This window comes from Callionymus lyra, chromosome 14 (assembly GCF_982586985.1).
Source record: "Callionymus lyra chromosome 14, fCalLyr1.hap1.1, whole genome shotgun sequence".
In the NCBI taxonomy this organism is placed as follows: domain Eukaryota; kingdom Metazoa; phylum Chordata; class Actinopteri; order Syngnathiformes; family Callionymidae; genus Callionymus; species Callionymus lyra.
Genome location: NC_141831.1, coordinates 17,750,133 through 17,892,099, shown reverse-complemented (window position 1 = coordinate 17,892,099; position 141,967 = coordinate 17,750,133). Strand labels below are relative to the sequence as shown.

The 141,967-nt window shown below is 38.7% G+C and overlaps 6 protein-coding genes across 9 annotated transcripts in view; 4 read left to right on the top strand and 2 right to left on the bottom strand.

Moving 5' to 3' along the window:
- The window catches only part of fryb (furry homolog b (Drosophila)), a 46,275-nt gene extending 7,088 nt beyond the window's left edge, over nucleotides 1–39,187 (top strand). The window contains exons 2-66 of one of the 2 annotated variants that reach the window (XM_087806611.1): nucleotides 1,844–2,037; nucleotides 2,378–2,431; nucleotides 2,507–2,646; nucleotides 2,716–2,806; nucleotides 3,577–3,656; nucleotides 3,723–3,803; nucleotides 4,742–4,910; nucleotides 5,161–5,253; nucleotides 5,323–5,421; nucleotides 7,054–7,155; nucleotides 7,525–7,628; nucleotides 7,748–7,856; nucleotides 8,677–8,763; nucleotides 8,838–9,009; nucleotides 9,072–9,204; nucleotides 9,267–9,374; nucleotides 9,498–9,624; nucleotides 10,225–10,338; nucleotides 10,400–10,564; nucleotides 10,677–10,763; nucleotides 10,828–11,087; nucleotides 12,441–12,630; nucleotides 12,717–12,841; nucleotides 13,636–13,693; nucleotides 14,688–14,779; nucleotides 14,845–15,017; nucleotides 15,091–15,251; nucleotides 15,323–15,433; nucleotides 15,494–15,648; nucleotides 17,034–17,133; nucleotides 17,206–17,377; nucleotides 17,450–17,706; nucleotides 18,474–18,620; nucleotides 18,693–18,861; nucleotides 19,789–19,879; nucleotides 19,966–20,036; nucleotides 20,275–20,425; nucleotides 20,533–20,636; nucleotides 21,628–21,719; nucleotides 21,802–21,895; nucleotides 21,996–22,215; nucleotides 23,900–24,051; nucleotides 24,158–24,345; nucleotides 24,413–24,507; nucleotides 24,591–24,789; nucleotides 25,934–26,155; nucleotides 26,283–26,481; nucleotides 26,555–26,652; nucleotides 26,717–26,887; nucleotides 26,976–27,116; nucleotides 27,779–27,964; nucleotides 28,031–28,195; nucleotides 28,259–28,333; nucleotides 29,085–29,255; nucleotides 30,468–30,662; nucleotides 31,546–31,683; nucleotides 31,748–31,959; nucleotides 32,039–32,243; nucleotides 32,989–33,138; nucleotides 33,193–33,291; nucleotides 34,076–34,159; nucleotides 34,391–34,408; nucleotides 34,529–34,639; nucleotides 35,743–35,972; nucleotides 36,782–39,187. In XM_087806611.1, coding sequence (XP_087662737.1) covers nucleotides 1,844–2,037; nucleotides 2,378–2,431; nucleotides 2,507–2,646; nucleotides 2,716–2,806; nucleotides 3,577–3,656; nucleotides 3,723–3,803; nucleotides 4,742–4,910; nucleotides 5,161–5,253; nucleotides 5,323–5,421; nucleotides 7,054–7,155; nucleotides 7,525–7,628; nucleotides 7,748–7,856; nucleotides 8,677–8,763; nucleotides 8,838–9,009; nucleotides 9,072–9,204; nucleotides 9,267–9,374; nucleotides 9,498–9,624; nucleotides 10,225–10,338; nucleotides 10,400–10,564; nucleotides 10,677–10,763; nucleotides 10,828–11,087; nucleotides 12,441–12,630; nucleotides 12,717–12,841; nucleotides 13,636–13,693; nucleotides 14,688–14,779; nucleotides 14,845–15,017; nucleotides 15,091–15,251; nucleotides 15,323–15,433; nucleotides 15,494–15,648; nucleotides 17,034–17,133; nucleotides 17,206–17,377; nucleotides 17,450–17,706; nucleotides 18,474–18,620; nucleotides 18,693–18,861; nucleotides 19,789–19,879; nucleotides 19,966–20,036; nucleotides 20,275–20,425; nucleotides 20,533–20,636; nucleotides 21,628–21,719; nucleotides 21,802–21,895; nucleotides 21,996–22,215; nucleotides 23,900–24,051; nucleotides 24,158–24,345; nucleotides 24,413–24,507; nucleotides 24,591–24,789; nucleotides 25,934–26,155; nucleotides 26,283–26,481; nucleotides 26,555–26,652; nucleotides 26,717–26,887; nucleotides 26,976–27,116; nucleotides 27,779–27,964; nucleotides 28,031–28,195; nucleotides 28,259–28,333; nucleotides 29,085–29,255; nucleotides 30,468–30,662; nucleotides 31,546–31,683; nucleotides 31,748–31,959; nucleotides 32,039–32,243; nucleotides 32,989–33,138; nucleotides 33,193–33,291; nucleotides 34,076–34,159; nucleotides 34,391–34,408; nucleotides 34,529–34,639; nucleotides 35,743–35,972; nucleotides 36,782–37,040 — 9,065 coding nt within the window. In that variant the 3' untranslated portion in view covers nucleotides 37,041–39,187. The remainder of the gene's footprint in view (nucleotides 1–1,843; nucleotides 2,038–2,377; nucleotides 2,432–2,506; nucleotides 2,647–2,715; nucleotides 2,807–3,576; nucleotides 3,657–3,722; nucleotides 3,804–4,741; nucleotides 4,911–5,160; nucleotides 5,254–5,322; nucleotides 5,422–7,053; nucleotides 7,156–7,524; nucleotides 7,629–7,747; nucleotides 7,857–8,676; nucleotides 8,764–8,837; nucleotides 9,010–9,071; nucleotides 9,205–9,266; nucleotides 9,375–9,497; nucleotides 9,625–10,224; nucleotides 10,339–10,399; nucleotides 10,565–10,676; nucleotides 10,764–10,827; nucleotides 11,088–12,440; nucleotides 12,631–12,716; nucleotides 12,842–13,635; nucleotides 13,694–14,687; nucleotides 14,780–14,844; nucleotides 15,018–15,090; nucleotides 15,252–15,322; nucleotides 15,434–15,493; nucleotides 15,649–17,033; nucleotides 17,134–17,205; nucleotides 17,378–17,449; nucleotides 17,707–18,473; nucleotides 18,621–18,692; nucleotides 18,862–19,788; nucleotides 19,880–19,965; nucleotides 20,037–20,274; nucleotides 20,426–20,532; nucleotides 20,637–21,627; nucleotides 21,720–21,801; nucleotides 21,896–21,995; nucleotides 22,216–23,899; nucleotides 24,052–24,157; nucleotides 24,346–24,412; nucleotides 24,508–24,590; nucleotides 24,790–25,933; nucleotides 26,156–26,282; nucleotides 26,482–26,554; nucleotides 26,653–26,716; nucleotides 26,888–26,975; nucleotides 27,117–27,778; nucleotides 27,965–28,030; nucleotides 28,196–28,258; nucleotides 28,334–29,084; nucleotides 29,256–30,467; nucleotides 30,663–31,545; nucleotides 31,684–31,747; nucleotides 31,960–32,038; nucleotides 32,244–32,988; nucleotides 33,139–33,192; nucleotides 33,292–34,075; nucleotides 34,160–34,390; nucleotides 34,409–34,528; nucleotides 34,640–35,742; nucleotides 35,973–36,781) is intronic. The other variant, XM_087806612.1, reaches the window with a different exon arrangement.
- A 759-nt stretch (nucleotides 39,188–39,946) lies between these two features.
- Nucleotides 39,947–41,282, bottom strand: zar1l (zygote arrest 1-like). Its single transcript, XM_087806863.1, has 4 exons — nucleotides 40,754–41,282; nucleotides 40,607–40,699; nucleotides 40,472–40,546; nucleotides 39,947–40,405 (listed from the first exon to the last, which is right to left on the bottom strand). The coding sequence occupies exons 1-4, from the start codon at nucleotides 41,258–41,260 to the stop codon at nucleotides 40,262–40,264; spliced, it is 819 nt and encodes a 272-aa protein (XP_087662989.1). The 5' UTR covers nucleotides 41,261–41,282; the 3' UTR covers nucleotides 39,947–40,261.
- Nucleotides 41,283–42,322: 1,040 nt separating this feature from the next.
- pds5b (PDS5 cohesin associated factor B) lies at nucleotides 42,323–66,141 on the top strand. Its single transcript, XM_087806861.1, has 35 exons — nucleotides 42,323–42,428; nucleotides 50,629–50,756; nucleotides 50,927–51,130; nucleotides 51,251–51,337; nucleotides 51,976–52,073; nucleotides 52,992–53,118; nucleotides 53,374–53,454; nucleotides 53,752–53,892; nucleotides 54,337–54,452; nucleotides 54,590–54,684; nucleotides 55,579–55,724; nucleotides 56,137–56,288; nucleotides 57,092–57,205; nucleotides 57,319–57,400; nucleotides 57,475–57,523; nucleotides 57,595–57,734; nucleotides 58,316–58,431; nucleotides 58,496–58,601; nucleotides 58,720–58,880; nucleotides 58,957–59,080; nucleotides 59,770–59,928; nucleotides 60,004–60,072; nucleotides 60,656–60,792; nucleotides 60,874–60,997; nucleotides 61,081–61,285; nucleotides 62,157–62,271; nucleotides 62,339–62,471; nucleotides 62,551–62,670; nucleotides 62,747–62,809; nucleotides 62,880–63,025; nucleotides 63,150–63,222; nucleotides 64,332–64,747; nucleotides 64,813–64,893; nucleotides 65,726–65,816; nucleotides 65,885–66,141. Exons 2-35 carry the CDS (start codon nucleotides 50,649–50,651, stop codon nucleotides 65,915–65,917), a joined length of 4,212 nt encoding a protein of 1,403 aa, XP_087662987.1. The 5' UTR covers nucleotides 42,323–42,428; nucleotides 50,629–50,648; the 3' UTR covers nucleotides 65,918–66,141.
- A 1,568-nt stretch (nucleotides 66,142–67,709) lies between these two features.
- kl (klotho) lies at nucleotides 67,710–79,081 on the top strand. Its single transcript, XM_087807108.1, has 13 exons — nucleotides 67,710–68,762; nucleotides 70,562–70,992; nucleotides 71,057–71,136; nucleotides 72,124–72,286; nucleotides 72,344–72,449; nucleotides 73,540–73,689; nucleotides 73,753–73,988; nucleotides 74,809–75,004; nucleotides 75,062–75,240; nucleotides 76,259–76,366; nucleotides 76,435–76,540; nucleotides 76,614–76,740; nucleotides 78,368–79,081. Exons 1-13 carry the CDS (start codon nucleotides 68,037–68,039, stop codon nucleotides 78,700–78,702), a joined length of 2,943 nt encoding a protein of 980 aa, XP_087663234.1. The 5' UTR covers nucleotides 67,710–68,036; the 3' UTR covers nucleotides 78,703–79,081.
- Nucleotides 79,082–79,178: 97 nt separating this feature from the next.
- Nucleotides 79,179–82,442, bottom strand: rfc3 (replication factor C (activator 1) 3). Its single transcript, XM_087807109.1, has 9 exons — nucleotides 82,288–82,442; nucleotides 81,836–81,973; nucleotides 81,572–81,639; nucleotides 81,270–81,367; nucleotides 80,728–80,909; nucleotides 80,529–80,665; nucleotides 80,356–80,454; nucleotides 79,520–79,589; nucleotides 79,179–79,459 (listed from the first exon to the last, which is right to left on the bottom strand). The coding sequence occupies exons 1-9, from the start codon at nucleotides 82,372–82,374 to the stop codon at nucleotides 79,268–79,270; spliced, it is 1,071 nt and encodes a 356-aa protein (XP_087663235.1). The 5' UTR covers nucleotides 82,375–82,442; the 3' UTR covers nucleotides 79,179–79,267.
- Nucleotides 82,443–85,692: 3,250 nt separating this feature from the next.
- On the top strand, nucleotides 85,693–140,446 carry LOC148066238 (stAR-related lipid transfer protein 13-like). Of its 3 annotated transcripts, XM_087806991.1 has the most exons (17): nucleotides 85,693–86,232; nucleotides 90,932–91,045; nucleotides 95,030–95,185; nucleotides 100,204–100,231; nucleotides 124,075–124,146; nucleotides 126,002–126,083; nucleotides 126,552–126,615; nucleotides 130,221–131,473; nucleotides 132,275–132,445; nucleotides 134,186–134,345; nucleotides 134,410–134,608; nucleotides 136,022–136,235; nucleotides 137,010–137,124; nucleotides 137,198–137,455; nucleotides 137,517–137,734; nucleotides 138,716–138,892; nucleotides 138,971–140,446. In XM_087806991.1, exons 1-17 carry the CDS (start codon nucleotides 85,711–85,713, stop codon nucleotides 139,092–139,094), a joined length of 3,927 nt encoding a protein of 1,308 aa, XP_087663117.1. In that variant the 5' UTR covers nucleotides 85,693–85,710; the 3' UTR covers nucleotides 139,095–140,446. The 3 variants fall into 3 exon arrangements, with proteins under 3 accessions (XP_087663117.1, XP_087663119.1, XP_087663118.1); XM_087806993.1 differs by lacking the exons at nucleotides 85,693–86,232; nucleotides 90,932–91,045; nucleotides 95,030–95,185; nucleotides 100,204–100,231 and adding an exon at nucleotides 109,976–110,456; XM_087806992.1 differs by lacking the exons at nucleotides 85,693–86,232; nucleotides 90,932–91,045; nucleotides 95,030–95,185; nucleotides 100,204–100,231 and adding an exon at nucleotides 115,935–116,316.
- The last annotated feature ends 1,521 nt before the right edge of the window (nucleotides 140,447–141,967 follow it).

Here is a 141,967-nt window from a genome sequence, read left to right as displayed (position 1 = left end):
TTTCCGAAGGCAGGGTTGTTCTACCTGCTGGTCGTTTATTGGATGATGGAGCTCTTTACCAAGCCTGATGTCTCATTTGCACCATGAAGGAATAGTGGATTCGTACTTTTTTTTTTGGTCAAACGGATTTCTTTTATCTCAATTATGGAAGTGACCCATATTTAGTGGGGGAAAATTGTCCAGTCCACTTTGTTAGTTTCGGTTTACTTGGCCTCACCTCCTATATTTCCAGTTATCAGTCTGCTTTCAACATGGAGGTGCCGACCAAATGGAGCAGGGCCAGTGTCATCAGCTTCATCAAAGGCCTTGGTAAGCTGGGTGGTCATGTGAACGCATGTTTGCATCATGAGAGTGCTCAGGTTTCACAAAAACAGGTTGCTGTCTATGAGGCCTTGGTATTTTACATTCTGGTTTTTCCTTCAGAAAGATGCTGGAGGGTTTACGGAAAAAAAAAAAAAAAAGAGGTTGGTTTACAGAAATGCGTTATCTCTCACATCTTGTGCGTCAGGTGTGACACCACATTTTTAAAGAGATCTACACACCTCTTCGACCCTGCTATAAGTCTTAACCGTGGGATCAACTTTATGATTTGAAATATTCCGGTACTTTTTGCCTTAATTTGTCGTATAACCAAGAAAAAATGTCTTTGGTCATCTATGTATAGCATAAAGTTTCGTAGGGGAAAAAAATACAAACGGATAAGGAAAATAATTTGTTATTAGTAAGTAAGTAAGTAAGTAATATTTATTTATATAGCGCTTTTCGAGACCAGGGTCACAAAGCCCTTAAACAATCAAAACAATACTCAAAAAAGTACATACTTTCAAGATCAAGATAATACTGAGAACAACACAGGAGTTTGAGAAATTCAAGGAAAAGCCTGGACAAATAGAAACGTCTTAAGATGTTTCTTAAAGGAGTCAGTAGATCCATCAAGCGAGCTAAACATGGCCAAAAACCCTTTTCTTGAAATATGGTATGTCCTCTATATTTGTAAATAAGTCATAATGCAGCCTGATGTGTTAACTATTTGCAAAGTCTTTCTACATTTAACACAAAATTGTAACTTCACTGTTTAAGAACTTCAGCTAAAAAAAACAAAAAACAAAATGATTTTTATTTAGCTAATAATAAAAAATATTTTATATATGTTTTTGTCAAGCACTGTATATACATCTCTGGTATTGTACAGGGGGCCGGTACAAATGTAAAGGTGGGCCATACCTGACCCGCGGACAATAGTTTAGAGACCACTGCTAAGAGAAAAATATATAAATTTGTCTCCTGTGGCACTATACAGTTCTGTAAAAACAGCGTTTGATACCAGTATAGTAAACTCAACACAATCATTTGTTTTTGGTGTTGACAGTATATAATTAAATCAATTATATAAGTGTAATTGAACAAAAAAAGGAGATTAATGAAATTCATTGTGATCATATAAGTGACCCATATTGAGCATGTAAAAATGTTTAATAAGATAAAATAAAACTACATACATTCTAGCTCAACCTTCAAATTTATTAGATAGTAATAAGTAAATCACGTCCAACTGGCATGTGTCCCGCCCTAGCTTTACACCGTCTCAGCCTCAGTCAGCTGTTCTTTCAAGTCCCTTGCAGAGAAGCTCTACAGTAACAATATTACAATTGTTATATTTAATAGGCTACACTTGTGCCGTTCAACGGCAGAGACTTGGTTTCTGTCTGTCTTTCTTGTTAAAGGTTTTCAATTGTCATTTCATCAAAACCCCGTCAAATCGAGCACATCTTCTCCTGTTGCTGCCAAAGCGAATGTGGCGCGTTGTCGTGTGAAAAACTGACTTGTCATTTCCTTCCCTCAGCCTCTCCAGTGGGACTCAAGCCGCCCGTCCCACCAGTCAGCGGAACCTTTGCAGAACGGAAAGGTCCTGTCACCATGGCACCTGTCATCGTGGACCCTGAGAGCAAGCCGGGCGAGTTTGTCCTCAAAAGCCTGTTTGCCAACTTCACCTTGCTCTCTGAACGCAAGATACGCATCATCATGGCGGAACCACTGGTATTGTTGTTTTGTATGCTTCGTTTTAATGAAAACAATTAACCAGTGTTTCTCTTGTCATATAATCTAATTAAAATCATTTTTGTAGTTGATCGAAGAGTGGAACAAAAAGTTGTTTTTTAAATATCACCTGAAGGGTTTGATTTTATTCTTACATATTTGGTTTTATTAAAAAAAAAAAAAATCCTGTTGAGGAACTGCATACTTTTGGAACAATTTATAATCAAAATGTTTGACAGTTACAGAATAAATGAAGGACGGAGCTTTTAGAGTTTTTACATATTTAATGGCTGCTGTTGAATCCTGTTTAACTGATCGTTATCTGATTTTTTTCTAAAAGGAGAAACCACTTAACAAATCTCTTCAGCGAGGGGAAGACCCGCAGTTCGACCAGGTTTGTATGCCTGAGGCTTTTTAACATTTTATTGTGATCACGTTCCTCAAATCTCTCTCTCGTTCTCTCACGCAGTTGATCAGCAGCATGAGTTCTCTAGCAGAGTACTGTCTTCCTTCCATCCTCAAGACTCTGTTCGACTGGTACAAGAGGCAGAACGGCTTGGAGGACGAGTCCCACGAATACAGACCCAGGGCAAACACCAAGTCCAAGAAGTGAGAGCAACAAAACAACAACAAACGCCGGCAGTCTCGATGACGCTTGTGTTTTTTTTTCCGTTTCAGCGACGAGCAGCAGAAGGACTATTTATTGGAGCGCCGAGATCTTGCAATAGACTTCATCTTCTCCCTTGTGCTTATAGAGGTTTTAAAGCAGGTGAGCCTTCATGGCTTCTTCTAAGAAACGTTTTATCGCATCCGTTATTGGCAGGTTTGTAATCTGTGAACTTATAGCCTGATAAAATATTAAAAAGGACATAAAAAAATTATAATTACATTCAGCTAAGTGTGGACTTGGCAAATACAGAGTTGAGTCATAAATCGTGGCCTGTAAGACAAAATTACCAACTCCCTCCTGTTTCCTCCCACAATCCAAATACATACAGAGGTCTAATTGTAAGTAGAGGTCCCCTGCCTCTTGCCCTAAGCAGCTGGGATGACATAAGTAGTTGAAAATGAAGTGCAATAAAAACTATCATCCACAAATTTCCAAGTTTTTCTGTTTGTAAATCCAACACTGAAGCTAGTGGAAGGCAGTCATTACTGCACCAACCTTACTTATGGTGCCAACAAAACTGTGAACTCCCATAATGCATTTCTACACTCTTCTATTTAGCGATGGCCGATTGATCGCTACAATGTTGTATTTAAATCCTACTTCTATGTTGCTGTGTCAAAAGTGTTCAACAGCTGTGTGGTGGGCTGGGCGGCAAAGCATTATGACCGCTGTTCAGATCACAAGTTACTAAGAGGATTGTTGAAAGGCGATGATAGCTAATATGCAATGTTGAGTTCAAAAGTTTGTTGTTAAATAAATGTTATTATTTATTTTGAGTGAAAATGAAATGCCTAGTGCTTATATAGTTTTATGATATTAGTGAGAAATGTTTTTCCTGGATTGAAAACAATTGTCTTCTTCTGATCTAGATTCCCCTTCACCCTCTCTTGGATGGGCTCATTCAAGAAGTTGTGAACTTGGCCTTCAAGCACTTCAGATATAAAGAAGGGTGAGAGACAGTGGGAAGTTTTGTTCTAGACTTTTGTAGTTTAAGATGACATTGTTTTCTTCCTAGGTACCTGGGACCCAACACTGGCAACATGCACATCGTGGCCGACCTCTACGCGGAAGTAGTTGGAGTTGTTGCACAGTCAAGGTATTGTTTTCATTTTTCCATTTATTCTTGACCGATTTCAATTTACAGTTTATGTCTTCAACCGTTAGAAAAAAAGGCCCGTATTTGAGCTATTATTTATGTGATTTTATTCAATTTTATTTCTAGTCATACAGAAAAAAACACAGTTTTTAGGGGGAGAAAGCTTCTTCAAACTTCTTTATTCTATATACGAAAACAAAGACAACAAATGAATCAGTGTAAACAGGATATTGCAACAAGTTTCTAGGTCCTGTTTGTCTCTTTGAGAATAAGCATCACAGGAATAAATGGAAAATGGGGGATTTTCCTTTACATGTGTTTGATGCCAAACGTTGATTCATTAAGATCAATAGTGAGTTCTATGGTTTTGGCTCTAACATGGAGGTTTGGTTTTCCAGTGGGACTCTCAATTTTGAAATGAAAAAAAAAACACACAAATTGGAACATGATCATTCTCAAACTGTTGCTTGTATCCAGCGTTGCCAATATTGCAATATCCTGAATTCTTAGGGAAAACTTTTTAGAAACCTAAAATAGCTGTTTTGCAGCTTCATCAAACTCTCAGAATCTAACTGCTGCTGATTGTTCCACTTTCTTAATTGTTGTGGCAACTCCTGCGAAGTGCACACGTGAAAAAAAAGCAAACACACACACACACACGTTCCTGCCGCATCAGCCCTCCAGATGCCATTCTAAAAATAAACTATTGGTTAAAACCCTCCTGGATCTTGTGCAGTCACACACAAGCACAGTTGATTACAAATGATCCAGTTGATGCAGGCGGTTGTTACCATTATTTACTCATCTTAAACCATTCCACCTTGGCTGCACTCTCTTCTTCACCTCTCTGAGTTTGACTCAAAACTATTATTGTTCTGGCCTTTGCTTTACCTCTGTGTGGCTAATCCACCATCTTGTCTTTTGTTTTGTTTTTTTAGGTTTCCTGCCGTTAGAAAGAAGTTCATCTCTGAGCTGAAAGAGTTGAGACAGAAAGAGCAGAGCCCCTACGTCATCCAGTCCACCATCAGCCTCATCATGGGTCTCAAATTCTTCCGAATCAAAATGTACCCCGTGGAAGACTTTGAAGCCTCCTTCCAGTTCATGCAGGTACAACTGATTTATAGCTTATTTTTATGTCAATATATAAAAATAAAAGGCTTGAAAGGGTTTGATTGAAAAACAGTTGTGTGTACATTGTCAGAGCCCGAGAGCTTGTTCTCCACTCCTGCTTAATTTAGGGTTTGTGGCCTTGACGGATGATTGCAGTGTTGGGAAACATCTTTTGTTTATTCGATGCGTCACTCATCATCAAAGACGATAGGTAACATTTGATAGCTTTGTGTTTTCACGTCTGCAGGAGTGTGCGCAGTATTTTCTCGAAGTGAAGGACAAAGACATCAAACACTCATTAGCTGGACTCTTTGTGGAAATACTAGTTCCCGTCGCTGCTGTAAGTGGATTCTCTTTATTTCATTTTCAATCTGACGAGTCTCTCTACTTAAATCGCTTTCAATTCCAGACTGTGAAGAACGAGGTCAACGTGCCATGCCTGCGAAATTTTGTAGAGAGTTTACATGACACAACACTGGACCTGTCCTCAAGGAAGAAACACTCCCTGGTGAGTCTCGTGGTTAGTTAGTGCAGTTATTCTTCACTTTTAAATCAAGGGTATTAAATACGTGTACTGTATATTCTGGCTGCACAAATGGGATCATTATTGCAAGAACAAAACTCAATTACATTGTAAGAGTAGAATGACTTTTAGCCCTTATAATACAACATTAATATAAGGTGGTCCCTCTTTTATTTTGGGGGTTATCTTCCGAAATCTGTGAATAGTGACCGTTTATTTTTTTAATTCAATTCAAATGTATTTTATCTTTCGAACTCAACATTGCATTTAAGGTCGAATCCTTCTCAACAACCCTCTGAATAATCGTGACCTGAACAGCTCCCACAGTGCTTTGCCGCCCAGCCAACCATTCCCTTTTGACCTAGCAACATAGACATATAATTTAAATACAGCATTGTAGTAACTAATCTGCCGTCAATAGAGAAGTGTGTAGAAAGGCATCAAAGGAGTTCAACATTTTGTTGGCGCCATAAGTAAGTTGGCTGTGGCAACTAGTTACTCCCAATAGGATATTTAGGATCTGCAGTTGAGAGATCAGCTATACAAAAAAAGAAAAGAAACCACTGTAAACATTCTCATTTCTCTGTTGTATAACATTGTTCGCAACCAGCTATTATCACTGGTTAGTGCTCATGTTCTATTTGTGACATGTTTTCACGTTCCTCCGTCAGTCAGCTAATAAAGACGCTTGTTCCCACGGATTCTTCGACACCGCCTATAGCCCCTCCACCCAAAGACTAAAACCACTAAACACTTGTGCAGGTCACTCAACTTTTTCTCAACAAACAGGAGCACAATGGCAATGTCGTTCCTCACATTAAGTCGACAGTAATGACGGGTATGTGCGTCCAACACGTCTTTGACAGTTTTAGTCCCTGAGTGGCAGCGACAGATAACGCAGACTCATCCTGATAAAGGTTGACAGTTAACACGCATACCTGAAACCCAGAATTTCTAAAACCATTCACGTCAACTGAACCAAGTCGCAGCAAAGCATTTTTTCGTGCCACCTGTGAAGCGCCCGTGCCGTGTCAAAGTCGTGATCCATCTCATGGGTTTAAAAAAAATAAAAAAGATTAGGAATCGGTAATTGTTTTACATTTTGATGATCCTTTATTTAATTTTAAAACCTTAAATTGCATGTTAGAATTGTGATTTTTCATTTGATATTTGGTTTAATATTCATTAAAAGAATAATGATTTGATATCTTAATATTTGTAAAATTTCATTTAAATTATTCTTTGTGATAATTCTCCCAAGTAATGTATCTTCTTTTTAAAAAACAGATATTAATTCCACAATTTCTGTTAGAAATGGCTGTTTCAACTTTTGAGCTACAGTTGTTATTTATTGAAAATATTCTGTGTTATTTGTATTATTTTTTCATGCAGTGATCTACCGGCACATTAAGATGATGTCACGCTTTTACATAATACATTTGTGTAAATCCTCAATCATCCAGGGTTGAGTCAGGCTTGTGATTTGGATCTAAAAAAAAAGCGAAGACTTTGTACTGTCAGTCAATGTCCAGCCTGTGCAGCAAAGATTGATCCAGGATAGCTCTGCACTTAATAATGATTGACGTTGATGCATCTCTGTCCGCTCGTCTCCTCCAGGCTCTCTATCCTCTGGTGACCTGCCTGCTGTGTGTCAGTCAGAAACAGTTCTTCCTCAGCCGATGGCACATTTTCCTCACCAACTGCCTGTCAAACCTCAAGGTAACCTTTCTGTCTGCGTAACGTTAATGCAGGTAATCATCCATTCACAGGCATTCAGGGGTTTTAATAGCAACTAAAATACCTGAAGTTTACCAGCTCCTTTTTACATGTGTTTAAATGTGGTGAAGATACATTTTAACAAATCGTAAATGTACCCAAAAAATGTCGCTTGTACCGCCTTCAGCTATTAATCGTTTTGTTAGTATGAGTTGCCTTGAGGGGGAAACTTCTGCGAGAGACATGTTATGACTGATATTTAACCTTTTTCTCATGATCACACGGTTCAATCGGAGTCGGAGGAATTCTCCTTGTTTCGTTTTCGCTTTACAGAATTAAAATCAAGGGGTTCAATGTGTTTTCTTCGTGCAGAATAAAGACCCAAAGATGGCACGAGTGGCTCTGGAATCACTCTACCGACTACTTTGGGTTTATATGATTAGGATCAAGTGTGAGAGCAACACTGGAACACAAAGGTAGGAGTCTATTTTCGAAGGATGCAATTTTAACCAACATTGTTGGATGAATAAAAAACACTCACGGTTTGTACCACCTATACATTGACTTCTCTTCTTTTATCTCTTGTTCTCCTCAGTCGTCTGACCTCTATCACTTCAACACTGTTTCCTAAAGGAAGTCGCAGTGTTGTTCCCAGAGACATGCCTCTCAATATCTTTGTTAAGATCATCCAGTTTATTGCACAGGTAGGTGTTTAAACATATTTATCATCAATATTGTTTCCAAAAATTCCATTTAATGTTTAATGTTTCTCGGTAACTTCTTGGAATTAATACGTAATTTGTGTTTCAGTGTCATTACAAATATAATTCTTTACTTTTACATTTTTTTATTAATAAAATTATGTCTTTTTTTAACCTTTGTGTTATTCCTGAAACCCGAAAAACAAAGGTGTTCCTTTTATCTCTTGTGTTGTCTCTGGGTCAAGGTTAACAACCCAATACATATGCAGTGGTGGAGGCCCCAAAGACAAAACAAGGGATACTGCAAATACATTTGTAATGTTAGGGTCACCTTGACCCTGAGATAACACTAGGATTAAACAAGTCTGTAATTAGTGTATTGACCTTTATATTTTACTTGTATTGGTTGTTTTTTATTAAATAAAATTTAAATTGCTGTCAAAATTGAGTAAAAATCATGAGTAATGCCGACAGTTATGTTCTGGCATTTACAAAGACACTGTTTCTTTAACTGACATCACACAAAACCTTTCAGGAGCAGGCAAGTTCCAACACAATTCCAATTAATACAGTGCATCTTATTTCGTACGAAATGGTGAAAACACCTGCTCTACAGAAAATGACACTTGGGTTATAGAAAAATAAATTAGAAAACTATATATATACTGTATTTTATGTCTAGAGTGAGATATTGTTTGTACGTAACTTGCATGATTAAATCTTTTTTTTTTTTTATACAAAGTTGAAATGGCAGCACTTTTGTAGAAGTTAGCTCCTACATTGTCTAGAAGAAAACTTGTTATATATTGCTTTTTTTTTTAAGGAGAGACTAGATTTTGCCATGAAGGAGATCATCTTCGACCTGCTGAGTGTTGGGAAACCTGCCAAAGCGTTCAGTCTTAACCCGGAGGTAGAAAAGATAAATATTTAAAAAAAAGTATCTCTGTTTTCAAGAAAATAACACGCTTGATATTTTGGTTCCAGCGGATGAACATTGGTCTGCGGGCATTCCTGGTGATAGCAGATGCCCTGCAGCAGAAAGATGGGGAACCTCCAATGCCAAACACAGGGGCCACTCTTCCCTCTGGCAACTCTTTAAAGAAGAAGAAAACATATCTCAGCAAGACTCTCACTGAGGAAGAGGCCAAACTGATAGGTTTGTTGTAGTGATTGAACATGGTTTATCTGGTCGTAATCTTCTTCGTCTTCGCTCTGCAGGCATGTCCTTGTACTACTCCCAGGTACGGAAGGCTCTTGACAATATCCTCAGACACCTGGACAAGGAAGTGGGTCGTTGTATGATGCTCACCAGTGTGCAGATGCTCAACAAGGAACCCGAGGACATGATCACGTATGTGTCGACAGAAGAGTTCATAGACGGGAATCTTTCGACTCAACGTCTTCCTCCAACAGTGGCGAACGGAAGCCTAAGATCGACCTGTTCAGGACGTGTGTTGCCGCCATCCCTCGCATCCTCCCTGACGGCATGTCCAAACCTGAACTCATCGACCTTCTTTCAAGGTGAGTCACTGCTTAAAGGATCTGTCATCTTATCTGAATCAACGAAGAGACAGACTGCGCCTGGGTTTGTTGTTATTAAAATCACTGTCAACGACCTCTCATCACGTTTTTTCTCTCTCTCAGGCTGACGGTGCACATGGACGACGAGCTGCGTTTAATATCCCAGAATTCCTTGCAGAGCTTGTTACTTGACTTCTCCGACTGGAGGGAAGACGTGCTGTTCGGTTATACTCACTTCCTGCTGCGTGAGGTAATTAAAGTTAAATTTGACAATTATTTATATCATTTATACATTTATATATATATATATATATATAAATATAAATTGATTTTAATTTGATACACAGAAAATTTAAGTATTCACAGCAGTTCACAAATAAAGATGTTACATACATAATATTAAGACATACAGAACACATTTTAACAAACGGACAAATAAATATTATAATAAAAACTGTTATTAAAATTATTATAGACGAATAGTATGCATATTTATATAAATGTGTTTATGCAATAGGACTTTTCTCATTAAAAAATAAAATAAAACAAATAATATATATGAAAATATTGACATAAAATACTTATTAAAATACATTCCTTTAGAACATTCAACGAGTTTTGGGCTGAAAATTAAAAATTGTAATTGATAAACCCTGATCCTTATTTCATCTTAAACACTGGTATCTCTACAAGTCACCATATCAAAATGAACATTAATCAATTTTGATTTAGAACGTAACTCATGTTCGGTATTTTAGATTAACATACATTTTGACCAGATAAAAGTATTTTCCAAGTACACTCAAGATGTCATTTTGATAAATAATTTTTTAATATTCTCTCCTGTCAGGTCCAAGACACCCACCAGGGTCTACAGGATGCCTCCGTAAAGCTTCTTCTGCAGCTGCTCACACAGTGGAGGTTAGCGCTGCAGCAGCAGGGGAAGACACGAGGAGGAGTGGAGGTTTGTTCAGAACATGACAAAAAAAAATGTGCATTTTCAATAACAAATGTTTCACTCACAGACAAGCCCCAGACTGCCCGACAGAAGTCCTCATTGCTCCGTCCTGCATGCGGTGGAGGGTCTGGCCCTGCTGCTGCTCTGCTCCTGTCAGACCAGCACCAGGAAGCTGGCGGTCGGGGTGTTGAGAGAAATACGTTGTCTCTTCACCGCTCTGGGCCACGCCGAGGTAAGGCTTGACGAAAAAATGTAGCGTCTAGACACCCCACTTATAGAGTGCAAATCCTCCCACGCTGTGTGACGCTGCTCTAAAAATAGCACTTGATTGTGTTCCCCTCCAGGACGATGACAAACCCATGATAGAGGTCATGGACCAGCTGAGCCCGGCAGTGATGGACAGCATCGTTCACGTTGCAGTCTCTGACTCTGTAAGTGGATTCATTGAGAGTCCGAGCACAGTTCATTCTAAACCTTCTTCTCCCTCGCTCTCAGTCGACTCTACCGCTCAACCACCACGTCGACCTCCAGTGGCTTGTGGAGTGGACCGCTCGACTGGTCAGCAGCTCCTACGACGTGAAGAGCCCGAGTCACGTTTGGATCTTCTCGCAGTGTGTGAAGGACCCGTGGGTGCTGTGTCTGCACATCTTCCTGCGGCAGGAGCACCTTCCCAAACTCTGCCCGACCGCCCTGGGATATGCCTGGCCCTACGCTTTCACTCGTGTGCAGCTGCTGCTTCCCTTGATTGACCCAAAGTAAGTAAACCATCTCTGAAATGATATAATTGACACTGAGGTCATGAGGTAAGTAAGGTATGTTCTCAATTCAAAGTTTGAGTTACAATACATATTTACAGGGTGTCACAAAGAACAAAATAATCAGTTTTACTTTATGAGTATTATGTGCAAGAAAAATGGAAAAAAAATGTCATCGAAATGAATGAAACCTCCATCTGGATTAAATCAGTTAAGATATCATTATGTTCTGTTGCTTTCAGAACATATCAAGTATAAATGCGCAAAGAGAAAAAAAAAATGTTTACACTCATTTCTAAAATTAAAATCCTAGAAAATGTTGTTTTTGTGTCTCAAATAAAAGTAATGTTTAACTCTAATATGGGCATTCTTTTCTTGGACATCATTTATACAGTTTATATCTTTTTTTCATATTTTTTTGATTAAAGTACAAATCTTTTTTTTGCGCACAGTACCACTGAATCACAGAGCGATCAATGAGAAGCGGTACTACATGCTTGAATTGATATAGTCAGATAGTCACTATAGTCAGAAACAGAATTAATCCCACATTTTTACAAACAGATGATTTATTTGATCAGCAGAAAAAGTAAGATAATCACAGAACTTAGTTGTATTCACTAAATACCACACCCACCTTACTTATGGCCAAAAAAAACAATTAATTCCCACAATGCCTTTTACACACTGCTTTATTTAGTGAGATCTGATTGGACACTACAATACTGTATTTAAACTCTACGTCTGTTGCCAAATGAAAAGTGATCCACAGCTGTGCTTGGTTGGCTGGGCGGCAAAGCTTCATGGGAGCTGTTAATGATCCCCATTACTGAGAGAGACGTTGAGAGAGATGACACCTCATATGTAATGTTAAGTTTGCAGTTTCCAATTAATGTTGTTAAATAAATGAAACAATTAAATGTTCACTAATTCAGGGGTTTTATTTAATGCAAACTTAAGTAAGTAAGTAAGTAAGTAAATAAGTAATATTTATTTATATAGCGCTTTTCTAGACCAGGGTCACAAAGCGCTTAAACAATCAAAACAATACTCAAAAAAGTATATACTTTAAAGATCAAGATAATACTGAGAACAACACAGGAGTTCCAGAAAATCAAGGAAAAGCCTGAACAAATAGAAACGTCTTAAGATGTTTCTTAAAGGAGTCAGTAGACTCCATCAAGCGCAAAGAGAGAGGAAGATTTAACCCCACATTCAGAGAAGGATCACTGTAAAGCTGTCTTATAAGATTTCCAAGCCATTGCCTCGACTGTCAGAAACTTAAAAGCACACTTGAGCAACTATTATTCTTAGAAAAAGCTAATGTATCTCCTTCCTTCTATCGTCTCACAGCAGCCCGGTGAACGCTAAGAAGACCAGCACGGCCGGGTCCAGCGACAACTACATGTCTCTGTGGCGTAACTATCTGATCATGTGTCTCGGTGTGGCCAAGCCCAGCATCATGTCCCCGGGTCACCTCAGGGCCTCCACTCCCGAAATCACTGCCACCACACCTGATGGTAGCGTCACCTATGACAACAAGGTTGGTTCGGCAACACAAATATAAACAGGGCTCTGTGAATCTGTGAAAAAAAGATATATATCCATGACCTCTATTTCTCCTCAAAGGTCATCGGTACGCCATCTGTTGCCTGGCTCCTCAAGCAGCTGGTCCCTCTGATGAGAGCCGAGAGTCTGGAGATCACGGAGCCGCTGGTGTTGGGATTTGGTTGCACCAACGCTCTGGTCTTCAGGTAGGAACTTTACTAGAATAACCATTCTTATTGTGTACAGGATAATGTAAATCATGTGTAGGAATTGGTGCTTAATTTTCTGTTTCCTGAATGATTTATATATATATATATATATATATATATATCGATTAGCCCCAAATGAACACTGGCAGAACGAGACTGTTGCAATTGCAACACCAAATGAAAAATTGAAACAATCAGATGATATTTTTATAAACGTGGCTCAAAAGTGGCTTTGAGGAAAGAAAAACCTAAAAAATAAACATCCTTGAGATACCAGTTTTTGTGCAGGTTTTTAGTCTTACCTAAGCTAAAAATGTCATAGATGTAAATGTTTTGGAAATACTTGACACTGTAAATTATTTCAAGCCAGTAAAACATGGTTATTTTTATGGATTTATTTTCAATTATAACATCTTAATTCACTTTTTCTATAGTAAAGTTAAAATATTTATTTAAAAATCAAAGGTCGTAGTCAATTGGTTTTTCCATTAGTCTCTAGCACGCCGGTGTTCTTTGATACTTCACTATCTGTGAATTCTTGTCATAACTGAAATGATTTCCATTCCTCTCTGACATTTACAGAAAAATATGTGACGTCGTGAATCAACAGAGCGACAGAGATGTAGAGCATTTTTCTAAAGGGTAGACGATGTGTTGTCGAAGGGAGGCGTTTTTTGTTTTTCAAGTATTTTTGTATCATGGGAAACTACAGACTTGTGTAATTGTTTGGAATCCATTCGTCAACAAAACATAAAGCTTTGACTCTGAGTGAGTGACCTTGTGTTTCTCAGGGAACTTGTTGAAGAACTCCACCCACTGATGAAAGAAGCACTGGAGCGAAGACCTGAGGTAAAGATGGATTTTCCAAATATGGCCAAGTCATTTAATGTGACCTGTAGATGCTTAATATAAGCTGATTGTTGGCAAAAATTTGATTAAATCCCATACAAATCATGATACATGAATATATCAGTTTCAGTGGAGATTGTAAATGCTAACAGAAAGATGGTATTGATAAGGCAGAGACGATCTGGAAGGAGATGCATGAATGTATTTAAATACTAGCCCCAAATATCCTTTTAAATAAAGATCCATGTGTCAACTCTTGTTCTTCCTGATGGCAAAGCAATAGATTGATTTTATTTGTCCCAAGTTGGATTTATAGTCACCAGTGATCTAAACTCTAAACCAGTAATCACCAGTGATCTAAACTTTGGAATTAGCTTCGTGATTGTTAGACAGAGGAGTGCTTGATGGATCTACTGACTCCTTTAAGAAAAACCTTAAGACGTATTTACTTGTTCAGGCTTTTCCTTGATTTTTCTGGAACACTGTTGTGTTATCAGTTTTATCTTGACCTTTAAAGTATATACTTTATTGAGTATTGTTTTGATTGTTTAAGCGCTTTGTGACCCTGGTCTGGAAAAGCACTATACAAATAAAAATTACTTACGTACTTACTTACTTACAAACACAGAGATATTCAAGATGTATTTCAGCTTCTAAGAATAAAAAACAAGATCACATCAGACTCATATTTATTGTTACAGACAGTAGATAATTAATATTCATTTCTTTCAGCCAGCGACTTAAACAGCTAAAGGATTTTTCATATCATAACCAAAAATGGCTGTAATTTAAGATCTAAATTATATCTAAGATATCTTATATTGTCTCATTATATTAACTGTTTTAAGCAGATTTTCTTTGTTTTTTTTCTTCTTGAATTTCAGTCAATAAATGTGTCTATATCAATGCAAATATTGTGTAAGGTCACGTCTATCAGATTTAAACCTTATATAACCTATATATTTCAAGTAACTCTTCATGTTGCTATGTTTAGAACAAGAAGCGCAGAGAGAGGAGGGATCTTCTGCGGCTGCAGCTGCTGAGGATCTTTGAGCTGCTTGCAAATGCAGGCGTGATAAGCGACAGGTAAAAAAAAACCTCAAATATGGTTTACATTTGACAAATCTAAATCATTCTTTCTTTCACTTCAGCACTAATGGGGCTCTGGAGCGTGATTCTCTGGCTCTGGGTGCCCTGTTCCTTGAGTATGTGGACCTGACCCGGATGCTTCTGGAGGCGGAGAATGAGAAGGAGCTGGATGTCCTAAAGGACATCAGAGCTCATTTCAGTGGGATGGTGGCCAACCTCATCCAGTGTGTTCCTGGTAAGTATATCTTCCCATCAACATGTCAGCCCCTGAAATCCTCCCATGACTCTCTTTTCTCTTCCTCTCGCAGTCCATCACAGGCGGTTCCTGTTCCCCCAACAGTCCCTGCGACACCATCTTTTCATCCTCTTCAGCCAGTGGGCGGGACCGTTCAGCGTGATGTTCACGCCTCTCGATCGCTACAGCGACCGTAACCATCAAATCACTCGTTATCAGTACTGTGCTCTCAAGGTGAGCTTTCAAACCGACGAGCCTTCTGAATTTGTGACCTTCTGTCTGACATGAAGTCTGATGTGATCCAGGCAATGTCAGCAGTCCTGTGCTGCGGACCAGTTTTCGACAACGTGGGCCTGTCGACCGACGGCTACCTCTACAAATGGCTGGACAACATCTTAGCCTGTCATGACATACGGGTAAATGTTGTTTGACAGACTTTTACTCGTGGAGCGGAACTTAATAAAAGCTGTTTGTAGGTGCACCGTCTGGGATGCGAGGTTGTGATTCTGCTGCTGGAATTAAATCCAGACCAGAGTAATCTGTTCAACTGGGCGGTGGATCGCTGCTTCACCGGATCTTACCAGCTGGCGTCAGGCTGCTTCAAAGCCATCGCAACAGTGTGTGGTAACAGGTGACTATACTGTAAAAATATATTTTTTAAACGTGTTTTTATTACATTTTCTTACATATTTATATGTTGTATACCAGACGTTAAGTAAAGTTGCCGACACAAAAAACACACACAACAGTAATATTATAAATAATAATTAAATTCAATAAAATATAAAAAGAGAAAAAATAAGGATTTACACTTGTAATAGTAATGACTCTTCAGCTGGAAAATACACTACATTTCTATTTCCAAATCTTGTGACGGATCATTTAACTTCAATTTGAGGAAGGGACTCAATATTCTCTCTCTTTTTCAGTTTGTTTTTTATCTTGTTAAAAAACACAAGTTCAGAAATTCCCCAATAAATAAACAGATTCATATTTAGCTCTGTGGTCAAAATCTGCTTTTCCTTTAAAAGTATGTAAAAAATGTTTTCATATCCTCCATGTTGTCCGGTTTACTTTTGAAACATAAAATCCGGCCTGCCAGGTCATTTTACGAGGAACATATATTATTGAAGTCAACAATTATACTGAGACTTCCAGAGTTAACATGATGTTTAATGAATGAAATTTGATGGGAATGTTTTGTAAAAGTGGACAAAAATTAAGATAATTAGGATACTGTAGATCGAGCCTTCCAGAATGAAAATACTATATCGCAATCACACTATCTGTATAATATATATATTTTTTTTGGGCCCACGATCTTGACTACTAAAAGATTTTGGCCCCTTGTATGATTGCATTCGACACTGCTCTCATTGCGAAACAGAGATGGAGGTTTCATACATTTCTTATAAGAATGACATCCAGTGGCGACTTGGAGAACAACTTAAGAGGATCAATCAAATATGATCAATATTTCCTTTAAAAAATATTTGATTTACTATAAGACAGGTCAAAACAAATAAAAGCTGTTACAACTTCGTCAAGAGTCTTGTTGATCTGTAAATTCTTCAACACCAGAGTCAGGTACTCGACAATACTACAAATATATCCTTGTTCATACAGTATCACAATATATTGTGTCTTTGTCGCTGTATCTTTATGTTTTTCGTATCACCAGATTCTTGCCAATACACAGCCCTGATACTAATTGATGTTGTTCTGCTGCCATCAGACTCCACAATAAGAACTCAGCAAGATAAATGTTTAACAGCACCTTTTCTTCTTGTTATTTTCTTCTTGTTATTTTTGTAAATATGATAGTGTATATATAATATAGGGCAGATTTTTATTCTATTCTATTTAGATCTTTATTTTCATTTTATTATTCTATTTCTGGGTGTTTTTTTATTTTTTATTTGAGGTATTGCGCTTACTGTTGTTTAAACTGAATTTCCCCTCGCGGGACAAATAAAGGATTTCTGATTCTGATTCTGATTCTGTTTTTTAAACCAGGAATTACCCCTGTGACCTGGTGACCTTGCTGAATCTGGTCCTGTTCAAGGCCTCTGACACCAGCAGGGAGATTTACGAGATCTCCATGCAGCTGATGCAGGTACAATATTTGGATCAGTGAGAGCCATTTGTTAAATATCCGGTTTTAATATTTGAAATGGGACTTGGACAGGTGCTGGAGTCGAAGCTGTGTGCATACTCAAAGAGAATGGTCGAGCAAAAGCCCGGAAACATCCTCTACGGAACGCACGGACCGCTGCCTCCTCTGTACAGCGTCAACCTGTCTCAGCTGTCCATCCAGTTGGCCAGCATGTACCCAGAGCTCACGCTGCCTCTTTTCTCCGGTAAAACCTCTTCTCCATCTCCCTTCTTTGGTACTGATGCTGACATTTTATCACCTTGTTTTGACTTTGCAGAAGTCAGTCAACGGTTCCCCACCACGCACTCCAACGGCAGACAGATCATGCTCTCCTACCTGCTGCCGTGGCTCAGCAACATCGAGCTGGTGGACACCGGGTTACTCCCTCCTGCCTCCAGTCCCTGCACGCCCGACGAGGACGCTTGCAGCCAGGGACAAGGCATGGGGGTCTCCCCGAGTTTGAGGGGCAACGGCTGGGGGTCGTTGCAAGCGACTTCCCTGGTGTTAAATAACCTCATGTTCATGACTGCCAAGGTGGGGCGCTAGTATGCAAGTATGTAGGAGCCATCAGAATATTGGATGGTAGAAAAAAAAAGTTGAATAAATTCAGAATTATTTTTGTCAATAATTTAATTCAATAGTTTATTCATTGAAAGGTTGAATGTGTTTAATTCAGTATTTTTTTTTTTATATTTTAAGGTTTGATTTGTTTTTAGTTTTTATTAATTGATTTTTTTTTAAAAATGAAAAAAGTTGGGATTTGAATATAGAGCTTTATATTCTATTTTGAGTTTTTTTTTTTTTTTAAATTAAATCCCATAGCCTTTTGAATGGAATACAATAATTTTTGTCAATATTTGAATTTAAAAAGCTTTGAATAAAAAAAGATTTATTTAATATTAAAAAAATGGATTTAGAATATAAAACTAATTTAGAATATAAAACGCACTATTATGCCATCATTTGTATATTGGATTTAAAAGGCTGTGAGTAAAAAAATAAATGTTTTAATTATCTGTATTGAAATATTAAACAAAAGAAAATTATGATCAAATTCATTTTTAACAAATTATTAAATGTAATGATTCTATAAAAAAGGATTTCAACCTTTAATTTAATTTTTCAAAAAAATTATAATTCAATAAAAAAACGAAAGTGTTATAATAAAGCAACATTCGAAATGTTAAATTCAACCATTCAATATTCTAATAGCGTTGATTTACTTCCATACACTACTCTTACAAAACCGTAATGGATGCTTTATCGTAAGCCTGATGGTTTTCTAATGTTCTAACCATCAGTACGGAGACGAGGTTCCCGGGCCAGAGATCGAAAGCGCCTGGAACGCCCTGGTGTCCAACGAGAGGTGGGGCAACAACCTGCGCATCACACTGCAGTTCCTCATCAGCCTGTGTGGAGTCAGCAGTGACACCACACTCCTGCCCTACGTAAGTCCTCTTCCTAACGGCGAAGTCAAGTTTTACCACCAGAAAGCCAAAACTGCCCTCTTCTGCTCCTAGATCAAGAAGGTCGTCATCTACTTGTGTCGCAACAACACCATCCAGACCATGGAGGAGCTTCTGTTCGAGCTGCAGCAGACCGACCCGGTCAACCCGGTGGTCTTGCACTGCGACAATCCTCCTTTCTATCGCTTCGCCGCCAGCAATAAAGCCTCGACCTCCCAAACCGGTAAGTTACGCATCAGTTATTTTCACTTAAGATCCCAAAGATAAGGAATTTTAATATTGTAAGAATGAACTCAAATGTGAAAAGTGAATTTAAAAAAATGGTGAATTATTCCATTTATTAAAGCAGAAATGTTTAGGATTAAAATCATTGTTTCTCTCTTTGCGCTTGATGGAGTCTACTGACTCCTTTAAGAAACATCTTAAGACGTTTCTATTTGTTCAGGCTTTTCCTTGATTTTCTGGAACTCCTGTGTTGTTCTCAGTATTATCTTGATCTTTAAAGTATATACTTTTTTGAGTATTGTTTTGATTGTTTAAGCGCTTTGTGACCCTGGTCTGGAAAAGCGCTATATAAATAAATATTACTTACTTACTTACTTACTATAAAGAGACTAATTGACTGAAATTAAAAAAATTACAGTTTGACGTATAGGAAAATGGTAAAAAAATATATATAGGGGAATTTATACAACCATATAATGTAAACACAATATATTATTGTTTTTAATAAGGTTTTTGTTTATTTATTATTTTTTGTTTCTTTAAATTTCTTTTGTTTTTTTTCGTTTTTCAGGTCATTTTTTTGCCATTTAGATATCTCATGCTTTTATTTAAATAAGTAAATGCATGTTAAGTCAGTTTTTACAATGTATCTGTAATAAAATTCTTCATAAAATTCATCATCAACAAAATGTTAGTTATTAGAAGAAAAAAAAACGTTGTTACCGGCGCCCCTATTGTCAGAACAGTGTAACTGCAATGTCATGGAACCTATTGCCACGTACTGTATGTTCATTTGTTTACTAAACAGGAAAAAACATATCCTATTGGGTCAGTTTCCTGTCTGTCTTACTGGAGTATAGGACAAACTTGTTTATATACGAGGGTCAATATGGTCATAACACCTCTGATCCGACTCTGTTCTAAGGCACCACCTCCAGCAGCAACACCGTGGTGGTCGGCCAGGACAGCCTGGGAGACACAGATGACAACAAGATGGTTCGAGACAGTGATGATCGGTTAGTTTCCTTCTTCCTTAACCAAACTAGGTGATGTCTTTTCAAACAACCCTAGTTGCAGAAGTAACCGTCTTTGACTTTTCCAGGGCCCGAGCTCACAACAGACTGGAGTCTCGCTACAGCAACAGCTCTGGAGGCTCTTACGAGGATGAAAAGAGTATGTTTGTGATACACTTACAGCACTTACGGTGGGATTCCCTGCCTTCATGTGGAAAGATCTCTTAAGGACTTAAGTACTCGTAATGAGTGGTGATTTAACTCACGTTTAGAACCTCTTACATCAGACGTACTGTGTGAAACCAAAAGGCTTCTGCTTGTATTGTTCTACAGAGTCACAAAAGAACGACTCTTAAGAGGCACATCTGAATCGTTTACTATTTGTTTCTTGTGTCCAGGTGATCCACTCCCCCCGTACGCAGGGTGGCTGCTGAACGTCCTGGAAACGAACCGTCCGCAGCCGTTGCCGATGCCTGTTACTGGAGGCTGCTGGGCGCCACTGGTGGACTACTTACCTGAAACCATCACACCCAGAGGACCACTGCACAGGTGAGTGACATCTCTCAAAATTCATCTTTCTATCCATCACTTGTCTTTTCTCTCAAGAGACAAATTGAAAACGAAATAATCTCGATTTTCCTTCTTGTTCTTTTTAGGTGCAACATAGCCGTGATCTTCATGACTGAAATGGTGGTGGATCACAGCGTGAGAGAAGACTGGGCCTTACATCTTCCCCTGCTGCTACACGCCCTCTTTCTGGGTAATTTTAAACATTCTCTAAATGTTTTGTATTTTAATCTAATCCATTCATTTATTTTTGCATTTGTGATTTAAGGACTCATTTAGAAAACAAACACAGGTTGTCTTGAAGCACTTAGCTGCGTGTATTGAGCGCAATAATGGACTTCCTGTTAGGTAGGAGCAGGAAGTGGAGATAAAGGGCAGGAAAAATGATGGATGATAGTGGGAGGGAGAGATAAAGAGAAAAGTTAGTAATATTAGAAAAGTAACGCACACACCTTTAACCTCTTGTCAAAGGTAAAAAAAAGTTTGATCTTAAGATAAACGACGGTGATTATGAATATCAAAATCATACACAGACTAACAATAAAAGCAAAACTGATTATTAAGAAAGTGTTTGTTGAAAAATAACTTTCAGATAAATGAAACCTCTAAGAATAAAAAGATAAAATTAGTACTACTTCATGTTACAGACTTCTTTTTTCTGGGACTCCTGTGTTATCTTGGCCTTTCAGAGTTTTTGAATCTATAGGTATTTTTAAATGTGTATTGCTTTTGATTGTTCAAGCGCTTTCTGACCCTGGTCTAGAAAGGCGCTTTAGAAATAACCATTACTTACTTACTAACTTCTTCATTGTGTCTTCATTTATCTGTCGCATCTTTGTAACGAAAAATAGCTTCAAAATGTGACGTCGTCTCAGACGCTTCTTTTGTGTCACCTCAGACATTCCACCGAGCTGCATTTCTATGTTATCAAAACCATGACACATACCGACCATGTCAACCATGTAGATATATTTAACAGCTTCTCGGGGAACATGAAGTAGTCTTCCTTCAAGTGTGTCATTAAGTGTCATTTACATTCATCAATGTGAAAAGACACTACATTTGATTATATAGGAACCATTTTAATGATGGTCTACTTTCGTGTATGACTAGAAAAATAGTAGTCACTTGATCATTAAAAATGTTCAGATTATGTGTTTGTAATTTATATGTATTTTCTTCAGGTCTGGACCACTACAGGCCAGAGGTCTACGAACACAGCAAAAGGCTTCTTCTCCACCTACTGATTGCTTTGTCCTGCAACAACAACTTTCAGGTAAAAGTGATGTTAATCGTTTGCGGAACAGGTTTTTTTTTCTCTGCCTTTCTTGTTTCTCATACATTCTTTTGACCTGTAGGTCATCGCTTCAGTCTTGATGTTAACCAGAGAGATCAGTGACAACAAGACTCTGACCATTAAATCCAGCTACCACTCTGAATATCAGCAGTCACGTGAGTCAAGTATAAAATATTGTGTTATAGAGTCATAGTCATCAAGCAAATGTTTTAACCTTGAAGAAAGAGCTGCTTTAAGTTAAACATTTTCCGACAGATGCTCCTGACTTCCTCCGAGAGTGGCAGGCGTCTCCAGTGGCAGACTCCGGCCTAAGTTCTACCTCCAACTCCTCCTCTGCCAGCCTGGGCGGGGGCAGCACGGCGGGCAGCGTCGGAAACCTGCCCCTCGTGACACCAGACGACCTGGAGGACCTCGAGGACACGCCCAACGAAACTGACGAGAAAACAAACAAGCTCATTGAGTTCCTCTCCACCAGGTCTGTTAATCCTACCTAGTGTTGTGATGATGAAGATGATGATACTGAAGATGATAATGATGACCACGAGGATGAGGGTGATTATGAGGTTTAATGTTAATGATGAAGATGATGATGGTGATGATTAGGATGATTATGAGGATAATGTTAATGATGAAGATGATGATGATAATGGTGATGATTAGGATGATTATGAGGATAATGTTAATGATGAAGATGATGATGATAATGGTGATGATTAGGATGATTATGAGGATAATGTTAATGATGAAGATGATGATGATAATGGTGATGATTAGGATGATGATGAGGATAATGTTAATGATGAAGATGGTGATGGTGATGATTAGGATGATTATGAGGATAATGTTAATGATGAAGATGATGATGATAATGGTGATGATTAGGATGATGATGAGGATAATGTTAATGATGAAGATGATGATGATAATGGTGATGATTAGGATGATGATGAGGATAATGTTAATGATGAAGATGATGATGGTGATGATTAGGATGATGATGAGGATAATGTTAATGATGAAGATGATGATGGTGATGATTAGGATGATGATGAGGATAATGTTAATGATGAAGATGATGATGATAATGGTGATGATGATGATGATAATAATGGTAAAAAAGAATATGATGATGAGGATAATAACCAAAATTATGATGATAATGAGAATAATGTTAATGATGATGATGGTGGGGATGATTATGATGATAATTATGATGATAATTAGGATGATGATAAGGTTAATGTTAATTATGATGATGATGATAATGGTGATGATTAGGATGATAATGAGGATAATGTTAATGATGATAATTATGGTGATAAATAAGATGATGAAAAGGGTAATGTTAATGATGATGATGATGATAATGGTGATGATTAGGATGATGATGAGGATAATGTTAATGATGATTATGATGATAATTATGGTGATAAAGAAGATGATGATAAGGGTAATGTTAATGATGATGATGATGATGATAATAATGGTAAAAAAGAATATGATGATGAGGATAGTAAGGACAATTATGATGATAATGAGAATAATGTTAATGATGATGGTGGTGGGGATGATTATGATAATAGTTATGGTGATAAAGATGATGATGATGAGGATAATGTTAATGATGATGATGATGGTGGTGGGGATGATTATGATGATAATTAGTGTGATAAAGAAGATGATGATGATCGTGGAAATGATCATGGTTATAAAGAGGATGATAAAGATGATCATTAGGGTAATGATGATAATGATAATGAAAACGATGAGGAGATTAATGAAGTTGAGGATCATGAAGATGATGATGATTAGGATGATGGGGGATGAAGAAGATGAGGAAGATGATGATGAGGTTGAGGATAATAAAATGGATGATGATAAGGATGCTGATGATAAAAGGGATGAGGAAGATGATGATGATCATGAGGAGGAGGAAAATTATGATAAAGATGAAGATGAGGATAATTATGAGGAATAGGAAGATGGTGATGATGATGAGGAGGAAGATGAGGAAGATGATGATGATTACCCGGATGAGGAATATAATAAAAATGATGGCGATGAACGTAAAAGAATCAACGGTCTGGTGAAGTTCGAGTAGCGTCATGTTTAAGTGCTAAAGTAACGTGTGTGTGGTGATACTGGTGGTGGGTATGCAGTGCCTGGAGTACTGTGTTATTATTACTCAGAGCGCTCGGGCCACTGTGGGTGCACGAGGACATCACGCCCAAGAACCCCAACTCCAAAAGTACAGACCAGCTCTCCAACTTCCTGCGCCATGTGGTCTCAGTCTTCAAAGAGTCCAAATCAGGTAATGATCACAAAGTCATGGATTTTAAAGCCTCTTAAGAACTAAGTGAAAATCATACCATCTTGTGTGCGTCCATCCATTAATCATGCCTGGTTTCCTCACAAAGACTTTCACCTGGAGCAGCAGCTGAGCGACGTGGCTCTGCAGACGGCTCTGTGCAGCTCTTCCCGACACTACGCCGGTCGCTCGTTCCAGATCTTTAGAGCCCTCAAACAACCAATCAACAACCACGCCGTCGCCGATCTGGTTTCCCGCCTGGTCGAGGTGGTCGGGGAACATGGAGACGAAGTGCAGGTATGAAGAAGTCGAACACAGGAGTTGCTCAGTGCTTTTTTTTAATGGCTGACTAATGGGTTTCCAGGGATATGTGATGGAGGTGCTGCTGACGCTGGAGTCTGTGGTGGTTAACCTTGCAGAGTGTCTTAAGAACAGTGACCTCATGGCGGCGCTAACAAGGTGTGTTGACTTGGTTGGAAATCGATCCCACAACAGCACTTTTTTTTTTCTTTTTTTTTTTTACGATTGTCTCTGATTGACAGGACGTCGTCTCCTGACTTTGTCATGAGTGACAAGCTGATGAACAGGAAGAGCACAGGACAGCTGAACTTCCCTGGTCCGGGATTCATGGGCCTCTCGTCTCAACGCCACCAGCGCTCTTACTCTGTCCCTAAAAAGTTTGGCGAGTGCGGCTATCAGTCATGTGATCCTCCTCGCAGTGCAACACTGGATCGTATACAGGCAAGAATATCAAAACATCTGATTACACAGTCCTCGACCTGCGGTTCTGTCATTATCTCATTTTCCGTAGTTGATCTCAGAGGGATTAATAAAGTCTATCTAAATAACAAAAAAACGTTAAAAAGGTTTTTTGGCAAGGAACTACGAGCAGTATTAGGGCCGCCCAAAGTTTTTTAACATCACAACATTAAAGTCGTATATAAACTCAGGATAGTATGTAATATGTACAACTTTAAACTTGTAATAAGTGAAACATATACAATTTCAATCCTGTAATAAACGATCACTATCAATAAGACTTGTTCCTCCTGACGTATTATATGCAACTTTGATCTTGTGATAAACTTAAAAATTACGATTTAAATCTGAAAATAAACATGATAAATACAACTTTAATCTTGTAATTAATGTAATATATACAACTTGATTCTTGTAATAATCTTAATATAAATTAATTTAATTTCATTATAAACATAATAATATGACTTTAAACACCTAATAAATGTTATATATACAACTCATATTCTTGAAAATTGGGAATATACGACTTTAATCTTGCATTATTAAGCATTACATTTAGGACTCTAATCTTGTGTAAGTGTAAAGTAAATTGCTTTATTTTCCTAATTAAAATAATACAAACGACTTTAATCTCATAGTAAACTAATATTTTATGACTTTAAACCCGTAATAAACATTTATATATAACAAGTTTGATAATACACGTAATAAAATATATGACTTTAATCTTGTGTCAAACTTAATATATATGACTTTAAACATGCAATAAACATAATACTTACAACTCTTATCTCGCAATAAATATAATATATTTTAATTAAATCCCAGAATAAATAAGATATATACAATCGTAATAATCATAATATATACTGTACATCTCTAATCTCGTAATGAACATAATCTTTATGATTTTAACCTCGAAATAAATGTCATTTATGCAAGTTTGATCTTATAATAAACATATTTTATACGGCTTGTAAGTGGCCCTAATACAGATTACATTTTAGAAAAATAAATCCGATTTTATATGAAATAAATGTAGGGCAAAAATCTGTTTAAATGAGTGTATTATAAATATAACTAGGTTGTAATAATATTGTTCTAATGTGGTTTCTAATCACAGGCTTGCAACAGTCACGGTCTCGCCAGGTCCGGCAGAATTCTGGGGTCGTGCACTTCATCCACGAACCGGATTGATCCCAGCGTCTTATCGGATCCGGCTCACGTGTCACACCCGTCATCCATCCTGGCGACCGTCTTCTGGGTGGCAGTTTCGCTCATGGAGTCAGACTTCGAGTTCGAGTATCAAATGTCCCTTCGCCTCGTTCACAAACTCTTGTCGAAGGTAAATAAAAGTTGGATCTTTTCATGTGTAAATAATTTAGTAGTTGTATTCTCAAAGGGCTGCATGTGCCCCCCAGGCTCCACCTTGGGTCTAGATTAACCAGATCATTTTGACTTCTGAATCTCAGGTTCCCCTAGACCGAGCAGAGAACCGCGAGCGTCTGGAGAAGCTGCAAGCGCAGCTGAGGTGGAGCGGATTCTCCGGGATTCAGCAGCTTCTGTTAAAAGGCTTTACCTCCCAGGCGACCTCTGACCTCACCCTGCAGCTCTTCTGCCAGCTCACGCCCGTCTCCAGAGTCCCAGTCGTGGACAGCTCACAGTCTATCGGTGAGTGATGTCACTGGCATGAGTGATGATGTCGTCAGGGATCGTCGCTTCAGGTGTCATCTCCTCCGTGCAGGATTCCCCCTGAACGTTCTGTGTCTGCTGCCTCACCTGGTGCAGCACTTCGGTCACCCCAATCAGTTCTGTAAAGAGAGCGCCGAGAGGATCGCGCAGGTACGACTCGGGTCTCCTTGATCATGGAGCCGTTTAACATCCGGGATCTTCTGTCTCCCGTCAGGTGTGTCTGGTGGAGAAACACACGAAGCTGAGTCATCTAGCTCACGTCATGACTCTCTACAAGACCCGCTCCTACACCCGGGACCCGTTCTCCTGGGTCAGCGTCGTGTGTCGCTACCTTCACGAAGCCTTCTCGGACATCACCCTCAACATGGTGACCTACATGGCCGAGGTAGAGGGTTTGTTTTGTTGCTAAAAACAAGGTTTGAATCGTGACTTGAATCATCATTCGATATATATATATTTTTTTTATCCTGTAGTTGCTTGACAAAGGCCTACCCAGCATGCAACAGTCACTCCTACAGATTATCTACTGTCTGCTCAGCCACATGGACCTGACCGCCGTCCAAGTCAAACAGTTCAACGCTGATGTCACGAAGACCATCGAGAAGTTTGTCCAGGTACTTTTTTTACTGCATCTAGTTTAAGAAAATATAAATACACTAAAACACTGGAGTATTTCCTTTTTTATTTTTTTATTTACGATTACGAACATCCAAATATTCATGGCGTTCGTTCATTTTTGTGTTGCAACTGAATTTCCGGCCACTCGATGTTGTTCATCCTCCAGAGTTTAAAGTTGAAAGAGCTACAATGAAATCCTGCAAGATCTCGTTAAAGACTAAGGACGAGAGGATACATTCGACTACAGCAGCTTTTTAAACCTTGTCTTATCTCTGGGTCGAGGCCCAAAAACACAATTCACCTTGACCCAGAGGCAACAAGGGATACCACCAACACATGTTTTCAGGCCTTTGGGTCACCTTGACCTTGAGATAACACAAGGGTTAAGATGATATTTGGAAATATTTTGGTTTCAAAACAAATTTAAGCAGTTATGAATTTGTCAAGAGTTTGTATTGTAATTTTTGCAACACCTAAGTCAAGTACTCGACAATACTACAAATGTATCCTTGTTTCTACAGTATTGCAATATAACCAATGTATCGTTACCTCAGTATCGTGATACATATGGTATTGGCTGATTCTTCCACTTACACATCTCTAGCATCTACACAAGTGTTTTCTTTTAGCCTTTTAACTTCCATGTGATATTCCGCAGACCATCCACTGGAAAGATGCCTTAAACATCCTGAAGCTGGTGGTGTCGCGCTCGGCCAGCCTGGTCCACCCAGTCTACGGCCACTCGCAGGGCGACCTCTCCAACCTGGAGGTCAGCAGGGTGTGGGACGGATCCTCCAAGGCTCTTCCTGGGAAAACGCTCGATTTCACTTTTGACATATCTGAGGTAAGAATTAAAAAAAAATCTCCATCTTCTGTTTCTCACGTTTACCTGGTGATTTGTGTGACACAGACGCCAGTGATCGGGCGAAGGTTTGATGAACTCCAGGGATCCGGGGTGAGGGAAGGGAAAGCCAGAGCTATGGCGGTGACACGCAGCACCTCCTCCACCTCCTCCGGATCGAACTCCAACACCATCCTGGTTCCTGTTAGCTGGAGACGGCCTCAGTCGTCTCAGGTAGAGATCCAGCTTCCTGTCTCCGTCCACAGGCTGGTGACTGATCATTGTATTTGCCTGCAGAAAAGAACAAGAGAAAAGCTGGTGAACGTTTTGTCTCTGTGTGGACAAGAAGTCGGACTCACCAAGAATCCATCTGTGAGTCACTGTACATCTTTATGTGTCTGATATCATGGTAAAGTATTTTAGCGCCATCAGAATATTGTATGGTTGAATTTTAAAAATATATATCTATATAATAGTATTCAATAATGTTTATATTTAAAGATTTTTTTAATTTTTTTATTAAATTGTATTCAGTAATTTGTATATGTTGTTTTTAAATAATTTAAATAATTTCTTTAGAGTTTGATATTCAAATATTTGAAAAAATATATTTTCTAAATGTCATATTTTTTTCATTCATAGCATTTTTTAATTCAAATATAAAAATGTTTAATTAAGGTATAATAGTTTCACCGGACAATACTTCACATTTTTATATTGTCATAAAAGGAAACAAATTTCGAATGTTGGTTTTCTTTTTTTTGTATATATATATTTTATATATATATATATATATATATATATATATATATATATATATATATATATATCGTTATTTTTGAAACTATTAAAATTGTCTTATTCAAATATTCAAACATATATATACTTATATATATATATATATATATATATATATATATATATAAATATATATATATATATATCGTTATTTTTGAAACTATTAAAATTGTCTTATTCAGATATTCAAACATATATATAGTAAAGTATTTAATTAAATAATAAAGAAAATAATTAAATGATCAAATGAAAAATACTATAACTTTTTCATAAATGATGAACATTTAAAACATAAAGCAACGGAGCCTTCTTCTGGTCTCCTCAGGTGATCTTCTCGTCCTGCGGGGACCTGGACATGATGGAGGTCCGCGAGAGCGGCGTGTCCTCGGAAGAAGGCGGGACCCGCGAGGACACGCTGGACGACACGGCCAGCGAGCAGCAGTTCAGAGTTTTCCGAGACTTCGACTTCCTGGACGTGGAGCTTGAAGACGGCGAGGTGAGATTTGACACTTATTTATAAAAAAATATATATTTTTATTATTCTCTCTGACTCCTAGAAGAGCGTTAATGTCTTTAATATTAACATGTTTTTTGAATGTATGTCCTTGTCCCTTCACTTTGTCTCCCTCTCTGTCTAACTCTGTGTCTCTCTCTCTCCCCCATTTGCTGCGCAGGAGCTGCAGGTAAGTTTCCTCACATTTAGCGCATTAGCTTGTCAGTGCTGTGGTGTCGCTGGCGACTTCTATGGGTTTAATGGCTTCACTTCGCTCTGAACAAATGATCGACTCCTAGATCTTTTTGGGGAAAATAGATGTAAAGTTGTTTTGCAAATCATCTTTAAACTCATCAAGCTTATTGCACTCACTGAAAACACTGATTTTTACTTTGTCCTTGATAAAAATAATAAACCCTTGAAAATTCTTATGTCCTTTGCGTTGCTGGGATTTAAATAAAACAAATTAAAACTCAAGAAAATTCGAGAAAATATATACTATATAGTATATATAGTATAGTAGTATAGTATTTTTCATATTGAGCATTTGACAGTACAAGTGTCAGTTTTTACCAGTGAAAAGCAATTCTTTCTCATGTTAATATTCTACATAAAAAGGGTTTTTGATAAAGGCATAATTTTCCTCAGTTTTACCAAAAATGTTAGAAATATGGCTTTTAATTTGCAAAAATTACATATGCTAAAAAACAAACAAAACATTTTCAGCAACATTTTTTCATGCTTTCAAGCGACTTTTGGGCTCCATTTAAGCTCTAGAAACAAAAGTATATTTATAATATTGGATCAAAACTTAAATATTACCCATCATTATTCATTTGTTTTGGGGGGTTTATTTTCTTATTTATTTGTATTTAACAACAGAAGACAAAAACAATAATTAAATACGTTTTTTTTTTTTTGAGTCAGTATTTTATTATTATGTCTGGTTCTTCAATTCCTTTGGAAAAATTACATTTTCATAGAATAAAATAGAGAAAACTATATATTTTTTAATACAAAACCATATATTTTTTTATCAGTTTCATTCAAATTGAAGTTTTCTGAAGTGAGTGCAATACACTTGAGCACCCTCGTGGTGCATGAATGTAGCTTGGCATCTTGTGTGCACTTCCTGCAGCAGAAACATTAAAGCTGCTGCTTCTTAAAGTCACTGATGTTAAATCCATCTTTGTTCTCCGCCCGCCATGTCACCAGGGTGAGACCATGGATAACTTTAATTGGGGGGTGCGGCGGCGGTCGCTGGACAGCACGGAGCTGGGCGACCTCCTGGAGGAGAGCCAGCACTCGGGCAGCACACCCAGCCTGGGTCACGAGGATCCCCACGACTCGGAGGAGTCCTCGGAGGAGGAGGAGTCGTCGACGAGCCAGAGCCTGTCTCACTCTCAGCTGGTGCGTGACAGACGTGCAGCTAAACTCACTCACTTAGAATTCTATTGGAGACCGGATGAGACTTCATGTTACGAATAGGGCTGTGTATTGGAAGACTCGCGATACAGGGACAACAATACAATATACTACTGTAGGAACAAGGATATATTTGTAGTATTTTATTAATAAAATATGTATTTATAGAATTTACGGACCACATGACTCTTGACGAAGTCGTAACTGCTTTCATTTGCTACGTCCAAACATCAGCTTTAAAGGCTGCCAGTGGCGACTGTATCCTCTCGTCCTCAGCCGTCAACAAGGATCTCAGGGAGTTCATTGTTGCTTTAGCTGTGGAGGAGGTAACGACTGCTGCCATCTAGTGGCCGGAAGTTATCTGTAAAAAAAAAAAGAAAACATTTTATTTTATACACAGTTTGTATACAAACCATATTAGAACTATGAACAAAATATAAATGATTTGAAATCCAACACTTAAATTATTGATACAGTTCTGTTGAATATACTTAATAATAATTTATAATGGATATTCTTTAAAACGAATTTTAACAATAATAAGAAAATGTATTTTTTATACATTATATATTATACATTTTTATAAATTATATATATTATTATATTATTATATACATTATATGTTGTAGATACTGTATCGTGGGGAAAACGTGGTATTTAAGTGTATTGATATGATCTTACCGCACGTGTTTTAAACTCTAACTACAGCTGGTTTTAAATTGTGTTTTTGGGGGTTTAATGAAGAGTTTTCTTTACGTACATATTTTTTTTATGGTGGTTACGAAACAGTATTTTTATTAGATGGAATAATTAACACATATCATGCTGGATTAATTGATAGCAAACCTCTGTTCATGTTCTCGTGCAGACGAACCCGTCTCCATCAGACGAGACCAACCACACGGACTCTCTGTCCACGTCCTACGACACCTCGGCCGACCCTCTGTCTCTCAACGCCACCACGCCCGGCCAGGCCGGGATGCACGACGACCACAGCAGCTTACTGGTAAGAACGGAAGAAGAAGGATCCTCCAGGTCTTCAGGATAACTAGTAGAAAGCGTCTCCGCAGTACTCACAGGTGCGAGGCTGCGGCGAGGACGAGGACACGCGGGACGACGAGCTTTCTCTGAGCGCCAACGAGCTTCCTGCCGGCTCGGACGGCGGAGAGAGCTTCACGCTGGAGTTGGCCGGACAACCGCAAGATCAACTCTTAAGTCGGGACTTACACGGGGACTACTTTCAACCTCCCCTGGACTTCCTCGACCCGAACTGTCTGCCCAGGTGAGTCCACCGTCCTTTCTCCAGTCGTGACGCCGAACAAAAGTCGTTCAATTCAGTCGTTTCTCGTCCGTGACGACAGCTTACGGGACGACGTGGATGATCTGGAAGATCTCGGGTTCCCGCCTCCTCCCTCGCCGTTCTTTTCCGCCATCCTGGCGGCGTTCCAGCCGGCGGTGTGCGACGACGCGGAGGAGGCGTGGCGTTGCCATGTCAACCAGCTGGTGACCGACTCGGACGGCTCCAGCGCTGTTTACACTTTCCAAGTCTTCTCTTCGCTCTTTAAGGTAATTTCTCAAAGTATATTTGAAGATTATTATTATTACAAGTTCAAGTTGTTTATTTCGTCCAATGTCGTTTTATTACGCATTTCTAAGTAAATTAAAAGTATATTCAGGATTTTCAAAAAGACACTTAACCAGGCCACTTGGAGAACAAAGTTGTGTTTATAAACAATATATTCATTTATATTTATAAGCATTTCTTATCCAAATTATCAGGCAAAAAATATATCTCCCCAACAAAAAATTGGTCTGTAATAGTCCGGTATCAATATTCAGATTATTAATTAAATACAATCTAATATATCTTCGTGTACAGAAAAACTACAGTCGTAAATTATTCAGAATAATCTCTCCTATTTCAATGAAGTATAATATAAATAATCCTTAAACCTATTTTTAAATGTTTAGTTAACCTATTCCTCAAAATAATGTCCCTTTTTACGGCTAATGCAAAATAAATATATTAATAATGGCTCAACACTGAAGAAAAATTAAAATAAAGGTATTGTTATATGATTAATTTCTTCATATGTGATTGGTTGGCTGGGCGGCAAAGCATCACAGGAGCTCTTCAGGTTGATTTCGAGTCACCGTTACTGTGAGTGTTATTGAAAATTATGACGTTATGTCCCTTTACTGACCAAAAGGAGACTAATTTAGAAAACGAAAGCAGTTCTCAAATAATAGAATAATCCTATCTTGATAATCGAGGATAATCTAAAATAAACGATTGATCTTCGTTTCTCAGAACATTCAGGGGAAGTTCTGCGTCCTCACCACCGACGTGGCCACTTACCTCGGCGAGGGTCTGCGAGGCATCGGGTCAAAGTTCCTGCGGTCGTCACAGATGCTCACCACCTGCTCCGATTGTCCGACCATCTACATCGACGCAGACACGGTGAGTCTTCACGAGGACGATAGACGACCATCTTCTGACGCGTGTCCTCCTCAGATCATGTCGTACGGCCTCCTCGAGAAGATGAAGTTCAGTGCGCTCGAGCTCCAGGAGTATTTAGACACGTACAACACCAAAGAGGAAGCCGCTGTGTCGGTACGTTCATTATTTAAATACCTATATTGAGGTCACTGAGGTCACACATGGGGTCCCAATAATTAAGTGGTTCAGTTTAAACAAGATGTATATTAAAAAAAAGTGGGATTACAACCTCCTTCATCAAATACTTTTTACTATGTAACAATTTTAGTTTTTGGAATTGATCGTTTCTGTATCTTAGCTTAAACAACTTTATATGTCGCATCATTAACATGAATTTAATCTTTAATTTTGAACCAATATATGGTTAAAAGAAATACAATTAAAATAAAAAGGAAAGGATTATTCTAGAAAACTGGTGCCTTTTTTCAAATATTGATTTGTGTATTTACCTCAATTTGTTCTTCTGTCCTATGTTGCTGTAATATTGTGTATTGTTGAATTGGTCACTATTTCGTTTTTGTAGTTTTATTTTCTTAAAATAATGTTTTGTCATTATAGCTGTTTTTATTATTCTTTTATTATTATTATTATAAATATTTCCTCTATCTATCCATCCATCCATCCATCCATATTTTCTATATTATATTTAATATTTTTCGATTTTATTAATTAATAATTTGTTTTATTTACAGCTTAATGTATTACTTGTTATTTAGTTTAATTTATTTACTTTTTGTTCTTTATTGATATTGACATAAAAAACAACAACATGTGTTTTGTTTACAATACTGACACTAAAGGTTTTCTGATTCTGATATATGTTTGTCAGAAATGTATTTTGAAGCGTCATTTTACCACAAAGTAGACAACTTTTTTTTTGTTCTTCACTTTATTACAGTGGCTTAGAAACTGCAAAGACACATTTCCCAGGTGCCCCGGCGACAGCGTGGTGACCTGCCAGCCCGGTGACTCGGAGGAAAAGGTACGATCAACATTCTAAACTGGAGTCCATGTTCGTCTGAGTACTTTGACATGTTTGCTCTCTCTCTCTCTGCGAGTTTTTGCTTCTGGTGACACATGTTTATTGACAAGTGCTTCGATACACACTGACTCACGGCGGCTGAAATGTTGTGTGCATGTGCCTCACTGACGGTGTGTGTCCTCCTCTCGCCTCTCTCTGCCGGCCTAACACGCTCTCTCTCTCGCTGTCTAGCAAATGGAGTCTCTTGCAGTAAGTTCTCTTTCGATTTCTTCACTGCTTTTAACCTTCTGAAATAACGCTGGATTAACACGAGTCGGATTGTTTGCTCGTGCGGACGCACGACTGAGTCTCTCGTCTGATGTGTCGCAGCAACTGGAGCTCTGTCAGCGGCTCTACAAGCTTCACTTCCAGCTGCTGCTGCTGTTCCAGTCGTACTGCGCGCTCATCGGCCAGGTGCACGCCGTCAGCTCCGTCCCCGAGGTACTGCCTCGCCGCTCGGATACACACAACCCAACTTAGACGGCTTAACTTTTGAGGGATGACACAAAATAAACTCGGTCCATGTGTATAGAAGTATATCAGTGTCATGGGAATATTGAAAGGGTCGAATTTAACATTTCAAACGATGTTTTAAATATAATGTATTGTTTTATTTTTATATTTGAATTATTCAAATATAATATTTGCTTAATTTATGATATTTTTCACATAACATATTATGTACATAAACATATCAATATTATTATTCGACTAATTCAAAACGTTTTCAAAATATTTTTTAATTTTCTTCCTTTTTAAATTCAATATATATTTGAATATATAATACACAATATATACAATATATATTTTTTTAAATTAAAATATAATAAAATTATTTTTTTTAACCAGACAAAACCAACCGAGCATATTGATCATGTGCCTTTGCGTCATCACATGATCGGCTGAAAGTAGCTCGGTACTCGTTTGGTTTTGTCTGGTGGCTCTATTATACCAACAGTTTAATACTAAATTTAATTTAATTTAATTTGAGTCTTTTGTAATTATAATATCGAACTCTCTCTGTAAAAAAAATCTAATTCATATTAGGAAAGAAAAATAAATGTATCTGGGTCATTGTGACCCTGAGGGCCCCAAAACAAATATGTTTGGAGTATCCCTTTTGTTGTCTCAGGGTTAAGGTGGTGGACGTCGTTGATCTTGACCCTGAGGCAACATGAGTGTTGAAAATCACTCAAATGAAACCATAAAATATACTAAATACTGAGTGAAATTATTCAGTAAAAACAAATTATATTAGATTATCTTTAGATTGTATCATCTTGTTCTTTCTCTTTATTTCTCTTTGTTCTTGTTCTTATTTTATTCTGAGGGATCAATAAAGTTCTACCTTACCTAAATTCAACTTTCAATATAGAAATAAATGAATTCAGTTACTAAAAAAAATACAACATTTCAATAAAAAAAAATAAAGTTTAAACATTTAAAATGTTAAATTCACTCATTACCCTGATCGCTCTGATTTACTTGAAATAAATGAGGCAACAAACAGCGTTTAACCCACGACCGTCTCTTCTCCCCTGAAGCTGCTCAACATGTCTCGAGAACTCACCGACCTCAAGTCCAGCCTGCAGGCGGCCGAGGCGGCCGTGGCGAGCGACCTGGAGCACAAACTCCTGGCTCACGCTCACGCCAGTCCCGTGGCCGCCGTGGTGGTGCCCTGCTTCCCCTCGTCCGAGGCGGCGGTGAAGGCCATCCTGGAGTGCCTTAAGAACCACGAGTTCACCAAAGCCGTCCGCTACATCCAGGAGTGCAGGCGAGTGACGTTCTGTGTGGAAGTTTATCAGTGACATCGGAATATTGAGGGGTTTGATTGAATGTTTTATATGTTGAAACTTTTTGCTTGAATGTTTTTTTTATTTTTTAAACACTGGATTGTTGATGTTTTTTTTTTAGTAATTTAATTAAATAATCTCTCTCTAAATATATATAAAATTATATGATTTGTACTGAAACTTAGCATTTAATTTGTTTTTTTAGTAATTTAATTCCATTTTTCCATATTAAAAGGTAGTGTTTTTTTAATAATTGAATTGTAACTAATAATAATAATACATTTAAAATTTAAAATTGTATTTTACAGATAGAGTTTCATATACTAATTCTAATCATTCAAAAATAATTGTTCTAAAGTCAATATTTTTAATTCGTAGCCTTTTAAATTTAATATTTAAAAACGTTAGTATAAAAGTGCCATCAGACTATACTAATAGATTACCGAGCCACTTGATCGAGCTTCAATTATTTCTAATAAAATAATTATTTAATTGCATTTCAATATAGAAATTAATATATTAAGTTACTTCCATTTAGAATTGATAAATTATTGAATAAGATCATTAAATAAAAACAAATTCATCTATTTAATTTATAAATGATTGAATTAGATTATTAAATAAAAACAAATTCATCCTTTAACATAAAAATATTTCAATAAACAATAAAAAATAATAATAATAATAAAGAAGGCAACATTTCAAAGATGTTGTGGTTCAATATCTGTCAAGATCTGAGACGAAGCTCCAAGATGCGAAACGATCTCCTGACTTTGGTCTGATCCTTCAGGATGCGTTGGCCCCACGGCGTGTTCGGCGGCAGCTCGGAGAGCGAGGTGCAGACCCTCCTCAACGTCTACTTCCGCCACCAGACCCTGGGTCAGACCGGCACCATCGCCCTGGTGGGCTCCCGCCAGGACCTCAGCCTCATCTGCTCCAAACTGCTGGAGCTCAACGGAGAGATCCGCGACATGATCCGCCGCGCCCAGGGTTACCGGGTGGTCACGACCTACCTCCCCGACTCCAGCGCCTCCGGGACCAGCCTCTGACAGGACCTCAGGAGCCCCCCTTCCCTCCCGTTCCCACCCCCACGCCCTCCCTCCCGCCACGCCGACGAGCCCCAGCACCCGCACACGTGGCCGCTACCACCCCCCACCGGTCTGCTGCAGCACCTCAACCCTCGCCATCTCTAGCTCAAGATCTTCATCTACAGCATCTCCCCAATATATTCTCGTCACATGACCCGCCGCGACCTCGCGACCACTCCCCGCCGCACACAAGACAACCGACGAGAAGGGGTTCGAGTCGGCGCAGTGAGAGATGTACAAACCTGCTCCAGACTGTGGCTTCAGAGCCCACCCTTCTCCCATCATCGGACACCTCCCCCATCTCCCCCCCGCGCTGCCATCTGCCACATTTCCCTCCCTCCCCGCACCATCATCCCGGCTCATCCCCCCTTCCGTCCTCCCCTCCTCCGCCCGGAGACGCCGCCGCCGCCGCCACCGCCGCGTGGGGGTGCTGCTGCCCCCTCGCCGGAGCCCCTCTGTCTCACTACCTGGGAAAGGTGGGACACGCCGCCCTGCCCCTCCTGAAAGCCGGGGGGCTCCTGAACCCTGAACCGCCTGATGTCCAAACCTGAGACCTTAACCAAAAAAAAAAAAAAACCTATCCATGGATCCAAAGCAGCCGAAGTAAAGGATCCTTCGCTGAACTGCTGAGGCGTCTGGAGATTTCTGAGCCTCAGCCTGGAGCCGGAGACCCTGACTGAACTTGACACACTGTTGCTGCCTCCTTCAGAAGGACCTGGTCAGCTTCTGCAGAGACGTTTAGGAAACGCCCAGTGAATGGTCTGGACTGGTTTTCACAATTGCACTAGAATTTTTTTTAATGTTACAGAAAGAAGTTTGTTACGAGGTTATCGGACTACCTTTGCAGGATATTGTGCAATGACCCAGTTGAATGATTTCTACTGTACAGACGCCCCTCCCCCCCCCTCCTCGCCCTGAAGTTGGACCTGTCGAGACTGAGCATTTTATCGGAATTGACCTTTAAATTCCGTCTTCTTGATCGTTTCGAACATCAGTGGGATCGTCATGCTGTTAAACTACGGAAGTGAATCCGCGCCATCGGAATATTGAACAGTTAAAATAACTTTAACAAATGGTGAAACTTTTTATTTTCATGAAAATTCTTTTTAAGCACTGAATATCATTTTGAGTGATTACATTTTTTTTTTAAATTAAAAATCCTTTTAATAATTGAATTTATTCATAGACTTTGTTTTGCTGTTCAATATAAAAATGTTGTTTTAATAGTGCCACTGTGATTGGCTAAAAGTTTTAAAAATTGTACCAACAATTTATACGAATTTTAAAAGAAAAAAAAAAAAATACTTAGAAAATGTACTTTTGAATTATTGTAATTAGTCTCTGTGTAAATAAAACTTATTTTGAAAATATTTCTTCTATCGATTATTTAAAAAGAACGATTCAATAAAAAAATGTAATGCTTTTTGAAAAAATGTCAACATTAGAAATCATCAATTCAATATTCCGATGGCACGACATACTTCCTTGTGGAACTCCTCAAAGGCTAGTTGTAGCATTTTTCATGGCGCATGAAAAACACTAATCGGTGGGTAGTTTTGGGCACATCTGTCGTAGCATTGTTCGTGTGAGGTCTGTAGTCGCACATTAGCTGACATTCAGCACTTGTTGATGTTGAAAACTACTGAAGTCGTCCTGCGTCAACTCTTGTTGCCCCCCCACCATATGTTGTTACCCTTCTGCTAGCTAAACCATCACTGCTGTACAAATGTGTTTTTTCTATGTATAATTCGACTTAAATCACTGGTTTTATATTCATGTTTGTCTCAGAAACTACTGTGCATGCATCTCCTGCTACTGTATGGGGTGTTTGGAGTATTTATTAAGAAAATATTTTATCTGAAAGATACGTTTGTCTGAGGTACAAAAATGGAGCTTTGAGCTCGTGCGGGTATGATTTCCTTTTGTTTTTTTTTCTTGGAGTGCGTGGGATGCGTGTGCATGCCAAACCTGAAATTGCACATTTTTAAAGGCTTTTTAGAAGACGGTAGTCGGTTGTTTTTTTTTCTTCCACTTTGTAAATATTTTTTGTGAAGTCGTTTTGGTGCTCTGTACATGTTGGTGTCGAAGTAAAGTACATATCAACATTGGTTTTATATTTTACGTCTTCATACATTAGACCAGATCTGGGGAAGAAAGTGGCTCAGGGTCCACATGCAGCCTGGATTTATGTGGCCCAAGATCAAGTAGAAAACTAACAATTTCTCATTACTGGTCATTTATCAATGCTAGCCTCTATTCGACTAGACGTTTAAAGAATTGTCCTTTCAGAACTCTGCAGCGATAATTCTGACCCGCTCTAGTAGAAGAACTCGCATTTCTCCGATCCTTAAAATTCTTCACTGGCTTCCAGTTTCTTTCAGGATCAACTTTAAAATTCTGGTTCTTACTTTCAGATCTATTCATAGTCAGGCTCCTCCTACATCACTGATCCAGCCTTACACCCCAGCTCGGGCTCTGAGGTCTGTGGATCAGATTCTACTGATGGTTCCTCGCACACGGTTCAGCACCAGAGGAGAGAAATCCTTCCAGACTGTTGCTCCTAAGCTTTGGAACGATCTTCCTCTCTCTTTGCGCTTGATGGATCTACTGACTCCTTTAAGAAACATCTTAAGACGTTTTTATTTGTTCAGGCTTTTCCTTGATTTTCTGGAACTCCTGTTGTGTTATCAGTTTTATCTTGACCTTTAAAGTATATACTTTATTTAATATTGTTTTAGTGCTTTGTGACCGTGGTCTGGAAAAGGGCTATACAAATAAAAATAACTTACAATTGTTTTTTAGAGCATTAATTGAAATATGCAGAAGAGAGCTTTTGTACAAGATTTTATACAATTCTTATTTAAGTTTTTGTAGCTTTGTTCTATACTTTTCGCTCCATTATTTTTGCCCCTCACACCCCCAACATGATCTAGTCAAGATTAAACCACCAGAAAAGTTTCAAAATTCCAACTATTCCACTCACGATGCAATCTTTTATTTCTTCATACAAAAATAGTTTCATGGTTAGCATCAGCACCAAGACTGTTCTCTAGATTCTTTTTTTTTTTTTTACAGGTCAAATCAGCAAGTGGAAAAAGTGCCGCCTCAGTTTTTTTTGTTTTTTTTTTTCTTTTAGAAAGTCCATCCACCTGCTGGCGCTTGACTAGAGAGCAGGGAAGATCTCAGACGATGTATTTGAAGCTGTAGGTGACGTCACAGGAGAGCCTCGTGCCTTTGCAGCGGCAACACAGATCCTGACGGTGAGGCCTCTTCATGTTGATGTGTCGCTGCTTCCTCTCGCAGACGCAGCTGGTCTGAGAACAGCCCTGAGAGACAACAACAAAAAAAAGGCAATGAAAGCAACCGCCGTTTCCGCGAATTTGTCACGTTACCTTGCAGATGATGGACTCCACTCTGTAGGGGTTGAACCCCACCTGACACTTCCGGCAGAGCTGCTTGTAGAACACCTGTCGAGGTGAAGGTTAGTCTCAGGTGAAGGACCAGGTGTTGGACCAGATCCCCCGTACCTTACTGGTTCCTGAGATGCACCACACGTAAGCACTCTCCCACCGGATGTTGCACTTCTTGCAGTGGAAGAAGCCATACCTCTGCTCGAGGAACTACAACAACAAGGGTCAGCGAGGTCACGAGATCACGTGACGTGGTGAACACACCTGGAAGTCTGTGGACTTCTGGGAGCAGATGAAACTTCCTTCACCCATGTCCTCCAGACTTGAGTCCCCTTCAACATCCTTCTCATCCTCCTCTTCTTCTTCACCTTCATCCCTCAGCTTCTTGAAGACGAGCCTGCGGTCAAACACCGGGGAGTAGATGGACACCGGTCTCAAGAAGCGCAGGGGGGACCCCGCAGTTCCGTCCATCTTGATCCGATCCGGACTCTTCTTCTCAGACACCGGGTCTTTCCAGAACAGCGTCTTGGGTCCGAGCGAACACTGGACGGTCTTGTGAACCTTGGCGTTGACCTGCACGCCGCACTCTTTGGTGTCCGCCTTCTTGAGCGGGGGGTCGGGCAGGATCGGGGCCAGGAGGGCCTTGCACAGCTCCAGGTAGTCGAGCCCCTGCGGGGTCACGAAGCGGCCCTTTCGCCAGCCGCTGCCCGGGGCGACCGGGGCACACGCCGGGTTGGAGAACGGTGGGAAGGTGAACAAGAACCCCTCCATCCTGGGGCCATGAAACCAGTCCAGGCTCCACGTCTTTTTAGTTTTTATAGCGCGAGGGAAAAGGCGCAACACTAATTAGTTAATTGACAACAGGAGCGCAAACGAATTCTCATTATAAAAGTTAATAGATTAAATAATAATAATACTAATAACTAAAAATTAAAAATCTTGTCAGTTTCTGTCTTTCGTCGTTATATGAGTCGAATGTCTACTCAGCATATGTATTTATGTATTTGTACCGGGAAAGATGACGAGGTGAAAAGTAATACAGTAGCGCCCCTCACAGGTCATTTTGGGTACTGGCGGTACCCAAACAAAGAACGACAAATGTATTTCACTAATATTTTTTTTATTATCATTCCAAACCGTAAGGAATTTATCTTTAATTTTCGTTATCTACAAATTGCATATATTTTAATTGATTGATTGATATAACTTTATTCTTAAATCTTAAAAGTTGTCTTCACGAGAAAAACATTAAACATACATGTACGTGATATTTGGACATACAGTACACATATAAAAAAACAAAACAATAATAAATAATAAAACAATAATAAAAACTACAATAATAAAGGGTCACAAAGCGCTTAAACAATCAAAACAATATTCAATAAAGTATATACTTTAAAGGGCAAGATAAAACTGATAACACAACAGGAATTCCATAAAACAAATACAAATGTCTTAAGATGTTTCTTAAAGGAGTCAGTAGACTACTTACTTACTTGATCAGAACCAAAAATGTAGATTGATAAACAATCCAAGTCTATATGTAACTAGTTTAAGAGGCTTGGAACTTTTGGCAGAAAATGTCACTTAAAGTCAGGACCAACGTGTTATCCACGTTTGCCAGGTACTGACCACTGCAGACCTGAATCCGAAGATCAATAACAGGTTCTTTTCGGGACCAAATAAATACTTTTTTATAGCTATTAAAGTCACAATGTCAATCGGTTTATATGGTATAGGTTTTATTCAACACATACTGATTACTATAGTCGTAAACATTGCAATAGTTTATCCCAGCGCTTTCCTACAGGTGGCGCTGCTCCCCCAAGATACACCCAGGGGCACCAGCACCGCTCATATTGGCGCCATTTTGGAGCTAGGAGGGGGAAAGAGAGCTGCAGAGGAGGACACGGCGGATCATTATTCACCCTAACAGGTAAGAAGCTGCGTTTAATAAACCTTTATTTTCCTCCCAACATCCCAACAACAACCAGACCGACCGTAAGACGCGAAACGCGGGATGTTTGGAGGACTCTCCGGAGCTCCAGCAGCGTCCCCCCGCGAAGCGTAGCCCGCCTCGCTCGCCTCTTTCCTCGGCAGCCGTGAACGCATCACACCGCTGCTTGTCCTGGTGCTCGAGTGCAAAGTGTTCAAATGAGAAAATTACTTTTTCTAAATTCGCGTCCACGAGGAGTATCTGATTTATTTAGTTTTTTTTCCGCGTGTGGCTGTTGGGTTGTGAGCCGGACGTGGATGTAACGGTGTATAGCCGGGATGTTTTGTTCTGCTGTCTGCCTCTGTCAATACTAGCTAGCTAGCTTAGCGAGCTAATGTTGCTAACGAGGTTAGCCTTCTTAGAGGAACAACACTGCGGATCTAGTCCATGCCTCAGGGAAAATATACCAACATTACTCGAGTTATTAACCTCTATTGACTATTATTATTGGCCCGATAGCGTTTGAAAATGCCTTGGTTGACGCGAAACTAATGTATATTTATCTTTGTTGTCACTTCAGCATAGTGTGCTGTACGTCTGAGGAACAACCTCCCATTGCAGTGACTTCTTGTGTATTTGGGAGAGATTCGACTTTTATCTGCATTATTGGGACTAATCTGTAAATAGAAAAATATACGACTTGTCACCTACAAGTCTTTTTTGTAAAAATGAATAATAAATTGGAATCAACCAGACATGTCACAGTGACATTCTCTGACACAAATCATTTTTTATGAAGGCTTGTTGAGTATGTTCTTAGTGGTTTAAGTGAAAATATAAATGTATTTGGGATGTAATTTATAAAAAATTCATGTAGTGATGTCTATCACATTTGCTTTATTTTCTTCTGCAAGGTTTCTGCGGTTTGTTATTCAAATCGTATTAATAATAACATCAGCTTCCCTGTTGAGTTATCAGTTTTATCTTGCCCTTTAAAGTATATACTTTATTGAATATTGTTTTGATTGTTTAAGCGCTTTGTGACCCTGGTCTGGAAAAGTGCTATACAAATAAAAATTACTTACTTACTTACCTTATCAAGTACTTTTTTTTTGTTTTTAATGAATGTTGGGCAAAAGAAAAGTCTTGATAGAAACAACAGTTCCCTAAAACATAACCATTTTCTCATCTATGTTGATATATATCCATCAACAGTTTTTGGTTGTCAAGTTGTTTCGTTGATTTTTAACGGGTTTAATGGCTCGTCACGTCCATCTAGGCTTATTTGCGCCTTCTTTGAAAGTACTGCAACAGCACCTGTAATGTTTATACCATCATCTGAGTACCAGAGCATTGATAGGTTACATTCTAATAGATTTTACATCCATCTTATTTTACCTCTGTTGTGCTATCAACTTCAAACTGTTTAAAACATTTTTTTAATATTATAATGAAGCCAGAAATAAAGTTTAAACTAGTTGACAAAGACCTGCTGTTAAATATTTTAATACAATATTTGTTATTGTGGTTAACTTTCTAAATCTTGTATTTGTCTTTGAACATTAAACCTGTGAAAGGGTAGTTTTTTTTCCTTTTGTTTTTAAGTAGTAGTTATTAATTTCAAATACATATTTCAAACAGAAATAATTGTTTCTGTAGTGGTGTACTTAACCTATAGAGGAAATCTACTTTTTATGACAAAAAAAATGTTACGAGCATCCATTTATTTTATTATTTACTTGTATGATGATTTTGTTAAATCCTAAGATTTAGCTTTAATGAAAAGATACATCAATTAACATATAGTCTTGATAAAACCACATTTATTTTCTCTGTACAAATTGTTGACATAAATGTAATTTACAATTTGGATTTTCAAGGAAAACTTAATTTTCATCATCGCTTCCCACAGAGGTCCTTCTTGTCAGTTTTTGTTGTTTCTAATGATACTGACAGGGTCAAGCCGAGTCTGTGTCCTTACCATTTGTTTTCATTTGTGCCCTTGTGGAGGTTGTTGGGTTTGACAACCAGCTGGTGTCTAGCTCATTAGCAGTCTGCTGTTTTCACACTTCTTATGAAACACCTGCAAAGTGAAAACCAAAGATTGCTTGACTTTTATAGTTCTACCTTCTGTCACATAGTACGGTCATCTTTGCTGAGAAAAGTAAGCATATCAACTAAGATTTCATTAAGGATAATATTCTGTCAACCATTTATAAAATGTTTCCATTTGTTTTAAAACTTTTTAAACAGGCTAGTTTTGAGAATAGAAAAAACAAAACATAAGTCAGTTAATACAGAGGTCTGGAGAATTTTTGTTCATGATCGCCATTTTAAACACAACTTTAGAACAAAAACTCTAATTACATTAGTATTGACAGATACTCCGTGGTGCTCGATTTATTGAATGATGATTAGTTTTCTGTCACGATCCTTAAACTTGGATCATCATTTGATCTGTGATTAACAAGATTTATAAGTAAGTTGGTCAAGCGTTTCACGGTGTTGTGACTAAACTAAACTTGTTAAATGTATTTTTGTGTCCTCATTGATCGTCCTGAAGTTTGTGCAATTAAAATATAATGGTGCGTTCGCTCATATCACACACACACACACACGCACACACACACACACACACACACACACACACACACACGACTCTGCTCTGTAAGCCTTTATTAAACAAATATTAAACACAAACTCTCTATTTATTTGATTGAGGCAGATTCCAATGATGACTTCAATATTAACGCTAACAAGAACGTTTGTTATTGACTTTCATGCGGTCCACTGAAAGTTTCTCTCCTCTCTACAGAACAGCAACGTAAAATGCTGCTCTTTATTGTTTCCCTGATCTGCTCATATTCTTTGTCGAGATGCGTCTTTAGATGCTTAATAAAGTTGCTGGTGTTGAGTCCATCTGCACTCACCAACTTGACTCCTGTTGTGCTTGACAGGCGTCAGTGCAAATGTAGTTTTGGCTTGGATCGGGTGTGTGGATCTAACCTTTTTCACCAATACCTGATCTGACTAAGAGAGGGTGGATCGGACCGATACCCGATCCTGATATCGGATCATAGCGCATCCCTAATATTTATCTCAAAGTGCTTTCATAAAGTTCCTTTTATTCTACTGCTACATTATATCAGGTCTCATAATCACTATACATTTTACTTGGTTCAGTGTTTTCTAGGAAAAGTGAAAATGGGGGAAACAAATGTGTACTTTCATGCCAGAAGTGTTGGTAGAAGTAAATAACTCAGATTGTGTATTCCCCTTAACTTTCGAAAAAACAAAATCACGTCAGTTAGCAATAGTTTTAATGTGTACCCCCTGTAGCCCTGTAGTATGCCACAGTAACGGGTTGCTATCATCAAGGGTTTTGATCTACTCAGACATTACATGTAAATTGTTTTACTTTTAAATTTTTATCAATAGAAGTATAAATCACTGATGCTAGAAAATTAAAATGAAATTCTTCCGAGATTGAAGAAACAACGTTGTTTAAAAAAAAACAACTAATTAGCTATCAAGGTATGAATCCGATTGTAAATCTGTAATAAATTGCAGTTGCTCACATTTATTGCCTTCAGATTTACCAATACTGACGTAGGTTGGAAGAACTCCAGGTCATTCAGTAATATTTCCCAGGAATGTTAGACACAACCCTTATATAGATGTGTAACGCCCCAATTTGTTTAACCAGAGCATGATGCTGTTCATGGTGAAATCCACAAAATTTGATCACATTGAAAAAAAGAATGCCCTGATTTCTAAACCCGAGCCATGCGTTATCCAGAAGTAGTGGGCCGGTGTTCTTCTTTGGCAGCAGCTGTAGAGTGTAAAAGGTCAAAATCATGCTGTTTGGCATTCATCCTGCTGTAATACAGTTGTTTGTAAAAGCGTAAGACCATCTGCAGGGAATCATTCGGTTCTGAATTATGATTCTAGTTTGCCCCCTGCTCTCAACTCATCAACACAAGTGCTTTTATCTGTAAAGCTTCTGATCCTCTGTGATGTCTATCCAGTGATAACAGTTGCCATCAATTGCGAGGAGTCATAAAAGTGGGACTTTATGCCAGGGTTTCTGTGAAAAGTAGTCTTTAGGAATGAAGTGACGAAATATATATTTGATACCAGCACCTTTTTCTGTGGTCATTTCTCTTACAGGGATGTTGCACTGGTTGATATCTTTGTGTAAACGTAACAATGACTGATAGTTTTTTTCATTTATTATTATTATTATTATTATTTTTCTTTAAACACAGCTGATACTTTTTGATCATATTTTTTCTAACAACTTAAACGCATACAAGTTACTATTTTTTTTATTGATCACACAAACCAATTAAATGACAACAAAACAACACTGTTGAAAACACAACATCCTTTAAAAGAAAAATCAGTCAAAAGTAACTTATTGCAAAAAAAACCTCATGCATTTTCTGTGAGTTTATTTAAGTGATAACTGTTCAGTTAAAGAGTCTTTTTCTGTTCTATTTGAACATTTACTATGCTTTTGAACACATCATAGCAAACTCCCTGATCTACACATTCGTTTTTTAATTATTTTACATAATAAGTAAACGTTACATCTATTAATCATTGTGATTGAATACAAATAGTATCTTGTAAAACAAATGTGATATCGGTGCCGATCGATTGGTGCAGCTCTCGTCCTAATATCTCCGTACTGCTCGTCCTAATGTCCCTCTTGTATTGAAGATAACATTAGCATTTGTTTGGACAATAATATTGCTTTAAGCCTGCTTTTAGCAGAGCCATCACTTTAACAAGACCGCGAATGAAAAGAAGTCTGGAGGAACTGGATGGATGAGAGCATTAGTGTGGAAGAAAAAGAATGAGAAACCATCAGTTTGACATCAGTTGAGTTTAAGGCAGATAATGAATATGTCACTACCTTTTTTTTAAGCTATCAGCCAGAATGCTTCACTGGTCATGGAGGTGCCTGAGGAAGTAGTATTTCCTGTACTGTCTTGTTAACTCGTTTTCTTTTACCTCCAAAATGTTAGAGACCCAAGACTGAGGGTAACTTCGTTTCTTATTATAAAGGTCTGTTGAGATTTGTATGTAAGTCGTATGTAAACACTGAGTTGATCTGAAGTGTCAGCGGGAGGTAAAAGTTGACCAAACTGATTCAAAGTGAAAGGGGTGATGTTCAGATGACGGCAATTCTTATTTTTTATTTTTTTTTATTTTTTTCAAATTGCTGTATGTATTTGCTATTGAAAAAAAAACAATTTCCCGAAGGAGACCTCCTGAGGGATCAATAAAGTTTTACCTTACCTTACCTTAATTCCAGCTTATTTTCTTCTGTCAGATGAGTTTCATATGTTGATATTCCCAAAGTCCACTTTCTCTCAATGTCATCGTTACATGTTCGCGTCTATCTCTGTTGCTCAGTATCTGTGTCAGCGAGGCTAGAGTGTTGGTGTCAGTCTTGTTAACTGGGTCAGAAAGTCATTAGTGAGGTTGGAGACGTGTCAGAAAACAAAATCTCAGCACTTGTTTTACCGTTTCAAACAGCTAGTGGGTGCAAGCAGTGCGGGAGAGCATGTCGTGCTCCATTCAGAGGTTTTTATTTAGCTTAGTTAGTGTTTATTTTGCTTCACATTATCGGGAGGAATTTTGGTAGCTGTTGAGGCGCAGAAACTGTTGTGGTTATAATCATAGTAAGTGTTGGTTGGTCAGATCTGACCGATGGCACTCACTATGGTTCACTTTCTGTTATACATTTTAAGCAATATTTTAAAGTGGATTGATTTAAAAAAAAAAAAAAAAAAAAAAAAAAAAAAAAAAACGAAAAACAGGCTAACTTTGAAGAAAGAACCTTTAAAGATGAACAACTGAAAGAAAGAAGCATTTTGTTTTGGAATGAATTGTTTTAATTATTTTTGTAACTATATTTAATGAAAAAAGTAAAATTATATTGTCAAAAAGTGGTATTTCTTTACACTAAAAAGACCTGTTCTTGCTCCTCAGTTAAGCAGCACGGTCCTCACATGCAGACGAGCAGGTTTTTAACATTTTAACCTCAAGTAAATAAATAAGCAGTTCCTTATTATATGTAGCAAGGTATAGAATTGTCTGTTTTTATTCATTCATTAACATGATTTATGTTCTAATATGTGTTTACACTTGAGATTGTTTTTCATTTTATATTTAATTGCCAAATGTATTTGTATGCAGGGAAGACTATAGGGTTGTTTCCATTTGACCTGTTTTGAGCTTGTTTTCTACATATTGTTTTTAATTTTCTTAACAATGTTAAATCCTAATCATCAATAGTAATGGTAACTGTGATACTTTTTGTAATAATAACACAACATGTAAATCTCATAACATTAGATCCCAAGTTGCATTAGAGTTACACAGTGTAGTTTAAGTGGCAACTAATGTGAAAATCCAACTTTCCTGACTTACTCCCATGTTTTAAATCTTTCTCTCCAAGATGCAGCAAGTCACTCATCATGATGATGTTTTGAAGTTATTACTTTAAAAGATATCTTCCCTGTCTGAAATGTTTGCGAACAAGAGGTTACGTGAGTGAAGTCCATTATGATGTAATAATGGTCTTCACTCCTCTAGCAGCAACTAAGAATGCCCTGCTTTTTTCTTTATACACGAGTAACCTGAAGTTGGAGACTTCAGGGATTGATGACGCGCGGTGAGTCACCTTGATGCTTGGTGAACAAGATTTTATCTCCAGAAAATGAAGTGTTTTTAGTGGTCGGTGCTTAAGTACATTTTCTAATGTAAATATTTCAATGAAAAGAGTTGGTTTTTTTTTTTTTTACCAATGGAGTACAATAGAGGTCCAAAATCTATTTAAGACAATTAAAGCAACACATTAGTTGCCTTCTTAATTCTAATTACCAGTTCGGTTGAGTATCAGCCAAGAAATTCCTGGTTCACCGCTAATGGTTTTGGTTCTTTGCAGTCATGTTTTTAGTCAACAAATCCTAGCTATATATCATCAACGGTCTAGACTTGTTTTAAAGATTAGAGAAAGCAAGTGAAAATCAAATGGCTTTGATATTGACTTGTTTTGATCTTGTTTTTCCACCCATTGAGGGCCCAAAATCAGAACAGAAACTGAGGAAAAATTCAAGCTTTGACAAATCTGATCATAGAGTGTGAATATGTTTTCCTCATATGCTGCCTCACAACATATATTTTTGTCATTGTTGGAGTGGAAATAAATTCTTCACCTTTACCTCTCAATAAGTGGCTCCTTGGTTGCATTATCAGACAGGCTGGCCACCTAGTCTTTTCCAAGTTTGAGGAAATGGGGGGGAAACAACAATGTTGTCTCAGGCAAGGTGCTTTTTGGTCTTTGGCTAAAGTGAGGTTATTTTAGGAGCGATAAGTCTTTGAAGCTAGAAATGGTGCATCTATAGAATGAATGATGAACTTTCTCAATCAGCATGGTTTTAAAAAATACTTGACTTCATTTTCTTATGTTGAAAAATGTGTATATATTGTCTGATGGACTGTATATAGAGTTTGAAAATGATGCATTCATTTTGAGTTGTGAAAATCAGCCATGTTTACATTTTTCTGCTGTTTTTCTGCTCTGGAATATCATATACACTCAACTTTTTAGGATAGCAGCAGATACAATGGTGAAATTGTATCATTTTCTTTTTTTAAATAACCAGGAGTGCCTTGTATAAATCTGTCTACGCCACGTCATGGGTCATGACTCACTTGTTACAAGAACTCAGTTGAACTTGTCCATGAAAATTGTTTGATGCCGTTTGTATCAGTTGTAATTTTGGCTAATCTTGCTTCTCCGAGTCTTTCTTTCTGCTCAGATTGTCCTGACACTTGCTCTGTCATGCCTATTGTTCTGACAAAAGTACAATTGAGGAGTTGATTTGAAATGGCTTTACTATAAGACTGAATTGTAAGCACAAGTAGGTTATAGAAATAAAAGCGAGCCATACACGCGGGTAGAAAGAGCAGCTCATCGAGTATTCTGTGAATGCAACAGTTTTTTTTTTAAGAAATAATTTCCCCTAGAAGTAATTTCCCGGCTGTGTTTCTGTGAATTATTTAGGTATATGTCACGCAGTGTTGTGACACCCTCATCCTTTTTACCCATTTCAACTTTTGCCTCCCCTGTTTTTAGTTCTGGTGCAGCATTTCTCACAACTCCGCTCTTTCTTTATTCCAGGCAGTGAGGAGCTAGAGAGGATGGCTCACTCTAAAGCTAAAGCCACAGATGGGAAGGTGACCTACCCCCCGGGGGTCAAGGAAATCTCCGATAAGATCTCCAAAGAGGAAATGGTCCGCAGACTCAAGGTCAGTCTCATTTCCCTGCTGTTGCTCGCTCACGTCTACTTACCTTTTAATTGCTTTTATTGTTTCCACATTCTGGACCAATTCAAGTTGTGTTTTATGTATAAATGAATAACATGTGTTAAAGTTTTAAAAAAACAACAGGATTTTTACATGACCGAATGATTTTCCAGATGGTTGTCAAGACCTTCATGGACATGGACCAGGACTCTGAGGAAGAGAAGGAGCTTTACCTGAACCTGGCTCTTCATCTGGCCTCCGACTTCTTCCTCAAACACCCAGACAAAGATGTGCGGTTGCTGGTTGCCTGTTGTCTAGCAGATATCTTCAGGATTTATGCTCCAGAAGCGCCCTACACCTCCCCAGATAAACTTAAGGTATTTCAACCTCATTCATAGATTTTGTTGTTTGCTTGGGAACTATTGTATTGTTTTTAAAAATGTAAGCTGATCAGTTGCAGATTTTTATTTTTTGTAAAAAATGTTTTTGTTTTTCAGGACATTTTTATGTTCATCACAAGACAGCTAAAAGGACTCGAAGACACCAAAAGTGCACAGTTCAACAGATACTTCTACCTGCTTGAGGTGTGTGTTGCTTGTTATGGGTCTTGATTGTCCTTAATAGCACCTCATGTAAAACCTTTTCTTATCATAACCTCCCAGGACACAGTTGTCAAACTCAATCACAAAAGGGGCAAAAACATTTTAGTGGTTGTAGTCACTGGTTAGATAAATAGTATATTAAGTAAGTAAATATTACATGGAAGTATGAGTCTAGACACAAGTTTCCAAGGCTGAGAGGACAAGGCGGGTAATCATCGTTTTCCTCACTTCCTTCACTGCTGGCTCTCTCCAGCTGCAGCCCCATCATTCATAAAGTTTTACTGCAGGCCCAGTTAGGTCAGGATTTGACAGCTAACTCTTAATTTAATGCTCAGGCCTGAGTTCCCGCAGATCCTTAAATTCACAAATCCGTAACCAAGGTCTTATTTGGCATATTAGGGTCTTAGAAAAACATTTTCAAGTGTTAAAAATGTGAATAGATGATAATTAATATTTTATGTTGGTTTCAAATCCTAAAATATTTGGTACCATTAAAATATATATATTTAAAGCACGACTCACAAAAACAAAACTAAATTCCTTCTGTGTTTTGGACATTTATTGAACTGTGTCGTGGTTTTTGATCCTAACGCCGTGATTTCATGGCTCCTCTGTTGCAGAACATTGCATGGGTGAAGTCGTACAACATTTGCTTTGAGCTTGAAGACAGCAATGAGATCTTCACACAGCTTTACAGAACACTCTTCCAGGTCATCAAGTGAGTCTCCATGAGTGTTTTTTCTCTTTCAACCACGGGGGTTTCATCCACGCTCTGTTATGTGCTCTGCTTTTATTTCGTCACATTTCCCTCGTTTGAGCTGCAGGCAGGACAGCGACTCAAAGTCACCACGAGCAGCCAGGCATTGTTACTCTGCTATACAGAGTCTTTTATCTCCCTTCACTCTGCTAAATACAACCTTGAGGACTGAATTCTGCAGCACAGAGTTTGGCTCTTTGCCATTATAGCAAAAATACGTGCAAGCTTGTACCTACACAAAGCTTTTCCTCGTATTGAAAGTAATCTGCAGCCCTCCCTGTAAAAGAATTCAAATTGTTTGCAAGTTCTCAAACGCCTCTGGTGAATGGAAGGAAACAAGTCTTTTATTGATTGGTGTGAAAGACGGCAGTTACAGAGGGAGATCTAGTTGAGGTGCTTGGTCTTCCACCGAGATGTAATAAAAGATGGACAAGCACACACAAGCTGAGTGGAGCTTCCAGGGCAGGGATGCAGTTTCTCTCAGGAATCTGATCTTCTATAAACTCTATTTGCCAGGAACTGTTTGTTCATATAGCAAGAATAAACCCTTCTCATAGGAGTTAAACCTAATAATAGCCAAAATATCGAGTACAAATGGCAAGCTGAATTTTTTTTTTTGCTTAAGTGAACCTCTGGGGTGAAATAAATAAAAACTTTTATTAAAATGTGTCATAAATCACTTCTAAATCTTGGAAAGATTGAAGGTACATAATACAACCAAATAACAAAATTTGAATTAAAGTTAATTCAATAATTCCCTTTTTTTAATTATATGAACATGAACTCATTCAAGGTAATTTATGAACTTTTTAATATAATGTATCCAAGTTTCAATCCATTGCTATTGACCTTTTAATGTAACATTTTTTTCCAAACCAGCAACGGCCACAACCAGAAGGTGCACATGCACATGGTGGACCTGATGAGCTCCATCATCTGCGAGGGGGACACCGTCTCACAGGAGCTGCTTGATACCGTCTTGGTGAACCTCGTGCCGGCGCACAAGGTGAAGCTATTAGTGTTTGTCTCGGTTAATTTTCTTTAATATGCACCGTTAGTTTGAAGCTCGTTCAAGCGTTTGATAAAAAAGTCTATGGATTGTAGGTGCCAACACTGTCCATTAACTGTAGTTCAGTGAGACCCCTACAGGTGAGAATTAGCGGTGCAGCTTGAAATGTGTAATGTGAAACTGTTGTTTTTTTTTATTAAGAAAAACGGGAAACGCTGCTTTTAATGTTTATTTTCCTTTCTTTTTTTTTAGAATTTAAATAAACAAGCGTATGATCTGGCCAAGGCTCTGCTGAAGAGGACAGCGCAAGCCATTGAGCCTTACATCACAAATGTAAGTAAACAATTCAGATTTAGACTTAAAATGGATGTTGTTTTCAATTCACCTCCTACCACCCTGGATGAATAAGTACAAATGCATTGTAAGAGATTTTTTTCTCATTCAGATAATCTTGTGTGTAATCTGTTGTTGAATTATTATCAATAAATTTGAGCTGTACGTGGAAAATGTTGTGATGCTCACAAAAAATATAAGATGGTGCATTCTGTCACAAGAAGTAAAGATCATTAGAAATGTTTTGGTGTTTTTGTATTGAAGCTTGGAAGCCAATAATCTTTTTTCTGTTGACAGTTCTTCAACCAGGTGCTGATGTTGGGAAAGACCTCGGTCAGTGATCTGTCCGAACACGTTTTCGACCTCATATTGGAACTTTACAACATAGATAGCCACCTTCTGCTCTCGGTTCTGCCACAACTGGAGTTCAAACTGAAGGTAAGCAGGTGAAAATATTCACCTCACATTCCTTTTTGACTTAAAAGTATTCAGTTTTGTTGATCCATACTCTAAAGGTAAAGTAACCAGCCAGTCAATGTAACGTTGCCTCTGTGGCGTCTCATAAAGCCACGGTGCTGATGGATAATGCTCATTAAGTTTTCCGAGGGAGAGTAGATCACTGCCGTCTTCTCAAAGTAATAGCTGTGATAAAATGTCTCCCACATACTCCCCCCTTTATGTTGGCTCGTTCCATCTTCACCCTCCCTGCGTCTCTATCTGTCTTTGCTTGTTTTCACTCCCTCTTGTCTCGTATCATGTTTTATCTTTTTCTTTCTGACGGTCAATTGTAAAGCCATGGTTTAGATGACATATTCAGCTGTGAGCGTCCTTGAATCAAAGCCGAATTATGCGCTTCATCTTTCCCTCCGTCTGTCTCTGCAGAGTAATGATAATGATGAGAGGCTTCAGGTGGTTAAGCTGCTGGCTAAGATGTTTGGAGCGAAGGATTCAGAGCTGGCTGCTCAGAACAAACCACTCTGGCAGTGTTACTTGGGCAGGTGGGTGTCAGTTCTGCCTCCAGCGTTCACATGCTGTCCTTGAACATTGCATTTCTAATCATAAGGATTTGGTTATGTGAAGATTGAGTGTTGCATTTCTGACGTCATCTCTGCCCCCCCCCCCCCCTCCCACCAAGGTTTAATGACATCCACGTTCCCATCCGACTGGAGTGTGTGAAGTTTGCCAGCCATTGTCTTATGAACCATCCAGACCTGGCTAAGGATCTCACCGGTACTTAAGCTTCATTTTGTGTTAAACAGTTTTCAGTGCTACATTGTTGCTCTTGTTTCTACTACTCATACATGTATTTGACAATATCTTTACAATATTATCAGTTTAATTGTTATGATATTATCTGAATTGTCTTCATCAATTTCCCATCAAGGGTCGACCGTAAACATTTTATTGATACAAGTGTGACAAGGTAACTCCTATATGGCTGCACATTATTAGTGTCTATAGTTAAGAATCTGGCGATATTATCATGATAAAGGGCCAACGATGCAATATTTTGCAATACTATATTTGACTCCGGTATTGCAGAATTTACAGCTCGCAAGACTTTTGATGAAATTGTACCTGCTTTTTCTTTATTTTTAAACAAAGTCAACTGTATCCTCTCATCCTCAGTTATTGTCAGGATCTCGCACGTTTATTTCATGGTTTAATGGCAACACAAAAATGAACAAGCACTGTGAATGTTTAATAAAAAAAAAAGTATGTATTCATTCACACTTAATTGAAAATGAAACTATAAAAAAACAAAACATTGATACAGAGATACATTCAGTTAAATATCTAAACTCCAAAAAATATTGCGATACATGCATATTTATTTTTACTACATATACATTATTGTTATAGTTTTTCACATAATCATTCCCTAAGCATACTTGCAAAATATATAATGAAATGCATACTTGACCTTCAGGGGCCTCTTAAATGTATTTGTGATCATCATTAGAAGTTAATTCTCTGAGATGATGATCATTGGTTTTCTCTCCTTAATCTACCTAATGGTTGGAGCTCAAATCCATCTTGATCATCTTTTCGCTGTTACATGAAAGCCACAGTTTGACCTCAAATTTCTCCCACCGTCTCAATGTTTTTTTTTTTTTATTTCAGAGTTCTTGAAGGTCCGATCTCACGACCCCGAGGAGGCCATCCGTCACGACGTCATCGTATCCATTGTGACCGCGGCCAAGAAAGACCTTTCTCTCGTCAACGATGCGCTGCTCAACTTTGTAAAGGAGAGAACTTTGGATAAAAGGGTGAGTATGTTTATTTGTAGTCTGATGTAATTGATGAATCTCAATTGTTAAATCCTATGAGTTCCCTCATACATTTCTTCCGAAATTACATTTTATTTAGTAGACTGTTGTGTTTGTAAAGAGACTTAATTACAACTCCAACACCCTTAATTCAAACTTAAGGTGTAATGTCATTGAGCTGTACTTTGGTGCTGACATAAGCGAGTCAAATAACCCACAAAAAAATCGAATATTTATTATGATTTTTATCTTTGATATTGAATTCCAACATAATATTCTCAATACAGACACTTTTTGATAAAGTGTAGCAAGTTAAAAATAAAAAAGGAAATGTTTTAGTAAAACTGGATGAAGTGAAAAAGTGGGTGACATGCAGATTAATATTCATCCTTGACTTTCTTTTTCTCCCAAGTGGCGTGTTCGTAAGGAAGCCATGATGGGCTTGGCATCAATCTACAGGAAGTACTCCCTGCAGGGAGAAGGCGGGAGGGAAGCTTCCAAGCAAATATCCTGGATTAAGGACAAACTGCTTCACATTTACTACCAGAACAGCATTGATGATCGGTCAGTGTTTAAAGCCAAAAAGAAAACAGGAGCTCTATTATTCATATATGTGCTCATTAAAATGTTTCCATTTAGTTATACTTGTAAATCACCTTGCAAGCTTTTATCTCAGTGATTTCCAGTCGAATAAGGCCTGTCACACGTTGACTTTTAAAATGGTGAAGCATGGCATCTGCGTCTCTTTTACACCCTTGGATAGACTTCTAAAGATGAGGGTTTTTATCCTTCCAAATAAGTCTTCGCCTGAGGTAAATGAGCCATGAGAAGACATAAAAAAAAGTCCAGCCTCTGACCATGGATTCTGGTCACATTGCAGTTTCAGTGTGTAATGCTTTATTCTGGGAATTACTGCAGCAGCAGCTACTTTGCCAACAGAGAGATTTTGGATTGCAACTGTCACTGGTAGATGTGAAGCAGCGCAGCAGTAAATTTCTTGCCTCTGTAAATGATCTTGCTGGGCTTTTGTGTATCTTTAAATCATCTTAATGGTTTTATTTTGTCGTTACCCTGAAACTCAAAGTAATTTCATTATTTTTTTATTGATGTACATGAAGCAGAGTTTCCCCTGTAGCCTTCAAATTCAACTTAACGTATAATTTTACATTATTTACAACATTAATATTGCTGTAAACCAATCATTGTTGTGGACGCAGTTGTCCTATAGTCATGAGAAAAGTAGGATTTCCTATTAAAAGTTCAAGGACAAATTATATATATTTTTAAAACTAATAATTGTTTCTCCTTTAATTGTTTTTCATTGATTCGTAAAAGTGACGGCTAAATTGTTTGCTGTACGTTTGCAGGCTACTAGTGGAGCGAGTCTTTGCACAGTACATGGTGCCTCACAACCTGGAGACGAGCGAGAGAATGAAGTGTCTTTACTACCTGTACGCCACGCTGGACACCAACGCCGTCAAGTGGGTTTCTCAACTCGCCTTTGATGAAAACATGACTCTTTGATCAAACACTTTAGTCTCCTGCAGAAGCCACCAATAAAGTGAATACTCAGACCATTTTCCTTCACTTTTAGAGCTTTGAACGAGATGTGGAAGTGCCAGAATATGCTGCGGCAAAATGTCAGAGACCTGCTGGATTTGGTCAAACAACCGAAGGTAACTAATGGAAAGTGGATGGGAAATGGTAGCTTGTTTAATATTCAATTTAATTCCATGTATCTTCTTTGTAGTCTGATGCGTCCAGCAAGGCAGTGTTCGCCAAAGTCATGGTCATCACAAGTGAGTGTTTTAACACATTCATATTAATATTAATGGACTCCTTTAACATCATATTTATGTAAATATCCAAGGGAACCTGCCAGACCCAGGGAAAGCTCAGGACTTTGTGAAGAAGCTGGCTCAGGTTCTGGAGGACGACGAGCGGATCAGAGACCAGTTGGATACCTTGGTCAGCCCCTCTTGCTCCTGTAAACAAGCTGAAGTCTGTGTGGTAAGTTTTAACGCATCGAAAACACACTTTTAACATATATAGTTTCCTTGTTACTATTCTGTGTGAATTTTTTCAAGTTTTATTCATTAAACCCATGAAAGAAACAGTTCAGATTGAATATATATAATTTTCACCCCAAGTCAGGGGTGTCAAACTCAATCTCATGAGTGGCTAAATGATTCATCATCATACTAAATGGTATAGTTACCAAAAATGGTCTGCTGTTATTATTTCATAATTGTTGGAACTGATAGTGTCTCAGCTTAGCTTCAACTCTGGCAACATTTTAGGTGAACATAGACGTTAATCTATCTAGATTTTGCACCATCTATCCAGTGGGCCTCATGACTTGAGACCCTGAGTGGGCCATGACATGTATGTTCTGTTAGTGTATTTATTGTGTGTTGGTTTCAAATCGTTCAGTAATTTCTCTTATAATTTGGTCATATATGAAGCACTTAAAGCAAATATAATGAAATGACTAAGTGGCATTCACATTAATTTCAATCAAATCTAAGGACATTAACATATTGCAATCCAGTCTGTCTAATTAACCATTTCTTTCCATTTTTTGGGGACAGCGAGACATCACTAAAAAGCTCGGTAGTCCCAAACAACCCAGCAATCCATTCCTGGAGATGGTCAAGTTCTTGCTGGAGAGGATCGCTCCTGTACACATCGACACAGAGTCCATTAGGTACGGAGCCACAAAAGACTTGCGTCGTCATGGTTATGCTGACCATTGTCATCTCTGTCGTCAGTGCGTTGATAAAACAGGTGAACAAATCTATTGACGGGACGGCAGACGATGATGAGGAAGGAGTTCCCACTGACAGTGCCATCAGAGCTGGGCTGGAGCTGCTAAAGGTATTTGTTGACGTGGTTATTTTATGTCTCCTGCTGTGAAGAAATGTTAATTTCACATTTAAGTAAGAATCTTTTAACTGTTTTATCACAAGATACTATTTTTTTCCCCCCATCACAGGTGTTGTCGTTTACACATCCGGTGTCGTTCCACTCCGCAGAGACGTTTGAGTCTCTGCTGGGTTGTCTAAAGATGGATGATGAGAAGGTGGCGGAGGCGGCGTTGCAGATCTTTAAGAACACAGGGAGCAAGATGGAAGAAAGTTTTCCACACATCAAGTCGTACGTATAAAAAAAACATTACATCATCGTATTTGAAAGTATGTGTTCATCTTGGCGTCCTCCCGTCTCCCTCAAGTGTCCTGCTGCCGGTACTGCAGTCCAAAGCCAAACGTGGCCCTCCACGCCAGGCCAAGTATGCCATCCACTGTATCAACGCCATGTTCACCAACAGAGACACACACTTTGCTCAGATTTTCGAGGTTGGTCTCACCTTCATGTTGTTCCTTCCTTCCTTCAATTTTTACATATAATGTATATTATTTATTAGTGCAGGCTTTTTCTTAATTATCTTGGGGCTGCTTTGTTTGTCACTGTGTTGTCTTGACCTACTAAAGGCCTAAAGTTTTTTAAATTTGAATGTATTTTTAAATGTGTATTGTTTGTATACGTGCATTGTGACCCTTGTCTGTCATTAGTAGAGAAAATAGTTGAATTATTTGGTGGCCCTTAAGCAACAGCATATTAATAAATAAACAAAACAAGGATATTAATAACTGATGAAAGTTGTGTAAATATTCATGTACAATGTATGTTGATGTATATTGTACATGTAAACAATGTATGTTTATAAATATATGATAAATATTTACATGTACAATGTATGTTCATGTATATTCATGTGAAAAAAGTATATTCATAATTAATTATATGTATATTTACATAACAATATATGCTGATGTAGAATTTGATGTTAAATATATATTTACATGTACATTGAATATTGATGTCATCTGCATATCTTCATGAGCAAATATAACCGAACACAATTAACTATTTACATTTTTGTCATTACCCAAGTTTAATTATTTTGGTTGATGAAATGAGAACATTTCACAAGTTAAATCTTCAACACAAGTCATATTCCTCTAACTTTCTTGTCACTCCCCAGCCGCTCCACAAAGGTCTGGATCCTGCTAACCTGGAGCAGCTCATCACGCCGCTCACCACCCTCGGTCACCTCGCTCAGCTCGCCCCGGAGCAGTTTGCTGCGCCGCTCAAATCTTTAGTTGCCAACTTCATCGTGAAGGACCTGCTCATGAACGACAGGGTACGGCTCGTCACGCAGATCGTTTGAGACCCATCTTTCCCAACGTCTGTATTGATGCATTTCTTTAAATGACAGACTCCAGGCAAGAAGACGACAAAGCTTTGGGTTCCAGATGATGAAGTCTCGCCAGAGACCATGGCCAAGGTCAGGATTCTCTCTTGGATTTGCCCATTCTTTGTTTATAAATATTCAAATACTGTATATTAGGAGTGTTTATTTGCAAGAATCTGGTCCTGTGATATGTATCCTGATGCACACTATATTGCTGAACTGTAGGATTTATTTGTTATGTATTAGAAGTCGTGAATGCTTTCATTTGTTCCGAAACCAAAATATGTGGACTCGACTGTATCCTCTGGTCCTCAGTAATAGTTGGGATCTTGCTGTTGTGCTGTTAAATATCTGAGGAACTGTGGAACTACATTTTGCGATATTTAAGTCTATTGATATTTTCTTGCACCCTAATGTAAATTGTATTTCCAGACTTTTTATTAGCTTATAATTGTAAACTTGCATTGAAAACTATAAGCAATTAGTTGTTTCAAATTAATCCATGAACACTAGATGATGATGACTGTCAATAAGCACCAACTTATACATGTTATACAGTAAATGCAGAAATTACCTCATTTTGCCACATTTTATGACACCTTAATCCGATTTTAATGATTTCTTTTTCATGGCTTTGACTTATTTTCCTTTTTTCTTTCTGTATATTCTTCCATAGATTCAAGGCATTAAGCTGATGGTCAGGTGGCTGCTTGGAGTGAAGAACAATCAGAGCAAATCTGGAAACTCTACGCTAAGGATGTTGACAGCAATTCTGCACAGTGATGGAGATTTAACAGAGCAGGGCAGGATGGGGTAAATATAAAATTACTAAATATTTATCTCTGGAAAATATACACTTATCTTGAATTTCTTTCTTCTTCTTCCTTCATCAAGGAAACCAGACATGTCCAGGCTGCGACTAGCGGCGGCGTGCGCGCTGCTGAAGCTAGCACAGGAGCCCTGCTATCATGAAATCATCACTTTAGAACAGTATCAGCTTTGTTCCCTCGTCATCAATGTAAGCCGTTTTCTTTTGCGATTCCTCGTCGCGGTGGATGTCTCTGAGCTCGTCTTTGAATCCCATGAATCGTCTCTCGTCAGGACGAGTGCTACCAGGTGCGGCAGTGTTTTGCACAGAAGCTCCACAGAGGACTGTGCCGCCTCCGCCTGCCTCTGGAGTACATGGCAGTGTTTGCTCTTTGTGCCAAGGACCCGGTGAAGGAGCGACGCGCTCATGCTCGCCAGTGTCTGGTGAAGAACGTTAACATACGGCGGGAGTATCTGAAGCAGCACGCCGCCATCAGTGGTAAAGATTCCTCCGTGTTTATTCCTCACTATACATCCGTACACGAAGGCTTGTTGCTGAAAATATGAGAGTTTGTAATGGCTTTGTCCAAAACAAACATGTTTGTTGTATCCCTTGTGTTGTCTCTGGGTCAAGGTGAACGACAACACATGGAATACTTTAAACACATTTGTTTTCGGGCCTTCGGGTCACCTTGACCCTGAGATAACGCAAGAGTTAAATTTTATAAAGGGGTAAAAAGAAAAACGTTGCACCATTTTAAAACATTTAAGTACAGTTTAAATAGAAAACAACAATTAATAGTCCGACATTGAGAACACATTAATGCACACAGTAATGATGCAAGCAATGAATAACAATATTCATAGCAATGTTTAAATGTAGTTTCAAGTTTATGCCAAAAATAAGAATATTGGCCTCCATATCTTGTTAACGGTGATGATGTTTCCTCTTGGAATATGGAATTTTCAATTTAATTCTGCTTTTGCATTATTTAATGATGTATTAAATCACAAATTCAATCACAATTGGGTTAAAAATCAAAGAGTTTATTAACCAAACTGTCTTTAACAAGAAGTATCTATGTCTGATAATTGTCTTTTCATTATTGGTGGATCGTATTATCTTAATAAGCAAATGCTTATTGTTGGCAGCAGTTGTTGCTGTCTGTGCTGGTCCTAATATGACCATTTATGTAGTTCTTAAAGCTTGATTAATATGTTTCCATAATTATATCTAGTTTTTATTTTCCTTGATGATCCATTTGTTTACACTTCTCAGCATCACTGTTCATGTACAAAAGACGAAACCCTGTCTTTAATATGAACTCCTTTTTTAACTTTAATGGTCATAATTGTTGTTCTACAAACAGACAAATTGTTATCGCTGCTGCCGGAGTACGTGGTTCCCTACACCATCCACCTGCTGGCACACGACCCAGATTATGTCAAAGTACAAGACATCGAGCAGCTCAAAGAAATCAAAGAGTGAGTGAATTCTGGAGCGACGTGTGATGTTTCCAGTTTGCTGATCGTGATGTCTTTTCTTTTGAAGGGCTCTGTGGTTTGTGCTTGAAATCATCATGGCCAAGAACGAGAACAACAGTCACGCTTTCATCAGGAAAATGGTGGAAAATATCAAACAGACAAAAGACGCCCAGGCGTCAGCCGACCCCAAAGCCAACGAGGTTAAAGTTTCCTCCACAGTTTTCTATAAAGTTAAGTTTTGCACATCCAGTCATTCGTCTTTGTTTTTGGATTTCCCAGAAACTCTACACCGTATGTGACGTAGCCATGAACATCGTCATGTCGAAGAGCACCACGTACAGTCTAGAGTCGCCGAAAGATCCGGTGCTGCCGTCGGGCTTCTTCACCAAACCAGATAAAGTTTGTATCTTTTGAACCGCTCATTCACAGGATCGATTGTTGAAGTGTTTGCTGACTCAGTTTCCCCTCACTTCAGAACTTCAACAACGCAAAGAATTATCTCCCGCCGGAGATGAAGTCGTTCTTCACGCCCGGGAAGGTCTGCCTTGTCGACGGTTATCCTTCTTATTAATGAAACTCTTTATTCAAACTGTCTTTTCTGTGTGAAGCCGAAGTCTGCTAATGTCTTGGGGGCGGTGAACAAGCCGCTGTCGACGGCAGGAAAACAAATACAGAGCAAAGCCTCTCGGATGGAAACGGCCAGCAATGACGATTCTTCATCGAATCCAGGCTCTCCACAGCGCAGCAAGACCAGGTTTGAAATGTCTCCTTTCAGCTGCTAAAACAACCAAGTTTTCAGTTTCCTTTGTACCAGTATTGAATTTGTTTTATATCCATATAAAAGTAAAAATCGTTTCTTAATTGTTCCTTTGTTTCAGGCTCGACAGCGCCGAGTTGGATCACAGTGAAAATGAGGATTACGCTCTTAAACGAGGAGACGGCACTGACAAGGTGAGGAAATTCTCTTCTAGCTATAAAGAGAAATGGCTTAAACTGTCCTTTTTTTTTATGAGTAAAAGTTTGTTTTATGTTTATCAATGACATAACATAAAACGCCTAATCATCCACGCCTTCTGTCACATAACCTTCTATCGTACAGCGCCGGCTCAGCTGTGACAGCAGCTCTTGTCGGTTGCCATGTTGCTGTGATGGATTGAAGTGCCGCACGTCTCATAAACAGCTGTGTTGCCGTGTGTTTACCCTCTTAAACAAACACGGGCCGGAATTTAGATGCTCAATAATGGACGGATGCATTCGGCTAAATAAACATGAAATAATCATAGAAGCTGCTGCTGCTGCGATGTGGATTCATTGATACTGTTGTGACCGACGACAACATGGAAATTCTGCTTTGTGTCTTGAGCTACTGTGTCTAAACCACAGGAAAGACTTCATTAATTACAGCCTCAAGATTCTTTTAAGAAAGTCTTCATACCTTTTTTGAGATTTTGGGTCTGTATAGATAAGGGGTGTCCAATTTTTTTTTTTACAGTAGGGCCACCTTTAATGAAGTGACAATGTCAACAACAGTTATTTTAGAAGCCTTTGTATCTTTAACTTTTTTTTTGAGGGAACTTTTGCCAGTATTTAGAAACCAGCATCGTAGTAGTGTTTTATGACTGGTGATCTTGTCATAGAAATTAATTATTGAATTAAATGACCTTAAATGATTTAAAATTAAAATGTACTATATGTTACTTACTCTTCTGTTACATTCTGGTTGAATTGTATATTGTTTGGTCCTCGACGCATCTGCTTAAGGGCCGCAAATGGCCCCTGGAATACTGAACTCCAAACGCATTTCATGAATGAACTAACTGGATAAAGAACATGATGGCATTGCTTTGATATCAAGTATAACATATACTTATTGCTGCTGTTGTTGTTTCATTCAATATATTAGAAGTTTGCAATTAAAGTAGGAAAATCTGTGCTTCTTAAACATGTTGTGTTGAAGGTACAAATAACTGATGGAATGAAACGTACAACATACACTGGAAATGATAGATTGTAATTAAGTTCTATGAAGTTGATGGTGTCGCGACTGTTTCCGCCCTCAGGACATGGACAAGCCTCGCGGGAGGAAGCGAGCCGTGGCCTCCGCCGACGACTCGGAGAGCAAACCCAAGCGCGGCCGCAAGAAGGCGGCGCCGGTGACCACCTCCATCGTCGAAGCCGAGGACCAGTGGGACGACGACAACCGGCCGGAGGACGAACAGAACAGCCCGCCGAAGAAGGCTCGCCGGGGTCGACCCCCGAAGTCCGCCTCGGCCGCCGGCGGCGACACGCCCGCCAAGGGGAAGAGAGGGAGGAAGAAGGCGGCGCCGCCTCCTGAAGACGACGACGAAGAGGAGGAGGAAGAGGAGGAGAAGATTGACGAGGAAGCGGAGGAGGAAGAGGAGGAAGAGGAGATGAGTAGTGAAAATGTGGAGGTGAAGACAAAAGGACGGGGGCGGCCACCACGGCGATCACAAGGGTGAGGATTGAATGAATGAATGTTGAATTGTTTAAGATTATAATGTTTTCTTTTTCTTTCCACAGCTCTGATTCAACAGAAGCGACGCCACAGAAGAGAAGAGGACGCCCGCCTAAGTCGGCGCAGCCGGCTGCCAAGAAGCCAACGTAAGTCTAAATGGATCAATATTGAATGGTTTAATTAAACATTTCAAAATGTTGAAAACTAGTATTTTAGGTGTTGAACATTGAATTAAATAATTATATTAAATGTTCAATAGTTTTTTATTATTAAAATTTAACAAGTGTTTATTATATTTTCAAAATAATTTTAATTTCGCTGCTCTTGGTATAGTCTAATGACTATTATAGCAACAATTTTACATAGAAATATAAACATTTTTGAATTATTGGAATTAATATATCAATGTCTATAAAATCTAACTTTTTAATATACAAATTAAAAATGTTATGATTCTATAAAATCGGATTGAACCTTTCAAAATAGTAATAATTGAATTCAACTAATCAATATTGTAATGGAACTCGTATATTTCCATTAATTTGACCCAAATTACATAATATATTTTCATAATATTCTTGATATAATGTCATGGAGTAAATAAATGTTCCTTCTATCCCAATCTGAAAATGTAAATTTAAGAAAATGCTGACATCAACCTTTTGAAAGGGCGACAGGAGATATTTAAAAACTGTTCACTGCATTTGCTAAAATGTATTTCACACATGATTGAGGCTCTTTTATAAAACACTGAACATACCACAAGTGACAAAAAAAGTTGTATTTAAATTAAACATCAGTCAATATGTTAAGCTGCCTAATTAAAATGGTTGGATGGCAACATGTCAATCAACTCAACTCGACCCCCTTCTGAGCTTTTTGGACTTTTGATTCCAACTTTTCCTCAGCGTCTTGAATAACACCTACCCTTCCTTTGAGTGTACAACTCCTGTTTCAAGGCTTAACGTTCTGTCTTAGGCGCGGCGGTCGATCGAAGGCGGCAGCCGCTAAAGACGATTCCGAGGAAGAGGAGGACGAGGAACAGGAAGAAGAGCCAACACCAACAAAGGTAATGAACACAACTCGAATGTCGTGAAGCCTCCGCAGGTTTTCAACTCCTCGTTTTCCCCTCCACAGGGTCGCAAGAAAGCAGCTGGAAGAAGAAGATGAGTAAACGGCTAAAAACAATTGAGGACAAATGAGTTGTGGAGGAATGACGTAGGAATGAAAATAAGGACACCGAACTTTTTACACCTTTTCATACGCTGACGCTCCTCCTGTTACACACTCGCATATTCCACATGCACACTACATCAGTACCTTTGTGTTATGAGCTGTGGGTCGTCGTGTGTCGTGATGATGTTCACCGCATTAATGGTTTTAACAGAAAACAACACAACAAAAAAAAGATGACACTTGTAAATAGATCCTTCTGTCCGGTCCATGTTCTGTTGTCGTTGGATGCTGACTGGGAGGATGCTGTGAAGCCCACGGATGTTGTTAGAGTTTTAAACAAAGAGATTAATCATTTACCCCCAACATGCTGTTAATTATGTCATTTTGCTCTTAACGGAAACATTTCTTCATCGTCTATGTATATTCTTTTACTCTTTTTTTCTTTTTTTTTAACCATGACATGATTTGATTAAAAAGGACAGAAGTCTGAACCGTGTTCAAAATCTAGAGTCGCCTCTGGAAACCTCGCGTGTGATTTTTAGGTTTGTATGAGCTGTTAGGCCGAAGTCGAGAGCAGGTGTGTGTCGGCTTCACATCCATCGCCCAGTCACGTCTCCGTATCAATATAATTCTTTATAAAAACCTCTCCAATCCTTTCTCTTCATTTCTATCAAAAGGGTATTTTCTGGTTTTTAATCTCCTGGTTTTGAGCCTTAACTTTGCTGCTTCAGGTTTGTCTTGTTATGGAAGGATTTCATTTTAAATTTAACTAAACTGAAAATGTTTTTTTTTTGAGAATTTAATTTTTTTTTTTGTAATCATTACATTTTTTTTTTTTTTTTTATCATATTGAATTAAATAATTTGTATATTGAAGGGCTGACCCCATTTCAATAGTTTTTTTTTTCTAATTTTACTTAGATTTTTTGAGTTGTATATGCTTATTCAAAAAAAATTTTTTTTTTTTAATTCCATATTCTTTCATTCATTGCCTATATTTAGTGTAATATTGTCTGCTAGCACTATTATACCAACATTTTTATATTTAATTTAAAATGAATACAAGATACATTATGAAAATATCAGTAGTTAAAAATGTAATTATTATGAAAATAAAACTTGAAAAAAAAACAACAATTGAGATGTTGAAATAAACCATTTAATACACGTTTATACATTAATTACAGATACATCCGTATCGTCCTCATACGTGGATTCAATACTCCACATAAGAATAAATACTATGCTTACAGTAAGTTTTTCAGGGAAAAAATAAGTGTATTTTATTGTTTATATAATGAAGATTTTCTTTGATGAATTTCCCTCCAAAATGAGCATAGCAATGTTAGCGAGCTAGCTAGGCTAGCAATCAAGCTAATTTCCCTCCAAAATGAGCATAGCAATGTTAGCGAGCTAGCTAGGCTAGCAATCAAGCTAATTTCCCTCCAAAATGAGCATAGCAATGTTAGCGAGCTAGCTAGGCTATTAATCAAGCTAATCTCCCTCCAAAATGAGCATAGCAATGTTAGTGAGCTAGCTAGGCTAGCAATCAAGCTAATTTCCCTCCAAAATGAGCATAGCAATGTTAGCGAGCTAGCTAGGCTAGCAATCAAGCTAATTTCCCTCCAAAATGAGCATAGCAATGTTAGCGAGCTAGCTAGGCTAGCAATCAAGCTAATTTCCCTCCAAAGCTAAGCTAACAATTTTCACTTAACATTTAAGTTTGTGGTAATTTATTAGGTTTCTGTAAATTAAAAGTTAGAAATAACGTTGCATATTATTTATTTCTGCATATAAGATCGAGAAGAACGTCTCCAGTTAACCCTCCATCTTGTTTGACATTTATCGCTAAATTATTCTAACTCAATTGGTCATTTCCTGTTTTTCCGCGCGACATCAACATTGAATGATGGGACATCAGCGCGTGACGTCCAGCTGGGTCGCATCTCTTCTGTCATGGATTTATTTATTTTAGTGTAGGACGGATCATGTGGACCCTCCTGGTCGCGCGGGGAGACCTCGGAGCGTCAGGTGCTCGTGGCTAATCATTGACAGGTTCCGAGCAGGGTTCACAGAGGGACCCGGAGAGGGGGGTCGAGTCCGGCAATGACAACATGACACGGTCCGGGTTCCTGCTCCTCCTGGTCCTGGTCCTCCTCTTCGGCCGTGGTGACCCGAAACCCAACGCGGGTCTGAAAACGTGGAGCCGCTTCAGCAGGCTTCCGTACCCGGGCGACAAAGCGTTCCTCTACGACACCTTCCCGCGGGACTTCATCTGGGCGGTGGGCACCGCGGCGTACCAGGTGGAGGGGGCGTTCGCCAAGGACGGGAAGGGTCCGTCCATCTGGGACACCTTCACCCGCGGGGGGAACCGGGTGGCGAAGGGCGACGTGGGCAGCGACTCCTACCACAACATCAACGCCGACATCCGGGCCATCCGTCTGCTCGGGGTCTCGCACTACCGCTTCTCGCTGTCCTGGGCCCGGATCTTCCCCAACGGGACCCGCGGGAGTCACAACGAGCTCGGGACCAGCTACTACCGGCGCCTGATCAAGAGGCTGAAGGACATCCGGGTGCAGCCGGTGGTGACCCTGTACCACTGGGACCTGCCGGAGCAGCTGCAGCGCAGCCTGGGAGGATGGAGCAGCCCGGACATGGTGGACGTGTTCCGGGACTACGCGGACTTCTGCTTCCAGACTTTCGGGAGTGACGTCAAGTTCTGGATCACCATCGACAACCCGTTCGTCGTGGCCCGGCACGGATACGGAACCGGGGTGGTCGCGCCCGGGATCAAGAACGACCCGAATCTGCCCTTCCGTGTGGGACACAATCTGTTGAAGGTTCGGATACTTTTTATTTAGTTTTTTTAAGTAGAAAAAAACTTGTATCGAAGTTGAAGGTTTGAATACTTTTTATTTAGTTTTTTTTAGTAGAAAAAAACTCGCATCAAAGTTGAAGGTTTGGATACTTTTTATTTAGTTTTTTTTAGCAGAAAAAAACTAATATCAAAGTTGAAGGTTTGGATACTTTTTATTTAGTTTTTTTTAGTAGAAAAAAACTTGTATCGAAGTTGAAGGTTTGGATACTTTTTATTTAGTTTTTTTAGTAGAAAAAAACTTCTATCGAAGTTGAAGGTTTGGATACTTTTTATTTAGTGTTTTTTAGTAGAAAAAAACTTGTATCGAAGTTGTAGGTTTGGATACTTTTTATTTAGTTTTTTTTAGTAGAAAAAAACTCATATCAAAGTGTATTAAATATATAATAAACACTTCAGAAATATTTTTAATTAAACTTCAAACCGCATGACAAATTATTTTTAATAAATAAATAATTAATTGAATATTAAATAGAAACGCAAAGCTAAAATAAAATGACTACATCATAAAGAAAAATTGAGGAAAACGTAAAGCTAAATAAAACTGCTTAATAATTTCAGGTTTGATGGAAAAGTGCATTAAAAATGTAGTTTATTGTTAATATAAATGCAAAAAAACGTAATAAAGCTACAGAGTTCTTTAAATATAAAAAGAAGAAACATGTTTAAACTCCGGTAACTTCAAACCGCATGACAAATTATTTTTTAGTAAATAAATAATTAAATACTAAATAGAAACTAAAAATGGCTAAATCGTAAAGAAATTGAGAAAAATTTAAAGGTAAATAAAACTGCTAAAATAATTCCAGGTCTTGTTTGATGAAAAGTGCATTAAAAATTGAGTTCATTGTTATTATAAATGGAAAAAAAAAACGTTATAAAGCTACAGAGTTCTTTAATTATACAATTATATATAATATATAATAGGTAGGTAGAACTTTATTGATCCCTCAGGAGGTCTCCTTAGGTAAATCGTTTTTTTTCAAATTATCCACAGCAAATACAGCAATTTTTCATAAAAAATAATCAAAATAAAATAAGAGCAAGAACAAAGAGAAATAAAGACAAAGAACAAGATGATACAATCTAAGTCTAAAGATAAAGATAAGGAACATGTAAAATCTAATATATAATATATATAAAGAAACATTGATAAATGCGACTTCTAAATCATTTTAAATTGAACTTTGATCTAATGGAAAGTTTATAAGAAATAAAATGTTTTACTTTTATACGTGTAAAAAGACCCCTATAAAGCAACCAAGCCATATAAATATAAAAATAAGAAAAAACAGAATCAAAAAAGGGAAACTAGTTGAAACACTAGAAAGTTTAAAAGGTGAAAGTTCATGCTTTTTAAACCTAGTCATTTCCAATACTACTCCATAATGCATTGCCACAATTGAAGCCTTTATATGAACTAAAAGTATTTATTTATTCTGCAATTTTGAAATTGAAATTATAGTTTAATATCCTTGTACAACTCTGGATCTAAAGTGATTGTTGTATTGAGATGAGGTTTAAGGTAAGGTAAGGTAAGGTAAAACGTTATTGATCTTTATTTATTGATATTGAAATTGTTTTTTTCCAATAGCCACAGAAAATACAGCAATTTTTCATAAAAAATAAATCAAAATAAAACAAGAACAAAGAGAAATAAAGAAAAAGAACAAGATGATACAATCTAAATGTAATCTGAATGTAAATGGTTGTCGAATTGAAAGTGTAAATGTAAATGTTTATTGATGAAGAGCATGTGTTCAGGCTCACGCCGCAGCCTGGCATCTGTACGACCGCGTCTACCGACCCGTGCAGCGCGGCCAGGTGTCCATGGCTCTGGCCTCTCACTGGATCAAGCCCAGCCAGCCGGGCATGGACGGCCTGAGGGACTGCCAGTGCTCCCTGGACCACGTCCTGGGCTGGTTCGCCCGACCCCTGTTCACGGACGGGGACTACCCGCCCTGCATGAAGGCCACGCTGGGGTCCCGGCTGCCCACCTTCACCCGGGAGGAGCGCGAGCAGGTGAAGGGCACGGCCGACTTCTTCGCTCTGTCCCACGGCGCCGCCCTGAGCTTCCAGCTCATCAACGACAGCCTGAAGTTCGGCCAGCAGGAGGATCTGGACCTGAGGATGCTGCTGTACTGGGTCAGCGCCGAGTACGACAAGCCGCCCATCTTCGTGGTGCAGAGCGGCTGGTAGGTTCCGTGGACACCTCTCTAGATACTTGTTGGTCCTCACGCACCGGCTCTCCTCACGCAGGTACGTCCTGGGGAACACCAAGACCGAGGACCCCAAACACATGTACTACCTCAAGAGGTTCATCTCTGAGGCGCTCAAGTGTGAGTCTCACCTTTCACCCACTTTGTTGACTTCAATAGTTTTATTTATTTCAACTAAGATGGAAACATTTCTTATTTTAAAATAAAACAAATAAAACTGCTAAATATTATAATAAATAAAAATGTCTTATTAAAGCTGCTTATAAAGAAAAATTGTTCTGACTAAAGCTTCCTAACACAACTATATCATAAAAAATAAAATAAAATCCCAGTTTCATAAAAATGATAAAAATATATAAAATCAATGCTTAATAAACTGTCTAAAATAGAAAAAACAATGTTAAATATAACTACTAAAACATAGCAACAATTGGAGAAAAGAGAAGCTTATTTAAACATCAAAATCCCCCCCAAGGTAGAGCAGTGCTTAATTAAAAAAAAAGCAAAATTATATTTTCATTGCTAAATAAAAAGGCTTAATCATAAAAAAATAGAAAAATAAATTTGCTTAATCATCAAAAAATAAAGACATTGCTTAAAAAAAGGTTAAAAAAAATAAAGAATGGAAAAACTTGCTAAAAAAATTAATTATAAAGAAAATTCTAAATACATTTGCTGAATAATTAATTAATAAAATCAATTAAACAATGCTGAATAAAACCGATGAATCCCCTTAATTAGATGCTAGATAAAAATAGGAAAGACATCTAAATGAAAACGTTAAATCATTATAAAAGAAAACGGATTCATTAAAAAAATATAGAAAAACATGGCTATAAAAGATAAATTATAAAAAAGTAAATAGAAAAACGATTCTAAAATACATTTGCTTATTCATGACAAAATGTTGAAAACATAAAAATAAACACATAAAAAAGCAAAATGATAAAAAAATAAAATATATATATATATATATATATATATATATATATATATATAGAAAAACATTGCTGAGAAAGATAAAATATAAAAATACATTTATAAAAATTAAACGGGTAAATGTGGATATTTTTTATGTATTTCTTCTTCATGTGTTTTTATTCACAGCTATCGTCATCGACGACGTGAACGTGATCGGCTACACAGCCTGGTCCCTGATCGACGGCTTCGAGTGGCACCGAGAGTACGGAATACGACGAGGACTTTACTACGTGAACTTCAACACGCCCGAGATGAAGAGAGAACCCAAGACCTCGGCCACGTTCTACAGGTGAGCAGCACGACTGGGAGTGGAAGCAGCGTCTGTGTGATCCTTAACTCTGCACAGAAACGTCATCCAGAGAAAAGGATTCCCGGAACTTCCGGAGCACCGGCCGGCTCAGGGGGTCTTCCCCTGTGACTTTGCCTGGGGGGTCTCCTCCAACTCCATCCAGGTCAGTGGAATTTGAAAGTGTCAGTCAGTAGGGATGTTGGACTCCAAAATCTAAACATTATGACCAGCGTTTTTTAACTGAATTTGCAGCATCGAGTCACTTTAAATCTTAAATATTAAGTTAAGTTAAGGTTTAGAGATCATTATATATAGATTTAAAAAGTAAATTTAGATTCAGAATTTTGTATTGTCAGTGTTGTAAAGATGGGGTTATTTTGTATTGAGTATTTGCACGTTCTGGAAGAAAAAAATGGCAAAATAAGCTGCTAAATAATAATGAAAAATAAATCATAAAAGGTAGAAAAATATTGCTAAAGAAAACTGGTAAATCATGAAAAACAAAAAGAAAAATATTGATAATTAAAACTATTAACTGATAAAGAATAGAAAAACAATGCAAAATAAAACTGGTAAATCATTAAAAATAAAGAAAAATATTGCTAAATGAAACTGCTAAATAAAAATGAATAGATAAACAACGCAAAATTAAACTGGTAAATAATGAAAAATAAAAAATAAATATTGCTGAATATAACTATTAACTAATAATGAATAGAAAAACAATGCAAAATAAAACTGCTTGATCATGAAAAAATAAAAATATTGCTAAATAAAAATGTTAAAGCATGAAAAATGAAGACAAATATTGCTAAATAAAACTATTAACTAATAATCAATAGAAAAAAAGGAAAATCAAACCGCTAAATCATTAAAAAATATATATATATATATTGCTAAATTAATAGAAAAACTATGCAAAATTAAACTGCTTAATAATGAAAAATAAAGAAAAATATTGCGAAATAAAACTGCTAAATCATGAATTTAAAAAATGTTGCTCAAAAAAACGATTAACTAGTAATGAATAGAAAAACAATGCAAAAATAAATCTGATGAATCATAATAAATAGAAATAAAAATGCTAATTTAAGATGAAAAACAGGAAAGGTTACAATATAAATTGTAGAAAAAAATAATTTTTGCTTCACAATCGTAGAAAAGTAGATGAACTTTGACCTCGTCGATCAAGTTGATGTGTCAGGATCATGTGTTTGAGCTCAACACTGTTCTAAGAGGAGATGCCGTGTCAGGTGGAGACCACCCCCAGCCAGTTCGCAGACTCCAGCGTGTATTTGTGGAACATCTCCAACAACGGCGAGCTCATCCGGCTGGACGGTCTGAGCGCTCCGCCTCTACGTCGGGCCGCTCAGTGCAACGACTACGTCACGGTGCAGCAGCAGGTGAGCGTCCGTCCTCCGTCGCCACCTGCTGGGGGGTCTCACCTGGCGGTCCGGGCTCCGCAGGTGGACGAGATCAAGGCGGTCGGCGTGACCCACTTCCATTTCTCCCTCAACTGGTCGGCCCTGGTGCCCAGCGGAGACGTGGCCCGGCCCAACACCACCCTGCTGGGCTACTACCGCTGCTTCACCCGCCAGCTGCTGCAGGCCAACGTCACGCCCGTGGTCACCCTGTGGCACCACACCCGCCTGGGCAGCAGCATGCCGGCGCCGCTGGACACCGTCAACCAGTGGCTCAACCAGTCAGTGACCCTCCTTCGTTCGCAGTGGTCCCTCCATTATTATTATTTAATTTGTTTTTAATTTAGGATGAATACAAGGTGTCATCCCTCTCAACAACCGTATCAGTAACAGTGGAGTGAAAAGGTCCTCTGATGCTTTGCCGCCCAGCCAACTGATCAAAGCTGTCAATTACTCTTATTACTCAATTACCTATTACTTGGTATGGCAACTTAGATGTAACATTTAAATATAGTATAGTAACAACCAGTCAGTCGTCATTAAATAGAGAAGTGTGTAGAAAGGCATCATGGGAGTTCGCTGTTTTGTTGGCACCATAAGTTAAGTGACTGAAGTAATTAGTAACTCCTACTTTGTATGGCTTTAAAAAAATCCTTAAAATTGCATTAAAAGACAAAAAATGTTGTGTTATCTCAGGGTTCACCTTGACCCAGAGACAACACAATGGATACCACAGGGCACATTTGTTTTCGTGTCTTCAGGTCACCTTGACCCTGAGATAATACTAGGGCTAAAGAAAAGATTTGTTTAAATCCAAAAAATATCTGTAATAAGAGAAAAATATTCGACTTAAAATAAGTTTTTTCTTGGGATTAAATGAATTAATTTAGACAGAATATCTATCCCATAATATTGCCCTATGCTTGAATCAAAAAAAGCTTTTTAATTATTTTCCATTTTTTAAAATTTGGTTTGATTGAAGTAACTTTCTTTAACTGAAGCATTTGTTTACTAAAGCAACATTTCTATAATTGAGTCGACGAGCGAACGCTTGTTCTATTCATGAAAATCCCGACGAAATTTTCCTCACTTTCTCTCCAGCGAGACGCCGCAAGCGTTCGCCGACTACGCCCGACTCTGCTACCGGGAGCTGGGGGATCACGTCAAGATGTGGATCACGCTCAACGAGCCCAACGACGAGATGGTGAGCTACCAGGAAGCCCACCAGATGCTGCGGGCGCACGCCCTGGCCTGGCACGCCTACGACCGCGAGTTCCGACACGTCCAGGGAGGACAGGTCAGTTCCAGAGACGCTCGAAACTCATCCCGCCGCTAACATGGTTGGACCTCTCAGGTCTCTCTGACTCTGCACATGGACTGGATGGAACCGGCCTTCTCGTTCAGGCGGGAAGACGTGGAGCCGGCCAAGAGGGTTCTGGATTTCCGCGTGGGCTGGTTTGCGGAGCCGATTTTCGGGAGCGGCGACTATCCTGCGTGCATGAGGAGCTGGCTGCGTCAGCTCAACTCCCTCGAGTACAAATTTATTTTTAAATAATGTATCTCAACAATAATGTAAGATATTTAATACACAAAACCAAAAAAATCGAATAATGTTGTTTAATTAATACTTTGACCTACTTACTTACTTATAAATGCAATAAGTTTGAGACATTCAAGATAACCGTAATTGAAGATAACCAAGTTGACGCTAGCGTGCTAATTGGTTGCTAACTAGACCAAAATGCCCACTAGTGTTTTCTCCTTTTCACTGCAGTATCTCTTTAGTAGTTTGCAAAAAAAATGTTTTAACAAAAAATATAATTAAAAAATTAACTAAATTTAACTTTATATGATATTCATTCTTAAGAAAATAACCATTTAGATGTTAGCATGCTAATTCTTTGCTAACTTCAACTAATGTTATGAAAGTCATACTATCTTATTTTTATAGCAGTATAATCACTTAAGAGTTTGCAATTATGTTTATTTAACTGAAAAGTCAAATAAACTTCAATTATTCATTCTATAAGTACTATTCAACGGAATACAACAATGTAGATGCTAGCATGCTAACTTGTTGCTAACTCGCTAATACTGCCCACTCTTGTAATAGGATCAAATGTATTGTTTGTATTGCAGTGTAATCTCTATAGAGTTAGCAATATTCTACTTTACTATAAACATCAATTCAACTTTAATCCAAAGGTTGTAAAATGCATTGTTCATCAATCATAGAAAACATTCAACAAATAATAATAAATGAAAATAATCGCTAAATAAAGCTGCTAAATGGTAATAATAAAAAACATTTCTAAGTAAAGCAAATAAAGCATAATACATTTAAAAAGCATTTCTAAATAAACTTAAATAAATATGAAATGTAATGACAAATATGAATTAAACTGATAAATCATTAAAAACCAGTAACTGGTTACACGTTACTGAACTGAAAATCTCAAGTATTTATTTTTTTATCATTTGTTCGTAACTAAGCAGTGGAAACGTAATGGCCTAAATTCGATCATGAAAGTAACCGTAATATTCTCCACAGCTTGCCGATCTTCAACGAGGAAGACAGACTTCTGGTGAAGGGCGCCTACGACTTTTTTGCCATCAGCCACTTCAGCACCAAACTCATCACTCACGCCAAAGAAGACTCGTGAGATAAAAAAAAACTTCATTTTCCGCAACAATAAAACACATTTTCAAACTGGGTCGTGTCCACAGGTACACATACACGGCTATGCTGGAGGTCCAGTACATGATCGACACCACGTGGATCATGTCCCCCAGACCCGTTGTGCCCTGGGGTCTCAGGAAAGCCCTCAACTGGGTGAGACCTCCAGTATTTAAGAGGACATTTACTCGCTTTTATGACCGAGTGACTGAGATTCATGTCCATGAAGGTGAAGGAGCACTACAGCAACGTTCCGGTCTACGTCATGGCTAACGGGGTCCAGGAAGACCCGGCCCGGTTCAAGGACAGTCTGAGGGTCTACTACCTGTACAACTACATCAACGAGGCCTTGAAAGGTGAGCTGAGCTGGTGTTTTTGTCTTTGCTGGGCTTAATTATTAGACAGTTATTTGGGTCACTGACCTGAACACACGAATAGAACACAAATACTCTTTGCACCGTGATTTAGATGCAGCGACACATCCATGCGTGGTTTAATAGTTCACCAGAAGTCTCAAGTGTGTTCCTTCGAATCCACACAAGATGCCTGGAAATCAATGGTCAGTGGTTTATTGATTATTACTGTTTGGAAACTGAGATTTTATTTTCTCTGAAGTAACAATAGCATCTGAATCCTGAGCTTCAAAACACTTCAGTCAAGTTTGCTTAGAAAATGTACCTGTAAACAAGTGAAAATGAGTGAAACACAAACTCTATGATTTATTTTTACTATTTTACCTATATGTCGGTCATGAATAAAATGCTGCTAATAAAGTGGTAAAAAGGTTTGGCGACCCCTGCTGTACACTAAGAAAAAAACATGAATAACCTGTTAATTACATATGCTAGAAATTGATATTAACTTACAAAATGAATAAAAGAGGGTTTAATGACTTTAATAATAATAAAAATCATAAAAAACATTACAAATATGTAGTTTTAATTGGGTGTTTAAACGGCAACTAATGTATTGATTTAAGTGTCTCTTAAATAGATATTAGACCTTTGCTGTCCTCATCAGTATGTATTTGTTTGCACAATACTCGCTTTTCATTAAAAAAATAAATAAAAATAAATATATATACAGTATATATATATATATATATATATATATATATATATATATATTAGAAAATGTGATATTAGATCCTCGCCCACTGAAACAGCTTCATTTTTTTGGAGATTTTTTACCACAAACATACCCGCTCTACTGTGATTGGTCAAGCATCAGGGTCTGTCACACGGTGTCATCAATCCCGGAAGTCTCCACCTCCAAGGGACTCGTTGTATCAACAAAGCGAGGCGTGATTATAGCTGGCTGGAGGAGGAGTGAAGCCATAACTACATCATCATTTACTCTGCTCTCGTTCGCTGAGATTTTTAGATGGGGGAGAACTTTATAAAGTCATTTTTATTTTTAAAGTGCCTTTTTCAATAACTTCAAAACATCGTCATGATGAGGTACTTACCGCATCTTGGAGAGGAAGACTTGAAATGTGAGCGAGTTGACTCTGGTGTTGCAGAATTTACAGACCACATGACTCTTGACAAAGTCCTAACTGCTTTTATTGGTTTTAAAACCAAAATATGTCCAAACGTCAGCTTTAAATGCTGCTGGAGTCGACTGTATCCTCTCATCCTCAGTCATTGCTGTATCTCATTGGATTTTATTGTTGTTTTAGCTGAGATAATGTTATTGTAAACTTGATAGTATATATATTAATCATTGAACCATAACAAGAACTATGATTTTTTTTTAAAAGATTTTAAGCAAAATAACGTTTTTTTTGGTGTTAAATATCGATGCGGTATTGTGAAAAAAATTGCAAAATATCCAATCGATATTTTCTTGCACCCCCACACACTATTCTCTTGCACCCCCACATACTATCAAACTATTTAAAATGTGTTTATACACATGTGTAGCGTAAAATGTGATGTTCAATCCGCAAATGCATATCATGGTCACTCTGTGCTTTCCTAGCGCACACCCTGGATGGAGTAAACCTGAAGGGCTACTTTGCGTACGCCTTGAGCGACCAAAGGGACCCGGAGTTCGGCATGTACGGCCAAGTCCACGAGGAGGTCATCATCAAGGCTTCTCTCTCCAACTACCGCAACATCATCCGGCACAACGGTTTCCCCCCACAGGGGGCGCCACAGCAGCAGTGTCCCATCGGGCCGCAGCCCTGCGTGGGCTGCAGGCCGCACGTCAACAGGCCTCTGGTGGGCTTCCTGACTCTGGTGGGGTCAGGGGTTCTGATCACTCTGGGCCTCATCATCTACTTCTCAACCAAGAGGCAGAAGGAGTGTTACTAGTTGAATGCATTAGAGATTATCTCCTGCCTGATGTTCTGAATAATACTGTAGTTGAACGCTAAAGAGAAACTTATTTAATGGTGGTTATTTAAATGTTTTTGTGGATCTGAACAGATTTTAAACTTCATGTTTCCAATATATAGTGTGTAAACGTGTCTGAACTCAAGGTCTGGGGCCAAAAATTGAAGTCGTTTAAAGTGGGAAGATTAATGTATATGTTGATATTGTGATCTATAAAGATGTCGGTGTTTAATGTAAGATTAAGAAACGGATCATCACGGATATATTTAAAGTATATTGAGCCTCCAAAAGTAAAATATTGAAATCAGACTGTTACGAATGGTTTAGTAAACATACATTTTGACAGCTAAAGAGTTTTTGTCCATTGTTTTGACAACCTTGGTGTGAAAAAAGAATCGTGAAATGTTTGACATTTTGTACCGTAATTAAAGCTTACATCTCAAATCTGCTTCAACACAATGTAACAAATGATTTATTGTTTGTTTTGATAGATAAACTGCGAATAATATTCCACCTTCGCCACCACGCTTGAGTCCAGTCAGAGCTAAAACATCATGGCGTCCAGGCCGTCCTCCATGAACTTCTTGTACATGGCCATGAACTTGGCGGTGAAGGCCTCCAGGTGGTAGATGGATTTGCTCCCGAGCTGCATCCGGTGTTCGTAAAAAGCGGCCATGTGTGCCACCTCTGTCTTCAGCTGTCCGTCGCAGTTGCTCAGCAGTTCTTTCACCAGACCCTGAGGAACGGTCAGGCCGTCAGTGACCAGCAGCAAAGGGAAGACAGAGCGGAGACGAACCTTCATGATGATCTCGGGAGGGATGCAGTGAGTCAGCAGTTCGTAGAGTCGAGCTCGCACCTCCAGCAGCCTGGAACAGAAGGGTGCGTTCAAATCCAAGTCGATTCTTTCACATGGTTGGATAGATTCTGAGCCAGGTTAAAACTACGGGCGTGTATTGGCGATCTGACACTATGAAAAATATTGTGATACTGTAATGAACAGGATTTATTTGTAGTACTGTTGAGTACTTGACTCTGGTGTTGCAGAATTTACAGACCACATGACTCTTGACGAAGTCAAAACTACTTTTATTTGTTTTGAAACCAAAACACCAGCTTTAAAAAGCTGATATTTGGACATACATATCATCTGTATCCTCTCATCCTCAGTCATATCTAGGATCTTGTAGGATTTTAATATTCCTTTAGCTTTAAAGGACCTTATAACTACTGCCATATTTTGGATGGACGTGTAATTGCAACACAGGAATAAACAAACTGGAAAAAATATTGCATTCTCTGAATGTATCGATATTATCTTGTATCCAAATTCTCAGCCAAGTAAAAACATGAAATTATGGGTTAATTATTTGCTAAGAAGATGAAGCTAACTGCTAACTTGATGAAATAGCTTTTGCTGTTTTTTCCCCCCCGGTCTGGAATATTACTTAATCAGTAGTCAACCATTAATTAAAACAAGTGTTTAAAAACTAAAGATCAAATTCTAGCAAAATTCTACCTCTACTAAAGTTCCCATCTTAAAAGAAAAAACTGTTATTCTATTAAAAAATAGAGAATTTAATACAAAGACTACAATAGAAAATGAAACTCTTTTACTTTAAGGACTATACTGACCTCTGTGGGCTCTGCTGACTGACGATGGCGTTTGCAGTTTCTCTCAGGTAAACTTCCCAGTCCGTTTCTGGAACTTCTTGGTCTGATGAGAACGGATACCTGCACACGGGCAACAAATAATAAATAAATAAAAATAATAAATAAAAAGAATACAGGGTGAAAGGGTCACGTACTGCTGCACTCTGCAAGCTTCGCTCATGAGAAGAGCTTTACGGAGATTCCGGCCCGACTTCTCGCTAATCCGCTTGGCCAGCTCCGGCGGGAGAGTCAGACCCTCTTTTTTGCAGACGGACGTGAGAATGCTGCAGACCTGTGAACACGAAGCTAGTTAGCGACTCAGATGCCGGGCGAAGGAGAGAAGCTGCGTTCGACCTCCTCGGTGCTGGGCAGAGGAACTCTGATGGCCAGACAACGGCTCCTGATCGGCCCGATGACTTTAGAGGTGGAGTTGGAGCAGAGGATCAGTCGGCACGTGGACATGTACTTCTCCATCGTCCGGCGCAAAGCATGCTGGGCATCCTTGGTGAGCTTGTCGACTTCCGTTAGCAGGACCACTGGAAAGATAGTACTGGCGATTAGGGGTGTGTATTGGCAAGAATCTGGCAATAAAATACAGGGTTGACGATATATCGTGATACTTTTGTACTTGACTCTGGTGTTGCAGAATTTACAGACCACATGACTCTTGATGAAATCATAACTGCTTTCATTAGTTTTGAAACTAGACTATGTCCTAACAACAGCTTTAAAAGCTACTGGAGTCGACTGTATCCTCTTGTTCTCAGTTATTGCGATAAGATTTCAAAATATGATTTGAACGCCAAAAAGCATAAAGTATTGTTTTATACAGTCGTGTACCGATGTTCTCCATGCATACGGTTGTGTGACAGCAGCTAGCTTTAAGAAAAACGTACCTTTAAACTCCCTCTGTGTGCTCGACTGGATCTGCTGGGACTGAGCCACAGTTTTGATCAGCTCCTGGATCACCACGCGGTCCTGGTTTCCTGCGTCACTGTTCGGGGAAAAGAGTCAACATCACATCATTAACACAACAACACTTTGAATCAACGTTTACCCTTGTGTCATCTCAGGGGTCAAGGCGACCCGGAGGTAAGAAAACAAATATGTTTTTAGTATCCCTCGTGTTGCCCCTGGGGTCAAGGTGAACGGTTTTCGGGCCTCCAGGTCACAGGATGTAAGGCAAGTTAAAGCTCACCTGGGGTTGACTTCTAAGTGGTAGTTGCTGGCGATGGTGTTGACCTCGATTTTCTTCTTAGAGGGCGCCTGACACACAAATGGAAAAGAAACCACATTCATTTCTGCTTCCTTTTCTCTCATCGTTTTAAACACGTTGGGTTATTTTAATGACCATTTATTTTGTCATAAATGGTTTGGAACTTGTTGAATAACTCGGCGTGACAAAGCCAAACAACCAGCTTCCTCTACCGTGTCCTGATCTTCTTCTTCTTCTTCTTCTTACCACAATGGTTTGATGCTCAATGCGAAGCTTCTCCACTCCAGCTCCGTACAGTTCCCTCAGCAAACACATGATGCGCGTCTTCTTTCCAGCACCTGACGGTCCATAGACCAGTAAATGTGGGAAATCACCACATTGCACCTAAAACAACGAGAGAGATTCAAGAGATTCAATGGATCAAGACTTATTTTAACGTGAAATGTGAAACAAAATCGAAATTGACGAATTAACAGACAAAGATCCAACATTTTTCTTGTTTTTAAGCTACTTTTATTCGTGATCATTTTATTTTTTTGTTTACAGGTCTTGCTTAGCGTTATGTTGTTATTGAGAACATCATTTAAAACAACTCATGCATTCATAATTCTATTAAAACAGTGTGTTATTGCAGTGTTGTTGTCTGTATGTTAGCTAAGCTAGCATAAACATTTAGCATCAACGTCGCAGTTATTTACCAAGTTCTTCAGCTGTGTCGCTTGTTCCTTGTGAAAGTCGAGTTTAGCGAGCGAGCTCGGCCTGTATTTGTCCACCCACAGACTCATCTTTAGACAAAATAAAAGATGTTTTCGTCCCTGTTGACGCTTGACAGTCGCCTGCAGCTGCAGCTAAACTCCCGCGAAAACTTCTCATGAGCTGGTTTCCGGTGACGCTACAGGAAGTGGAAAAGGACAAAACATGTTTAGCGTTTCTATAGAACCTAGAACTGCGCGTTTCATTTGCTGAGAAGGTAATAATGAATACGTTTATGAATATTTAACTTAACAACTTGAAGAGCGTCCTTTTTTAATGTTTTAAGTGTTTCACAAAATGTTCATGTTTCTGCATTTGCAAAAACAAACACCAAATACCTTAATTGTCCAAACATCTAGAATTGATCTTATTGTTAACATTTTCTAAACGAAATAAATAGACAATAATGATATACACATTAAAAATATGTATTTACATGTTAGTTTATCATATTTTGCTTTTTTTAGCTTGACCTAAAGTCTGAGACAGTCCCAAGTCTCAAGTAATAATTTATTAATTTATTAATTTATTGTATACAAGAAAACTAACTGTATATTCCAGGGGTCTATATACATGTGGCTCCTTCAGACATTGGATGTAGCTCCTGCAATTTAGAGTAAACAATAATAACAATAATGTGATCAAATATCACCCATTTAATTTATATTTATTCTATTATTTGAATAAGTTGCTGCTTCCTTTTTACGAGTATAGTTAGTTTCTTTACTGACATTTTAATGGAACTTTATTTAAAAAAAACAATTTCTCATAGAGTAAAGAGTCAAACTTTACTGGGTATTAGTTTCAAGTTTGAGGGAAACGATCCTAAATGGCAGAAATGTTGTCGACCCCTGGTCTATTGGAATACCACAAGAAAGGTTATCACCTTCAACTGTTCAGGATTATTTATGTTCTGACAGCAAAGGGATTTAGATGAAAGATCTTATAATCTCATGAAAGAATGCGATAAACACGTCCTGCAACATAAACAAGACTCAAAGTCACAGCAGCAAATTATCCCTGACGTTAAAGACATTATTGGGGACTTGTTTTTCGTCAAAAATGATAAGATTTAATCTTCATCTGTCTCTCTTCAGTCAGACACAGGTGGTGATGCGCTACTGTGACAGGAATCCTGCACATGGACAAGCGTGTCTCAGCAGGTCGACTCAGCATCTGTTGAAACGCATGTTTGAGTGAAATTCACGTGCAGCCTCCTACACAACTGACGTGTCACTGATGAACCATCAATGCTGAGTAAACTTTGCTGCTATCAATCAGAAAAAAGAGTCTAATGGAGGTATTATTTCTCATCTGTTCTAAAAATATACTTCTGAAATTGTGTTAAAATTTAATTTACAGAAAAACTATCAAGGATTTACTCCTATTCAGGAAGATAAATGAATGATAAATGACAATATAAGGATTTACTGTAACAGTTTGAAGCTCTATGGAGATTCTTGCACAATATATCTGTGGAAAAAACCCGAAATAAAGTAAGAATATTGAAATATTGACAATTCATTCATTCTCTTTAAACTACTTAAGTTAAAATCGTAAAATATTTGTCTTTTAAAAAATGCAAAAACTGCAGGCACAATTATAGAAATATAATTGGGGAAAAAAAGATGTTAAGAAGTAAATTGTAAGTAAATTTGGAAAGAATATTAAAAAAAAATACATTGATAAATATTTGAAAATCTAAATAATAAAAAAAAAGATGATAATTAAAAAAAACAACCAAATAAATAAAATGTTAGGTGAAAGAAGTTGGTTTTCTTATGATTGGTTTCAATTTTTTATCAATTAATGCCTGAACACATATACATTTTTAATTCAATATAAAAGGTTTTCTTACTATTCAAACAAAAAAATATTGTAAAATGTCATTTTTTGATTTAAAAGTCACTTCACGTCTCTAGAAAGCGACACCAACCTTGACCAGAACCACTACAAGACCCGGGGGGTCAACGGGCCCCATCAGGCTAAATGTTATCGTCAAGGTGAACATACAAAACAGAAAAATTCAATATTTGCTGGAAAAACTTGTGGAATTCCACAGTCGGACTAAAACTCTCCGAGTCCTCGTCTGTTTTTAAAGGTCAACGCCAGCGTTCGCTCGGTCAAAAAGGGGCAAAATGTAGCGGAAATAAAGACGTGTTTGGAAAATGACCTCATGTTCTGTTGAGGAATTTGCCCCGTGGGGTCAAAAGTCAGCGGCTTCTTGCAACTTTGTGCAGCAACGACAAGGACAGGATGAGAGGAGGAGACTCCCTCGCCCTCTCTCTCCCTCTCTCTCTCACACACACACACACACACAGATTTAAAATCAATCTGCAACATCTTATCACTCCTACATTTACACAACATAACTTAACATTCCTTGAACGCACACACACCTGCCTGTGGAACGACTTCTGCTGAGGTAATGTGGGTGGGGGGAGTTTCCTCTTCTTTTTTTTCCCCCTCCCCTCACAACCTTTCATACCTTTACAGTAGTCACACATTCAGCATTCCCACTCACCGGTTCCAGTCCCTGCTGTGAAAACAAGTCATCAAGCCCAGAAAAAACCCAGTGGTGAGTTGAAATCCTCTTTGTTTTCGGGAACAACTTTTTCATGTTTCAGTGAATCTCTCGCGACACCAGAACATTCAGGAGAGATTTGAATCTGAAACTTTAACTTAAATCTTTCGTTGACTCCAAACATCCAGAAGCTGCTGGATGAAGTAGCCGTGAAGGAAAAGGGTGTGTGGGCTTCCTCCCAAAATATCCAGGAGGAAAAAGCATGTTTGAGGCAAAATAATTTGTGACACGCAGAGAAAACTGAGTGTTAAAAAGCTTCTTAAAGTTACATCTTTGCGTTGTTTAATTGAACTTTTCTGCATGTTTTCAATAGTGTATCTTGAATCACAAGAGATCCTTAATTACGAAACGCCTAAATGGGAAAATAGTGTAAAACTACATTTAAAAGTGATGGAAATATATATAAAACTATTAAGTTAATAGATATATTTGTATAAATAGTAAAATTTGATAATAACTATAGCTTTGGAAATTTCAAATCTATTGATCAATTGTAATGAAAAAATGTGTATTCCTTCCTTGATTATGCAGTCATAATTATAAATTAAATATTGAATTAAAAGTGTTAATCTGATGAATATACATCATCATTTATTTCTTTCCTCCCACAGACTCGACTGAAGCTCCATCTGTTGAAAGGTGCCTGAACTGAAAAGGACCTAAGACGCTTCTCTGGTCACATATGAAGCTCCAGCAGGAGTTCGGATGCCCTTCCTGCCCCCCGGCAGAAGGTGTCCCGTTTGAATGACCTTTCCAGGTCAAGTCCAACCTCCAGCAGTAAACCATGTCTGAACCTGATCCTCTGCTGCTCACAGCTCCGGGCAACAGGGCCAGTCATGTTCAAAGTGTTGAAGTAATGATGGGGAGTAACTCCGCCTGTGACCCACCTGAGCCGCACCTGAGTGGACACGGTTCAGGAGATCCTGGGCCCGAACAGAGGGAGAACGATCAAGCAGAACTTGTCCAGACACAGGAGTCTTCTGAGAAGAAGAGCAGTAACTCTGAAGATCGGAGGATTGTGAAGCACAAACCCGGCGCCATCGTCTTCTGCGGCCATGAGGCGTTTGACCACGAGAGCTCAGACGGCGACCAGTCGTCCTCGTCCAGCAGGGACGGGCAAGAGGACGACGATTTCTCCGACAACATACAGTACAAGGAGTACGTGATGAGCCACCGCCGCAGAAATCTCAGCAGGAACAGGAAGTATGTGAGGAAAGTCCAGATGAATGGATCTCCAGTTTGGCAGAAACACACCAGGCATCTAGAAGAAGAAGCAGCAGCAGCAGCACAGAAGAACCTGAAGCAGGTACAACTCCGACTCCTTTTTAGAATCAGTTCTCAAACATTCTGGAGAATCTAGTGAGGTAACAATAATGAATTGAATTGTTCTATCTAGCAACAGGAACCTTCTGACCAATCAGTTTGTTTTCATTATCCAGGGCCCCTCCTCTTTCTGGGGTCGACTAACCTGCAGAACTTTGTTTCATTAAATGACCAAAATAGACAGAGTTTCCACCAAATTCTTTTTTTTTTCAACTTTACTCTAAAAAAAGGCCTAGGCAAAGTGAGGCCCTGGGTCCACATACAACTCACTGAATCTTATTTTGTGGTCCTCATAATAACAATATCACTTACTAATTTACACTTTGATTTTGTATTTTTTTTATATTATTTATTTCTAGTTTCTAAATATGACAATAGGGCTTTAGTTTTAGGACTTATATCCTCTACTTTTGTCATTTATTTTAGTATTTATTGCCCTTAAAACATTTTAAATTCATATTTTTAAAAGGTTCTTTAATATCATATAAAAAAAGTTATATGAAATAATGATTATTGGAATATTTCGATTTTTTACAATAATTTTATATTGTCTTCGTCTTCGTTTTTGCTCAAGGGCCCCTCACACCGGTGTTTAAAATGTGGCCCCTGAGGGAAATTGAATTGCCCACCACTGCCAGTAAATGTCTGAACATTAGATTAGATTAGATTGACTTTAAAAATCAAAGTATGTGCAGATAATTTAAAATAAATCTATGAATACCTCAACCTTAGAGAAGCTTTTATATTTGCTTAGATCCTTTCTTTTATAAAGCTTACGTCTTTCCAGCCCTGAAAAAGTTAAGCTACACTTGACCTTCCTTGTAAAAATCAAACTTAATTCAGACAACTGGATCATCTTGTCAAAAAAACATGGTTTTGTATTTCACTTAAAATACATACTTATGTAGTAAATATATTTTAAAAATATTGAATTAAAAATATATAGTAATTACTTTTCCATACGTTGTTGAGTTTTTATCTGACCAAGCGATCTTCAACTTCTCCTTGTCAAAGCAGAAGAAAACATTTTTATTAGTATTTTTTTATCGCATTTAGTTGTTGTTTTTTGGAGTCGCTGCAGGAGTCGTCACATTGGGATTTCCCTCAGTCAATCTTTTTCAAACTGACCACCTGCAAACCCCTTCATTGTTTCCATAAACTTCCTCTTTCAACTTCCTCTTCTCCTCCTTCCTATACGTACCTCTCTGCGGTGCCCACCCGCCTCAGCATTTTTTTTAACTTCTTGTCACCACCTTAGGCTGCTACTTTAATTCTGCTTTCAATTCACGTCAACACTTTTGTGTTTAGGGTGTTTCATCCTCCTGTGTTTATGTTCCTCTGCTCGCTCCATTTCCTTCTACATCCCAAAACATTCACTTGGAAGCTGCAGCAACAAAGACAGAAAATATCTCCATTTGCTGTGAAACATCATTAATTACTGAAGGATCTATTAATAAACAAAACTTTATTTAAACATTTTAACAAGTTGCTAAAATGATGGCTCCCAAGACATTCTTGATTCAGAGTGAAAATAGAGAATAAAGATAGATTACGTGCTCCAGTTTAGCTTTATGAAGATTTCGATGAAATTGAATGGATTTCGATTTTTTTTTTTAAACAAATCGGACATATTTCCTCATTCGTTAATTATAAAAGAGCTAAATCATACCGTCAGAAACCTGCAATATTCAACTTGAACACTAGAGAGCAGCATTGTTAAATCTACCATTCTTTCAGTGTCAAGTCAATGAACTAGAATAATATTAAGTTAATTAATCATCCTGATTAGAAATGAAATATTGCTACGGCAGGTGTTGAGAGTTTCTCTTGTGCCCGGAAAAAAATAACAGATTTAAATCTCAATTTAAATGTTTATATAAAAATAGTCTTATAAAAACACAATTAAACGCTTTAACCAAGTGTAGCATGAAGACATGTGTCTCTCATTTGGAAAATTTTTATCACCCTTTTTCCTTCACTTCGTTCACCGTAAACTACAAAGGTAGCGTTTTGGTTAATATTTTACTCAAAAATACGTAAGTATGAGTAAAATGAAAGTTTTGAATTTACTTTAAAAGTACTTTAATTTAAAAAAAAATTATAAAATCAAATAATAGATCATGGCATGTGTGGATTAAGGATTATTGGAGGGACTTTATTAAAATAAGGTGCAACAATCAGTAAACGTGTGTGTCATGTGTGTTTGTGTGTGCATTATGGCAGCAGCACACACACCTGTCAGAGTGACCCAGAGTCACCGACACATTCACACCGAAGTCTGCGAGCGCCAGGCCTGATATGAAAGCCTTTCTTCTCCTTGTGTTGCACTTTCAAAGACCCTCTCTGACCTGCTTTGTTGTTTTTTTATCTTAAACTTGTTCTAAATAAATGCCGCGACACAACATTTACACCTTCATATACAATATATATATAATATTCCTGTATATAGACTGACTGTATACCATGTTTAGTGGCATATTTTTTTTATCAAATTTCTGAAGTTGGTGTAAAGTGTACCCCCCTAAAAAGTGTTAGTAAATACAAACTATTTTCGACACTCTTTACAGGCCGTGATGTATCACGACAGCATCCTTCCCTCGGCGCCGGTTGTCGAATAATGAAGCGATCTTCAGTGGACGTATTAAAAAGCTTCTTCCTCTGAGGAGAATCTAGTTAACTTTTCATGAGCATCGAGTGCGTCGTTTTGAAATATGCATCCTATGATGTGAGTCCACCCTCCAGTGTGTGTGTGTGTGTGTGTGTGTGTGTGTGTGTGTGTGTGTGTGTGTGTGTGTGTGTGTGTGTGTGTGTTTCCTCTGAATAACCTCCCACATGCTGCCTCCGCCTGTGAGGGTAAAAATAGCGCCCTGGTGCTCACAGACGGCGTTCTGTGCTCTGGAGTGGAGGGGTCTCGTGGGGGGGGGGCTCCAACACACAGGAAGTGTGTTTACCATCGAGCCCCTCGCTGCAGATCATTTGGTCAACATGATGGGTTTTTGGAATGGGGAGCGGACAGAGGGGTGTGTTTGTGCGAGCGTGTGTGTGGGCGGGTGGGAGGCTCCTCGCCGGTGTGAGTAAGTCACTGAGTGGGCTGCCTTTGGACTCTAGGGCTCCTCAAAGGGCCCCAATGTGCTGCTATCAGCCTGTGGGACTGCGGGGTTTGGCAGGCCCGGTCCAGAGACAAAGCAGTTTGTTCATTTTCCTGAGCGACCGGCGAACAAGTGTCTCAGTCACGCCGCGTGACCGAAAAGGGTGTGGAGCCGACGGGAGGCATAAGCCGGCGGTTGTGTCTTCATAATGCTTTTTCCAAAAGAGCCTTAAAAGTGTGTTCTTGTTCTGACAACTTTTCTTAGAAGGCCAATCTATCAATATCTAAGCACTGACGCCACTAATGCTATGACTTGAATCAGAATCTGAAATGTTTATTGTCAATATTGACAAATGATGTTGTGGTTTGCAATAAATGATTCATTTAATAAAAGAAAAGAAAGTAAATAAGTAAAATATAATGCATTTGAATACGTGACTTGCTCATTAAAGTTGGAATATAAAAGTGTAATAATTAAAATGAAATTAAATAATACATGAAAATTAAATGATTCAATAACTGAAGTGTTTATCATTAGTTTAGAATGGATGGATGGATGGATGGATGGATGGATGGATGGATGGATGGATGGATTCTGGAGATCTTTGGGAAATTGGTATTCCAGTTCACAGCAGACACAGACGATAGATTCATAAAAACAATAATAAGAACAAAGTGCAAATAATAAGAACAAATTTCAAATATAAAGAACATATATCAAAGGAAGTAACACAAATAAAAGGATATGAAGATCAACATAGAATAACATTCACTCCACTCCTGCCCCCAGACTCAGAATTAAACAGCCTAATAGCCCGAGGAAGGAATGAGTCCCTATTAGTGTTGTATCTGGGGAGGCGCATTCGTGCACTCCATCTGCTTCTCTTATGTTTATGTAGTCCCATAATGCACTGCAACAGTTGCAGTAGGTCTTATAAAATTTGTACCTAAGAGTACTGTAATCGTTTTGGCCGAAATCTTTGTAAATGGAATTTGCGTCTTAAGGACTTACGGACCACATAATATGACTTTGTAGGCCTTTAATGGCCCCCAGCCCTTGAGTTTTTAGATATTACTTATGTTACTTTTTTTTGCAGCTCCATGTTTCCCACTGCCTTCAGATTATATAATAAAAATAATATAATGTTGTTGTTTATGACTCCCTGCTCCAACTTCTGTACTTCTGCAGTGAAAAGTGTAATTGTTTCTTGTTCTTGAGATTTTTTTAATATATTTACAATTGTCTATATTTCTTTTTATATATTAAATCTCTTGTTTTTGTTTATCCGGTATGTGTACTGTATGTTTAATCTAATGTGTATTTTTTTCAAATCTCTTGTGCTGTGGTAACTAAACTTTCCCAACTGTAGGAAATCCAAAGGAATGTCTTATCTTATCTTAGATAAAACATAATTCTGTCCTGAATATTAAGATAAATATGTCGGTGTAAGAGGTGATGAAAGATAAAGATAAAGATGAATCATGTATCAGCCGGTCAGAGAATAGTTTTTGACAGTTTGAAGCTGTTACGTTAAATTTCAAGTATAAAATATTCAATATTATAGTGTTATAGTGTTTTGTTTGTGTTGTCCAGGCTGACGCGTGCGACTCCATGATCGTGTTGATGAACAAACTGGATCAACTCAGAGACGAGGTCCCTGAAAGCAAAACTCCTTCCCAAGCAGACTTGACAAAGAAGAGCATCCAGGTGAGTCATATTTATTCATATTATAGAAGTTCTTATATGTTTAGTTTTGTCACTGTAGTATTACTCCGCGAGTCACTGTAGTATTACTCCGCGAGTCACTGTAGTATTACTCCGCGAGTCACTGTAGTATTATCCTGCCAGTCACTGTAGTATTACTCCGCAAGGCAGTAAAGTATTACTCCACGAGTCACTGTAGTATTATTTCAGAGTCACTGTAGTATTACGCTGCGTGGCACTCAAGTATTACGCCTTGTAGCGTAATACTACGAAACCGCGCTATATTTATTTTGTTATAAGTAGAATAAACACGTATATATGAATGCAATCGTTTTACTTGTCGTTTGTTTAAACAATCTTTCACAAAAGCTTGTGACTCGTCGAGCACGAATATATTGTTGAGAAATGAACGCGGAGCAGAAAAAAAACAACCTGTCATAGATTTTTCTAGCGTTTATGATTTGATCTCCGTGTTCCCATTAAAGCGTGCAGACGATGAGACGGCTGGTGTTCATGATCCATAAAAGAACATATGACAGTTGAATAATGCCACACGCAGACAGTCTTCCACATATTTCCAGGCGTGTGCTGCCAGCCTCGCTCTAGTTAACTAGTGGAAGATTAATTCCAGTAATGGTGGTGATGGTGGTGATGGTGGTGATGTTCTCCTGCCTGGGGTTTTACCAGCGTCTCCAGTCTCACTCCGATCTGCCTGAAGAGCCGTGAAGCAACACGGATAGTAAGTGCTGAGGTCACACCAGCTCGGCATTTTTTTAAACGCTCTCTTCACGTGTTTGGTGGAGGAAGAACGAGGGTCTCCGTCTTCGTTCTCTGCTCGCTGGGAATTCCAGCCTCATTATCCTCACCAAGTGTAAATCTAAGTAACCTCAAAGTGCTCTTAAAGCAACAGCCCAGAACGTCAGGAATTCTATTAAAAGCCTGCGTTTAATCAGGATAATCTCAATCAAACTGTCTGGAAAGTCTGGAGATGCATTGTAAAACTTTTCCCACTCACTTTCTCCGTCGAGTATTTTCATGTAACACTGAAGGGAGCTTAATTTGCCGGCAGGGTGGTCTTCTGTTTCGGCAACGCTCGCTGAAGAGCAGACGTGTCGGATCTTAGAGTTATCGTGGAAGTTTGTCCGTCGTTTTCAACACGTGCGAACAAGATGTTGGGTTTTTAATTTTTTGAATTGATTGACGCAAGTTCTTCTGAGCTTTGACCTGAACATGGAGCCAGTTGAAGTTTTTAATTATGAGGTTTATGTATTAATTATGGTTTTACTTACTGACCTAAAACCGATTATACGTGGTACACAGTGCTCAAATATGGCTAAACTACCAAGCCGCACTGTGAGTAACTGAGAAGTATTACTCCGCGAGTCACTGTAATATTATTCTGTGAGTCACTGAAGTATTACTCTGTGAGTCACTGAAGTATTACTCTAAGTAACTGAAGTATTACTCTGCATTAGTCACTAAAGAATTGCTCGGCAAGTCACTGTAATATTACTCTGTGAGTCACTGAAGTTTTACTCTGAGTCACTGAAGTATTACTCTGCAAGTCACTGTAATATTACTCTGTGAGTCACTGAAGTATTACTCTGCATGAGTCACTAATGTATTACTCCGCAAGTCCCTGTAATATTACTCTGTGTGTCACTGAAGTTTTACTCTGAATGAGTCACTGAAGTGTTATTCTGAGTCAGTGAAGTATTACTCTGCAAGTCCCTGTAATATTACTCTGTGAGTCACTGAAGTTTTACTCTGAATGAGTCACTGAAGTGTTACTCTTAGTCACTGAAGTATTACTCTGCAAGTAACTGTAATATTACTCTGTGAGTCACTGAAGTATTACTCTGCATGAGTCACTAAAGTGTTACTCTGAATCACTGGAGTATTATTCTGCAAGTCAGTGTCGTATTACTCTGTGAGTCACTGAAGTATTACTCCGCAAGTCCCTGTAATATTACTCTGTGAGTCACTGAAGTTTTACTCTGAATGAATCACTGAAGTGTTACTCTGAGTCACTGAAGTATTACTCTGCAAGTCACTGTAATATTACTCTGTGATTCACTGAAGTATTACTCTGCATGAGTCACTGAAGTGTTGCTCTGAATCACTTAAGTATTATTCTGCAAGTCACTGTCGTATTACTCTGTGAGTCACTGTAGTACTACATCGCTAGCTATTGTTTCAGATCCAACGTTGACCTTCATAACTGGATTAATATAAACATACAAATAACCGCTAGATTTTCAAACCCGCAATACGTAACTTTTCAACATTATTATTATTATTTTTTATATATTCTATTTTTATTTTAAACAGTCTTGACTAATAGACTTTTTTGAAGCTACCTGGAAGCGAAAGCAAGAAAGTAAACACATGTTTTCTAAACAAAGTTCATGCAGTATTTGGCAAAACAGGTTCAATGACATTGAATCTACACTGTTTTGACACTGGGGGGAGCCAGAAACAATTTATTCAATACTACATATTGCAGTTTTAACAACTTTTATACCAATCGAGCATTTTAAAAGACTTTTTTAAAATTGACTATATTGATGATTTAAAAAGAGACACAAAAACTATGCTTCTCACAGTAACGGTAACAATAAATAAAAATAATTAAAACAACAGCAATGTGTTTAGAAACATCCAAAGTTTTAGAGATTTCATCAAAGTCTTACCCTAAAGAAACGTCACACAAAAGCTAAATAAATATATCCACAGAAACATCTGTAACAATGATCTCGACAAAAACATGTTTTTATAGTCACCGTCATGGATCGTTCATCGTTGAAAAACTTTCTTTTCATTCCAGAAATATAATCTCGAGTGTTCAGGGAAACTACCCACAGTTGATTGGAAAACTATTCTCAGCGGTGCTTGTGTGAAGTCAAGAGCAGGAAACACACAACCGGATCTTTTCACTGAAGCGAACAGTAGTTGAATTGTGAGTTCAGGGGGGGGGAAAAATCGGACTTTCCCGCCTTAAAACTGAGCGGAACTTTTAGAATGAGGGAACGTTATCAGCTCTGACAGTTACAGTCCAACACACAAGGTCACTGAAGGACACGAAGCTTACGAGAAGACCATGATGTTGAAACTCTTTTGCTGGAAACTAAATGAAACATGAACGATCAGTATTTTTTTTCAAGCCAGGGAAAAAAGTCTTTAATAGGATAAAAATATACCGTATTTTACTATAAGTCGCACCGGAGTACAAGTCGCACCAGCCATAAAATGCATAAAAAAGAGGGAAAAAACATATATAAGTCGCACTGGAGTATAAGTCGCATTTTTGGCGGAAATTATTTTGATAAAATCCAACACCAAGAACAGACATGTCATCTTGAAAGGCAATTTAAAATAAAAATAGAATAGAGACAACAACAGGCTGAATAATTGTACGGTATGCTAATGTTACATGACACAACTGAGAACGTGCCTGGTATGTTAACATAACATATTAAGAGTTATTCAGATAACTTTAGCATAAATAACATGCTAAGAAGTTTACCAAACCATCCGTGTAACTCCAAATAACTCAAATCCAATGAAATCTTCATCCTCGGTGTTACTTTTAAACAACTCCGCTAACTCCGGAGGTAGAAGATGCGGCGCTTCCTCTTCTACGTCGAAATTATCAACTCAGGCCTACAGCGCCCTCTTGCGGTTTAGTGTGAAAATAACATGTGAAATGATATACCGGTAATAATGTGTTAATAATTTCACACATAAGTCGCTCCAGAGTATAAGTCGCACCCCCGGCCAAACTATGAAAAAAACTGCGACTTATAGTCCGGAAAATACGGTAGTATTGTTATATTTCTAATTATTTTATACATTACTGTTTTTTAAAACGTGAACTTTAGGGAAAATAAAGATAAAAGAATAACGATCAATCAATTAATTTTTGGTGTTTTTTGTGATTTTAAGGCATAAGTCTCATCTGACACCCGTTCGCTCTGCTTTACCCAGGACAAGCCTTTGGACCCGGGGCCGGAGCAGGGGTCCGCTAGAGGTCCAGACAAACCTGAGCCCCTCGCCAGACGACGGTCGCGACCCTTGACCCGGAGCAGGCCACTGACCCGCTCGTCTCTGTCGTCTCCACACTTCACCGCGCGACGGGCGAAGGTAAGAGAGACGTCTGTCACTTCCAATTGATTGACAGGTCGAAGCATCCGGTGACCCCCCGTCCTCCCCCAGTCCCTCCTCCTCCACCTCCTCCTCAGACCTCAAGCTTTCGTTTCTGTTTCGGCCTCAGCTTCTTATAGAACGGGTGACGTTCTGTCACTTCATTTTTTTTCAGTTTCCCTGAAGGGCTAAATTTAGTCTGGAGTCATTCTCCTCCCTCTGTCTGGGCTTCTGTCCACTCCGCATGTTCTCTGCCGCTGTGTCAGGACGTGGAGGAGGAAGAGAAAAGGCGAGGAGGCAGCGCTGCTGTGTTCAGCATGACGCAGGGTCACCTTTCTCCCCCGTCAGCACTGCGGCAACAGCAGCCAGAGACTCAGAGAGACCAGCTTCAGAGCAAGAGTCTTTTATTTGAAACCATTCATGAGGTTTTGACTTGACTTGCTAAACATTATTGAACCTTTGAGTCACCATCAGTAAAACCATCGCTAACCTTGGGAATTTATTTTCCTAATCAAAGTAGATGTTCACGTCGATATCATGGCCTCTAACAAAACCAGAGTTTGGCGTAGGACAGGGTTTGGTTAACGTCTTCCTGGCTGCAGCAACAAAGGTTATGACTAATCAATTAAGACCTAGCAGACATAAAGTGAGGCAGTGAATCAAAACAGATTCATGGAGACAGAGGGCAGAGCTTCACTTATAAATGAAGATGAAAGTATCACTGTATAGAGAAAAGTGTGAGGATGGCAAGAATATGAGCAACATCATCAGCAATTTTTTTATAAGGTAAATTAAATGTAATAGTTATATTGCGATTAAATAACTTTATTATTAATTAATGCAAATCCACAATTTAGTTTTTTTTTTATTCATTATGTTTTATTTTATTATTTTTAATATTATTTTTTTTGTTATTTTTCAAATATACACAATTCCCTTTTTTTCCACAATAGATTCATGTATTAAAATATAATCTTGTGCATCTCATATTTTAATTCTATGATTTTTTTTTTTAAATAATCTATTAAAAATTAGGTTCTAAAAAAAAAAAAAGACAGATCTTCGGAAGGATGTTCAGCATCTACTACTATTTCCTGTTAAATGTTTGGCAAAAACATGAAAAACAGATGTTTAATAATAATTTAGGGTTTATAAAATGAACTGGAACATCTACAAAGAAAATCTACACAAAGAGAGAGGAAGATCGTTCCAAAACTTAGGAGCAAAAGCCTGGAAGGATTTCTCTCCTCTGGTCCTGAACCGTGTTCAGGAACCATCAGTAGATTCTGATCCACAGACCTCAGAGCCCGAGCTGGGGTGTAAGGCTGGATCAGATCAGTGATGTAAGGAGGAGCCTGACCATGAATAGCTCTGAAAGTAAGAACCAGAATTTTAAAGTTGATCCTGAAAGAAACCGGAAGCCAGTGAAGAGTTTTAAGGATCGGAGAAATGTGAGTTCTTCTACTAGAGCAGGTCAGAATTATCGCTGCAGAGTTGTGTATCAACTGCAGGCGAGACAGATCCTTCTTGTTAAGACATGAAAACAAACTGTTACAATAGTCTAAACGAGAAGATACAAACACATGGATTATAAGCTCCTGATCGTGTTGTGGCATCATTTTCCTAAATTTAGAGATTTTTCTCAATTGAAGGAAACAGTTTTCTGGAACTCTTGTGTTTGTCTCTATGTGGTCTTTTGAAGTTTATATTTTAACTGTGTATTGTTTGTGATTGTTAAAGTGCTTTGTGACCCTGGTCTAGAAAGATCTTTACAAAAAACATTTACTTACTAACATTATAAACGTGTTGACGGTGCAAACATCGTGACACAAAAGGCACATTGGAAAGCATTTGCTTTGGTGGATATTTTTTCATCAATTCGTCTTTAAATGTCATGTTTTTATTGTCAACTTTACGTCGCTTAGAGGACGTCATCTAAACTGGAGCTCCTGGCCTTACACCACGTACTAACTGTTTTTATAACATATTTGATAAAATTCTTTATTCATAGGTTAGTGGGCCAGTCCAAGTAGAAGGATGACATTGAGATGATTGACACGGATCAGATTCATACTTCCTGTTTAGTAAATACACGTTTATTTGCTCATTACCTTGACTGAAGGAGAAATAATAGAAGAAAAACTCCTCAAGCCTTCGATAAAAAGTGAGAAAATTAAAAAATAAATATACTTGCAGTTGAAGATGCTAATTTGTGGATGAATGTCAGGAATAAGCTCTATAATAATACAAATATAAATATATTTCCTGTTCCACATTAGGTTTCAAAATATCTTTAAACATAACATGTCTGGTTTGAAAAAAAACACTTCTTGTTTTGAACTTGAAGCTGAAGTATTTGCTGAAGTATTTGAGTACTTCCTCCAGTGCTGCTGAAGAGGTCGAGGTCACGACCTGTAGAGTCGCTGCCATATGCTTCTCTCTTTAGGATCTAACGTTTTTCAAACTGTTTATTTATGTGTTTGCTTTGTGCATTGTTTCTTTTACGACACAGAAAACCTGATAACTACTCCCTGTACTTAGATAGTTTAAAATAGTGTGTGTGTGTGTGTGTGTGTGTGTATTAACTTGTGTGTATGTGTGGGCTTGTGTGGATCTTTAGGTAGCGACGGGAGCAGCAGGGGCCGTGGGATCAGATTGATGCTAAGAAGAAGGTTTATTTTCTCCAAACCATGACTGATAAAGTACAGCTGTCCAAACTTTCACACACACATGCGCACACACACACACACACACACACAGACACACACACACACACACACACACACACACACACACACAAACACACACACACACACACACACACACACACACACACACACACACACACACACACACACACACACACACACACACACACACACACACACACACACACACACACACACACACACTAACAGCACCTCTGCTAATACATGCTCCTAAACTTGTCGGATGGAGGATTAAAACAGACATATATATACAATTATTAATTTAATCACATGTTATACTAGAATAAATGTTTAAATTGTTAAATGTAACTAGGATGGGGGAGCTGCCCTGCTGCGTTGCAGCCTCCTGCCGTCACAGCGCAGATCGTTTTAGGTAAATCCATAATAAGATCCATTTATCTTCAAATATACTTCACTATTATGACTCAACATGACACCACGAAACCTTTAGGAGTTTGTGATGCAACAAACCGTTGGATATCCGCTCGAGTGCCGAGGTCTCCGGGCAGGAATCATCCGTGGAAAGGCCTGAGCTCAAGGTCAGCTCTGGAAATGTGGCGTCAGAGGAGGGATGTGAGTGTGTAGTCATTTCCGTGGTTTAAAGTGAAAAGGAAATATCTTCGTAAAACATTAGAATCTATTATTGGTTCCAATGAAGATTAAGAAGGAGAACCTGAAGAGAACGTGAAGGACTCCAGACACAAATAATATTAATAAAAAAAATATTACTGTGTATGTTGGAGAACAGGTTGATCGGTCACGTCACTGTGTATCCTCTGGTACCCGGTTCAGTTAGCGTTGTATCTGAGATGTGACCTTTATACACGATACATCTAATAGTTAAAGATGATTGCAAGTAAAAAAAATACCTACCTTGGTCAACTATTTAACCCAATTTATTTGTTATTAAGTTAAGATTACATCACAAACTCACTTTAAGGTCAGGTTGTAGTAAATATCGTCACAAGTCCGTGTAGAGTTTAGGTGTCAGAAGTGGGATGATCGAGAGAAGGTTATTTTAAGTACCAGTGATAATGGCCACGACGTTCCAAACATGAAGCTTGTAAGTTCCCGTCGTCTGATTATTTACTTTCATTTGCTACTGTTATCTTGAACCTCAGCAAGTGTTTGTTTGTCCTCCCGACCTCTGCTGTTCATCGAAGGTGACGCTGTGATTATGAGACAGTTTCCAGTATGTGGCTGCAAAAACAATCCGGATCTTTTCCTGTCACTATTTGTGGAATAGACACAGAGATGTGGGGTTCCCCCTCGAAGCTTCTCTTCTGGTTGACGTGAATCATAATTGGGCTTTTGAAGGTTTTACGGTAACTTGTTGTTAAGGATTGTCTGCTTGGAACTCAATTTCCTGTTTTAATTCCCTGTTATTAATTGTTTAATGATTTCTCGTAACTCACTGCCGCTTATGAGAGTCATGTTCCAAACATTTTGAGAAGGACTCAAATAAGTTCATTGTCAAAAGTGTATGAAAATACTGTATATCAGCGTCATCAGAATATAAATTAGCCTTTTAGAGTTTTTAGGGCATTGAATTCATTTTTGAATCACTTCATTCAAAGATGTATATATCACAAAGGTTTAATTCATTTTCTTAAATATCTGAAATGAAAAAAATGATAATTTTCAAAAATATCCATTTTTAACAAATTATTTGATATTTCAATAACGGTAATTCAAAAATAAAATTTTCTGAATCCAATATTTTTAACTTAGCTTAAGTCATTTTAAATTAAATTCTCCATCTGATTGTCGCAGCATCGCATGATTGGCGGAAACTTCGATCTGTACTCTATGAGTATTGTCTGGTAACACGATTATACCGATATATATATCTTCATATTTAACTTAAAAGGCTGTGCATTTAATTTGTTTTAATTATTTGAATATGAATATCAAACTCTATGTGTAACAATGTTTTTATAAATGTTGAACATTGTATAATTCAATTTTTTTTTTAAATCTAAGTCAACCTTTTTTAATGTAGTTTTTTTTTTACTAAATTATTTAATAATAATAATAAAAAAATGTACCTTTTTAATATAGAAAGTATTTAATTCAATTATTAAAAATAGTAATTAAATGCTTAGAAAAATGTTTCAAAATTAATTTAACCATTCAATCTTATGATACTGTATAGAGATATAGTAAATCAATGCCATTATATAATGCTTATTTTTATTTATCGTTGTTATAATTATTATTATTATGTTACTATAGTGTTTATATTTACTGACTAAAACTGGCTTCTTTTTGTTTCTGTTTTCACTGCAGGCTGCGCGGTCGACCAGTGGATCAGCAGGTGAGACGTTCTTTGATGCGTCTGGTGTGTGTGTGTGTGTGTGTGTGTGTGTGTGTGTGTGTGTGTGTGTGTGTGTGTGTGTGTGTGTGTGTCTGTGTGTGTGTGGGTTTCTCCTGCATCCAGTGGCCATTCTGATGGATGGTTTGAATTCCTTCTTCTGGATAAAACTGGACTTCTGAGAATGTCTCCCACTGGATTCCCAGCTACTACGTCAAACCACAACCACCCAGAAGTAATGCTACACTTCTTCTGTGACGTTACACACACAAAGACGCACACTTGTCGTTCGGATAACAAACACGCCGAAGTTCATCTCCCCGTAAGCAAAGATGTTTATTGTATCCCCTGCTACATCTGTTTCATTTCTTCTCGCAATGTTTGTCTTGTTTTATCGCGACCTTCTCGGAGATACAGACGTCCGAGGAGATGATTAACGAGCTCACCTTTGACCTCCGCCTGTATCGCCTATCCTCCGAGCGCGACCCCAGTTTGATTGACACGCACAGGCAGGCACCACTGTAGGCATGCGATCGCGGCGTTGTCGTGACGACGGAGTCACTTTTGCTGGCGAATGTTTATTTTCTCGTGCTTCGTTCTCGTATCGACGAGCGAGGGCCAGAGATATCTCGTGTCATGTTACCGTCGGCGATAGCGGTGCCGCCCGGGGTAATGAGGCCCCGGAGGCCAGATAGAGGTCAAAGGTCAGGCTGTCAGTGGGCATGTAGGAGGTGAAAGTGTGTTTTTTCTGCGAGCGAGTAACATTTCATTACACTCTCCGACTACAACAAACACGCCGGCGCTGACAGAGACGTGCATACGAGTCTCGTTGTTTGTCCGCTCATTCTTTTTCGGGGGTTTGTTTTCTCGCTTGAGTGCGTTTATTTTTCGCGGTCATGTGAGGAAACGCGTCGAACTCGCACGGATTCTCTCTCGAGCCGCTCGGTGTGTGTGGTCGGCGACATCACTGGATCCGGACGTGTCTCCGAAACATACCGACGGCCGCTGCCCCGACACTGTTTTGACAGACGTGTCAATCAATGTCAGGAGGAATTCAAGATCCAAGTTCACATTTTCGTTGCTGCTGTCACTCAAGTGTTTTAAATCAGGCTTTTCACAGGATTACTGTGTAGTGGAATGATTTTCATTCAACATTATGAAGTAGCTTCAATTGAATCCATTTGAATCATGTTTCTGTTCGCATGAAATAAACAGATAGACATAAGAAAAAAACACATTTATGCACCAAATAGTTGTATTAAACAGATTATAAGTTATAAAATGTGGCCCTTTTTGCTCCACTTTCACCACTTTAAACTTTGTTTTAATCTATTTTTATTTATGAATCTCTCATAGACATTTGTTATATTTTTATGATCATTTATATAAACTAGTTCCTAAGGGTAATACATGTTGTGCTTCCGAAAAATATAGATTTAAATCAACATTTGAGTGCACAGAGGAAGAGGTAGAATGATTGTTGTTCCTATTTTCAGTGTTTATTACGGCTGTTGTTAAAAGAACTTCATACTCACTTTTCAATTTTTTCCCATATTTTGATAAACAATATATATTGTTTTGTTAATACCTTGTTTATTAGGATTTATAATCCATTATTATATGATGAAGTTTCCATTTGAATAGTAAGACAGATTTATTTGCCACATTTTCGACTCATTTTTAAGTTTCCTGTTATTATCCAGACGTGAAATGAATCCACGTCACACACTAATGACATCAAGTAATCCTCAGCTGATCTATTTTTAATTTTTTAACTATCATCTACCTCGTCCAAGTTAGACGCCTGCTCAGCAATTAACTCAATCAACCTTTTACGACTTAATGAAGGATGTTTGTGGTGGTTTGGCTGCACGTGTGGGAGCTGCTGCTGTTGTATGTCGAGCCAAATTCAAGTCGGCATTAGTGGTTTGTGATAATAGGAGGTCCCACTGACCTCACTGTACCAGTGTGTGTGTGTGTGTGTGTGTGTGTTGTAAATATTATAGTAGTGTTTTAACAAGTCTGGAAGTGGCTGGCGCTGGTCCAAATTGCTCTCTCTCCTTTTAAAAAAAATATATTTTCAGTGCTGTCTGGCTTGTATTTGTTTATTTTAAAAGTCTTCTTGTTAACAATTTTAGTGCTTTTAGTGTAAAAAATATTTTTCTTAATGGATTCCCATCACGTGTCGCCACAGCAAGTCAACCTCCTCCAACTTAACCCGTCACCTTTCCTAATAGTCCTCTTCATCTCCTTATTTAACACATCCACAAATCTCACTGGTTGTCTTCTCCTTTTTCCTGGTATCATCATCTCTCCATCATTCTTCTGTCTCTCCTTCAAATCCAAAGAATCATTCCTTACTTTCTCTTCAAACCTCCCGACAAGAGCTGTCCTTCCAACACATTGATGTCCTTCCTCTTCCCTCCATCATGACAGCTCCCACTGCTGTCCTCCAAAGCCTCCCCTCTTATTCTGTCCATCGTCTCGACCCATGCCACCCTGCCTGCACTCTCTTCTTCACCTGCCTCTTTCATCGCTCTGCAAGATTTTACAGTATATCATCTGCAAACAACATCGTTTGGTACCATATTTGTCCCCAATAGTTTCAGCTGAATATGAACTTAAACCCATTTTTCCTTTTATTTAGGACGCCTGTTCGTAGCCGTCAAGTTTTCTATCTAAAGGTTTGGCCCTTTGGAACTTGGAAAAGGAAAACACAACAACCACGTGTGTGCATTCCTGCTTAAGCATCTATAAATAAGGCAACAGGGTCTGATATCAGTGTGATCTAAACTCTTGTGACCTCTTAAGTTTCCTTTGTAAGCATTAGCTATTGTTTCCCATCATGGTCCCGCTGCTTCCAAACCCCCCCCGTCCCTCTACATTCACAGGCAGTTGTAGTTGTTTAGAGTTTAGAAGATGCCAACCTCTTCCTTCTGACCCACTTTTCTCATCCCACTTCTTTTTCTGTGGACGAAAGTGACCAGAGAAGCATTCCTGGTCGGCTAGAAATATTGACAGAGCAGCTCTGTTGACTCGGGCTCACGTGAACTCACAAAGCTAATCTGTGTAATGTGTTAATATTTCTCTGCACCTATGGTAACAATAATATGCCAAATATATTCATCTCTGTCATTATTTGTCAGGTCTTAACTCAGCTCGGTTTCACACCTGTAGAGATCGAGCCTCTCCCGGTTTACCAGAATCTTTGAATGTGTCAATAATCTAAGAAAGTAAAAACACATCATTTAAGTTGTTTGTTTTAGTTACTGCCGCAGTTTATAAGCATCTATAGCCTGATCTTATGGTTTTATTATACGCCTTTTACACACACACGGTGTGTCTCACCTCTCGGTGCTTTAAAATACAGATAAACGTAGATTATCTCCCCCTACTTAGATGCTGCTTGGCTGCTTCCCCCATCTTTCAAGCTCAAGATTCTTCTATCCTCGCCAAAAAGCTTTGACTATTTTTTGTTGCCGCTTTTTCACTACACGGTTTCAACCTTACTCAACGCGATTCCATTGCTTTGTGTTTCCACTGGCCCTGCTTCACACTCGCTGTGGGCAGGTTTGTCAACACCCAGCCCGGAGAAACCATCGAGACAAATGTGTACTTACCAAAAACAAAAGGTTCTGCTCAGAAAAATGATGGTTTTGTTCCTTGTGTTGTGAGTCTCGCTGCTGATCAGCGGCCGACCTTAGTTAGTCGCCACGGACTCGGCTTTGAATCAGAACAGAGTCGGTACTAAAAATAGTATTTGCTTTAACTTGCCGTGTTGGTGGAAACGTATCACAAACTGGGTCTAGAAGTGTAGAGTAGGGCTAAGATACTGACATTTCCACGTGGCATCCTCTCGATGTGGCTTTAGTGAAATACTCTATTAGGTAAGAATATTATATCTATAAAAATGATGATACTTAAAGGCTGCGGAATAATTTAATTCATTCATTTTCTACCACTTTATCCCTTATGGTGGTGGTGGGCTGGAGTCTATCCCAGTTTCATTGGGCAAAGGTCAGAGGTTGGCTCCCACCCAACCTGGAAGCGAACCAGCAACCTTCTTGCTGTGAGGCTAACCACTGCGCCACTGTGCACCCCGCTGTGGAATGATGCATAAAAATCTAAAATACATTTTAACATTTAGTAGACTCTTTAAAAAACGGAACTGATATGTGGAGGGATAGTCAAGATATTCAAGAATCAGGCTGGAGATTTAAAAGTTTAAATCAGTGCAAATGGTCATCCCAGTTATGAACTCGTATATTTGTGATTGAACATTTTTATGCCAAATGAAAAATGCATCCAAGCCGATTTTGTCTGGTCCCGTGATTTAAACTGCTTATCGTCCTTCCTGCAGAATGACAAAAACATAAAAACTATTATTTATGTTGATCCTGCAGCCACTGGATTTACAGACAGATTCATATTGAAATGATTATGTGTGTGTGTGAGAGTAGTGTGTGTCTGTGTGTGTCCACTAGAAATAGATAGTAGTACACGCTAGGAATTTAGGTCAAGGTCACGTGTCACCATCTGCTCATTGGTTTCATATAATCTGGAGGTTTTTCGTACTTAAAGACCGTCAGTCCCAGCAGGTAACAAGAGACTTTATTCAAACAATCGTTTATTCCTCGTTTTCTTATTTGTTTACTCGACCGGCGTCTCTGATGCGAGGCCTAACTGGATACGTTTCTACTCTGTGGAGGTTTTTAAGGCGACTTATAGTCAAGCGGGAGCTGATGCGGTTCCAGCGAGTCGAGCAGATCGGCCTGAATGACTGAGAGTCGCTGAAAATAGAAGACTCCCGAGGGAAAGCCGGGGAAGGAAGGTGGCGTGCCAGTTTTAGGGAGGCAGTGACGTCCTGGAATCATGTGATCTTTTTAAATATTGATCGGAGTGAACCAGCTCGCCTCTGCTCCGCGTGCCCCTATCGACTTTGTACAGTAGCGCCAACGCACGGGATCAGCAAACCGAAACGATGTCCTCTCTCTCACCTTTAATGACCTGAAGTCGGTGGACGTTGGGGACTGTTTTCCCTGCAGGAGCCGCCCCTGCTCTTGTGTATTTTCTTCTGGACATCAAATCCCAGGTCGACCCATTGTGCAGCTTTGATTGGCGCTTGGGGTGTTGGAATGTGTTGGGTCAATGTTATTATTAGCTACTGTTATTAGACATTGTTTTTGCAGTGTTTCTTTTGTGTCTGGGCTGGAGATTGACCTTAAGAACCCACCTTATAGTCCGCACATCATGACTTTTCACATCAGATCAGAGAAACTTTGCTGAGAGATTGTTTTTCTGAGGATTTCTCGTGAGAATGTCTCGGACTCACTCGCAGCACACAGATCTCTATTCATCCATTATCTGCTGCTTTTGGATTCCAGCGCTCTGGAGCTAACGCCTCACCGGCATAAACAATTTAAAGAAATCAATTGACCCCGATTTCTAACTAAAGCACATCACATTAACGGGCCAGAGATTTCTTGATGGATTACTTGATTAAAGCACAGAAATGTCTTAATATAAAAATATTTTACATTTTAATGGAAATTATTGAATACCAGTCAAATAAATCAGTTATTTTACTTCTAAACAAGTCCAATGTTGCACAGAAGTGTTTTACTAAAAATGAAAAGTGATATTTCAGACAGATGTTTTGTTTCCAAAATCTAAGTAGATTGATTGAACAAAATCAGTGTTTAAGATAAGACAAGGAACAATTAATTGTTTGGTAAACACACTTCGGATCTGAGGCCAGATTGAGCCTCAGATTCTTACTTCCTGTTTAGCAAATACACTGGTTTTTTGTGTATTTTTCTCGCAACCTTAACTGCAAAAATAATAAGCCCTTGTATGATTGACATCCCTGATCCAAACCAAAGTGGATTTGTTATTATCCAAAAACATGTTTGTCTGTCTGTCAGCAAAATACATAGAAAGGGATTAATGGATATTAATGAGATGATGGGAGAAAATGATGGGATCAGGAACAAATGAATGTGAATGAATGACTGATGATAGTGAATAAATAAATGATGAGTGGAAATGACCAGATTGGCGAAGGCCTTCCATCTCTGACAACTTTTCTGTTTCAATTGGTCACAACTTTTTATTGCATTTAGCGTTAAACTCTATTTCTCTTTCCATATTTTTGGACCGTATTCCATATTCTGCTTGTCACTTTCAAATGAGTATTTATATGAGGGGGTAGTATAAAAAAAACTAGACACCATTTTTCTTGGCTGGTTTTCTGAACATTCTAATCTGTGGATTATCACTACGCTACTCCAAGGCTAAAAATGAAGGCTTCTTATTTCCATTCACAAAAAAAAAAAAGTGTGGTGACCCATCTTCACACAAATTCAACAGCTTTGGTAATCACAAAAAAACCCATCATATTACTTCAACATCCCCATTAATCAAGAATACTTCTGGACGTCGAAGGAAAAAGTGGATGGCGGTTGCTAATCCTCTCCCACTCCGGGTTGTGTCAGTGGGTTGTGATGGTAAGCTGTAGTTGACTGTGATAATGTGCTGAAATCTCTTAATCCGGCGGCCCACACAAGACGCACAAGAAACAAATGTCACAATGTGTGCGTGGAGCGGGGAATATATACAGCGCCATTAATATACACAAACACGCCAGTGACGTGAGTTTTTCTCGTGTGGGTTGAATTCATTCGTGTTTCTGGAGGCATGTGATGCATTCTTGGAATATATGTTGGAATACTGCTGCCTATGTTCTCTTTGATAGACATTTGTAAGTAAGTAAGTAAGTAAGTAATATTTATTTATATAGCGCTTTTCGAGACCAGGGTCACAAAGCGCTTAAACAATCAAAACAATACTCAAAAAAGTACATACTTTAAAGATCAAGATAATACTGAGAACAACACAGGAGTTCCAGAAATTCAAGGAAAAGAACAAATAGAAACGTCTTAAGATGTTTCTTGAAGGAGTCAGTAGATCCATCAAGCGCAAAGAGAGAGGAAGATCGTTCCAAAGCTTAGGAGCAACAGCCTGAAAAGATTTCTCTCCTCTGGTCCTGAACCGTGTGCGTGGAACCATAAGTAGATTCTGATCCACAGACCTCAGAGCCCGAGCTGGGGTGTAAGGCTGGATCAGATCAGTGATGTAAGGAGGAGCCTGACCATGAATAGCTCTGAAAGTAAGAACCAGAAGAACAGATTTGTGTGTTTAATTTCATGAATTTCGAATGAAATCGGCAGGAAACTGACATTTCTGATGACACTCCATTGAAGTTGTGTTTAGTAGACGAGAGAAACGGGGATTTTTTTTTTGCTGACTAGTCAAGATGTCTGTTTGTGACATCTCGAAAATGTCACTCGAGGACTCTGCTTATGGATCCATGCTGACCTGAAACTCAACACCACAGACAGGACATCCCGTGTCCAAGTGTCAGGCCCGCCGGTCAGATCGCTCCGGCATTCCTTGGATAACGCGGCAGTAACTCAGGCTGAAAAAAAATTCCCTAAAACTCCTGCCCCCCCGTCAGACGGATGGAGGTGATGTTTGTGCACTTTCACTGCCGGTCGTCTGGCTCGTCAACACTTCAGGATTCATCCTGTTTTCTGTCACCAGTTGTTACCTGGATCACATTCCTAAATCATTCCCAAAAATCCAATCTTTCCATTTCAGCGTTTTATTGTCTGACTCAAAGTCTTGTTTTCGATCCCAAATATGACGATATTTCCTCCGAGGAAACGTATGTTCATTCATTGATATGAGATTCCACACGTGGTCAGAAACACGTCTGTTACTGCAATTTTTACAGCTGCCTCCGCCCCACCCCCAACACCCCCGCCAGATTTGTGAGTAAATGGCCAGCAATGCCAAGGAATGCTTTTCCAATGTGTGTGTGTGTGTGTGTGTGTTGTAGGGGATTGAAAGAGATCCTTGTTTGGGTGAAATGATGGTTTGGCTTGTTGATGTGGCGCATACTCGTGGTGAGTTTGTCACCCGAGGACAAACAGAAATATCTTTTTTTTTTAGTTTTTTATTAGATTTGAGTTTTAACACTGTTTAGTGTTGTAATGGGGTCAACAATAATGTGTCCGTACAAATACTTTGAAAAGGAATGACGCTTCTAACGTCTAGCTAAGCTAGCTAGTTTGATGTTAGCTTAGCTCCCAAGCAAAGTAGCTTGCACTGTTACTCTTGCATTTTGTTGTGACTAATATTAAAGTTATCTTTTAAAGATGACTAATCCAGATGACGTATAATCGTGTCCTAAAACTGCTTTTACGCAAGTAACCTCAAGTTTAAGTTGTTGCTAATACAATATCTACGGAGGTTAGCAAGTAGCATGCGACATAACACTTGGTTTCCCTTTAAAATCTGCTTTACTGTACTAGTTAAGGCTCAAATTAATCACATGATAAAATGTTATTAATAACATGATAACATGTTATTAATAACATGATAACATGTTATTAATATGATAATATGTTATTAATAACATGCTATAGTATGTCAAGGTATTTGGGCATCTTTAGATGAATTGCTGCCCTGGTAACTGGGATTGTAAGAATATTCACTGCGTTTGTTCATTTTTTTTTGTTGCAATTTAACTTCCCCTGCAGCTAAAGTGACAATAAAATCCGGGGACATCCCGGCGCTGACTGAGGACGAGAGGATACAGTCGACTCCAGCCGCTTTTAAAGCTAGTGCTTGGACATATTTTAGTTTTAAAACAAATGAAAGCAGTTACGACCTTGTCAAGAGTCATGTGGTCTGTAAATACTATAACACCAGAGTCAATTACTCGACAATACTACAAATATATCCTTGTTACTACAGTATCACAATATGTTGTATCGTTGCCCCTGTATCAATACACCTCCATACTGGTCAACGCACGTGTTATAATCAAGAGAAAACTGATAGATGCAACTTTAACTAACTAAAGTGATTTAAGTGTGTCTTAAATAGATCTTGGATCTCTATTGTACTCATCATTATGTGTCTGTTTGTACAAAACTATAAAATATTTATATATATCTATATATATATATATATATAATGTGCTTAAGCCCCGCCCACTAAGAACACATAATATCACTAGAGACTAAAAACCTTGTTCACCATAACCACGCCCACTCTGCTGTGATTGGTCAAGCATCAAGGTTAGTCACCACTCGTCATCAATCCCGGAATTCTCAACCTCCAAGGGACTCGTTGTATAAACAAAGCGGGGCGTGATTACCGCTGGCTGGAGGAGGAGTCAAGTGAAGCCATTATTACATCATAATGGACTCTGCTCTCGGAACCTCTCCTCCGCTGAGATTTCAGACGGGGAACTTTATAAAGTAATAGTTTTCAAAACATGGTCATGATGAGGGACTTACTGCGTCTTGGAGAGGAAGACTTTCAACATTTGAAACCTGTGAGTCAGTCGCCTTTTAAAGAGCGATTGTCTGGAATCTTTCCGTCGGTCTCTTCCTGGCACTCTGGTTTCCTCCCACGGTCCCAGAACACGAGTGAATCTGGTCTAAATTTGAGTCTATGAGGTGAACTAGTGAATCTGATCGGGGAAGAAGGAGCTGAATGAATGAAATATTAATGTTCATTGGATTATAAGTGTTATTATCAGTGGCTTAACAACTTAAAAGCTGATATTTTGCGTGGTTATTATGGTGCAGGAAATTAAAGTGTGTGTGTGAATGTGTGTGTGTGTGTGAGAGAGAGTGTGTGTGCTAGAGCAAGGGTGGGGGGGAAACTCACATCTGGCCGCTCTTGTCAGAGGTCCAGCTCACACGCTGAAGTTTATGTTGAAGACATTTCTTCACCTTCAAGAGGCGGCAATATGAGTCGGGCGGCGGGTCCGGGGGTGGTGAGGGGTGGGGGGTTAGAGACCCTGGATGGAAAACCATTAGCGGCTCCGGTCCTCTGAGCGGGACTTCCATCCGTCCTCCAGTTGCTGCAGAAGGTGACGCAGCGGCGGCCGGCAGCGCTGACGGTCATTGCGGCAGACGCGCTTCTGAACAGACGTCGGAACCGCTGAAGATTTTCCTATAAGCGGGGGATTTTTTTAATGTTCTTTTGACGGGACGCTGGTTTTGGATCCGGGAACATGAGTCCGCAATGACAAGCCAGCAGAGGACTGCCAAGCTTCAGCTGCGCCGGTCGATCAGCGAGCAGCTGCGGGAGTCCACGTCCAAAGCCTGGGATCTGCTCTGGAGGAATGTCCGGGAGAGACGCCTGGCAGGTCAGACTCCACTTACACTTCATGGACTTCATATCCCCTGGTCCTGATCATATACTATCTTTAACTATCACATCTGAATGTATGAGATACTGAAGGATTATTTTAGTAAAAGGTCAATGTCAATCAAATTAATCTTGACCCCATAATTTGATTTATCAATAGATAATAAGGATCAATTTGCTTCCAGAACCACTGCAGCAAGTTTTAAAAAAGGTCAGTTTTAGTCTGACTTTTGGCCTGGATGGGTTTTGTCTAGTGAGACATGCAGAGCTGCTGCTGCTGCTGCAGCTGTCTCCATGGTTTAATGGAATTACAGAGATGCTTTTAAGCAAATTAAATGAAAGTTCCCACAAAAAAAAAAGCCGCTAACCTCAGCACAGATCACACAGATGCAGTTCTACTGTCTGTGATGATTTACCAAACCATGACTGCATCAAACATATATGTACATGTTGTATTATGATTATTAAAATCAGTATTTACTTTTATTATTTAATGTTTCCTCAATCTTCAACCAAAATGGATTAAAATGTGATCGTATTTTTTCATGAAAACAAATTGAAATTTTGCATATTACACCAACTTTTGTCCAACCGCGAAGTTGAGAATGACATTGCTATTGAACACATTTTTTACTTTGCACATTTTCAAAATCCAAGTGTTGTGTGTGTTATGTTTGAGGTATCTTTTGAATATAGATTTTTTTGGTATTGTTTACTTTTTGGGTTCATTTCCATGATGTGATTGGCTTTTGTTTTGTTGTCTGAAATTTCACATTTTACTTGGTGCTGTAGTTTGGTTGTGGTATTTGGTATAATGCAATTTTGGTCCGCTTGGTGGACAGTTATATATTGTCTGGTCTGACGTTGTGGTGCCTTTTGATCCCTGGATATTGTGATGGTGTAAATACATATCTAACAATAATCTAGAACACCAAATATTGCCATCAACCAATAGAGCTTCACCCTTCAATAAGCTTGTTAATATATTGGGGCTAAACAAGTTTGATCCAAGAGGTGTCAGGTTTTTACTTCAGTGTTTATGAGTTAAATATTTACACTATTAAAAAGCACCTTTATAACTTCTGTGATGACCTGAACGTAACCTTTGGCAGCTCTTTACACAGATCCACGTCCCTTAAGTCACTTTTTCTCAAAGATAAGGGGCAAGACCAAACCTTGATGGTGGCATTTGACTTCACTCTGATACAATGAATGCACCTTTATAATCACATCATTTTAAAGTAGTCTCTGTTTATTGAAATAGTTTTGTTCTTCTTTTTGTGTTTGAACTAATTTAACCTCCAATAGAGGATGTTCTGAAGTCTGTTCCTCATATGCTCAACCTTTAATGATCCTGAATTAAAAGAGCAGTGACAAACACATTATTTGTCAGAGATTTCCACTCGTGAAAATACAATAATAAACTTGAAATATTATGACCAACTGCCCTATGTTGTGCAGGTTCTTGTCCCTGTGATATTTTTTAGTTGTCAGTAGAAAGTTTTGATCAACGGCCAACTCTACCTTATGTATGTTTGAAACAAAATGTGAAAGTGAAAGAACATGAATGCACAGTTGCTCAATTCATTTTAAGTTTTTGCCGGTATTGGTATGCAACCGAAGATGATATTTTGGTGCTGCTCTATAGTTCCATCTGGCTTAAGGGAGGTTTTCGTACTCGTACCAGCAAATGTAGGCTTAACACCTGAGTTGTTACTGGTCATTTGACAGTATAATCTATGAGGTTTTCAAATCGGTTCAATCACAAGTCTGTAAAATATAGTTTTTCTCCATAAACCAACACATTCTTCGGTACGAAGTTATCCTTTGATTTGTTGTGTTCTTGTCAAGTGAAGGTGAAATGGGATCCTTGGCTGAGGTATCCACCGTCCTAGTGCTTCTTTACTATTGTTTTGTGAAGGAAATTGTCCATAAAATGATTCAGTTATCAAGTTTTCAAATAGTAGAACTTCTGTTTCTTCTGATTGTTATCGTCATCATCGTGTGATTCTCCATAACGGCCCAATATGTACATTTTCTCATATTTGGGAAACAGGCGTCAATAGTAAACACCTGCTGACCGGCTAATCCCTCACCCTCTCATTTCTCGCCATTACCCCCGCGAAAGAAGAAATCCTAAAATACCATAGAACCCCCCTCCCCCCCTGGATCCCACAACCTTTAAACCAACAGCTCTCAATCTCCCCGGACTAGACGTTGCTGACATCTGGTCATAAAGTGACAGTTTCCACTGACCACATGAGGAAGTGTTGGTAAAACGGTCAATCTTTTTCAAACTGGCCGTTATAAGAGGCGAGGGAAGTGTGTCAGAGGAGTGTGTTATTGGGGCCAGTGTTGGTCTTTTTACACGTCGTGACCTTCATTTCTCTGTGATGTTCCACGAATGTTTTGTGTCCATGTGTGAAAATAGCGAAGCACATAATAACACCTGGATTTAGTCCTAATCCCACAGATTTTAAGGTTGCAGTGGGGGTCGACTCTACCTTTGCGTGTGGGATTTGCAGGTTCATTCAGTTTAAGTGTGTGTGTGTCTGAAGGGGGAGGGGGAGGATACACACAAAAATATTTTGGTGCTTACGGTAATCGGCATGAATTGGGTTCAATTTACTAAACAGGAAGTTTGTTTTGAAGGTTTGAAACAAAGCCTCATGACCATTCAAGCAAATGATTGCTTGGAATACGCTTTGCTTCTACCACTTTTCTACCACTCCTCCACCAAAATATTTGGCCGAGAAAAAGATGACGCAAGCTTTTAAAAAAAGACTCTTTGTTTTGAGGAACTATAATGTTGTTGGCCTACAGAGAAAATGTTGTTTATTTTTCTTTTGCAGAAAAGTCAGCTACAAGCCTGTACTTTATACTTGGTAGGGTCGAGTTTGACAACGAAATGTTTAGTTTGAAATTAGATTTTTCATTATACATTCTTGATAGTTATATTCATAATAACATCAGTAACATGATGTTATAATGGATGGATAAACTTTATTGATCCCTCTGATAAAAGTCAGTCTTAAATACACAGTTACAGCTACAATCCAATGGAACTATAAATGTGAGAAATACAAATTTAGGCCTTTATGTTTTTTTGTTTGTGGTTGAATTATTTGGCCCTAAATCAGATGATATTGTTGTGACTTTGTTACCTGCAGTTATTGAACGAGATCACATGATCACATGATGTTTCAGCACCTCCACCATCTTCTATTAGGCCTTGAATTCAACTAGTTAGAATGACATGTACAGGGTTATATTTGTGGCACAATACATCTTAGATTTGTTGCTAAGTTTGACTTTGTGCACTGGTATAATAGTTAATATTTCTTTGATATACTTAAACTCTCCGATGTTATATTCATACTTTGAGCATTTTTTCACATGATCTGTTTTCAATATCGTCCTTGCATTTGTGTGGATTCCTCAACCACAATTCTCTCCATCTGTAGCACTTTTTGGAAGATATTTTTGCTCCGTTTGATTCCTTCGCTCAACTCTTGAGCTTTTGTAATGGAGACAGGGAGCTGGGTATTATATTACCGGCCACTTATTACAGGCCTGCCCTTCACCAATCTCTTTTCACACGTCTATTTAGCTCACTATCGAGTTACCCGGTCGGCCGCTCGGCTCCTGCCGTGTCGTCATCGGGACGTTTCCATCCAGACCGACGACCAAACTCTCATAATCGAAGCTACTCCTGCGGAAGAATCTGGGATTGAGATTGTTTACTCCCAGCTCGTCTCAAGAGGGCAGTCTCATCACATTAGGTTATAGATTTTATTTGAAGTAAAAATCCTGCTTTCAAGTCTCTGTGACTTCAAGGATCCACCATGATACTGTCATGATAGTGCGTGTATGACTAAGTGCTTGTCCTTTGATTGACTTTGTGTTGACCTACTTTTTCAACATCCTTCTTCGTCTCTTGCCCCCCCCCACCCCTGTTTGTCTCCTCCCCAAAATGAATTAAAACCACCTCATACTGTGATAGGAAACTCATCTAGAAGGTTCCTCCTCCGTCTTCTCCCTGCATTCCAAACATTTATCAGTTAACTCTGTTAATGTATTGGAACATTCAGTCTTCAGGCTCACTTTGACCAGTGAGACTAGATTAAGTAACTTGTCTATACGTTTAGTTATTTACATTTAAACATCTTTTCCTCTTTTTTTTTAAATTTATGTATTTACCTTTATTTTTTAATTATAATGCCACACTTATTCCTCTTTTATTTATTAAATAAACATTTCCACAGTCATGAGATTTTTTACTAAATACATCTTTTGAACTAATTTGTTATATTTATGAAAATAAACTATGGGAACAAAAAAACAACAATTGATGTTTACAAATTGGATTTCTAAATTGTAAATGTCTCAAGCAGTAATTGATTTGTTTAAAATCTGTTCTCTATTGATTTTTCTAAATCTATCTCCAAAGAAATGTTGCATTTTAGATCTAAAAATCATGTTTCATTTCTTTGTTCTGTACATTTTATGGTAAATAATTACAGTAAGCATTTATAGATGGTTCATTTAATGATTGTGTTATCTCAGGGTCAAGGTGACCTGAAGGCCCGAAAACAAATGTGTTTGTGGTATCCAGAGAAAACACAAGGGATACCTCAAACAAATTTGTTTTTAGCCCCGGGACTGTATTGGCTGCTTTGTGAATTGTAAAAAAGCTCGGTAATATTTAATTCTAAATAATTTCTACGTCGCCGACCCTCATTGTTGTTCATCTACAAGTGAATGACTCGAGCCGTGATTGTTTTCTTTAGGCGATGAAATAATCTTGTTGAACGCAGGACTGATGCAGTTAAGATTGACAATCCCTGAGAGGGTGAATCTAATTCAGGATTGTGATCTGCAGTCACGCCCTGGTCTGTAATGTGAAGCTTCAATCTCCCTTTTCAACTCCACCGCCGAAAAAACGCCGTAATCCTTTAACCAGGTTATTGAATGAGGCATTAATTGAATAGCGATAAATGCCGTTTGATACAGATCAATGATCACCAGTTTACAAATGTAAGTCAGTTTCTGTCAATTCACTGAAGGCCGGTCTGAGGAGTAAAAAGTGTACGATGGACACAGCCCCTCACAGGGATGGAAACAATGGCTTTGTTCCCACATACATTCCTCAGTAGTCTCAACATTCTCCATTGTTGTGTCCTTTCCCATTGGCGTCTGGCCATTAGATTGTTTCCAAGCATGTCCTAAACTTCATCTCCGTCCTTCCCAAAACATCTTCTCTTGAACGTGAACATATCATGATACCGAGTCCGTTAGTTTAACCTAGTTAAGTCAAACACATGGTTAATTGAAACATCAACTTGAAGTTGGCAGTTTTGTTCAAAGAGGACAAGGTTTGTTCTCAAAAGGGAGGAGGTGCGTGCAGCCGATTCCACTTCCAGTGAGGGCATGTACGAGGAATTCCAAAGGAGTGCTCGCACAACAATCCGCCGGGACACGAGTCGGGTCGGAGAGCTCTGACGTGTTTGCGAGGAAGTGACAAGATGGACACGGTGGCTCCAGTCGACTGAAGGACACACACCCACAGAAGAAGAAGAAGAAGTCCATGAGGACCACGATAGGAAGTAACGGCGGCGCCATGAGTGGCTGTAATGGGACGGCGTTTGGGAAAAGAGGATCCCGGATTTACGTGGACAGCGAAGGTAGCAACTCCGAAAGCGACAGTGAGAGCTCGGCTGAAAGAAGATGCCTGGAGGTCATGACCCCTGACGGACACGAGTACTACTTGAGGCTGGGCGACACACCTCGGCGGCGCTCTGCCCTGCGGCTGTCACGCATCATCTCACGCCAGCAGCTTCTGAGGAAGCTTTCGCAAGGTAGAACCAGCGAGGCTACGAATGACAGAAAATATACTAGTTTAGTGCGAACACCTTTTAAGTAATTGATACATTTTAAAGTACAAGTGGGTTTCTAACAGTACATCTGAAGTCAAAAACGCTAACTACAAAATGAGCTAATGATGAGAAAAGTTACGTTTAAATCATAACATTGTCATTCTGAAGATTTGGAGGAGTTAGCTTCTGAGCTAGCTCGCTAATGACTCGATAACATAAACATCTTAAAGTGATAGTTCACACAAAATTGAAACTTCCTTCAGTTTCTCACCCTCATGTCGATTATTTTCAGAGTAATCTGTTCCTTTTTAGAGTTAGAGGCAAAAATGTTTGTTCATTTTAATGTAGCGACTGGAGCTCAGTGGATGAAACTTCCTCTAAAAAGATGCTTCAAAACATCTTGTATTGAAGCCTGGACAAGAATAAATGTTCCGGAATCAATTGAATAAGTCTATATTTTACCTTTCTCGTTTTTAGGCAGACATTTAAGGAATAACGATATAAACCAGTAGTAATATCGCGAGCACTTCCATAGCACATAGTCTACTGTCTAGACTGGAAGTTCTACGGTATGTGGATGTTTTTAAGGGTATTTTTTGAGGAAGTTCCTCCACTGAGCTGCAGTCGCTACATTAAAATGAACAAACATTTTTGTCTATAACTCTGAAAAGGAACGGATTACTCTGAAAAATAATCCCAGACCTTAGTTTGAATTTTGGGTGAATTTACCCTTTAGTTTATCATTTTTAAACTCATTTAAAAGCATATTTCTTCTTTCATTTTTCACTATACACAACTAAGTTATGTATTGGTTTATCTTACACAACCTTTTCTTTTTGTAAAAGTATAAGTTAAAAGTCTAGAAAACACAACGTTTCGTGTGAGTTTATTAAGACACATTAATCTCTTTTGACTGTCAGGTCTTGCCAAAGCAGATCACTTTCCAAAACACATTAAAACAAGCGAGTCACACCTTTTTCTCCTCAACGACCTCACCTGCCTCATCCACGGACCTCATTGGTTAAAATCTCCGACGTTATTTGTCCCTCATTTTCATTGGTTGATGTTGAATTCTCGATTACAGAGGCGTTTTTGTGCAACTTTAAAAATGAGTTCAAAGTCTCATACATGACGTTTCTGGACTTTTTTATACAAGTTCATGACGAGCGTCCTCTGACTAAACAGGCACCAATATTGAAGTTTTGTTGATAGTACTTCACTCTCTCTCCTCCATCAGGACCCAGAGAGATCAACTGTGTTGTTGTTTCTGTCTGTGTCTTCACTCCCTTCGGTCGCAAGCTTTGTATTCCGTGGTCACTTCCGCAATTTCCTGTCACGTGATCTTTGTCTCCCGGGTGGTAAACAAAACATTCCGGGGTTTGAGGAAATGTCTTTAAGGAGTGTGTTCCACTTGTAATTACTTACTTTAAATCCACGGATTGTTTGGTTAGTCGATTAACTTTTTAAAAGACTGGTCTCGGTGACGCATCACAAAACCTGCGCCGTCATGCTTTTTTCTCATTTTTCCCCCACACATCTGCAGATGCATTTGTCTTCACAGGCCAAATCTTGTGTTCATTCAGTGTCTAAGAGATGATCTGTGGAGGAGTGAGGGATGACAGCTGACGGGGAGGAATGAGACACAGAAGCAAGTCGATGCTTGTGCTCGATCGAGGAGATTTAATGACCTCAGCAACACGCGATAGAGCATCAGAACCCTCTGGTTCATCTGGAGTTTGAATCAGACGCGTCTGTAACATTTGATCTCCCTCTGTTGGTGAAAAGCATCACTGAGAACATAACTTGTTGCAGCAGTGGAAGATACTTTAAGAAACAACAAACTCAGATTCATCTGTAAATTCTAAGTTATTCAGATAGTGCTGAGTAAAATGTGAGACTCACTCCTCAAACATATGCTTGACATCATTTTGTACACCCAGCATGGTGGAGGATATTTATAATTTACCCATACATGATGGCCCATGATGCTGGTTCATCTCAGGACTCGCAATGTGTCGACCTCCTGCCACTAGATGTCAGTGTTTCTGTTCCAGTAATTAGCAAGTTATATTATGAATGTAAGGGAGGACTGGTTATATTTTACTTTTAATTAAAAATGCCTCTTTTCTTTAAAGTAAAAACAATAAACAGCTTAGCAAAAACGTTTGGTTGACATTTAATTATCTTAGCTTTGTAAATTAAGATCACAGACTAATCAATACATTATTTTGGACTCAGTTTCATCCTTTTATATCATCCAAATACCTGTTTTATTTTATCCCACTTGTTTGGTTCAATATATATTTGTAGTATTGTCGAGTACTTGACTCTGGTGTTGCAGAATTTTCAGACCACATGACTCTTAATGAAGTCGTAACTGCTGTCATTTGTCTTTAAAGATACCCAAACATGCTAGAGTCATCTGTATCCTCTCGTCCTCAGGCTTTAGCTAAAGAGGACATAATGACTGCTGCCAATTTCAACACGAAAAATATCAAATGTTTATTTTTAAGTTAACTTGGATGACATTTAATTTGTAAAGCTTTGTATTTTAAGATCACAGAGTAATCAATACATTATTTTGGGCTTGGTTTTGTCCTTTTATATCATCCAAAGTTCTCTTTTATTTTAGTCCTTATTTGTTTCAATATACTTGTGGTATTGTCCGAGTACTTGACTCAGAATTTACAGACCACATCCTGACAAAGTCGTAACTGCTTTCGTCTGTTTTTAAATATATCCAAACATCAGCTTTAAAAGTTGATGTAGTCATCTGTATCCTCTTATCCTCAGGATTTAGCCACAAAGGACATAATGACTGCTGCCATCTACTGGCTATAAGTTCAATTGCAAGACGAAAATGATCAAATGTGTATATTTATATTAACTTGGATGACATTTAATTTGTAAAGCTTTGTATTTTAAGATCACAGAGTAATCAATACATTATTTGGGCTTGGTTTTGTCGTTTTATATCATCCAAAGTTCTATTTTATTTTAGTCCTTATTTGTTTCAAAATATATTTGTGATATTGTCGAGTACTTTGACAGAATTTACAGACCACATCCTGACGAAGTCGTAACTGCTTTCATCTGTTTTTAAATATACAAAAGTGTATCATCTCGTCCTCAGGCTTTTTTTTAGCCACAGAAGACACATTGAATGCTGCCATCTAGTGGCCAGAAGTTCAATTGCAACCGGCATTTAATTATCTTAGCTTTGTATCTTAAGATCAATACATTATTTAAGTCCATCTGTTCGTGGTCAAAGGCAAATCAATCATCATCCTGCATCTTTGATGTTAAGAGTTAAACTGAGCCCAACGGTGAATGTGTGGCTTCCTTCTGGATGTGTGTGTGTGTGTGTGTGTGTGTGTGTGTTGTGCAGTCCATCAATCATCCCGACACAATGCCCGCTTTTTTTTAATTAAGGATCTTTTGCGTTCTCCAATCAACAAAGTGACTTTTCCGTCTCACGGTGAACTTGAGCTGAGCTTAGCTGACAAATGAAGGAATTTCCTGTCGCGAGCTCACATGCCGCTGTGGACACATGGGAATATAAAGGGCAGGAAATGACATCACGGGAGGATATGGGGGGGGGGGGGGTTGTAATAGTCGGAGACGTCACGCTGAGAATATTCTGCCGCTTTCCTCAAAGAGATTTTGTCAATTAATATTGATAATTAAGGAGAAAAACGCACATGTTTGTCTTGGGTATATAGGGGGCGCTGGTGAACCAGATTCCCAAACAAGCATCCGTCCAGCTTCCCGCTGGCGTTCCAGTGGCTCGCTGCCTGTTGTCACATATCCTACGCGGCTGGAATGCTGCGACAGGACTCAGGGAGAAGGAAAAGCTCAGTGGGTATCTGGGATTACCTCCTTCTCGCTGGGTTCATTTGTGTGTTTCCTGGACCACTCATAAAATGTTTTTGTGCTAATGAACCTCTGGATTAAATTCTGCACAGATGAATAAAGGCGCTTTGTTCGCACGCCGACTGAAGCTCTGCCAACGTGAACCTTCAGGCCAGAATTCAAGGACACATAGCGACTTTATTGACACGTCATGAAGCATGACAGTGTTTGGAATGTGCTTCTTTGAGCCGCACGTGAACTGCAAAATAATATGACGGTCCCTCAAAATATTACCCGTAGAATTATGTTCCTAACAATTGAGTTTAAATTCATACGAGTATGTATTTGTTTCACGAGGCAATATGATATGTGCACCAAAATAAAGCATTATTTGTGTTCTTTAAACACTGTTTTTATGTTAGGATTTGGTGAAGTATTAGTGGTGTGTACTGGCAAGAATCTGACGATATTTCATATTTTCTTTAGTATTACAATGTGTCCTTGAGAGCTTTGAAAGGTTATTTTAAATAAATTGTGTTATTAGTATTCTGATACATAGATTTAGTATTATCTGAGTACTGGACTCTGGTTGCACATGATTTGCAACATATGTTTTTTAAATATACCCAAATGTCAGTCGACTGTATCCTCTCGTCCTCAGGCTTTAAACGCGGAGGACATAATGACTGTTCATTGCAACACGATAATTATCAATTTCGTAAATTTACAATTAAACGTAAACATCAGCTTTAAAAACAGCTGGAGTCGACTGTATAACTCTCGTCCTCAGGCTTTAAACGCGGAGGACATAATGACTGTTCAATTGCAACACAATAATTATCAATTTCGTACGTTATCAATTATACGCAAACATCACCTTTAAAAACAGCTGGAGTTGACTGTATCCTCTCGTCCTCAGGCTTTAAACGCGGAGGACATAATGACTGTTCAATTGCAACACGATAATTATCAATTTCATAAATTAACAATTAAATGTAAACATCAGCTTTAAAAACAGCTGGAGTCGACTGTATCCTCTTGTCCTCAGGCTTTAAACGCGGAGGACATAATGACTGTTCAATTGCAACACGATAATTATCAATTTCGTAAATTTACAATTAAACGTAAACATCAGCTTTAGTCGACTGTATCCTCTCGTCCTCAGTCTATAGCTGCGGAGAACATATTGCGTGCTGCCACCTAGATGTCGAAGCACGAAAAGAAATGATCAAACGTGTGAGTTTTCAAAATAAAGATTTTATTGAAATATGAAACATAAAAGAACAATAATAAAATATGAAAGATGATGTACAGATGATACAGTTCTGCTGAATACTGATGTGGTATCGTTAAGAAAATATCACAATATTAAAATGTATCCGTTTTTTTTCTCACACCCCTTTTTTATTACCATGAATATTTGAGACACGATCTTTAGCAACACCTGCTGCTGTAAAAGTACATTTCAGCTGCTTATGAATCATGAACAGTGAAGATATTAGTCATTTTTTGCGTCTTCTCCAGCTGTTCCTCATATTTATCTTCTCAACCTCATCTCCATCGTCTCCATCTTTGTCAAACTCTTCCACTCGTTTATGACCTTCTCACTTCTGTCACGTTTAAGGATGTGTTGTTCTATCCGTTCGTTCACACCAGCTGCCTCTTCATCATCCCTCCTCCTCTCAGCATTCTTCCAGTCACTGGAGGTAACATCTGGACGCGTCTCACACCACGTCTGTGGAGAGACACGAGTCCACTCGTCCAGTTATGGCGTCCAGTCGTGGCGTCATGGCCGCTCCAGTCCCCGGAGGCTGCGTCTGACATTCACCACTTCCTCTCTGGAAAGTGATGGAGAGACTCTTGAGACGGAGGGTAGCTGATGGAGGGAAGGGTCGCGGAGGAGGTAGCGTGAAGTGAAGAAAAAAAAAAAGTGTGAGGAAGGAGGTTTTGAGGAGGAAATTGAAGGAGAGAAGCTGAACAGAGGGAGGCAGAGCTGTGAAAAGGAAAGGCTGGAACAGGGGGATGAGAGCAGACTTATCGCTGCTGGATGGAGAGCTGGATGGTAGCCTGTGGTTCCTCACATCGAGTCGTCAGAGAGAAGAACCTGAGCCATGAGGAGGTCGAGTGAGTTGCTGCATCTCTTGCTTATCACTTTCTAGTTGAGCTTCTGTTTGTTGCATCTGTAGTTTCTTTCTCTGACGACCTCCGTTCACTTCCTGTGACGATTTAGCATTTTTTTTTTTTTTAACTGTTTCTCATCCTCGTGTTGAGTCCACTTTGCTTCTCGCCTTTGCCCTGTGTAGCTGGGATAGGCTTCATCACACAACTACCCTATTACAGAAAGAATGTGTGTTGAGGACAGAATATAAACTTTTAATGTGATTTTAATACTGATTATAATAAAAATATTAAATTATAATACTGATTTAATACAATTTCCCTTTTTTAAATTTTGTTTTCAACGAAATTTTTGATTTTTTAGTTTGTTTTTTTAATCAGATCACATTGTACAATACACAACCTTATTTCAACTTATTTTCAGTTTTTCTACGATACAAAGAAAACAAATAAAAATACAAAAATGTAAAAAATGAATGCAGTATTCAAAATAATGTGTCCTGTTGATGAGCAGCAACACTTTATATAAAAATATTGAATTACAAATTTGTTTTTCACAATGTTGCAAAAACAAGTTTTCCTCTTATTCTGCTTTAAACAATTGGTAGTTGCTTCGTTTGAAATCTGTTGCTATTGATTTTTCAAAATATAACTCCAAAAAAGTTCCAAAATAAATGTTACATTTTAGACCTTTAATTTTTTGTTATATAATTTTTTTTTATCATAAACAGGTGGTTCATTTAACCCTTTAGTAGTCTCTGGGTCAAGGTGACCTGAAGGCTTGTACACAAATGTGTTTGAGGTATCCCTTGTGTGGTCTCTGGGACAATGTGACCCAAAAGATTGTAAACAAATGTGTTTGAGGTATCCCTTGTTTGACTAATGGAGTTTTTATTCTAACTTATTGTGAAGATATATCTTAGTTTTACTTCTTCTAATCTTATTTATGATGTATTTTAAAAATAGTGGCTTGAAAATCTATTATCCCTAGTGTTGTCTCTGGGTCAAGGTGACCTGGAGGCCTGGAAACAAATGTCTTTAAGGTATCCCTTGTGTAGTCTCTGAGTCAAGGTGACGCTGAGGCCCGTAAAAAAATGTGTTTGTGGTATCCCTTGCATTGGCCTTCGGGTCATCTTGACCCAGAGACAACACAAGGGATAATAGATTGTCAAGCCACACTTTTTAAAATACATTATAAATAAGATTAGAAGAATTAAAACTACGATATATCTTCACAATAAGGTAGAATAAAAACTCCACTTTGTCAAATTGACACAGTTTCATTCCTTATCTTGACTTCTGACTAAAAAAATAGCTGCTAAAGATTGTATTTTTTTTATTCTTGCTACTGACGATTGTACTAGAAATGTGTCTGTTTACATCCTTTAATAGGAAGTTTGTTTTCGTAAAAACCCAGATGTGGTCGTTGGCTCCGTGGTCGTGTGTTTTCATCAGCGGCTGCTCATAAAGCGTGAACACCCACACGTCTCTCACACGCGTGAACAATTTAAGAGTGATGTATACGCTGGTGGAAAAAAAAAACCAACACAAAAAGCTTGTTAAAAGTCCTCGTAATAGTTGGCGCTGCCACGGTTGAATCTCTCCTGTAGCTCGAGCGTCACTGGCTCGACGCCAACATCATCATTCCTGGGAATTCCCGAAAGAAAACGAAGGATTTGCTCCCTTATTTTTTAACTGAAGGAAAATACATAAATGAAATGTTATGAGGCGTTTGGTGTTTGTTTAAACGCCTCGTGTTGTGTTTCGCAGAAATCGAGGCGAAGGAGGCGTGTGATTGGCTGCGGGCGGCAGGATTCCCACAGTACGCTCAACTATTTGAAGGTGAAAGAAGCGTGAACACGTCTGATGTCTTTTCAATGTTTCTCCGTCTTCCTTCCATCGCTCCGTCTTCTTTCGGTTTGTTTCCACTCACGGTTCCTGCCCAGAGCCGGGGGTCATGGGAAAGGCCTCTTTATCACTGATGGGACTCCCCTTTTTTTTTCTATTTTTATTTCCCTTTCCATTCAAGACGCACATCTTTTTTTCCATTCTTCTCCTTCTTCTTACATCATGTGGTCGACAAGAAAAACTCATCCGTGGATTAACGTGTCTTTCACTTCTATAACATCGACTTTGAAGACGTCTTTAAATCCCAGAGCCCGAGGCGCTCGTATGAAATTAAGATTAAAGCTTAGCTCTTAGTAGTTTATTCAGCAGTACTTTTAGAAGACGCTTCAGATGCAGGTTTTCTTTGAACTTCAGACGGTGTTGACATTAAAGTCTTTATTATCAAGCCGAGACCAAAAGAATGTAAAGATCCTTTTCAATCACAAATACTAATCTTTGTGATTTCAAATATATTTTTAAATCATATATTACCGGTAAATGCCTTTTCTGTCAGTCTCTCTCTCTCTATCTATATATTATTAATCACAATTATATATATTCTTTTCTCTCCTTCTCTCTAAAAAACAACAAGAAATCAATGACATAATTCGGAGATATTTGTTATTTTCGCCAAATGACAAATCATTTTGGTGAATATTGTTATAACTCTTATGAGTTTCATTTTCTTTTTCAAAAGGAATTTGTTTATTGATGAATTTCATTCATTTTTTTTATCATTAAAAAAGTTTGTATGGTTAGACAGCCATGCACTTTCATTTATTTCCTGTCGTTTTTGCAATAATTCGCACATAACTTTATTAAACAAAAAAAAAAAAAGCTTCTTAAAAGTATCATATTATTTGTTTTACTAAAAATGTTGTATTGGTCACACTGATAGATCAACTTTGTTAATTTCTTTAATCTTGTGATTTATGTATATCTTTAATTTCTCATATTTTAAATCATAATACATATGTTTTTATAACCCTAACCCTCTCTCTAAAAAACAAAAAAAATAATGAAATAGTTTTGAACAAATTTTGAATTTTCCCCCAATAATACATAATTTTAGTGAATATACTGTATATTCTTATATATTTTTACTTGTTGGCTCGCTCTGGATTGTCTTTGTCTCTAACAGAATCAGAACATTTTTATTGCTAGTGTTGGAAAAATGAATTTCTTGTCGTGACAACAGAGATTTTGCAAACATTCAAAAATGTTTTATCATAATTTATACGTTTCTCTACAAAAAAAGAATTAGGCCAGTAAAATAAAGGGATTTCTTAACCTCAAACTTTTTTTTATATCTGAAAATGGCATTTCCCCCTGATAGATCACTTTTGCCAATATATTGTATGTAGTATTGTATACTGTATATTATATAAATTTCATTATTATATCAAATATTTTAAAATCATGATTTGTATGTTTTTCTCTCTCAGAAAGATAATATAAAAATGATAGTTTAGAATAATTAAGAGAGTAAAACTCCTGATTTTAAACCTCTTAACCTCAAAATATTTTTATTTCTTACAGCAATAATTATATTTATTGTAAAATTAAAATGAAAAAACCCACATTGTGATTTATCACTTTTCTGAATACATTTGAGTGACTAAAATAATCATTTATTTTGTCATCTTTATGATTTGACAACATGAAATATTCAAGCTTAAAATACACTAAAGAATAAAATTTAAATTAATTTCCAGATTCTGCTAAAAATCTTCAAGTGAAAAACAACTGGACTAAAACTTTGTTGACCGTTTAACTGACTATTTCATCTCTGAATTATTGTGTCTTCCAGATTCCCAATTCCCAATCGATATTCCCTCCGTGAAACGGGACCATGACTTCCTGGACCGGGACCTGGTTGAGCCTCTGTCTCGGTGGGTCTTCCCCCAGGTCTATTGGCCGGACACTTGACACCATCACGTCTGGTGCTCGTCGTCACACGTCCGACCCGACTTTTAATGAACCCCACGTTCCTGACTCAGACCCCAGCGCTTTGATCTGGTCTCCTCCCCGCTGCCACGCTCTGATCTCCCCCTCAAAGAGTGGAGATCCTCGGGGGGCGTTACGGGGGTTCAGAAGTTAATGGTGAAGGAGGGAATGCGAGGAAAAAATTGTGTCTCTCAACACCATGACTCCAGTTCCATATGTGGCTTCAAAGATTTTTGAATTTCCACACTTAATCATGGAGCCAGACATGATGAGCCGCGACCACATGACCTGCCGTCAATTGACGACTATAATCCCAGATTTAGTCTAATCCCAACTATTGATCTCACTGTCGAGACAGGAAGTGAGAAAGTCGGGTTGTAATGTCGTTTTTTTAAACGTTGTTTGTGTTACAGACGCCTGAACACCCTCAACAGATGTGCGTCGTTGAAACTTGACGTCAGCCAACCCAAAAAGAAAGTGAGTATGAAAAAGGCATGTATTCATTTGGTAGTTTTTTGCGGACCCACAAAATACAGGCGGGGGGCCACATGTGGCCCGCAAGCCGCACCTATCAATGTGTGTGGTTTCCTCTGTTACGGAAAAGTGGGTCTAGGACAGTATCCGTTATCTATAGGATTGATACTAAACATCACAGATGTTCCATGAGCTAGCTCCACGTTTGTTTATTAACTAATACTAGCTCCACTTTTGTTTATTAACTAATACTAGCTCCACGTTTGTTTATTAACTAATACTAGCTCCACGTTTGTTTATTAACTAATGCTAGCTCCATGTTTGTTTATTAACTAATACTAGCTCCACGTTTGTTTATTAACTAATGCTAGCTCCACGTTTGTTTATTAACTAATGCTAGCTCCACCTTTGTTTATTAACTAATGCTAGCTCCACGTTTGTTTATTAACTAATACTAGCTCCACCTTTGTTTATTAACTAATACTAGCTCCACGTTTGTTTATTAACTAATGCTAGCTCCACGTTTGTTTATTAACTAATGCTAGCTCCACGTTTGTTTATTAACTAATGCTAGCTCCACCTTTGTTTATTAACTAATACCAGCTCCACGTTTGTTTATTAACTAATGCTAGCTCCACGTTTGTTTATTAACTAATGCTAGCTCCACCTTTGTTTATTAACTAATACCAGCTCCACGTTTGTTTATTAACTAATACTAGCTCCACGTTTGTTTATTAACTAATGCTAGCTCCATGTTTGTTTATTAACTAATACTAGCTCCACGTTTGTTTATTAACTAATGCTAGCTCCACGTTTGTTTATTAACTAATGCTAGCTCCACCTTTGTTTATTAACTAATGCTAGCTCCACGTTTGTTTATTAACTAATACTAGCTCCACCTTTGTTTATTAACTAATACTAGCTCCACGTTTGTTTATTAACTAATGCTAGCTCCACGTTTGTTTATTAACTAATGCTAGCTCCACGTTTGTTTATTAACTAATGCTAGCTCCACGTTTGTTTATTAACTAATGCTAGCTCCACCTTTGTTTATTAACTAATACCAGCTCCACGTTTGTTTATTAACTAATGCTAGCTCCACGTTTGTTTATTAACTAATGCTAGCTCCACGTTTGTTTATTAACTAATACTAGCTCCACGTTTGTTTATTAACTAATACTAGCTCCACGTTTGTTTATTAACTAATACTAGCTCCACTTTTGTTTATTAACTAATACTAGCTCCACGTTTGTTTATTAACTAATACTAGCTCCACGTTTGTTTATTAACTAATGCTAGCTCCATGTTTGTTTATTAACTAATACTAGCTCCACGTTTGTTTATTAACTAATGCTAGCTCCACGTTTGTTTATTAACTAATGCTAGCTCCACCTTTGTTTATTAACTAATGCTAGCTCCACGTTTGTTTATTAACTAATACTAGCTCCACCTTTGTTTATTAACTAATACTAGCTCCACGTTTGTTTATTAACTAATGCTAGCTCCACGTTTGTTTATTAACTAATGCTAGCTCCACGTTTGTTTATTAACTAATGCTAGCTCCACCTTTGTTTATTAACTAATACCAGCTCCACGTTTGTTTATTAACTAATGCTAGCTCCACGTTTGTTTATTAACTAATGCTAGCTCCACCTTTGTTTATTAACTAATACCAGCTCCACGTTTGTTTATTAACTAATACTAGCTCCGCGTTTGTTTATTAACTAATGCTAGCTCCATGTTTGTTTATTAACTAATACTAGCTCCACGTTTGTTTATTAACTAATGCTAGCTCCACGTTTGTTTATTAACTAATGCTAGCTCCACCTTTGTTTATTAACTAATGCTAGCTCCACGTTTGTTTATTAACTAATACTAGCTCCACCTTTGTTTATTAACTAATACTAGCTCCACGTTTGTTTATTAACTAATGCTAGCTCCACGTTTGTTTATTAACTAATGCTAGCTCCACGTTTGTTTATTAACTAATGCTAGCTCCACGTTTGTTTATTAACTAATGCTAGCTCCACCTTTGTTTATTAACTAATACCAGCTCCACGTTTGTTTATTAACTAATGCTAGCTCCACGTTTGTTTATTAACTAATGCTAGCTCCACGTTTGTTTATTAACTAATACTAGCTCCACGTTTGTTTATTAACTAATACTAGCTCCACGTTTGTTTATTAACTAATGCTAGCTCCATGTTTGTTTATTAACTAATACTAGCTCCACGTTTGTTTATTAACTAATGCTAGCTCCACGTTTGTTTATTAACTAATGCTAGCTCCACCTTTGTTTATTAACTAATGCTAGCTCCACGTTTGTTTATTAACTAATGCTAGCTCCGCTTTTGTTTATTAACTAATGCTAGCTCCATGTTTGTTTATTAACTAACGCTAGCTTCGCATTTATTTATTAGCTTATGCCATGTCCGCGTTTGTTTATTAGCTAATGATAGCTCCACGTTTGTTTATTAACTAATACTAGCTCCACGTTTGTTTATTAACTAATGCTAGCTCCGCTTTTGTTTATTAACTAATGCTAGCTCCACGTTTGTTTATTAACTAATGCTAGCTTCGCATTTGTTTATTAGCTTATGCTATGTCCGTGTTTGTTTATTAGCTAATGATAGCTCCACGTTTGTTTATTAACTAATACTAGCTCCACGTTTGTTTATTAACTAATGCTAGCTTCGACATTTGTTTATTAACTAATACTAGCTTCGCCTTTGTTTATTAGCTTATGCTATGTCTGCGTTTGTTTATTAGCTACTGCTTGCTCTGCATTTGTTTATTAGCTAATGCTTGCTCTGCATTTGTTTATTAGCTAATGCTAGCTCCACTTTTATTTATTAGCCAATGCTAGCTCCACGTTTGTTTATTAGCCAATGCTAGCTCCACTTTTATTTATTAGCCAATGCTAGCTCCACGTTTGTTTATTAGCTAATGCTAGCTTCGCATTTGTTTATTAGCTTATGCTATGTCCGCGTTTGTTTATTAGCTATGCTAGTTCTACTTTTGTTTATTAGCTAAAGCTAGCTCCACTTTTTTTTATGAGCTAAAGCTAGCTCCACTTTTGTTCATTAGCTAAAGCTAGCTCTACTTTTGTTTAGTAGCTAATGCTAGCTCCACATTTGTTTATTATTACTGATACATTTTTATAGTCTTTACTGTAAAGATAAATTTAACATTAACAAGGAAATTACTAATATATGGTGATCCAAACTACTGTAGTTCAGCAAATACAAGAGCTGGTTTAAGACGCTGTTTTTACCTCAATTCTTGATAACTTTGAACATAATAGTAAGTACGTAAGTAATTTATATTTGTAGAGCGCTTTTCCAGACCAGGGACACAAAGCGCTTAAACAATCAAAACAATACTCCATAAATCATATGTTCTCTTTTCTTTGCTGGAGTTAAGCTTTTTATTTTTGTATTTCTTACAATTTATTCATTTAATCTGTTCAATGTTAGATTTGATCATAGAAAGTAGAATTTCGCTCGATTAAACCTGCGAGTAGAAATGAAAGTGGTGTCTTGTGGGTATTAAAAAAGTATGTGGTCACTTCTTTTATCTTTATTTTCATCAACGCTTTTCTGCATCAGGCCGACGACTCGGACGAAGATGACCCGCTGGCCATCAGCAAGCGATGGACGTTCGAGTGGAGCAGCCGCCGCTGGTCACGCCTGCAGGACTTCCTGTTGGACGGCAACGCGGAGGGCAGCCCGACAGGTCAGAGGTCGGGCCTGCACAGCACGGTGAGCACCGAGAGCGTGCTCACGGACCTGAGCGAGCAGGAGATCGCCGAGATCTCCTCCATCCACAGCGAGGACTCCGCCTCCGCCATGCCGGACTCCGTGTCCATGGCGTCCCTGTCGGCGTCCTACAACCCGCCGCGAGACCTCCCGCACTACAACTCCCTGCCCATCAAGAGCGGGCGCCACGGGAGCCGGAGCAAAGCCAAAGAGTTCCTACGCCGGATGGAGGTGATGCGGACCTGGGGGCCGTCGACCCGACGGAAGAGTTCCCACCGCAGACCCCCGATGGTCATCAGCGGACCGGTGCTGCAGGGGGAGGAGCCTCTGGCGCTGCAGGTGCTCCAGTGCACCCCCATCAGCCAGCTGGAGCAGAACCAGCAGCCGGAGAACGAGCCGTCGCCCCCCGTCGACTCGGACATGATGAGCGTCAGCCCTGCGCACCAGACCTCCGTGCCGAGGGCGTCGGTGCGGACGAGACCCCGGACGGCCAATAAGAGGAGCAGCATGTACCTGGAGGACATGGAGCTGCCGTCCCAGGGGAAGAGGACCGAGGGTCAGGGCCAGTTCGGCAGGAACCAGTTCTACTCCTACGAAAACCTCCTCATTCACGTCCCCAAAGATCACAAGCCCGGAACTTTCCCTAAAGCCCTCTCCATCGAGAGTCTGGCCCCCTCGCCCGGAGATGCCGTCCCTCGGACCCAGACCCCCTACAGCACCCTGGTGGAGCGTTGGTGTGGAAAACCCCTCTCCAAGCCCCCCTGCCCGGAAGCCCCCCGGGGCAGTCGGGCCAGCGTGTACGACAACGTTCCCGGCTCGCAGCTGTACGCCAGCACCGGAGACATCCTGGACCTGGAGAAGGAGGACAACCTGTTCCCCCACCTGGACGACATCATCCAGCACGTGAGCGGACTCCAGCAGATAGTGGACCACTGGAGCCGGACCGTGCTGCCCGAGGGGGAGGCGGGGGAGGAGGACGGGGAGGGGAGGACCACGTCCAGCGAGGGGGAGAGAGATGGGGTCTCCCTGAACGACACCGACTCCACGGGGACCGGTCGTGAGCGGAGGGACTCGGGAGTCGGAGCTTCTCTTACAAGACCCCGGTAAATGAGATTTGACCCCACTGTGATATTTATATATTTACAATAACCAAAGTTATATTCAACATATTCAGATTTTTAAATTCACTATTAACATGCAGATATTTACAGCCTTTGTTCATTTTTGTGTTGCATTTAAACATCCGGCCACTAAATGGCAACAGTCATTACTCACTCCTCAGTTAAAGGAATAAAAGGGAGATCCGGGGGGAAGACTGAGGACGAGAGGATACAGTCGACTCCAGCAGCTTTTAAAGCTGACATAGTTTGGTATGAAAATAAATGATTACGACTTTGTCAAGACATCTGCAACACCGGAGTCAAGTACTCGACAATACTACAAATATATACTTGTTACTGAAGTATCAAAATATATCGTAATATATATAACTTTTGCCACTGTGTCGTGACACCTCTCGCATCACCAGATTCTTGCATATCCCCCCCCCCCCAATAAGAACACCCACCTTACTTATGGTGCCAACAAAACTGTGAACTCCCATGATGCCTTTCTACAAACTGCTCTTTTAGGTGACGGCAGCAATACTGTCATTTCATTCTATGTTGCTATATCAATTGTCGATTGGTTGGCTGGGCGGCAAAGCATTATTCAGGTCACCGTTACTGAGAAGGTTGTTGAGAGGGACTTACTTACTTATATGCAACGTTGAGTTTGCAAGTTTTAAGAAATTTTGTTAAATAAAACAAGGAAAAATGAAACGGTGAAGATTTCGTGATCGATGTTTTCTGTCATGTTTTCACGACGTCTAACTCGATTCGTCTGTTCTGTGTGTCGCTCCTCAGCCTCCGGTGGCCCAGCTTCCGAGCGTCGGGTCACGCCAGCGAGCCGGCGCTGTCGCTGCAGATCAGCAGCCAGTCGGCAGGACAGCTCAGTCTGCTGCAGAAGTTCTCTCTGCTCCGCCTCACCGCCATCATGGAGAAGTACTCCATGTCCAACAAGCACGGCTGGACCTGGTGAGTCTCACCTGCACTCTTTTACCACTTTACCATCACGAGTACTGGATTCACTTCTATCGCTTTATGTATGAAGTCTATGGAAGTGCATCAGCGCCATCGGAATATTGAACTTTTTAAGCATTTTAATGGATCGTTGAATTCAATCAATTGTACTTTTAAAGGTTGAATTTCTCCGTTTAAATGAAATTAATAAACATTTAATATTTCCAAACTCATGCATTGTTTAACACAATATTCAAATTTCAATAATTAAAACATATACTATCAAAAATAAATATTTTTTCATTCCTAGCCTCTTAAATGCAATATAAATATGTTGATATAATAATGCATATGGTCTATACTAACAGTATCATTCTACTTGATCAAACTTTAAGCCGATCACGCAGAGGTCACGTGACTGTAATCTTTTAAGAGATAAATATATTTCATGTATCATTTCCTATGCTGTATTCCACAATACCTTATAGAATTCTGGTGTTTTTATTTCAATACTGATGATAAATGTTAAATCGTGTCCAATACGACTGTGAAAATGACTTATTTTTAATGTTAAAATAAATATAATTATTGGAGCAGTGAACTTTTAACAAATTTGAGTTGTGAACTATGAAATTAACTAGTTATTTTTTTGTATTGGTGAACTAAACCTAGAACTAGTTTATATAGAAATTGAACTTTTCCAACACTGTATATTTACTGTATATATATATTACCATTTTGTAGACCTTTTTTAAGTTTTCAAAGTTTAAATGTCATTCCATCAAAATGTATATATATATATATCCATCAAAATGTATATATATATATATATATATATATATATATATATATATATATATATATATGTACATTTTGATGGAATGACATTTATCAAAAAATACATTTAATACTACAAATAAACTGAGCAAATGATTTTGAAAACTTAAAAAAGGTCTACAAAATGTTAATATATATATAATAATAATTGCACGTTAATATTTAGTCTTAGTCTAAAAAATATAATGTGTGTAGCTTTAATGTTAATAACATATTTAGATTTAATTTTCAAAATTTACAAAAAAACAAACCCACACCGATTGATATCTTATGTTAATATTCATGTTTTTAATTGATTAATAACACATTCATTTTTACTTTTAATATTCAAGGTTGTTTAAAATATAAAATGCAGATTTATAGTGTTAATGTTCAGTAACAGATTAATATCTGGTTCTTTTTTATCACACATCGCCTTGAACCTTTTTAATCATCAGAATAAATCGTATTAATGTTAATATAAGTAAAACAGAAAGTCAAGTTCATCATAAAAACAAGCCACAATAAAAAGGAAATAGTTTATAATGTAGCCAAGAGCTCCAGCTTCCTTGTCTTAAAATTAGTTAAAAGTATTACGTGTTAAATATTCATAAAATTTAAATGAAAAAGTATTACAGTGTCAACATTTGAAATGTAAAAGTTCAACCTCTCGATATTTTGATACACCCGCCTCTGCACGCACACACTTGACTCCCTCAAGATGGCCGCCGTGGCTTCAAAGGTGCCAGTGTGGTTCTGCCTCTCGGCTCCACATCACACGCCGCCCGGCGCCACAAACCCACAAACACAGACACATCTTTGTGGCGTTAACGAGCGTCCCTGCTAACTTTTATGATCCCCGCGAGCGCAGTTCTGTTGACCGTTCATCGGGCCTGCGATGAAAACACGTCTCACACTGTTTTTATCTGTCGCTCCGAGGTCTGTGCCCAAGTTTATGAAGCGCATGAAGGTACCGGACTACAAAGAGAAGAGTGTGTTCGGCGTTCCTCTCATCGTCCATGTCCAGCGCTGTGGCTTTCCGCTCCCCCTGTGTTTACAACAAGCCCTCAGCCACCTCAGGACCCAGTGTTTGGACCAGGTTCGCGTCTAATAAGCGCCTGTTCTGGACTTTTTTTTCTGTTTTTTAACTTGTTTTCTCTCAGGTCGGATTGTTCCGAAAGTCTGGAGTCAAGTCTCGTATCCAGGCCTTGAGGCAGCAGTGCGAGATCTCCCCGGACTCTGTGAACTACGAGGACCAGTCGGCCTACGATGTGGCCGACATGGTCAAACAGTTCTTCAGAGACTTGCCTGAACCTCTGCTGACCAGCAAGCTGGGAGAAACCTTCTTGCACATCTACCAGTGTGAGTCTTTCACGCTCCGAACCGGACCTTTTCTTTTTTGAACCGACGTTTATGAGGAATATACATTTGATTTAAAGCTCTTGTTACTGTTGTGAGAGCTTCTACTGTTGCAGAACATTATGGGAAGAGTATTTGGAGAACTTTCTTAGTTTGATGGTCTTACTTTACAACTACCAAATACCGTATTTTCCGCAGTATTAGGCGCACCTTCAATTAATGGCCTGTTTTAGAACTGTTTTCATTCATAGGGCGCACAGGATTATAAAGTGCATAGAATAAAATATACAAACGTTTGACTGGGGTTGTGTTATGCATCCACTAGATAAAGCTGTGCTAAAGGGAATGTCTACGAAACAGTCGGATAAAGTGAAACTTTATTAAGCGTTCTGACAACTCCGTTCACTCCCATGGTAACGATGTTCAAATGATGTTCAAATGATGTTTAAAAGGCTTCAAGCAGCAGCGCGTGAGACTGGTGTTGTAAGAAATGTAACAAATGTTGAGCGAGCAGCAGTGAAGTTGAGCACATGTATGACAGCTAGAGCGCGCGTGTATGACATGTTGAACGCACGTGTATGACTGGTTGAGCACGCAGCTGCTTGAAGCCTTTTAAACATCACAGCAACCAAGACACACTAGCTCAAACCGGTGGCAGTAATGTCACTCCATAGATGTAACGCCATGATGTAACGTCGGTCATAAATCCCATCCCGTGATGACGCAATGACGTAATATCGCCCACGGCTCAGTCGGCTCAGTCGGCGTAGAGTCACGAATGTGTTTGTAAACGATTTTAAGGCGCACTGTCGTTTTTTTGAGAAAATTAAACTCTTTTTAGTGCGCCTTATAGTGCAGCAAATACGGTAATTTCTTCCTGCAACATAGTGGACAATAACAATATACAAGTACAATATAAGGTAAGGTTTATTTATATATAAAGTAATGTTAATAATGATATAATAATACAATAATCATAATAATAAATACCTCAAAAAACAATGAGATATTACTGTATATTTCAAAGCCATTTTGATTCCAAGTAATATTCATTCAGTTATAGATTGATTTAAATCATGAAAACATGATCATATAACAAAGTCTTGTAAATGTAAAAAAAATAAATAAAATATATAAAAACAATTTTTTACAACTGAAAGAAAATGTGGTTCTTAAATTTAATTTGAACACATTTTGGAAATGTATTTCTTTAAAGATTCTAAAAACCACCAAGATTTGAGCGTCTTCTCCAAGCCTCATCATATCTGTTTGTTTAATCCTTGTGTATTGTCAGGGGTCAGAGTGACCCGGAGGCCTAAATACAAATGTGTTTGTCGTATCCCTTGTGTTGTCTCTGGGTCAAGGTGAAGATGAATTATAAAGTGAAAAGTATTTTCTCTCCTCACGACCTTTCAGACGTTCCAAAGGATCAGAGGTTGCAGGCGGTCCGGGCGGCCATCTTGTTGATGCCGGACGAAAACAGGGAGGTTCTGCAGACGCTGCTCTCGTTCCTGCGCGACGTCACCTCCATGGTGGAGGAGAACCAGATGACCCCCATGAACCTCGCCGTGTGTCTGGGACCTTCGCTCTTCCACCTCAGCCTCATGAAGAACGAGACCCTCTCGCCGAGGTGACTTGATTTAGATATTAACTTTTATTTAAATATTCTTGTTTTGTAGGCATTTCATATATTTTTTTAACTTATTGAATTCAAGTTTTTGGGTTTTAAAATTCAAATATTTTCAAAACAAATCATTTTTTTACACATAGAGTTTGATATTCTCATTTCCATAAATCAAAAATGCTTTTTTTAAACAGAATGTATTTGAAAACGTGGCCTTTTTAATTCAATATAAAAACGTTGATGCGATACCAAAAGACTACAAACATGGCAGCTCTATTATTAGACGTTTTTATTTGTTCAGGGTTTTCCTTGATTTTCTGGAACTCCTGTTGTGTTATCAGTTTTATCTTGATCTTTAAAGTATATACTTTATTTAATATTGTTTTGATTGTTTAAGCGCTTTGTGACCTTGGTCTGGAAACGCGCTTTACAAATAAAAATGACTTACTTACTTACTTATTTAAATTAAAAGGCTACACATTCTTTTAAATATTAAATTTAAAAAATGTTTGTTTTCAATATTTAAATAAGAATATCAAATTCTATGTGTAATTTTAAAAATATTACATTTATTTTTCCATTATAAAAAAATAATTAAAAAATAAAATTCAACTTTTCAATTGAGAAATTATTGAATCAATTGTTCAAAAATATTATTCAATATTTAAAATAAACAACAACATTTGAATTAAAAAAAAGTTTGTTGAATTTAAATATTCAATATTCTGACGACTCGCATACTTCCGTAGTGGTTTCCTAAAGTCCACTTCTCTTCTCCAGGTCCATCCAGAGGAAGTACACCACGGGACGACCCGACCAGAAAGACTTGAACGAGAACTTCGCGGCGACTCAGGGTCTGGCTCACATGATCTCTGAGAGCGAGTGTCTCTTCCAGGTCAGTCTGTTGTCGCTCGAGGTTAAAGGAGTAGATCCACGATGCTAACAAGGTCTCCGGTTCGCTTCCCCAGATCCCCGAGGAGATGGTGAGCCAGTCTCGGAACTCCTACATGGAGGCGGAGCTGCTGGCGCCCCCGCTGGACGAGCTGTGTAAGGCGCAGGAGGACGAGGAGGCGGAGGACGAGGAGGAGGAGGTGGAGGACGAGGAAGGATCCTACCACTCGCACCTGGAGCGGCTGGTCCAGAACCTGCTGAAGGAGGCCAAAGACAAGAGCAAAGGCTGGATGTCGCGCTCGTGCAGCGACCACGTGGAGCTGGCGTCCAAGAAGGTGTGTCCGTCAGGTGACTCGCTGCAGGAGACCAGATCTTGACTCCGTATGTGTGCGTCAGGTGGGCGATGGAAACCCCCTCAGGCGCTGGCGCGTCAGCACGGAGGTCTCGGCTTCTCCCGCTGAGGTGCTGCAGCGGCTGCTGAGAGAGCGCCCCCTGTGGCAGCTTGAGCTGAAGCAGGAGAAGGTCCTGGAGTCGCTGGACAAGCAGACGGACGTTTACCAGTACTGCTGCCACAACATGTCTCCCCAACCCTGCTGCGACTTTGTGGTACTACGGTCAGTCTGTCTGTCTGTCTGTCTGTCTGTCTGTCTGTCTGTCTGTCTGTCTGTCTGTCTGTACGCCTGTCTGTCTGTGCGTCCATCCGTCTGTCTTTTTGTCTGTCTTTCTGTCTGTCTTTCTGTCTCTCTGTCTGTCCGCTGTCTGTCTGTCTGTCTGTCTGTCTGTACGCCTGTCTTTCTGTTTGTTTATCTGTCTGTCTGCCTGTCTCCGGTCCATCCGTCTGTCTGTACGCCTGTCTTTCTGTCTGTCTGTCTGTCTGTACGCCTGTCTTTCTGTTTGTTTATCTGTCTGTCTGCCTGTCTCCGGTCCATCCGTCTGTCTGTACGCCTGTCTTTCTGTCTGTCTGTCTGTCTGTACGCCTGTCTTTCCGTTTGTTTATCTGTCTGTATGTATGTCTGTCTGTCTGTCTGTCTGTCTATCTGTCTGTGCGTCCATCCGTCTGTCTGTACGCCTGTCTTTCTGTCTGTCTGTCTGTCTGTACGCCTGTCTTTCTGTTTGTTTATCTGTCTGTCTGTGTGTCCATCCGTCTGTCTGTACACCTGTCTTTCTGTCTGTCTGTCTGTACGCCTGTCTTTCTGTTTGTTTATCTGTCCGTCTGTCTGTCTCTCCATCTATCCTGCCGTCTGTCTCTCACTACGTCCGTCCGTCCGTCTGTCCATCTGTCTGGTTTCTGTTTATCTATCCGTCTGTCTGTCTGTCTATCTGTCTGTCTATTCACCTGTCCGTCCCTCCATCCGTCTGTCTGTCAGTCCATCTATTTTTCCGTCCATCTGAACATTCATTTTTCCATCCGTCCGTCCACCTGTGTGTCTGTCCATCCATCAGTGCGTCTTTCAGTCTGTGTGTCTGTCTGTCTCTTTGTCCATCCAGCCACATGTCTGTCTGTCTCTCTGTCCGTCCACGTCTATGTTCATGTGTCCGAGCGTCCATCTATGAATCTATCTGAGCGGCTGCTGTTGTGTGCGGTGTGTGTCCAGGTCGTGGCGAACTGACTTGTGTAAAGGCTCCTGTGCGCTGGTGTGTGTGTCCGTGGATCACGACGACAGCCCACAGGTCGGAGCCATCCGAGGAGTGGTGTTAGAATCCCAGTACCTGCTGGAACCCTGTGGAGCTGGACGCACCAGACTCACACACATCTCAAGGGTGGACCTCAGGTACGGTGCACGGAAACACCAGACGACTCTCAGCTCAGCTCACGTGTTGTGTTGTTGTTGTTGTTGTTGTTGTTGCAGAGGCAGATCTCCAGAATGGTACAACAAGACGTTCGGATACTTGTGTGTCAAAGAAGCTCTTCGAGTCCGAGCCTCGTTCCTGCAGCTGGATCACAGCAGCGCCGAGTATGAGTCCAGGACCTGAGCTGATCCAGGTTGACCAGATGTATGGAAGTCTATTAGTGCCCTCAGAATATTCATGATTGAACCAAACACTTTTTATTTATTTTTAAAGAATTGAATTAAAGAATTAAAATATATATTTTTATAGAGTTTGATAATCTAATCATTAATCACTTATTCTCATTTTAAATTCAATATAAATGGTACAACAGTGCCACCGAACAATATTGAATTAAAAAGCTACCAATTAAAAAATATTCAATTTAGAAAATCTGTATAATTTAAAATATTAATTTTTTAAATTTGATCAATTAAAAATAATTTAGATAAATGATTCAATAGCAACTTATTCATTGTAAATAAAAAAAATCACAAATATTTCAATAGAAATAATTGAAAGTTGCTAGATTTGAAATGTTAAATTCAACCTCTCAATATTGTGATGGCACTGACATGACTCCATAGGTTTGTCAGTAACACACAGAGACAGGAAGTGAAGCACAATTATTTAATTTCTGGGTCAACATGAGACATTTCACACGACAAGAAGAGACTCATTGGCTTTAATGTTAAATCGTTTCCATCTTGAGCCGAAGTCAACGCCCCTTGAAGCTCGAGTATGACCTTGACTTTCAGCCGTTCTTCTCCGAGGTCACATCCAATGACTCGTCCTCTTGGGAAATTCTAGGTAGAGCTTCAATTCCAGGGTCACCATCAAAGGTCAAATCCCACAAAAAATAACTTCCTGATTACAGACGCCAGTCTCTGGCAGATGAAGTCGAGCTCAGAGACCAGAACTTTCCGATGTTTCGCTCATGGACACATATCACTGTCGTTGTTCTGAGTGCTGTTGTTGTTTGGATGTTATCGTTTCCTGTGAATCACTTATGCTGTCATCCTCTACCATGTCTGCGACATGTGACCGTCTGGCTTCTGGGAAGCATCTCTTGAATCTGTGTTTTGATGTCGGATAAACATCCGTGGTGTAAATATTGTTCACTTCCTGTGCCAGCAGAGAAGACTTCCTCTCAAGTGTGCATCCGATCACTTCCATCCAGCAGGTATTTTAACGCTCATTAGGAAGTTCTTGTCAACTCTTGAAAAAAGTCGATCCAAACACCCGCAAGTTTGACATCTCTGCTCTCCATCCAGCCCAAAGCAATATATATAAAAAAAAAAAGTCGCTCCGCCACAGCTTCTGTCTTGGCTGCTCCTGTTTAGGCTGCGTTGCTAGGATACAACAAATGTTAAACCTCGGTGTGGACGAGTGAGTGAGTGTCTGGGACAACTGGACGAGCGACTGAATCCGTTCGAGGCTCCAAACTTAGAGCGACCGCGGTGGATTCTGCTCGTGACATGTTTTGAAGCAGGAGAATAAAGTAAGTCATTTGTAATATGTGTTTTGTCTTTGTTTACCTTTTTAAATATAAAACATTAACTCATTTCTTTCAAGGGAGCAAGAAAAACTTTTGATTTTTTTCATTGGCAACACTAAATCACTTTTATCTTATCTTAAAGACCCAATCCTCAATCCTCCTAGTGTCGCAATAGTGTAACTGCAACAACATAAATTCTCAGTTTTGCTGTTGGCAATTTTCTGTATACATTTAAAAGCAACAAAAGGCTTTTATTGTTTCCTTAAAAAAAATTCTGAGTACTTGAATGAAAATCTTTTACATTTTGTCACTTTAATCTATAATCCAGGTTGAAAGATTACTTAAACATTTACTAAAACATACAAAATAACTATTACTATGATGAAGCTTGAAAACAATAATATTACTAGTTCAACTCTTCAAGTAACTTGTTATAGATCTTTGTTTTAAACCTTGTGTTATTTCGGGGTCATGGTGACCCGAAGGCCTCGTATTATCCCTTGTCGTTCACCTTCACCTAAACCAATTTTTTTTAACCTCTTTTCTTTTAGGGTAATTGGTTTCACATTTTTTTGTTGTGCTTTGATATCATGTTGTTTAAATGAAATTTATTTAATTAAAGATATATATTAACCAATTTATTTTATGCTAAAACAACGCTTTTCTTGCATTTTATATATTTTATTTATTACACTAAATATGCAATTTTTTTTTGTCTTCAGAATAATGGAATAAAATGTATAAATTATAAAAAAAATCTAATTAGGATTAAAGTTTATATTAGAAATTACATACACAACATAAAAATGTTATTTGTAAATATATTGTTTTCCAAATAAAAAGTACTTCAAACCCAGAAAGGTTGAATCAAATTGAAATATATGTTTTTAATGAATAATTTTAACGGTATAAGTAGACACACACAAAAAAACTATAAATCGCATATTCCGGAAAACAATCGCATTCGCCTCTGTGTCCACCAGGTGTCAGTGTCGCTCAGGTGTATCCTGAAGGTCAGTCACGGACGTGAAGAAGTGGGCCATGAAATGTTTTTAGCAAAACGTGTGACTGCAGAGGTGAGACGTTATTGCGTTAAAAAGGGAATAAACTCAATGTTTGAAACCAGGTTGATAGTCTAAATATAATAACTTCATCCTCGCATCTCAACAGACTCTGACAAAGGAGGAACATCATGAACCAAACTGAACCAGGGAGAGAAAAAGTCCTGACAGTCTGAGACCAACATTGATTTGAACTGGGTTTAATTCCGAGCTGCAGTCACACAATGATGCCACAGATTCTTCTGATAAGAACAAACTCAATGTCTTTATTCTCAGAGAGAGAGAGAGAGAGAAGAGGAGAAAGAAGAGAGACACGGTTTTAACTTGTTGTGCCCATGGAAGGTAAAACGAATATTGGTTTATTTTCCTAATTCATATCTACATGTTATTGTTGTCAATTTATCAGCAAAACATATTTATTTTAAATCTATTGTTGAATGAACGCACTCAAAAAAGAA

Excerpts from the sequence above, each read along its gene's own strand:
- pds5b (XM_087806861.1), top strand. The coding sequence starts at position 50,649 with ATGGCTCACTCTAAAGCTAAAGCCACAGATGGGAAGGTGACCTACCCC. Across the intron at positions 53,455-53,751 it reads TTGAGCCTTACATCACAAAT|TTCTTCAACCAGGTGCTGAT; the intron begins GTAAGTAAACAA and ends TTCTGTTGACAG. Across the intron at positions 54,685-55,578 it reads CCTGGCTAAGGATCTCACCG|AGTTCTTGAAGGTCCGATCT; the intron begins GTACTTAAGCTT and ends TTTTTATTTCAG.
- kl (XM_087807108.1), top strand. The coding sequence starts at position 68,037 with ATGACACGGTCCGGGTTCCTGCTCCTCCTGGTCCTGGTCCTCCTCTTC. Across the intron at positions 73,989-74,808 it reads GTCAACCAGTGGCTCAACCA|CGAGACGCCGCAAGCGTTCG; the intron begins GTCAGTGACCCT and ends CTTTCTCTCCAG. Across the intron at positions 76,541-76,613 it reads TCAGGAAAGCCCTCAACTGG|GTGAAGGAGCACTACAGCAA; the intron begins GTGAGACCTCCA and ends ATGTCCATGAAG.
- rfc3 (XM_087807109.1), bottom strand. The coding sequence starts at position 82,374 with ATGAGTCTGTGGGTGGACAAATACAGGCCGAGCTCGCTCGCTAAACTC. Across the intron at positions 80,666-80,727 it reads CTCTGCCCAGCACCGAGGAG|GTCTGCAGCATTCTCACGTC; the intron begins GTCGAACGCAGC and ends TCGTGTTCACAG. Across the intron at positions 80,455-80,528 it reads GAAGCTTGCAGAGTGCAGCA|GTATCCGTTCTCATCAGACC; the intron begins GTACGTGACCCT and ends GCCCGTGTGCAG.
- LOC148066238 (XM_087806991.1), top strand. The coding sequence starts at position 85,711 with ATGTCTGAACCTGATCCTCTGCTGCTCACAGCTCCGGGCAACAGGGCC. Across the intron at positions 131,474-132,274 it reads GCTTCTCTTACAAGACCCCG|CCTCCGGTGGCCCAGCTTCC; the intron begins GTAAATGAGATT and ends GTCGCTCCTCAG. Across the intron at positions 134,346-134,409 it reads GGACCCAGTGTTTGGACCAG|GTCGGATTGTTCCGAAAGTC; the intron begins GTTCGCGTCTAA and ends GTTTTCTCTCAG.
- zar1l (XM_087806863.1), bottom strand. The coding sequence starts at position 41,260 with ATGGAGGGGTTCTTGTTCACCTTCCCACCGTTCTCCAACCCGGCGTGT. Across the intron at positions 40,547-40,606 it reads GCATCTCAGGAACCAGTAAG|GTGTTCTACAAGCAGCTCTG; the intron begins GTACGGGGGATC and ends TCACCTCGACAG. Across the intron at positions 40,406-40,471 it reads TGGAGTCCATCATCTGCAAG|GGCTGTTCTCAGACCAGCTG; the intron begins GTAACGTGACAA and ends GTTGTCTCTCAG.